The following is a 141,248-nucleotide window of genomic DNA, read 5'->3' as shown; positions in this document are numbered from 1 at the left end:
ATGAATACACTGAGTCCTGCCTTTGGAGAAAACATCCTGACCAGAAGCCACTTGAGATGTGGCAGAGGCACTGGAGTGCTTGTCTGAGGAATGGTACTAGAAAAGGCAGAAGAGCAAGCAGAGGTGAGGTTTGTTACAGGTCACAGGCATGCTCTGGCAGAGCCAGGAACAGCACTTGAATTCCAGCCCAGCACGCTGGACTAAATATCTTCTCAGAAACCTGAGAAGCTGCTGCCAGTCCTAGAGAATGTTACTTTTATTCATTGTTTCCTTCTTATGAAAATAAAATGTGCCTTGGCAATCAGCCATACTTCCTAATTTTCAAAGCCCACAATTTTGAAGGTTCTTTAAAGCCAGGGCTGACAACTGCCATCTAAAGAGCTCTGACATTCTGTGAGGGCATCCATGAGAAGCTCCCAGCTCCCACCAAATGAGAAATAAAGCAGAGCCCAAAGGCACAGTCTTGAACAGAGCTGTAAGTATTACCAGTTGCCTGTGTCCTGCCTCAAGACAGAGATCTCCTTCCCAGCAGGGCACTCAGCCTTCAGCTGGGCAGAGGAAAAGCCCTGCCTGCAATCATCTCAAACACGTGCTGACCTCTGCTCTGGTGTTTGCCATCTAGAAACTCTCAGAGTTTCCTCTCTGCATGTCCTTTTTTTCCCTGCTGTTGCACTTCCTCCTACAGCCTACGAGGCAGCTGCTACACTGTGTTTGTCTAGATATGTGTATTGAAGGCAAAGGGCATTGCAGTTTCTGTGTTAAAAACCAAAATATTCCATGGTGAATAATCCCTCCAAGCCCATGTCCGTCACTTCTTGCTGCATCTCACTGAATAATACACTGGAAAGCAGCAGAGACTGTGGCCCTAGGAACCCATTGCAAAGGTACATGAAGAGAACAAGGAATGGAAAGGAGGCAAAAAGCCTGCTGTAATTACCCAATACAAAGAACACTAAATAATGCAATAATTTCCTCAGGAAGAGATTATAGAGGATTGTGCGTAATGTTTCAGGTTTGAAGGATTTAAAAATTCACCTTAGAATGAAAGTCTAATTAGAAGGTTACAGCTGCAAAGACCAATGGTTATTTCACAAATCCCTCATTAGAATCATTTGGAAAAATACTGGTTTGTCTTTAGAAATAAGATGGATTTTTCTTTTAATCCTAATTCATTTACATTGACTTGTTTTTTGGATGAAGGCTCAAGACAAACTTCAGGTTTTTGAAATTTTCTGAGGTCTTTTCACTTCAGTCTGAAAGTGTGAGCAACCTAAAGTAAAATGGAAGTTTTTCCTGATGTCTTCATTTTCCTTTCTGACATCTGCCAACTAGTTTTGATTTTTTCTATATTTTGCTCTGTTTAATTAGAAATATGCAGGTTTTTATGAAATATTTCTGCTAAAAGTATGTGTACACCTACAAAAGTATTGAGTAACTGAGAGGTAGTGATGGCTCCTGAGGAGCAAGTAGTTCTCATGGTTATGATTCCTTCTACTGTTCCATTTAATCAAAAGAAGACACAATAAGAACTAGTAAGTCATACTTAAGCAGAAGTTTCCATGGTTGAATGCTCCAGCTGTGTTGTATGTGAAACCACACTGTGTGTCACAATTTACATTTTCACTTCCCAAGAAAGTAAAGACCAAAAATAAAAGAGGAAGGGATGGAAAAGAAAGACAAAACTGAAGGGGTTGTAAAATAGCAGTTTTTAAATGCCCTTGTTGCACAAGTCACTAGCTCTCACGGGGCATCCTCAGGGCCTTGCTTTGCCAAGGCCCCTCCAGGGCACCATGAGTTGATGCTCTGCACCAGAGCAAGGTCCCAACACAGAAACATGCATCTTCCAGGGAAAGGGCTTCCCAATCTGGAGATGCTGCTTCTGCTTTCGCCTGGCTGCTTCATGGCTTGCAGCCTCCCAGGCTGTGAGCTTGACACTGCCAAGAGCTGCCAACAGAAGAGAGTGGCTTCAAATGAACCTGGGATGCTGGAATGGGGATGTCCAGCAAAGGTCCTCCAGGCAGGAATGCCCTGAGGAAGGGGATGCCAGCATCATCACTGTCTTTAGACACCCAAACTAGGTCTCTTGCCTTCACTTGCTGCTCGATGTAAGATTGCATCCAGAGCATTAACAAAACAGCAGTCTCCCACTGAAATATTTATATATTGCAAAGCATTTCTATCTCAGATGTCAGACTTCCTGGTAATGTTTCACTTTTATCCTCATCTGTGAGAGAGACCTGGGCTTTCAGAATTTAGCTGTAAATCAAGTCTCTGGATACAGCTTTTTCAGTTGGACTCTTCCAGTACGGGTTTGCATCAGACACATTTTAGCACTCCTGCCTTTGGCATAACAAGCAGGTTCACACTACCTTGAGGCTCTTATGTTCTTCTCCTGTCAAGTCATCTTGGACTCCTCATGTCAAGTCTAAGTCATCACTGAACATTGCAGTGGACTAGAAATCTTGGCAGGGATCTGACCAAATCTGTAAGGTAATTACTTTCTGATCTCATTGAACATTTTGCTCCAAGACAACTTCATCTCCAGTACTTCTGTGTCACAGGTTGCTTCAGTGGTAGTGTAAGGCTGGCATTGTGCATCTACTGAACAAGCCTTGTTCTGGAAAGCTGCTGGTACTCGCATCACTGCGTGGGCTCTGGCAAAACTGGATGCTCTGTAAGAGTACGAGCTTGCTGACCTCTGAGAAGTGTAATGGGACAATGTGTTTGGCTCAAGTAACAGATGTAAAATTGCAAAGGCACTGGGCAGGAGATGTAGGAAATCTGTCTTCAAATGCACATCTCCACTGGGTCAAACTGGAGATGATTCTGTGGATCTCGGTATGCTGCCACCTGAAGCAGCAGTAGGTGATAATTCTTAGAGAAGCTACTCTAAAAGCTCTAAGTGGTGTTCACCAGAACCTGACCTGAGGGAGCAGGACTCAGGGACTAGTGGAGCTCAGTGGAGCTTCCTACTTGGTTTATCCTCTTCTTGTAGCTGGAGTTCAGTGGGTCAAGAGCTTATTTACACATTATTTCCTCCTGAAATTGCAATATAACTTTGCCTATCCTGACTCTGATCATTCCCCAGGGGAAGCTTTAGTTGTAAGCTTCTCCTACAGTTTCCAGTGGCTTTCAGGAGTGAACTCACTTGTCTTCCCTGCATCCTCCTGGAAGAATGAGGGGTCCCTGAAGAAACAGGACCAGACAGGTGATGTAAAGGTCAACTGTCTTTTGTGTAGGATTTCTAATCCTACAGAAGGATAATACAGAAGATGAGGATGTCACTCAGAAAGGGAAAGGTTATCTTAATAATGCTTTCTTCTCAAGCCCTAGCTAAATTACAGATTTCTTGGCTTAACTGTTGCCTGCCAGTAATACAGAGCAGAAGACTGGTCACTGCCCTTGTCATCAATGCATCCATATTTTTATTATATCTTGATTTCTGTGAACAGTGCAAGCACTGATGAGTTACTGAAAAGCTGTTCAGCCCTGTCTCCTCTTTCTAGGACAAAGTTATCTGGATGCTGCATTAAGGTACAGGAAAAGGACTGCACAAGCTCTGTAAACATGTGATAGAACATTTTTTGGCCCAGTAACCCAAATCTGTTCTTCCTTCAGCTCCTGTGTGCCTGGTGATGGCTGCAAACTTTGCTTTCTCTTTCACCGTGCCAGTTTCCCCCTCCAGTTGCTGGAAACCCTGGGAACTTCCAGTTGATGGGACCAGTTTGTTTACAGAGTTGGCTTGATATGTCCTGTGTACACAGCGACATTAAAACCGACGCTTTCTTTCCAGGCCATTCGATACCTGGATGTTGTTTTTTTCAGCAATTGATCTTGGCTTCAGTATTTGAAAGCAAATACTGTGTTTGTGGAGTGAGTGTGACCGACTGGAGTCAGAGCTTTGTGGGGCAGCTGATAAAGATGCTGGGCTGACAAAGGGAGGCAATTAGCCCCTAGGGCAGCTTCCTGGCAAGGCAAACCACCAGCGTGACTTCTGCGCCTCCAGCTCTCACTGACTCCCCTGTGTTCAGCCTTAAGAAAATCAAAGCAAACTCTGTCTTCCAAGGTCACACCTTGGGTTTCACTTGTTTCACACTCGCAGCTTCCGTACACTCGCGCAAGGCTATCGGAATGTATGACTACATAACAAAAACAAACACTAAAACAAAAGCCCCACCAACAATTTAGTTTGGGGATGCCTTGATTAAAAACTCTGAGTTTTTGTGAGCCTAGTTGATCCTTTTGGGGTTGACCTGAACTCTCCCTCCTGCATGCTATAGGGCAGATCAGAAAGTCACTGAACTTGAGAAGAGCTCAGCAATGTCTGGATGCTTTTGATTAAAATGCATGATAAGAGGAATCCAGGGGAGAGACCTCTTTTTAAGCTGTAAAGAGACCAAACTAAAGTCCTCCTGGGATGTATATCAGAGTTCAGACCTGTGCTTGCCGCAGATCAGTAACTGGGAGGAACATCTTCTGTCGATGTCAGCAATAATGCACCATGGGCTGTGAGTGGACCCTGCTCAGTGCCCTTCCAGGCACTGCAGCTGGGATGTTTCCTGATGGCCCTTAACAGAGATCTCCATCTAAACTCCTGCTCTCTAAGCTGTGGGGAAATTGTGCAGTTTATGGTTAATGATTAAGATATTCTTCTGGGAGCTGTGACTCTGCTTGGAGGCATTGGTTTGTTCATTAACACACATTTAAAAACACATGTCAAGGACATTCCCCAGAAGGCACACGTTTAGTGTGGTTTTGACCCAAAAACACAAGTCTCTACTTCTCCTAGGGAAGGAATTATTTCACTTCCAGTAAGTGAGAATAGCAAGTTTTCAGACTGCATGCTGAGTGTATTTTCTCAAATTCTCACAATGCACCACTTAGGAAAACAGCTCAGTACAACACAGGTCTATGGAAGAGATGAGCATGGTGAGAGAGGCATTAAAAAGGCACAAAGGTACCATTTCCCTATTAAACAACCTGGAGACTGGGATGATAGGGCCTAATCTTAAGTAAACAAAGAGAAACTATTGTATGAATTGGGCAACAAACAGTCTGGGGCACCAGCACCGTAGTAATTTCTAAAAATTTCTATTTCTAAACCCTGTGTGTACACAGGGCATGCTGCAGTCTCTACCACCTGAATTCATTCCAGGACTCCTCTTATTTATAGTTTTCAGTGCTCATTGAAATGTGAGCATTTCCAACTGCCAGTCTTGCTTTACTAAAGAGAAAAAAAAAAAACCAACAAAAAAGCCCCCCACATGTTTAATTTCTGCCCTTGAAAATAAGGGTGCAAGAAAATTTTGCAGGTTTTTTTTTTTTTTTGAGTGAGAGTAAGGAAAATTCAACATACAGTCAGATGCCCAAACACTCCACTTTGGTGAGGCTTGAGATTTTCAGGATGCACTCAAATTTCATGAGAAATTAGGTGCCCTTACCATGTTAAATGGGGTCTTTAACTTCAGGGGCACCAAAAAACACCCAACAGATTAAATTTTTTTCTCTCACCCTTGCCCAGCTGTCTTTGGATGGCAAACCTTCTCTGTAGGAGCAGAGGTGGCTCCAGGAGAGGGTAACAGAAGGGTTTGTTCCCAAAGCTCTTTGGGCCATGATCTGAGTGAACCAGTGTTTTTATTTCTCTTCAAAGCACAGCAGTGAAGTCAGTGCTTGGCTAGATCCCTAGCTCATGAAGAAGACCTCTCCCTGCAGTCTCAGCTGGCTCAGCATAGCGTTTCCTCCTTCTTGCTTACATTGCTTCTTCCTCTCCCCACCTCAGCCCCCACATACATCTTTTTTCCAGTGTAGTTTTTCCTGCCACGTTGTTATCCCCATTGGGACCACAGCAAGATATTGTTTTAGCCAGAAGCTGAATGGTGCGTGCATTCCATTCAGGAATTCCTTCCCTTTGGGCAGAGGAAATGTTACACTTGTTGTCCGAGCTCCACCATAGTCGCTGTAGCCAGGCAGTGCCAGCAGGGGTGTCTGAAGGGGTGGGTGCTGGGCTTCCCCTGCTTCGACAGAAAGAGGAAGCTGCCTGGAGTGAATGTGAGATCTTCACATCTGCTGGGGCAGAAAGCCAGGCTCACATCACTGGGGATGCTCACAGTGGGGCACTGGTGGGTCCTCAGCAAGGAAAAGCTGAGCCTTGGCTCTCCTCAGCTTTGACATGGGCAGGTGTGCAGGGAGACAGGGCTACAGACTAAGCAACATAGGCCAGACACGCTGCCTTTGATCCCTGTGCCAAATCCTAGAGGCATAAGAAACGCAGACTTCTATTTCTCCAACCTTTTATCTCCACGCCACTTTCCTAACCTCCTATTATTTTTTAAGAAAACCCCTCATTTTAACCCAAGATTGGGAACGTTATGCTAATACCAGGTAACACCTTTCATCTTCTCATTTCTGCCCCAGCCACAGGGTGGTTGGATAAAATGGTTTCCTAGCAGGATCTTTGGTGGGAATTGTTTGTAGGTGATCAGCTGCACTCCCACATGGAGTAAGCCTCTGCCTGCAGCTAATGAGCAACACCAGGGCTCCAGAGGTTTAAATTCTCTTCCTTTTTTTTAACAGGCTTTCTAGGTGAGTTCAATCAATGTGCTGTTATCTCTAGCATGAAATAATACTCACCTCCCAGCTAGTTTGTTGGAAAAGGTAAATCAGTCATGAAGCCTCTTAGCTTCAGTGATGAGAGCCTTGGAAAAGGAGATAAAGTGCTGTGTGGGGGAACAGATGCTTATCTAGAGCCAAGCAGACCTTGGAGGCTGCCAGGTCAGGCTGCTGCTCTGTTCTCCACGGGAACCGACTGCTCCTCCTTTGAAAGGTTGTTGTCTTGGTGATGCTGCTGTAGGCCCTGCAAGAGCTGACACAGTGACACAGACATGACACCTGGTCCCCTGCCAGTTCCCTGCAGTTTGTTTTTTTAACCACATATTTGCATTTTGTTTCTGTGGGGTAAAGACAGGGAGAAGGAAGCACAAATTCTGACTGCTGGCTGGTACAACCTCCTGATTTGCTTGCCTGGGTGGGGCTGTGGGCTGCCACCACCGGGTGGGACTGAGGAGGACCATATGGCAGTGGTGTGACATCACATGAGGAAGCAGACACAGAGCTGTCCCAGGGACACACTACTTCTGTCCTGACAAGCACAGAAAGAATCTTAAAACACACAGAGAAGCTCCCAGAGGGATCATGTCCCCATGCACAGTGTGTGAGTGGTGAATGAGGGGACACAGCTGCACCGAGGCAGGCACAGCTAGGGGGGCTTCCTGACTTCCTGTTTTTGACCTCTCACTGTGTGTGATGGTTTATTCTTGTCTGGGACTCCAGTTTGAGTGGGAGATGTTGCCTAGCATCAGACCCTGTGTGCCAAAGGCAAAATTTGGCATTTCTGGAGGAGAAGTGCTGTATTCATAGGAAATATTTCTGACGGAATATTGGTGCACCTGGGAACGGTTGGCATGGACAGCAGCTTCTGTCCAAGGTCATCAGGAACTCTCCTGAGGAAGGATTGCTCTTATCAGGACTGCTTCGGCTAGGGCGGATTAGGAACAATCACGTGCTTGTTATTTCCAGAGAAGATGCATTGCTGGTTTTCCCAGCAGCAGCCACTAGCATGCAGGGATAGTGGGGGAAGGCTGGGGACAGGCACGTGGGCTGTTTCATCTCACCAGCAAACACCACTTACCATCACTGTCATGATGTTCATACAGCAGGGTTAGAATCATCCTGGATTTGATTTTTCAATATAACAAGGGAGAAGCAGCATCCAGACTTGGTTCAGTCCTCAGGAGGTTTCCCCTGCTCCTGAAGATGCCCACCCCTGTCAGGGAGTGTAGCTGAGGGTACACAGACAGGCAAGCAAGGAAAGTCTCAGCATTTTTGACTCCTTCCCATGACAGCCCATTAGAAACTGGGACTTTGAAAGGTCCCCGCTCTAGCAGCTGCCACTGTCCCCAGGGACAGCTGCACAGGCCAGGAGGAGGGAACCCCAGCAGGGCACAAGGCAGGGAGCTGCCAGCCTGGCTGCTGCAGGCAGGGGTGGGGAAGGACTCACTTTTGGCTGAGACTTTGGGTGGCTTTTGTCTACCCAAAGGGCCCATGTGGGGCATAAGAAGCACAGTCAGGAATGACTTAAGGGTCATGGTGGGAGGGCTGCCAAAGGCCCAGCAGTACAGAAAGCATGGGAATGGTAGGGGAGATGCCTGGGCTTGACACACGGCTCATGATCTGGGGAGGTCCCTTTTGTCTCTTCCTTTCCACTGAAGAGACACGTCTGCAGGGCAGGACTTGCACTGCACAATGACTGGGCTGGCAGGGATGGGGAGAGCCAGGGCTCCACTCCCTCCCTTGCCATGGAAAGCAGGTGCTAAGAGAGGAGGAAGGAGGGAAGGGTGGATATGGGAAGTTTGCCAGCCAAACCAAAGCAGCTGGGAGATCCTGGGGAGGAGACATGTGGCACGTGTGGGCAGATTAACAAGCTGAGTGGATCAAAGGCTGCTCAATCTTACATCCATGTGCCTGGGCTGGCTGCCAGCACCTCTGAAATGATTTTTCCTAGCCAGCAGCTGAAGGAAGGTGTTGTTCAATGCAGCAAATCCATAATAATTTTGTTTCTACCAGCCAAGCCTTGTCTGAAGACTCTCCTGGCTGGACCCAAGTCTTGGATGCCAGAGCTCTTGAAGTGTTCAGTGACACATTCTGGCTACCTTCAGAGTTCCCTGGATGGCAGCATAGCACAGAACACTGTGGGTTAGGGGACTTGTAACTAAATGCTGAACTGGTTTGACCCCAAAATTTGTCTCCAGAGATGAATCTCAGATTTGCCATAGTCTGAGAAGATCTAATATGTGAGTAGAACAAAAGGGAGATCTAAGAACTTTGGTGTTCAGGTGCTTGAAGTGGACATGTTGTTTCAAGTCCACTTACATGGTGTTTTGCCAGGGTTATATAAATATTAAATAAAGAAGGTCCCTTCAGGCCTTTTTTTAACAGAAAATCAAAGTGTGTGACACTTTTGCCCTTCAGGTAACTACAGGAGTTCAGGGTGAGAAATCCCCCTTCAGCCCCTCCCTCCCAGCCATTTATAGAGGAGAGTTTGTCTTCACTGCAATGCATGAAGTCCGTGGAGAGAAACCCTGGTGATGCTGGAGGCCTCTGCTAGTCCAAGGCTGAACCCACATTGGGCCCTTGGGGCCAGATTCTGGCTCCAGAAAAGCAGCTGTGCGTTGAGCTAATGCCAATCTGCTGCTACCTGCATGAGAGCCTGGCACTACAAAGCCAAGCTTGGACGAGGAAGCACAAACCCTGGAAAGCACAAGGAATAATCCCAGGTAATTAAAGCCTCTTGCTGAAGCCACCCAGACCAAAGGGAAAAGCCTTCATGTCTCTATTCTGTGCTGTTTTCAGACAGTTCCTAGTCCCTGTGTGTTTCCTGTGACTCTCCAGTGCATCACCAAAACTTTTTTTGCTACTTCAGTAGGGCATTCTGCTTTATAATCCCAAGAACATCATTGTCTGTAGTTACTACAGGTAGGCAGAAGAAGCTGTGCAAGGACTTGAGCCTGCAGTTCACTGTCAGAGCTGTCCCAGGCACCCCCAAACCAGCTGAATACGCCAATGGCCAGGACAGGCAATTGTACAGGAACAAACCTCCAATTCATGTTAATAGCTCCAAACCTAAAATTGCCAGAGGCTAATTATGGAAGCTTTGAGACCTTGAGGAGTAAAATTATCTTACTGGTTTAACTATATAAACACACTGACTCATTATATTGAGGGTGGAATAACAGTGCCCTGTGAGCCAGAAGCTGGCTTCTTCTCCACACCTTTGCCTTGAGATAGGGAAATCTGCATGAGGTAGAAAGTTATGGCTCTGTGGTTTGATAGTACTTTGCTCCAGTGATATTTTCCTGGCAGATTTTGCAGAGCTATTTGCCTGTCTGTACTTCTGCCCGAATTTATTTAAATATTTTCATAATAATATATATCAAAATACTAAGTATTTAGTTATAAGCCTCCTTTTTCTTCCTCAGCATTCCCTGGCTGCATCTGGAATCTTACCTGTTGGCCATTCATGCGCATGTGAAGGCAGCACAGCACCAAACCTGGTGTACTTCAGGTGAAATATAATATATTGTGTTTGGGAGAGAAAAATTTTCCACCTGAGCAAGCGATTGTCCTGGGATGATTTATGATGATAATCTATTCCATGATCCTCCGCTTTGTGCCTGAAGAGGTTGTGGTATCTTTAAGGTGTGTGGCCGAGGGAGGGGGTGGCCTTGGGCTCCCTGCCAGCCTTTTTCCAAGCCTCACATCCCAAAGACGGGCTGCGGTGCAGTCTGCTTTTGCTTAGCTAGCTTGGTTTTGTTAGCCCAGGCAAGAAGTTTTTCCCTTCCGTGGCCTTGGAGAGGCTGCTGCAGAAATCCTGCAGCTATCTTTGAGGTGAACGTTGTTAGTCCGAGAGGAGAGAAACGGGACCTGTGGGAGAGGGGCCGCTCCGTCCCGGCCCCACACCTCGGGAAGCGGAGCCGGGGAGAGAAAGGAAACCACGAGGCTCCAGCCCAGCTGCTTCCTCTGCCGTGGAGAGGAGATTGACGCCAGAGGGTCACCAAGTTTTCATCTGTTGCCCGAACTGCTGCGTGAAGCTCCTGTTTGTTTGGGCCCTTTTCCCTGAGGGACGCTCCGGCGCCATCTTGTACGGCCCGTCACGTCGCGGGTATTTCTTCCCTGGCATTTTGGGGTTTTGTTCCCGTATGTGTGTGTGGGGGGGGGATAAGGTCTGACAGTTCAATATCTAGAATTTATTTACTTTTTTTCTCCCCCTTGCCTTGTGGGCATTCTGATTGTTAATAAACTGTTGGGGTTTTTCCCCACTTTCATCCATTAGTATTCATTTCCTATTAGTGGAAAGGGATTTGTTGGAACCTTTTAGAGAGACGACTAATTCCAGAGTGTCTTCTAAATTTGCCTTTAAACTGAGACAGTGGCACATCCTCAAAGAGGCCAGAGAAAGCCTGTGCCCCAGAGTGGCAGTCAGGGTGACAGGCATCAAAGAGTGCTGCTGCTGCTGCTGCTGTGTGTGTGGACAGCTTTGCAGTGGAAGCCTGAAGGGCTGAAAATGGTCATGGATGAAAGGAGGAAGAGCCCAAATTATATTTGGCCTCTGCAGGAAGGGGCGGACAGAGGATGACAAAAAAGTTCTTAATTTCTGTTTTCTCCTTGCAGCTCGAAAATCCTGTTTACCTGGAGAGCTTCCACCACCCAGAAGCCAACCTGCTGCAAGCAGCTCTGAGCTGTCACCCACTGCCATGGCCCTGCCTGGGCTTTGCACCTTGGAGAGCTGGACACTGGGCTCTGGGGACAGCTCGGCTCAACTCAGCTACAGAGAGCTGGACACTGGGCTCTGGGGACAGCTTGGCTCAAGTCCAGAGAGCTGGACACCCCATCCCAGCTCACACACCCCCTCCAGCCTGCAGTGCATCACAGCCTTCCTCTGCTTTTCCTCCTGCAAGCTTCCTTCTTCCTCCCTGCACAGGACCCGGGAGCCAGGCCTGTGCTGCCACCCAAAGACATTCTGTAGAGCAAGCAAACACGACAGGAGCTGTGCAAAGGTGGGGATGGCTGTAGGGTCACCCCTTTCAACTCAGCACCTCTCCCTCCCACCCTTTTTTCCACTGGCTCTGTTCACTTGCTTTCCACACCAGCTATGACCTTACTCTTTTATTTTTGTGATGCTCTACACAAAACCCATCCCAGCATTTAACAGATTTATTGAGAGGTGAAACCTTACATATCTTGTGACTAAAGCATAGTGGCAGGGTTTTTAAGGAGCGCCACTAAGAAAAAATGCAAAACAAAGGAAGACTGGCATTTCAACCCACACCTGCCTGCAGGCAAGTCAAAGGATGGTTCTTTTATGAGGGAATCTGCCACTTTGAAAGCCTGGGATATCAGTCACAAGACAGGCTGGGAGTATAGGAAATGATAACTTGGTCTCTCTTATCGCATCAGGATAGTGAAACAGGTGACAGGAAATTTTAAGCTGTGAAAATCTGTTTTTCTTTAATTTATTTTCCTCTATAACATGCAATGGGCATGCCCCAGAAATTCCCAAGGGCAAAAAATACATTAAGATTCAGAGAAAGACTAAATAGATATGGACAGCAAGAATATCAGGATTCATTAGAATAAATGGCAGTAAAAATGTCATCAGGTCTTAAACTCCCTGCTTCAGGGTGCAGAAAGCATTTGAGCCATTAGATCCAGCTGGGGTGAGAAGAAGAAGGGTGGGGAGGCAGATCCAGCTTCAGCCCTCCCTGAGGATCCATCACAGGTTCCTGCAGCAGGAGGATGTTATGAGATAGGCAGATGTCTGGTGTGTCTCCCACTGGTGTTCCCTTGGACATGGAGAAAGGGCAGGGCCCCACAGCCACCTTTTTGCTGCCAGGTTCTTGCCCTGCCAGTGCTGGGTGCTGGGAGCAGCTTTCTTCCTGGAAAAATTGCTCCTGCGCCTAGGTCAGAGATGAGATATTACCCTTCTGCCTGCAGCACAGGAGAGGTGCCTGTGTTCAGTTTGAGGATGGCTGTACTGCCATGGAAAGCCCCTGTCTGGTATCTCAGAGTAAAGAGGTGAAGGAGATATTGCCATTACCATCCTGTTCTGTACAAGCACAGTAGGGCTCACACCAAGACAGTTTCGCTTCGATATCCCCAAAGTCTCTGTTTTCACTCTTTCTGTAATTGGGAAGTCTTAATGAGCCAAGTCTGGCAGGCTACTCTAGGAGAAAAAATGGTGATGGCTTTCTGAGGTGCCAGAGAGGATCTCAATTACAAATTCAAGCACCCAGCTACACTTCTTATATGAGATTAGACAAATCAATCAATCTTTTAGTGTATTTTTATCTTCTTACTGTGCATCCATATGGGACACAGCTGAACTCATTCAAGGAATGCCACTTGCCTTTAGGGCCTGTGTTCATGTTTCCATTCACAGTCATGGGCTTTTGGGGAAGTCAGGATTGGGCTCTTATGCTAGCAAAGGGGCCTGTGTCAAGAAGGGAAATTCAGGTGCTTTCTTCAGTGGTATCACCCTAAAACCTCTTCTGCTATGGTTCTACCCAGTTAATGACCTAGTGCTCTTGAACATCAAGCAGCATTAAGTCACCCTGTCCTCTTTCTCAGACTGCCTTGAACAGGTTGTGTGGAGGCCATGACCCCTTTGACCTTGCTGAGTCCTGCCCTTCCTCCATGCACGTTTTGCCAGGGCTGTGTGGAGGATCAGGAATGCTGGAATCCCCTTGCACAAGGGCATGTCCCCTACCAGCTGCCCACACTTGCTCCGTGGTGGCTTGGGGCTGTCACTGCATGTGCTCACACATGGCTTCAGCCCTCAGTCCCTTCTTTGTGTCCCCCCCCAACAGCTGTTTCTGCAGCCATTTCCCACATCCAGACCAAGCTCCCTGGGTTTCTGCTTGCTACCCCAGGAAAACTTAGTGGCCAAATCAAAAGGGCTTTGAAATAATGTGCAACTGAGCACTTGTGAAGGAACATGATACCTGTAGCAACAAGTGGGAACTGCCACTCAGGTTCAGAGCTTCAAGCCATCTACTCCAGCAGTGCTTTTAGGAACAGCAATTGCTGGCTGCTCTTGCAAGGAGCAAACATGCCTAGGACCAGAAAAGGATTATGTGGCCCCAGGAAAGCCATCAATCCTTGGCTGGTTACACCCCTAGCTAACAGCTGGAGAACTGTGGGCTTGCACCAGCTCTGCAGTACTCGTTGTCTTTATCCTGCTGGTGGTGCTACTCCAGATTTCTGGGTGACCCCCTTCCCACTGCTTCCAGCTGAGCTCCTGGGCACCATGGCATAATGTGGAAAGAAGTTCGAAGTACAAAGCCTTCAATTTCATGCACTTTCTTATTGCCAGTCCATGGTGTCTGCAGATTGTGTGCAGGGAGTAGTTGGTTGAAAAATGAAACACAGATTTTGGGGAGGTCAGTTCCCCTGCACTCCATCAATAATGCAGAGCTCAAAAATAAAATGCCCAAGAAATTGGTAGGGCACCTGTTTGAAAGCCAAAGAGTTTTGGGGGTTCTGGGCTTTTTGACCCCTCTGATTGCTGATGGCAATTTTGGGGTCTTACTAATGTTGCAAAGGGTCAGCCTCTCATCTGGCTGTACCTTGAGGCCTGGTGACTGCCTCACTCTGTTCCTCAGAGGGGTAAGAGAAGGAGTCATCTCCAGAAGACACTACACATTTCTTCTCTGGGCAAGGCACCCTTCTTTATTGCTACTGAGCTCACACCGTGTCTCACTTCCCACTTGAGGGTGCTTTTCTCTATCTTAGCATCCTGGAGGGAGCAGAGTAATCCCGAAGACTGGTCTGCTGCAGTATACTTCACCACCCATTTTTGCCCTTCTGGATGAGGTTCTGGGTCCTGTTGAAAGAAGAGATGGAGCAGAAGCATGACTTGTTCAGCTCAGTTTGTAACAACTCCACCTAAGGAAAATGAAGACAAGAAGAAAAGAGAGGTATGGATCTTTTATAGTCTGGTCATGTTGAACTTCTCTCCTGTTCCTACAGTGGTACTAAGAAAAGAAGGTATGTTTAGACCTGGTACCTTTGCAGTAGAACCAGGGGGCCCATGAGGGGTTGTGTGGTACAGCCAGGACCCCGGCATAACATGAGCATCTAGTCCTGGTTCACACAGTGGGAAGAGAGAGCTAGAAAGAGCATAGCCTTGTTCAGGAGCTGTGTGTTAGCTCAGGCTGGACAGTGAATGAAATGCTCAGCCCAGCCTGTGCTGCAGGAGGGAGAGCAAGCATAGGCTACATCCCTTTCCCTTGGTCATGCAGACAGGCTCTTTCAGATTTTCATCCCCTCTCACCATGCTTTTCTTTCTGTCCTTGTCTCTTAATCGGAGAGGAGCAGCTGCAACCCTCTAATACCCTGTAATCGTTTGTTCTTAGCAGCTGTCAGTGGTATTTTGGTGCTGCCTCCTCTCTCCTGTTGCTGAGCTGGCTATTCCCCCACTGCAGAGCTGCCTTCCTGGGCTTTCTTCTCCCCAGTGAGCCATGGGCAGCTGCAGGAAGGTCACTGGGAACTTGAGGAATAAATTTTACTGGAAACCACATCCAGTAACCAAGACATGGGCTGGAGTGGGAGGAGAAACTGGATCCATTTGGTCATAGGGGAAGAAAAAAGTATGGGAAAGGTTTGCAATTGCTTTTTTTTTCAGTGAAAATTTAAGAGATGGATAAAGGAGAAGGAAGTAAATTAAAACTATTGATGAGGTGAGAGAGTTTGCAATGGTTTTCCCAGGAACTCCTCTGCCAGTGTTTTTACTTCTCTTAGTCTCGTACTTAAGAAGCTCTGAAGCTCCCTTTAATGCACAAGGAAACGAACCAAGGTCCCAGTCCCACGCTGTGATACCTCTCCACCATGTTTTGCTTTCATCCCAAAGGGCTCATCTCCCCACTTCCCTGTTGTGCATCGCTGTGACTGGTCTAGTCCTGGCCCTGGTGCACACATGGGAAGAACTGGAGTGAAAAAACAAGATTTTCTGTTACTTGGATATAAATGGAAGTGCAATGTTGCATTTAAAATATCTTGTGTTTTGCTCCATTCTCTTCTAGGTTACTCTATTCTCCTTTGCATATCTAGTATTTTTGGACTCTGTTGCACATGTGGTGCACACATGGGAAGAGCTTCTGCTGGAATGAAAGAGGAATATTTTCTATTTCTATGATATAAATGGAATGTAGGAAAGGCTTATGTTTGAGAAAAAGAGCAGGATTTGATATTACTGGGATAGAAATGGAAGTGAAATGTTGTGTAGAAAATATATTGTCTTGGGTTCCTCTCTCTTTTGAGAATTAATTCCAAAAAAGGTCTGTCATTTGGCTGTGTGCCAAATAAGATGGGAACTATTGGGTTCTGATAATGCAGTTTAGTAAAGCATAAAAGGGGAAGGAAAAGTTTTCTCATTCCTAAGCAAAGGGAAACATTCATCTCTAATTCCTATCAGTGAGGATGCTCTGGAAGGCAAAGACTGTAATAAAAAATACACAGTATAACAATATTGTATGTAATATACAATATTATACAAATAACGATAACAAATGCCCCCTATTCCTTCTCCCTTCCTTAGCTTTTATAACTGAGCTGATGTCATATATAGTGTGGAATATCCCTTTGGTTCCCTTGGGTCAGCTGGCATGGAAATGTCCCCTCCCAGGACCTTGCCCACTCCCAGGCCCTTCATGGGGGAAAAGGAATGTCACAGGCACAGTGCTGCTCCGCAGTAACCAAAATGCAGCTGTGTTATCAACACTCTCCCAGCTCCCATAGCCTCTTTCATTTTCTGGTAATTTATATGATGTTGCTTCTCAGGCACTGTTCTAAAATCTCTGCTTTCTGGCCAGTTCATAATCTCTTCTGGGATTCCTAGGAAATAGGGTTTTCCCATTTGGGCTCGTTGTGTAATCATTGCTACCCACTTACTCCATCTAGCGCTGGTTATGTGATGTGTTGAGGGGATGTTTCCTTGGAACATCCAGTGTAGGACTGGCAACTGTGGTGCCAAATGGAGATGCTTCTGTCCCAGCAGCTACTGAGGTGGCTTGAACTCCCTTGGCTGCTAATTTCTCTTTTTCAGTGGGAATATAGTAGGCTTCTGGTCCTGGGAAGTCCAGCTCCAAAACCCTACTGGCTGACCTTGAGTTTCTCCTGAGTTCCTTTGCCAGATGGTCCAGGTGAGCCCCTGCTCCCCAGCTGCAGTGTAGGGTGTATTTTTCTCATCTCTGTCTCCACAGCAGACACTCATTCCAAACAAACTCATTAACTCACTGTCATTCACCCAAGAGAAATCACTCAGCAAGTCTGGAACCAATATTGGTGAAGTCGGGTCAGAGCAGGGCATACATGGGGAAGGAGCAAGGTGGAGACGCTGCTGCTTCATTAACTCCAGCAAAACTCTGGAGTGCTGGTGTTTTGGATGCCTGCTTGGATAATCCAGCTGTCAGAGTCACGGTGAGAGCTGTTCCACACCTGCTCCCTTGCAGGTCCTGGGAGAGGCCCAGCAGGCACCAGGCAGGACATGAAGGAAAAGGCTGAGCTCTAATCCCTTGCTGGGGCTTGTTGACACCAATCCATATTGACTTGTGAAGTCCTTCCAGCACTGCAAGTGCTTTGTGGGCACAGCATAAATGAATGGGCCAGGAGTATGTGCTTTCCACCTGCTTTTGCTATGCAGTTTTGCAGCTTTAAATCTACTTTCTCTATCCAAAGCAGTAGGATTTTTTTTTCTTTTTGGACAAACATTTCCTGTAGCAGCTTGATGCCAGCAGTGAATACTCTTTAATCTTTACACACTCTTCTGGAGCTGGATCCATAGTCTCAGATGTGCCAAAACCATCCCATACCCTTTCAGTTCTGCCAGGCCTAAAATCCAGGAATCTAGAGAGACTTGGAAACACTTAGAAACAATGAGCCATCTGAAAAGGAGGAGTGATTCTCTCTTTCAGAAGATGGTACTAAATTACATGGAGATTACAGGGCCAAGAACTCTGGAGGCAGGTCAGAAAGGGTGTAGAACACCATCCTCCAGTGCTTTCCTTCCTCCTTCATCCAGTTTTCACTCCTTATCCCACCCAGGCTTTGATAAACTTCCCTGAGAAGTCTTGGATCGGACCCATTTTCTCTCTCCAGCCTTGGAAGCTCTGCTTGCTTTCTCTCAAGTGGTCTAAATCCAGCCAGATTTCCTCCCCAGAGCACTCATTAGGTGACTCTAATTCATGTTGGTGGGATTGCAGCTATCTTTGATCCTGCTGTAGTTAGGAGACAGGGCTGTATGCTGTGTAGTGTGCCTAATTTAGATTTCCTTTGCATCCTATGGCACAGGGCAGGGAATGGATCTCCTGGGAGCCTGATGTGTAGAAAGCAACAAGTCCCCACTGGAGTCAGGGATGAACAAAACAGTCTTCTTTTCTCTCTTTGTGGGAAGTGCAAATTCTTTGGTGCTTTATATTCTGGTTATCTCTGAGTGCAGTCTCATGCCTTGGTGTGCATGTTATGGCACGTGAGAGATGAGCCAACACTTCTAACCTGGCTACGAGGAGCTGGTTCAGCTGAGCTGTGCCCCGAAGTTATGGAGGCAGGCAGCACTTCCCAGACAATCCCGATTTGGCCTGCAGAGCATTTCTGTACCCAGGCGCAAAGAGGTGCTTTAATCATCTGCCAAGCATAATTGGGGTCTGAACTGAGTGTTTTTGTCATGGGTAGACAAGGCAGAAGCAACACAGAGGGGATGTAAAGAAAGTGAGGTGGGCAGTGCTCGGCCTGTGTGCCTGTCCCGATGGCACCGGGCTGTTCCTGGCAGGTGATAATCACCGGTGAAGTAGGAAACCCGGAGCAGCGGAGAAGGATTTGCATGAGCTTCAAGTAGGGTGCCTGTGCAAGTGACAGCTGTACTGGTACTTTATTTCCCTCTGTGGATATTATGGGCTGCTGTGCGCCAGCCTGAGGGCAGCACAGCCTGGCTTAGGACTTTTCCTGAGTGTTTGCTCTGGAACATCTTCAAGGGCTTGAGGAAGTGCCAACAATTCACCTCTCCCACTGCATACCTGCCTCTAATTGCAAACCAGATAGGTTCTGACACGATATTGGCCAATTAAAGTTTCCATCCCCCCAGCCACATGGTCCTGCATCCCACATGCCGCCGATTTGCCCTCTAGCTTGGAAAGGTTTACAATCTGTGCCGTCATCTGACCCAGCAGAGTTTCTTCCTATGGCTGGGGGCTGCATTTCCTCTTTTAGTGGATGCAGCTGGCTTTAGCTGACAGAGGCAAGACTAACCTCTAACATATTAATCGACCTGGCAATTTGCAAGTCCTTGCCAAGCTGGGAGTGGAGTGGACTGGATTGACTGGCGTTTATGGTGTGAGTGCCAGAGGAGTGGGCATCACTCAGTAAGGAGGGGGCTGTGATGCTGTGCCCTAGGAGGAGAAATGTCCATAGTTCATTTGCTGCTGTGAGGAGGGGGTAAAGTAGATCAACATTCTTCTTACCTTACGGGGAGAGGGATTTTCCTGCTTAGTGGTTTATTTGGGTTTTTTTCCCCATATTTTTTCCCCTTTAGTAAAAGATTAAATAGAGGTGTGGTGGAGGAAGGGGCAACTGATGAAATCGGCACACAGAAAGAAGGAAATATATTGTAAATGATAGTTGAAAATCACAATCTGTGCAAAAGAGGAATTCAGGCAAGAAGTAAGACTATTTACTTTAGACTGTTAGCCTTTCAGGCTGTTTTAGTAGAGGTTTGGGAGTGACTCAGATGGCAAGCACTGTTTTTGAAGCAAGGAGCTGTGTGTGGTTAACTCTTCAAACACAGTGGGTTTGATTTCCCCTTTCAGATTCAACTGGAGCACTGTAATTGCTGGTAGTATCACTATTATTTGAAGCTGGCACCTGGGGCCTTGTTGTGCTGGGACTCCTTTCCAAAAAGCCCAGGCACTAAGACAGCAGTCAGGGATACCAGGGCAGCCATGACTTGATATTCCAAAGCAAGTAAGAGGTTTGGTTGGGGTATATAAACTGTGAGGACAGTAATACTTGTTTAACTGCTTCTGGCAGTGTTAACTGGAATGCTGTGACCTCTCAGCTCAAGATCATATGCTGTGATGAATAAAAAATTAGATTTATTGTAGAATCTGAAACTACTAGCAGAAACCTGAAGTTTTACTACACCCTGTTTACAACAACCACTGTTGCTGTTACTGAGGTTCGAAATACAGACCTGTTTTCTCTGAATTGAAGACCTCTGAGGCATGTCTTTTTAAAGTCCTAGTATTTGCTTCAAGTGAAAGTTGTACTTGTATTTCTTAATCTTCTGTTTTGGCTGCATAACTTTGTCCTTCAGCTTTATTATATGCGGTGAAACTCAGCCCTTGCTGGTAGAAAGTCAGTGCTTGCAAACCACTTTATCAAGGGGTTCCAATCATTTGCCCTGAGAACCAGGATGTGACTGCAATGTCCCAGGAACTGCTGAGTTCTCCAGCTGTGATCTTGGTATGAGTAAGGCTTTGCCTGCCAGCCTACTACCTAGTCCACATGAAAGGTTTGTGACTCAGTTCCTGACTACTTTAGCTTAAAATGCTTCCTACCCACACATCTAAAATGCAGAAGCAAATTCCTGTGTCTTTCAGCTCTCTCAAGTTCATGGTTGTGATAAGGTTTGTCAGGGAAGTGAGCTTGACCAATAAGTAGATGAATAAAAACAAAGGAGGTTTTAGAAGTAGAAATCCTTGCTTGGGTTGTGTTCATTAGGACAAGTGTCTCTCACTACAGTGGCTTGCTCCTGGATCCTGGGGTTTCTACCTCCATTTTAGAGCCAAGCACCAGACTTGATGTTGTCCTAAAGCACAGCACAGGTTCTGAGTGCACAGATTGATCCCCATCCTAGGGGAACTGTAGAGCTCTGCTCTGTGGCCTGAGATGCCCTGAGCTCATGAGGAGGCAAAATATGGCTCTTGTGGTTTTCCTTGCTGTGGCTGGCAGCTGGACACGTGGCATTTGCTGCAGAAACTTTTCCAAATTCTGTCTGCATTCTTGGAGGAAATGCAAAGCCACTCTGGGATCAAAGGCAGGCATGGACTTCACCCCTGGTGGGAGCAGGCTGTCCCAGGCTGAATGCCCCCAGTGAGGCCATGGTAGCAGACCCTTCCCAATCTGCCTGTGGGGGAGGAAGAGGAGGCATTTTCCAGGCATTGCAAGCTGCAGTGTGAGAGCAGAGTGCCCCCCCTCGGGTAGCCAGGATGGGGAAAATTCACTTTTAATTACTTGCTGTGTTTTTAGATGGCTGTTTTTACACCCTCCCAGATGCCTGATTTTTCTGGCTCTCCCTACACATCTTTTTCCACTCTGGAGCCCTGTCTTCTCCGCCAGCATGAAATTAATCTGGGCATCTGTGCATGCCAAATCCAGGAGAGACCATGAACTGAAAAGCCTGTTTATAAGTCCCTTAGAACGGGTAAGTTTTTACTGATGGAGAAGACCAAAGCAAAAAGAAGTGTTTTTTTAGCATTTTGGGCAGCTATGAGAGATGCGCCTTGAGGAAAAAAAACAAATCCTATCCTTCACACCCACTTGAAGACACAGCTAAGCTGTTTCTCAAGCACTGTTTTAGGTTTGTAAAGGCTTCTGTAGGAACTGATGAGGTCAAGTCTTCTAGGACAAAGAAAAGCCAGTTGTGGCCTCTATGGGATGAATGTGAGCAGCAAAAAGCAAAGCCCAGAGAACACCTTTAAAACTCTGGGCGTGAAACACTAGTGTCTCCTGAAAACTAAAATGTCTTCTAGGCTTGTTCTTTACTTAAAGCCTTGAATAAGATCTTCTCCTGGCATGTTTCAGCTAGGGACTTACCAAAACCAAACAAGCAAAACAAGGTGTTAGTAGTATTGCAGTTCACAAATAACTAGATTGGTCTTAAAGGAGAAATATACAGATATATTTTATTTTTATAAGTAGAAAAATTAAGTATAAAGTTCCTGTAGAACTACTCTTTGCCAGATCAAACATGTCAATCATTTAATCATTTCCCATACTAGCAGAAATGCATACAGCATCCTTTGTTTGTAGGAAAATCACTTTTCAAAGGACATGAATTTTGACATTACACAGCTGAACAGCTGCTCATTTCTTTTTTCTCTAGTGCCTTGGCCACCACTGCTTTTCCAAGAACTCTTTTAGGGAAAGACAGGGAGAGCTCAGTTTTAGATTAAAAACATTTAGGTTTTTTTGAGAGCCTTCCCTAGAGACCTATCAAAAGCACCACCCAGTAACAATACAGTGGGTAGTTCTCTTGCCTTGGGAAAGGAGTTCTCTTTAAAGCCCAACTAATTCGTTAGGAGGGATTATAGGATTAAAGAGCTCCTAAAGGCTAGAGACCCACTTCTACAAGACAGTAATTGTTTATTTCAGGGATAGTGATGCTGCAGCTTTCATGAGTCTCAGAGTTAGTACATCCAGAGACACAGAAAAGGTCAATCAGCTCCCCAGACACCCACTCAGGGAATCCACAAATGGTTTTGGTACAAGAAAATTCCCTATTAAGTTAATTAGTTTTACGTATGAAAAGTTCAGATTAAGAAGAGGACATTGCTCTGACGTTGTTCTGCAGGCAGTCACCACTCATGAAATGATCTTCACTTCAGGCTTGGATTCTTCCAAGGCTCTCAGTTCATCTTCCACTTCAGAACTCCACAAAATGTCATACAAACTACACCAAAACAAAAAGGCAGGTGAGATTTAGTGAGCATCCTCCTGTTAAGGGAAGAGAAAGGCACACAACTGGCCAGTATGGGAAGGTCATTTGCAGGAAGGGCCTCATCTAGCTTTGAGATCAGCCAGAAATTGGCTTTACAGCCCAGAACGCCCTTACTCCCAGACCAGCACCAGCCTCCCACCCCTGCCAGGGCTACTATCTCTCACATTAACTGCTGCACATTGCAGCTGGGCTTCCTCAAGGCTTCACAGATCTTCCTGATGCCTTCATCATCCAGAGGGTTGTAGCTCAGGTCCAGCTCGGTGAGGCACTGCTTGGTGGCCATGACAGTGGCAAGGGTGGCACAGCAGCCTGCTGTCAGGTCACAGTTACCCAGCCTGCAGGGAGAGGAGGGAGAGGCCAGTGCAGTGAGCCCTGGTTCCAAGAAACACTGCCCACACCCGGGCAGTGGGTGTGGACATCCCCAGCATGCACCAGAGATCCCTGTGAAGATGGCATTTCCAAGACATCAGCAGGGGCTGGCCTGTGGTCTTGCCACAGAGTCAGCTGCCCTCATGATGACTATTGAACACCTCAAAGACCTCCCTAAAAGCATAACAGCGTGTGGCTATGGGCAGAGAAGGAACCCATTGAAGTTATTCCCAATTTCACCATCATGCATCATCTCTTATTACTGTACTTGAGACTTGCAACCACCTCTCTAAAGAGCACAACTGAGGCCTCTCTGTTGATGACCAAGTAGCTTTAAATGGTCAAAAGATGGATCTTTCTGGGACAAACTTGAAAGTCTTACTGATGTTTCCCATGACCCATCTGCTCCATTCCCTCACTGTGAATTTAGGCATCAGAGCTCCGTGTTGGACAGAGCATGGAGAGAACAAGCACGGGGCCCTGAGCATCCCACAGCCCAGAGGTAAGCCCAGCTGGGAAGGGAACAGACCCATGGGGAAGGCAAATCCCACCCAGGGCTGGAGGTGATGCTCCAGCTGGCTGCCTGCTCCTTCTAGTGAAGCTGGACCAGCACTTGTACTGGCACCCATAAGGACTATAGAAATAGACAAAGGGTGAATTCAGACAGCAAGAGAGAAGACAACTTCTGAGAGTGCACCTTACCATAGGGACTGAATGTTGCAGTTGGGGTGCATCAGCCCTTCACACAGGAGCTCCACACCTGCATCTCCCAGCTTGTTCTCACCTATGTGCAGTACTTTCAGGTGCTTGTTGGTGCTGAGAGCAGAGCTGACAGCCTTGCAGCAAGCAGTGGTGAGCCCACACTCCCTAACCCTGCAAGGCAAAAGTGACATGAGATCTAGGGGGACACCTAGAGACTATCAGGCACCATTCACTTCTTTACATTCATTTAACAGGAGCCCAGAGAGTGGGAGCAGAAGAACCAGAGCTTTCCTGCAATCACTGTATTCCCTCCCCTCAATGCCTGTCTGCTCAGTCCTTTCTAGGTAGCACCTCTCCCACTCTTTATGTGGGATGTGTCTTGGAATGTCCACCTAGGAAAGGCACCTGCCCAAAAGGCACAGGAACAAAGAAGGATGAAGTGTGCTGCTCTAACAGTCACTGTTGGCTCCACTGTGCACTCCTGAGGCACCCCATTGACTTCCAGGCCGCCAGGGCAGAGGAAGAACCCAGCTATGGGCAGGAGCTGAATCTGCAATATAGGAAAATTCAAGTTCTAGGTGAAAGAATAAATTTCCTCTCCCAGCCACCAGACCAGCCTAGCCTAAAAGGTAACACAGTCAACAGGACAGGATACTGATGTATGTTTATCATGTATGACATGATACTGATGTACATGTTTAATGTCGGTACAGCTTTCTTTTTTCTCATCAGTGAGAGAATTTAGCTCCAGTGGAGAAACTGAGATATCTGATCACAGCATTCATTTTGCTATTCCATCAGGCCTTTCAAACTTCTAAAGTCTCGTAACTGCCCTTGTGTTGCATGATAAAACAATTAATTAGAAGCTCTGCAAGTGATGCTTGGTCTCCTTTTGCTTATAATAGGATAACTGTGACTGATGGGGCACATCTTCAAAGTGTCTACAAGTTTAGACATACAAATCCTTTTAAAGTCTTTAAGTCTAGAAAAGCCCCTTTTAATCCTTTCAGTAACAACCAGCAGGAGTTGCTTATGGAACCATCACAACTGAGGAACTATCTGGGTGGGCATTACTTCACTTACATCTTTCTTCAGTGAGGCCTCCAAAGAAGGCAGTGGGTATGTGAAACTTGACAGCAGCTCACCATAGCTCCTGAAGTTTAGATCTGGGATCCTTGAGTGCCTGACACAGCATTTCCATCCCTGAGTCTCTCAGGTTATTGTCTATCAGACTGATCTCTGTGAGGGTCTCCTTTGTACTGATGAGTCTGGAGAGATCTTTACAGCTAGCACTTGTGAGATCACAGTCCCATAGCCTGCAGGAAACAACAAAATGTTATTTTGTCCCAAGAATGACTTATATTAGAAAATAGAGTCCTGTTTTAGTATTCTGAATTTCTGGTTGCATTGTCTCATTTTCTTGTATCTTTTTATGCATCATACCACACAACTTCCTCCTTTCCTTACTTTCCACTTGCTGCATCAAAAGCTCTGCTTTGTAACACACAAAAAAAGAAACAGATATATGCAATTCTAGTAGACAGATAACTCAACTGGAAACCAAGATAATGCCATCATAAATTTCCATTTGCCCTCTCCCCAGAATCTGATCCAAGAAATGTCAGTGTGGCCCTACTTGTTCATGGTGTTCTCCACCCAGGTTTTTACTGTTTTGCAGCTGAGACACTTTTATGATTGTAAAGGTAAATAAGGAACTTTCCACTTAGGAACAAACCAGCAGCACAACCTAAACAGCTCAGAGGCTGAAGAAGGGATATAAGAAACATCTGCCCACCCTTACCACAGCTTCTGGATTTTGCAGCTAGGATGCATCAGTCCCTGGCACAGCAGAGCCAGACCAGAGTCCCCGATCTTGTTGTCCCCCACAGAAAGATCCATCAGAGATGCCTTGTTCCTGAGAACAGCACTAATCTCCATACAGCTATCACTCGTTATGCCACAGTTCTCCAGGCTGCAGGGAAAAGCACAGTTGGAGTTGCTGCTCCAGACCCACTGTGTTAGATACACCCCAGTACACCAGTTCAGACTGAGAAGGGTCTATGGGCTGGTTCCTTGCTGCAAACCAGTGCATCTCAGCCAGGCTACTGCTACATCCTGCAGGGTTAAGAGAAGATACAGGTGTTCAAGATGGGAATCTGGGTGAGGCAATGAACTGCTCCTGCATTTCATGAGGCTGCAGGGCACTTTGACCCAGCCATTCATATGCATTAATGGAAGGATCGTTCTTGCCAAACTTCCCCTTTTTATCAGTTATCCTTTTTAAGAGGAGCTTTTGGAAGCAACACACAGTGAGTCCCTGCTGAGCCAACCCCTGCTGAACCACAGGGGCAAGATAAAATGAATTGTGCTTTTTCCAGAAAGCTCTTTACAGGCTCTACTCCAGAAATGAGGCCAAACTCAGCACCTTTGTTTTGTAGCAAAATAAAAGGGCTTTGAATAAGTATACTCAACGGGCTGGTAATTCCAGTTTAAGAACTAGAGCCACAGAGGGTGATTGTTCCTCTGCTCTGAGACACAGGTGAGCAGTCTCCCTTAGTAAGTGGTGGTTTAACCTGGAGTGCCAAAAACTCCAAAACTGAAAGCCCCAGACATTTGTGTGCAGTTTCCAGTTACATAAATCTGAGCTAGCAAAAGATCTGGCCTACATTTCAAGCATTCCTGACAACAATTTTTCCTGTCCTGTGGATGGTGTGACTAGCAGCAGCACTAGTTGCCATTGGAGATGACCAGCTCTTCCTTACTGTAGTAGCTCTAGGTTGCAGCTTGCCTCCACCAGGCCTCGGCACAACTGCTTTACAGCTGTATCTCCCAGTGTGTTGTTGCTCAGGCTGAGCTCCTTCAGGGTGGGCTTGCTTTGCAGAGCAGCATTGAGAGCTTCCACAATATCAGCTGTGAGTTCACAGTACTCCAGCCTGCAAGAAGAAAAGAAGTCCAGGTAAAAAGACAACCCTCCTCTCACATCCTGCTACCACATGAATCAGCTGAGCCTGGTGTGTGTTAGCCAGAAAACACGCCAGTGTGAGTTGAGATCAGGTAATGCATAAAACCAAAGATAACTGTAAGAGTTTTTAACAGCATCTCTCTGCTCATTTCAGAAAGTATTAATTCTCAAACTAGATCCCAGGGGTCCCTAGCAAGACCAATTTTTTCACTAGGCCTCCATGAACCCAGTGTACAGGCAGCTTGGAGCCCAGAGCTGAGCATTAAAATAAATTAAACTGAGCACTGTAACACCATCATGAGCCTCAACTCTGGGCTTGCCTGGGGGGAGCTGCGGGTTGCAAATACTCCCAGGTCCTGCTCAGTCATGAAACATGGACTAAGGGCAGCAGAACTTGATGTTTCCTGGGCATCTGAGAGGTCATGCATTTACAACCATCATGGCCAGGAGGGCTAACAAAGCCTATGGGAACAGACACCTGACTCTTCCAAACCCACAACACCCACCATCATGAAGAAGCATGACAATTTCAGGTAAAACAAGAATAAATCCACACCTGGCAACAAAACTCTTGCTTGTCTCATGGGAAAGGCAAGTATGACCTGTCTGATGACCAAAAAAAGCCCAGTGACTACTTACTGCAGCTTCTGCAGCTTACAGCTGGGGTTCACAATCCCTTGGCACAGCACCTTCACTCCAGCAGTTCCCAGTTTATTATCCCCTACATGCAGCTCTGTCAGGGACGGCTGGGCACTGAGGACAGAGCGCAGGGTCTCACAGCTGGCACTCGTCAGATTGCAGTTTTGCAGCCTGGAGGAGAGAGGCAACGGGGGTGAAGGAAATGCACTCCTAGAATTACAGAGGCTCTTCTCAGAGGTTTATCTGCCAAGGTTGGAATGTGGAAAGGACACCACAGCTCTGATTTTGCATGACCCTCTAGGAAGTGGTTTGTCCAAGTTAGTACCATTATTTTACAGGTGTACCATAATATTTTATCAATTACACCTGTGCCAGAAACAATAGCTCCCATGCTTCCTTCAGTGTAATCACTCATACAGCATCTCCACCAGAACAGGGATTCACCCTACAGGTAGCCCCACAACTGGTTTATAAAAGTGGTTTAAATATCAGGAGGCTGAATCCAGAGATAAAGCAAAGGCATCTTAGGATTTCTTGTCCCCTCTAGAAAAGTGGTCCAGAGTAGGTAGAAGTTAAAATCTCATCCAGCCATAGATATAATTTAGTTTAATGGTGTAGTACAAGAAGGATCTATGAATTTGATCCTTCAGTACTCAGGCTTGGAGAATTAGTATAGGAACTGTGCTAGTATTGCTATGGGGTGTTTATAGAGTTACTGGATAAGACTCTGCAGCAACGGAGAGGTGTTGTGTAAGGAGTTTGACTTGGGTTTGGTTGCTCTTTTATTTCCTCTTATTCTTTCCTCTTTATATTCCTCTTCCTTTTATTTCCTTTTTATTTGGTTTCTCTTTTATTTAAGGCACTTTACCAGAACCCCAAAAATGGATAATTTTATTTTTACAGAACTGGAAAACCCTAATCCAGGCTGTTACTTGAGCATATGGCAAAGTCTGAAGCCTAGGGCAAACTCTCTGAAAAATTACTTAAGTCTTCCAGTACAGAGTACCACAGCTACTTCTTGAAGGCCCATCAGAGAGCTGCAGTTTCATCAACTTTACAGTCAACTTTCTTCCTATTTGCCCAAGTCCTCATTGCAGGGGGCACATGGGTTTTAATATCTGATCTAAAAGGCAAATGATTTTTACAAGGTAGTGTCCTGAGGATCCCAGATTCCCCTGAGGAGCTGGAGGACTCCTGCACCTTGCAGAAGAGATGCTGGACAGAGAAGACATCTCTTTGAGGGCTTCTGAGGAACAGAGGTAGCAGCCACTGGCTCTCACTAAAGCTCCTGCACCAGGGTTGCTGAGGAAAGCCCGCTAATGCTGTAATGTGGTATGTGCCTCTATAAAATGCCTCTGAGAGCCAGGGAACTCTCCAGTTTGCTGCATGCCAGGGATCGCAGAACAATGACGGATCCTGGGCAGGCACCCCTACTCCACAAGGCTCAAACCCAAAGGCATCTGATGTGAGTCCTTTACTGAATTTGAGGGGGATTTTCCACAGGTGAGCACCTTATACATACTCCTTTAGGTTTGTGTGCTTGTGAGTGGGAATATGGTATAGCAAATGGACTGTGACTATTGCTGTCCTAGATTATTAAGTACTTTAGATATGTAAGTAAGTTATGCCTCTGAGTTACTGTTGCATTATAGTAAATTCTATGTGAAACTTTGCTAAATTGTTTAAATCAAGCCATTAATCAAGCACTGTTAAGTTTAAGTGCTGTTAAAACTTTGAAGCTTTAAGTGTTGGTCCAGTCCAGGACTCAGTTTAGCAAGGATTCTGAACCTTGGAATTCAAAAGGACTGCCTTCTTTATTCACCCTTTCCTGTCCTGACCCTTCCCCCTTCTCACAGCCTCCATGTAGATAATTCTTCGGTTGACATTGGTTGTTGACTTTAGATTTTTGTTTGCTTTTTCTCTATGTGCTTTAATCATCTAGTAAGTAGTAGAGTGAACCTTGTCAACAAACTGTTGTACTTTCACTTTTCTATTAAACCTGCCTTTGCCAGTGATTTTTTAAGAGACCTCAAAGCATTCATTTGTGACAGCATGATAGAGCACGACAATCAGAGGGGCCTTACCATAACTTCTGTAGGCTACAGCTTGGTGTCAGCAACCCTTTACACAGGTATTCAACACCTGCATCTCCCAGCTCATTGTTGTTCAGTTTCAGCTCTGTGAGGGATGGATTTGTATTGATGATGGAAGAGAGGTCCTCGCAGTTACTGCTGGAGAGATTGCAATCATCCAGCCTGAAAGACAAGGAGAGAAAGAGCACTTTAGTCCTCAGAGTTGCTCAGCTCTCCCTGGCTGGAGCACTGCTCATGAAAGCAGAGTGGGCAATGTTCCTGCAGTTCCTGGGATGCCTCCATAAGTATGTGCAGGACCTGCTGGGCATTGCATGGCCAAAACCAAGGTGTGCTCTGGGCTACACCACAGGATGGGCTGGATGATAGCTTCTCAAGACTTGGTCCTCCTCTGTGCTGCATAGAAGAGAGCACAAGTCATCCCCCCACAGCTGGAGGGAGCACTTTCATTTAAACAGTGAGAGTGACACACCACCTGCCAGCTTACAGGCCGTCAGACTGGTTCTGCACTGAGAACAGCCCAATTGGGTCTGCAGCCAGCCCCAGAGACACTCATCAGCAGGTTGGTGTCTTGCAGGTGAGTCATGCTGGTTTGCACCACCTCCCTCCAGCAGGAATCCCAGCACACAAACCCTGACTTTGCAGTTCGGCAGCAGCTTCTCCCACTGGACATTGGCATTCTTCTAGGTGCTGCTAATTTGATGGGAATTAATTTAATTGAAAGGAGAGCCAAGGAAAGGATCAGGAGCACAGCACAGCCAGGAAGGTATAGAGGGAGGCAGAGAAGACACAGAGCAAAAGGAAGGTGTTATGAACAACCATACAGCCCCAAGCACAGCCACAGCTAGGAGTGCCTGGTCATTTCCCCTTAGACAATAGTATGAAAATGGAGGTTCTATGAGGGTTCTCCTTCCCTCCCCCAGCAAGAAGACATGACTTCCAATGGGATCATGTTTAACACTGATGAACAATCTCTGCAGCAGTCACCCTCATCCATTGCCTCTGGAGCAGCCCAGCCTCTGCCCAGGAGACAACCATCCCACTGCTTTCTGCCATCCAAAACAGGCCTTGGGAAGTCAAGGCCAGGCCCATGAAGCTTTGCCTGCAAAAGGCTCCTTTGCAAAACAAAAGGAAGTTACCCTCACCAGGTCCGATGCCCTCTGATGCACTGCTGGCATGAAGTGGCCCATCCTCTCCAGCCCCAGCAGGATGATGCCACCCCATGAAGTGTGAATTCCCAAACCAGCAGAGGGGAAAGATTGCAGTAACAACTCTTCTGGGCCCTGTCTTACACCTTACACTCCTGGAGATGGTTCCCTCACAGTATTTGCTCAACAAGCAAGGCTGGTACATCTGAAGGTCAAGTGAAGAATTAAAAGCTGATGGCACACAGCTTGTAAATGACTACTGAAGCCAAAATCATTTGACACCATCAAGCCTGCAACTGAAAGAGTGTACAACCTAATAAGCACAGAGATATCTTCCCCTCTTGAGAGACAAAGGCAGAATAACAAAAATGGTGATCAAATATTTAAATCACATTACTTAGCTGAGCCCTATGGCACACCAAGAAACAGGGCAACATTACTTCATACCAAGGATATTTACCTGTAGTTGAAAATGCTTTGCAAGAAGGTGGGGGTTTATCCCCCTTTTAAATTAACTTTCTGGATGAAAAAAGGCAGACTCCTTCCTGTTGCTGTGCAAATTCTAAGTCCCAGGTCAAACAGTTCTGAAGATGAAAAGCATAGGAGAGAAATGCAACAGTTCTTAATCAAAAGAGATGTTACACAACTAGTTACTACCTGATGGTTTTGCAGGATTTCATTGTGGTCAGAAGTTCAGCCCATCTAGATGGGCTCATCTCTTCACACTGGATGTCAAGCTCCATTCTGACAGCTGAGATAAGATCTGAAAATTAAAACAAAATAAAACAACCTTTAAAAAAAAATTGAGAAGCAACGGTGTTCTTCAATCCCCCCAGCTCTCAGCCATGAGTCATACTGTGCAAAGGGGACAGATTACAGTTTTCCAAAACATGCAAACACCAGTATAAGGCCAGGAGAGTTGGAATGGTTTTGTCTGGAACTTGGGAAGGCCTTCCTTTGAGAGGAAGAAAAGCACAGGAATTCTGGAGAGATATGGCAAAAGGCTGTTATCTGAAGCTGCTTGTGTGAGAATAAGACATTCCCCTTCCCCCTCCAAGGGAGCTTAACCAGAAGGAGCTTTATAGGGGCACTGGTGCTACTCACCATTGCACTGCTGAGCCACACAGACACCAAGTTCCACCAGCATAGCACATCTGACCCACTGTGGAATCTCAAGCTGTATTTAAAACTGTGGTCTTCTTGAGATAATTTGGGTGAATGAGGAAGATGAGCATGAGAACTGCCTGGGCTCAAAAATTTTGCTTGACATGTGTCTGTACGTGAGAAGTGGAACTTGCACGGATGGGAGAAGTGTCCCTCCACAATTCAATATCCAAGGTTTGAAAGATCACTCTGGTTGGCCAAATCCAAGTACAAAGAAGCTGGTAAGCAGTATTTTTTTGTGGGTTTGTTTTTTAGTTTTTTGTTTGTTCTGGTTTTTTTGTTCTGCAAACTGCATTTCTGAAGTGATGTAAACACACTGCTGTGCAGAACAGCTCCAGATAAACGTGCACAAAAACATGCCAAGGCCAGTAGCTGAGCTCTAGGTTTAGTCTACCAGGGATATGGGGTTAAAGGCAGCGCTGTAGTAGGTGACAAAACGCAGCCTTGGTCTCCTGGTTTGGTCAGCATGACTCAGACTACGGCATTTGTAAAAGAAATAATCCCTGAGCTATCCCATCGGAACGCTACGGCTGCAATCAGCCACCGTCTTCCCTCATCCCAACTCCTGCTGCCACCGTAACATCCCGGGGACCCTAAATTCGCTTTTTTCACAGTACCAGCTCGGTACCAGCGCTCCCCACCCACAACAAACGCGGCACCCACGTGGGGAAGGGCCGCGCCCAGCGCGGGGCGTCGCTCGGGAAGCGCGCCGGCACCGGGACACGGCGCCAGCGGGATCGTCAGCTCACAGACGTGCTCGGCCTCTGCCCTTCCCTTCCCGACGCGAGCGCTGCCGGGAATGCCGGCCCACGGCCCCCGTGGGATAGCACCACAGCCCCACGTGTCGCGGGGCGACGGGATCGGAGCCAGCGGCAACACGCGAGGGGACAGCGGCAGCCGGACTGTCACAGCACTCCCCGCGTCGCTCGGCCACTCTCCCGTTTTAATCCCGCCCGGATAGAGAAAGGGTTCTCCCCCCAGCCCCGCGTTGTGCACCTTCCTGCGAGCAGAGGGGGGGGGATCCCGTTCGGGGTCCCGGGCAGCGGCCCGGTCCTGTCCCGGGGCTCAGCCACCACCGCTGCCGCCCTGGCCGGCGCCCCCGCCCCGGTGCTCACCGCCCCGCCGCCTTCCACACCGCCTCCCGCGCCGCAGGCAGCGCTTTTCCCTCCCGGGCTTTCTTCCTTCCCTGCTCCCCCCGGCCCGGCCCGGCCCGGCTCGCCAGCTCCTACCGCCGCGCCTCCACCGCGCAGCTGCCGCCGGCTCCGGCCCGGCTCCGCCTCGTATCGCGGCGGGGAGGAGCAGGATCTGTCCCTCCTCCCCTTTTTCCCTTTCTTCCCTCATTTCCTCGTTCGATCCCTTTTTCTTCCTCTTTTCTCTCCATTTCCCCCCCTCTCCTTTCCTTTCCTCTCCTTTCTTTCCCCTCTCTTTCCCAATTGTCCTTCCCTTTCTTAATTTCTCCTGACTTCTCCCTACTTCCCTCTCCCCCTCTTTTCTGACCTTCTTTCCCCCTTTCCCATATTTTCCCTTCTTTCTTTCCCTCTCCACTCTCCTTTATCTGTTTTCTTCATATCTCCTTCCTTCCTTTTTCCTCACTTCCTTATTTTTTTCTTTTTTCCTTTTCACTTTCTACTTTCCTCTCTTTCATGTGCTTCCCCCTTCCCTTTCTCTCCTTCTCCCTTTCGCCATTCTCTTTTGTTTCTTTTTCTGCCTTCTTTTTTTTTTCTGCTATCTCTCCTCTTACTCTATGTCTTCCCTCTTTTTTATCTTTTCACAATTCTCTATTTCCATCCTATTCTCCTCCCTTTCCTTTTATTCCTATCTCCCGTCGCCTTTTTTTTCCCCATCCACCCTGATCTCCATGCTGTTCTTCTCCTCTGAGCAGAAGCCCTGGGATACACTGAAAGCAAGACAGGAGAAGGAGAAATCCCTGTAATGAAGGGATGCACAAAGGGTGGGAGTATTGAACATAAAATGAGGTGGTGTCCCAACCGGCTGGGAGGGCAACCTCTTCTGTGTACCAGGATCTGGAGCAAGATGCGAATACATGCAGGTGACCTCGGGCAGAGGCACCACAGCAAGGTCTCAGCCAGAGGAGACAGGACTTCCCCAGGGAGCTCAGAACTAGGAATTATTTGAACTGGAAACAACAAAAATATCCTCAGTGGTGTCCCTGACTTCCAGCTTCCAGACGGGGGCCAGCTTGGAGGGCCTGCTCCCCATCCCTCTCACCAATCGTATCCACGACACGTCTTCTCTCTTATTTGTGTCCCCATTAGCGCAACATGTTGAGCAGAGAGCTACACCTCGCTGGCACAAAGAGCTCTCTCTGAGCTCTTTGGAACGAAGCTGTGACAGCAGTGGAGGATGGGCGCCTCGGGCTTGTGCTGCTGCCAGGTCTGGTGGCCTCCCGGGCTCTCCCCATGCCACTGCCCCCACCCGACCCCAGAGACCGGTGGCTGTCCCGCTCTGTCCGAGGCGGGGGAGGGTGGCAGCACTTGGTCAGGGTTGGAAGGCATTCGTCATCCCTTGGCTCGCTTCCTCCCCCGCCTGCCGGCTACTCCCTGTCTCCCTCCCTATTGTTTCCCGGTAGTTTTAGCCCCGGTAAAAGCTCATTCAGGTTTTCACAAGACAGAACAAAGAAAGGTTTTGAAGTGCCTAGAGGGCCTAGGCAACACTCCGACTTGCCTTTCTCCCTCCACCCTCAACATCTCAGCATCTTCCCCAGTTTTTTCTTCCTACACCCTCTTTCCATAACCCTGGCTCACACAACGGCTCAACTAAGCACAACCAGCTGTTCCCTACAAAGCACGGCTTTAAAATGGTTCCGTGCTCCTCCCCAGATAGCAGGAGGGAAAGTTTCGGGAGTTTCAGAGCCTGTTTTTGCCGCTGATACGTACCTTGCTGTTGTAGGTGCTGTGCGGGAGCGAGGGGGGCAGAGCCGGCGCCTTCCTGCTGCCGTTACCACGCAACCTCTGCTGTCGTACACATGGTGCCTGCTAGAGGGAGGGAAACAGTTTTGGGCTCTGACGGCTTTTTTCCTCCCGTGGCAGCTCTTCAGAGCCTTGCGGAGCAAGCACTGTGCACACGATTGTGTCTGGCTTGTGACGAAGCAAATATTACAGAAAGCCCCTGATAATGACAGAGGCAGCTTTAGCTTCTCGCACCGGATCATGTGGCCACTTGCCGTGGTTTAGCCCAGAGCAAGGGAGTAGTTGCCACTGAAGGATCTGTCTGAAAATTAGGCCACTACAGTGTTGCAGTGTGGATAGAGATGATGGAGTTTGCATAGTTTCTCCATTCTCCGAGCAAGCCTGTCCTGCCGGGCCCAAGAGTGATGCTGAGCACATTACTGCCTGTCTGTCACCTCACCTGAGGGTTCTGCATCTCACCTCCTAGCGGGCCTAGGGCACAGGCAGTCCCCTGCTTCTGCACAAGCTGAAAGCTCACACTGCCTGGAAGGGTCCCTCGGGCACAGCCCTGGTCGTGTCTCCCTAAAACCACCCCTCAGCAGCAAACATGGATTTCACTCCTACCCCTCCTCTTCCCAAATTCCCACTGGCTCCTCTCCTCCTCAAGGAAAACCCTGCCATCACTCAAGCTGCATTCCACAATAGTTATGGACTGAAGTAACCTGCTTTCTTCCCTCATTCTCAATGGTGTGAAGATGAATTAATATTTCAATAGCCTGCAAATGATCCAGTAGCAGAAGGAGAGATGTTTTCCCCTCCTGTGGCTGCAGATGCTGACAGAGATGATGGTGGAATGATGGCCTGAGAAACAGAGCTTTTGTTGTGCCACAGGAGAAATACTGGAGGCTTTCTCTCCATCTGTTTTTATTATCCTTCTCCTGGAGGAGATGGGAACCAATCACCAGAAGAGCTCGGTGAGCTAAAACTCACCTTCCTCAGTGCCCAGAAGAGAGTTGAAAGCCAGAGAATTCACCTCTTCCCTATTCCCTCTCAGGAAAACAAGGTCATCCACACAAAGAGTTTGCTAGAACAGTCACTGTGCTTCTGGGTCTGACCTGAAACCTGCTAAAACAGGCAAGAGCTTGGGGATGGCCCAAGCTCCCAGCTTTGGTGCTTGTTAGGATGCTCCCTGGCAGGCAAAAGGCCGTGGCTGGTGAAGGATGTCTCTGCCCTTCTTGCTTGGCGTGATGCTTCCTGGAAGACCACTAGTGTTAGGTAGAAAGTTAATGCTGGCAAGAGATCCCCTGGTCAGCCAGGCAATTTGAAGTTAGATGCCTGTCATTCAGCCCAACAGCAAAGGTGTAATTTCCTATCCAGCCTCTGCTCTTGGTTCCCGCTTTGCTGCACTTATCAGGAGTCTCTAAAGGACAAAGTCTAGTGGTTTTTAGAGGTTTCAGAGAGGTTTATGTCACGTGGAGCTTCTGTAGACCTCCTGCCCTGGGAAAGCACCCAATACACTCTGGTCTGTGTTGGTGAAATATTAGATTTACAGGTCAAATAGCCATGCCAAAAGGTTATGTGCTTCTCTCTCCCTGTCAACCCTTTGGCTACCCTCACTGTGGGGACAACAAAAAGCATCTCTGGAAAAATCTATTGCCTATTCCCCAGCAAGTAGGGCCCTACTCATTGAGATACACACAAGTCCAGAGGAAATGATACAGAATGGGGCTAAGAAAACCAACAGCAAAGACCAGTGAAAAATAACTGTGTATGTCCTGCCACAGAAACAGTGGAAGACTCCTGACATGGAAGGGCATGTCCATTTGGTTATTTGTACAGACTCAGGCTGATTCCTTTAGGAGTCTGGCAGTGACATCTGCCCTGTGTTCCCTTCCTTATCACAGTTTTCCATTATCCTTTCTGAGTTCGTTCAAATTTATCTTTTATTTTAATTTTTTTTAAGATCCTCTCCCTCTTTTGGTCTTTGTAGCAGGGAGGGACAGTATTTTGGCCAAAGATGGTGCAGCTGGCATGAATGCATGAAGTGCAGGTCTTGGATCCTGGGATCTGAAGAAGTTGAGATGTGTCTCTGAATTTAAGATTATTTTAAAGCTAAATTTAGGTACATAACCCTAGAGCAAACTTAGAGACAAATACTTAAATTAAGGCCATTAGTGTAAACTGAAAACAATAAACTTCTAAGAGCAGTGACAGATATTTTTCTAACTTGATTATGTGATCCCTACCAGAAAATTCATTCCATAAATTCAGCTGTGGAGATCAAAACAGAAAGTTGTAAGCATATGCCCAGCTCCATTTGTTGCAGTGAATGATTTGTTTATATCCTACTTGATCCATTGCTGGAAGCCATTTGTTCCTTGAGCTTGTGTGCAAACTTGAAGTAAGGCTTTGTAGGGTGAGGAAATGCAAAACTTGGGTCATTCCTGAAGAGTCAGTAGGCTGATTAAGCACTGGGGAGCAAAGTGTCTGTGGAGCTAGAGTGGAGAACCTGACACTATGGCTTAACTGATGCCTCAGCAGCTAAAAGAATAAAAAGAGGTCGATAAACAGATGCTGGCAGCAAGCTGGTGGTGAGGTGGCTGAGCAAGGTTTGGGTTTTTCAGCAAATACAGGCAATTGCTCACCCTGACTTTCATGTGTGTGCACACGCATATGGATGTGCCATACTGTGTCAGCTCATTATTGATTCCCACGAGAAAGCCATTAGGGAGGAAATTCTTGTTCTGATGTGGTCGCAGTGTTCTTGTAAAAGAAAAGCTTTTGTTTCTATTTTGCTCTGGTTTTGTTTTTGGGGGGAGTGGAGAGCATTATAATGAAATAGTGCTGTGAGTGTATGTGTAGTATTTTATCCCTGTGGATACAGTCTTTCACAGTGGGTCCAGCGAAAATGGAGCCCCAAGAAAATGGAGCATTCCAGATATATTCATCAACCAACTCACCTGCAGAAAAAGTACTGTCGGAGGAATTTTTCTCACATCTCTGCTTTTCTTCATCTTCTGCCTCAGCCTGCGGCAGCGTTCGCCCGTCTGCAGAGGGCGATACAGCATCAATTTGACCTGAGTTATGGTCCTCTGGTTTTCCCTCATCCCGAAGTTGCCCTTGGTCACCAAGTCATTGCAGGGTTTGAGGGCTGAGATAGGGCCACAGCTAGAGAGGCAAATAAAAGCACCAAACCAGAAACACAGGTGTACTTCACAACACAGTCTCTTCATGCCAGCTGTGTAGCAGCTGATGAAATAGGAGACTGCTATGGATTTCACTTTCCTGTTAAATCCTGCTGCACAGGAAGAGCTGAGTAATTTGCTGAAACTTTGAAGGCCACTGTAAGGACAGCTGGTTATTTCATGAGTTTGTACAGGACTCAGAGATGTAAGTTTAAATCAGCTTTAAAAGGCAAAAATGAAATCTTGAAGCTAAAAGAAACCCAACAACCATACACTAACCTGTTTTTCAGATTTCAGTTTGCATGTTACCCTTGCCTTTTTTGCACAAAGCCATAGTAGATGTCTTCAGCCAGTAGAGGCATCTCTCTCTAGTCTCCATGAGAGTACCCATGAGAATTCATGGGTATTTATGCCCAAAAAATCACTTTGTATCCTAGAGCCATGAAGCTTGGAAAAGACCTCCAAATGATCATGTCCACATGTTAACCCAGCATCACTGTGTTCATTACTAAACCATAGCCCGGAGTGCCACATCCAGATGCCTTTTGAGCACTTCCAAGGATGGTGTTTCCAACACTTGGGCAGCCTGTTTCAATGCCTGACCATCCCTTCAGAGAAGAATTTTTTCCTAATATCCAATCTAAACTTTCCGTTACACAGCTTGAGGCCATTTCCACTCATCCTGTAACTTCCTTGACTATCTTTCTTGGACTATCAGAATTAATTTGCTGCAAAGGTTTGGGGGTGGGATATTTTGCAGTCTGCTCAGGTATGGGCTGGGGCCTGTGAGCAGTTTGACAGCAGAATTTCATTCTTTGTCATTGAAATTTGCCAGGAACGTAATTTCCTAATGCATGTAACTGACCAAAGTGCTCAGAATTGTTTTATTCCATTGACTCCCAGTTTAGCTTGTGGCAGGGATGGAGATGCCAGTTGAGTGTAATTATGTGAGGTTGTTTATTTTTTTTCCCATAATACACCATCAATTTTTAAAAACTGCTTCTCCTTTTTTTTAAGAAAGCTCTTGATTATTTTTTGTGGCTTGTTGTAGTAGAATAGGAGCAGACTGTGAAGCACTTGTTTGAACTTTGTACCTGAACAAATTCTGGGAGCAAAGTCTTGGCAATTTTTTAAGTAAATGCCACCTACATCAATTACTCCTTGAGGTGTTTTGATTTGTTTTAATTTACAGAAGGCAAACAAGTGCTCTGGCTCTACCAGAGGCCTCCAGGTGAAGGGATCTCTAAATGCTTTCCTGCTCTTCAGTGGGATGAGAAAGGGAGGGCTGGGGCCAGAGCTGTGTGGGAAGAGCTGGATGCAGTGGGTACCACTCACTGCTGTAGCCTTGTCCGATGTTCAATATGGGAACAAAAAACCCTCTTGCAGTGGCAGGAACACACAGTGTTCTGCCTGCCTTAAGCACAGGATAGGCAAATGTATCTATGTAGCTGTACTGGGAACAGGTGAGGTCACTCTCTCTGCTGAGCTTGGAGGAGGCTGAGGGGAGACCTCACTGCAGTTACAATTTCCTTTTGAGGGGAAGAGACGGAGCAGACACTGATCTCCTCTCTCTGGTAACAGGGACAGGACCCAAGGGAATGGCCTGAAGCTGTTACAGGGAAAGTTTAGGTTGATTATTAGAAAAAGGTTCTTCACCCAAAGGGTGGCTGGGCACTGGAACAGGCTCCCCAGGAAAGTGATCACAGCACCAAGCCTGACAGAGTTGAAGTGTTCAGAAAATGCTCTTGGGCACATTGTGTGACTCTTGGGGTGTCCTGTGCAGGGTTGAGAGTTGGACTCGATAAGCCTGGTAGGTCCCTTCCAACTCAGCATGTTCTGTGGTCTTTAAGAATGTCAAGGAAGTAAATAAAAATGTAAGGAATTAAAACAGGTAAACGCACTAACGATGTGGTTTGGAAGGGAAGCCGGTGGCAGCCTGACACAGGGCAGGAAAAGTAGCTGGAGAATGCGGGCATCGATCCCGCTACCTCTCGCATGCTAAGCGAGCGCTCTACCATTTGAGCTAATTCCCCGCGCTGCTGAGTTTTCCACCCAGTACTAGCATATTCACTTCTCGCGAGACGCCGTGCGCCGTCGGCCGTTACACGTCCCGCTCGGGGCTCCCAGTGCGCCTGCGCGGCAACGCGACGGCCGGGGCTCGGCGGCGGGCCGGGCTGGGCGCGCGCCGGGAGAGGAGGATGCCATCCGCGGTGAGACCTGGAGCGGGAATGGGGCTGGAATGGGAATTGGAACGGGAACGGGGACGAGATGGCAATGGGAACGGGAATGGTGGGGGGCTGCGAAGGGCTGTGTGTTTGTGGGGCAGGATGCGTACGGCTGTGTGTGTGTGTGGGGCGGCGGTGCGTGTGGAGGTCAGAGCAGGGGCTGGAGCACCCGGCACGGACTCTGCCAGGGGCCTGGGCTGGTCCTTGGAGTCGCGCTGGGGCTGCGTCGAGGTCACAACAGAACGAAGCAACCAAACAAAAAAACCCCCCACAAAATATGGAGCCCCTCCCCAGCTGATGAAGGGCGCGGGAGCTGCCTGGGTGACCCCGGTTACTGCTCAGGGAGGCTTCGCCCGCCCGGCAGCCCCTCACGGCCCTGGGGGCTCGGAGCCCGCACCGCCCCCTGCGCCCCGCGGGGCTCGGGGTGACACGGCCTGGCTGGGCAGCCCGGGGAGCCCCCAGTACTCGCTGCCATCCATGCTGGGACATCCGGGCTGGGTCCCTGCGCCTGGCTGGGGCTGCTGGGATGCCCAAATGCCTGGATGAGCAAACCTGCTGCGGGACAGTTGGTTCTCTCCGCCTTGCTTTGCAATGTCTCCTTTGAAAACAACACCCACAGAAGTGAAATCTGGCACCGTGGTGAATCGTGAGGTGTTTTCCTTCAAGAAAATGTTCCTTTTGCTCTTGTGCTCTAGCTGTAGTAAAGTTAAAGGTAACAATTTCCCTGCTGGACAAGGAAGGAGATGCTGTCTCTGGAGCAGGGAACTTCGGATGCCTGTCGAAATGGCAGATGGGGGCATGTGCTGGAGTCTTCTGGGGAGCTGCATTGACCAGGTGGGCTTTTGGTGCCCATGTTGGATGCGGGAAAAGGGGATGCCCTCAATGAAGGGGTGCACAGCAAAGCAGATGAGAGCATTGGGTCATTTCTCTGTGAGCGCTATGTTGAGAAAGAGGAAAGTGTTAGTGGACTTGCAGTGTTTAATTAAAGCATTCTGGTAAATATGTTGCCTTGTTCTCAGTCACTTTTCTTCCCCTCTGATATTCTTGAGTGAGACAAGACAAAATCCAAAATGTGTTGATGGCCAGTGCAAAATACTTTCTGAGCCAAGGTGATTACAAAATAACCTTGTTGTATAACTTTGGTGGTGGCTGCTTAACACCTAGCTGTGGGGAGAGCAGCAGAGTCCTGGGCTGAGCTGGCCAGACTGCAGGCAGTGATCCAAGTCAATGCAGTTCACTGAGCCAGCAGGGAATTTGGTGAGAGTGATGGGACCTACTGTTGCTTTTGCTCTGTCGAGTTCCTGGGTGCTTTGTACTTTGCTGTCCTGCAGTACTTTTCTACTTCTACCTTGGCTCTGTTCAAGCCATCGTTCTGTTGGATTCAAAACCATTCTGTGCTCAATTTTACACCCTTCTTGAGGGATTTGCCTTAGTTCTGCATCTGATACACAAGTTACTTATTTTGGATGCATTTGCTGAGCTATCCTCCTCCACACTATGAATTTCTGATTAAATACTCCTTTGCAAATGAAATAGATACAAAACAGTATTTATTTATTTTATTTGACAGGTTTTGGGTTTTGTGAGTGGGGTCTGCTCCTTGCAGAGTTTGCTTAATAGGTTCTCTGAATGATATTTTATTGCAATACTTGGAATTTTAAATTTACTTCCTCTTTTGTTCTTTTTTTACCCGTTGCATCTTACTTTAAAGGGCCTGTGAAGCATGACCTCAGAGCTCTTCAGAAACTCTCCTGTCTCATTTATCGTTTTCATGGTTATGAGTTTCCTTCTATGTGTTTTTCTTTTTTTCTTCTTTATTTTTTTTTTGTCAGAGAGAAGATTGGCCAACAAACATGTTCTGAAAGACATGTTTATCTTTAAGAAAAAGCCTAATAGAGACCAAACAAGCAGGCAGCCGCACCCATCCAGCAGTATGATTTCTTATCTTGGAACTTGACTCATAATTTTGATGGTTCCTTACCCTTTTTGGTTTTTTTTAAAAAGAAAGTAGTTTTTGTAGCTATTCCCCTGGGTGCCACACTGGAGAGCATTGCACTTGTGTGATTTTTTTTTTTTATTTCTCGTGTCCTCCTGTCTCTTTTATATTACCCTGAGCTGTTTCCCCCAGGCTTCTCTCTCTCTCTTTTTTTTTTTTTTCCTGATATGGAGAAAACAAGGAGATGTTCGAGAGTCTCTCCTGCTGAGGAGTCTCACCTTCAATTCACACGACAGCATTTTACCAGCTTGGCTTTGCTAAGTATCAAGCTGACTCTGTGGAGTTGGAAAATATGTTTCAGGCTGTGTTTTGCATAGATGCTGTCAGATGTGAGGTTTCACCGCCTGGGTGTTATGTGTTTTTTTTCCTGTCACGGGGCAGTCTGCCTCTGAACCGTGTTGCTGGGAGCTCCTGGCAGAGCAAATGCAGGGGCAAGGGGAAGAGAAGCCTGTCTTCAGCCTTGCTTTGTCAACCTCAGCCACAGCCCTCCCTCATCTGTGCCTTGTTAGGTTTAATAGCAGGGTTGTACAGCAGCTTTTTCCACAGCAAAACCTCTTTTCTCCTTTTCTTTAGAATTAAAATCTCACCAAAGAATCTGTGTTAAGATGGATTTTGAAACTCAAAGCTTGTCAGTCCTTCAGTCATGCTGGAGTAATTCCTGTGCTTTCCTCTCCTTCATTTTAATTACAGGGCAGAGTAGTTCAACTCCCACAGCTCAAGCTGTTGGAAGGACATGTCTGTGCTCTGCTAATAAACTTTGTACTTGCTTTCTATCTTCCACTTGCTTTGGCAGAGCTGTGCTCCTGAACAATGCCAGGCTAGTATTGTTCAGGTTTTGGTGGATCTCTGTTTTCTCCTTGTGCTCCATCCACACCGAGATTAAAGAAGTTGCCTTGCAGGTGACTGGGAATATATTCAAGAAGCCTAGAGCTGCTCTGTATAAAGAACAGCCCCCACAGATGCTGAAGTTGCAGCTTTGTGGAGTGGTTGCTTGCTGCAGCCCCTTCGGCTGTCGGCAGCCTGGGACGTCCCCATTGTTCATTTCACTGGGTAGTGCAGGGGTTCTTTAAGGGGCTGGTTCATGCCACGCTGCAGATCGCTCAGCATGGCACTGCAAGAGCTGCTGTGTGGTGGAAGGCAGATTTCTAGAATGTGCAGGATAGTCTTGAGTGCTGAGGGTAACAATCTCAGCTGGTTTGCTACCATACACCTCCCCGTTTGAAGCAGCAGTGAATATTTCTGAAGCAAGTATTCAGACTGGACTGCTTGCTCTGATATTCAAGGTGGGTGGTGCTCTCTGTAGCTGTGGGTTTGCTTAAGGTATTTGTAACCTCAGTTTAAGATATTTGTAGAGGGACCGGTGTAGATTGTTCCCCCTAAGTGTCTGCTCGAGTGCCAGACACGCTTGCCGGCTCCACATCCTGCCGGGTTGCTCCTGCGCGTGCCATCCCCCTCTGCACTGCAGAATAGCTAAATCAGGGTTGGAAGAAAGCTGGCAAGAAGCCTAGATGTTCCTAGAAAGATATTGATTGCCCTGGACAGTTCAGGGTTGTTCCTTTTGTTTCCCTGGCTCTCGTCACGGGGTCGGGCTAGTTCGGGCAGCAGCTTGCTGGAGGATGGAGGAACAGTGCCGGCTTTGCAGGCTGAGGCTGGAGTGGAGCCATCCCAGCCCGCCTCTCTCAAGTGTTAAGTCTGAAGCAGCCTGCCTGGTAATTCCATTAATGAGAGCCTAGTGCCAGAGAGATAAATGTAATTCCACGGTAAAGCTGACTCTCGGTCTCAAACGGAGAGGATTTGCTGTTCTCCTGGGTGCACTGCTGTGAATAATGTACTCCAGTATTACCCACAGATGATGTTTAAAGTCTACATGTCACTGCAAAGACTGGGCAGTGATAAAAAAATCTGCTGCTAAATCTTCATGTGAGGAAATCCTTAGCTCCAGAGCATAGCCATCTCTTTGCAATGGATTTTACAGGGAATAAAAGTTTCCTGCTTAACTCCTGACATGCAGGATGGCACCATGCTAAGCAACTAGCTGATCCAGGAGACAGCTTGCATGGGCTATAGCCAGAACGAGCTCTCTGTGTATAATCAATGTGGAACAGAAATTGTATACCTTGTGTGTGTCACACCAGAAAGCTTGCAAGCACCTCAGAGCCAGCCACCACAATTGCAAGTAGCACAAGCTTCTCTACATTTTTGGCAATGAAATCCATGCTTGAATTCAGATCTTATGGTCCTGGGAAGCTGTTTGCTCAGTTTGATTTCTTTTTGAAACAATTCTTTTCTGATTTCTCACTTTTCTTAGTTTGATTTGTAGTTCTATAGTACCCTTGTGGCACCGTCATCAAGTCTTGTGTTGAAAAGGAATGGTTAATCGGGATATTTTTACTTCTCCTGGTGGCTTGGATCCTGGAAATCAAACGCAGGAGCCAGCACCATTCAGCTTTCTGCACAGGAGCTTTCCGTGCCACAGGCAGCAGCTGAGCAGTTGTGTCTGGCAGGGTGGGAGCTCCCCGTGCTGTGGTACCCCAAAGTTCAGGCAAACAAATCCCTTGCCTCATCTTTTGGATCTCAGTGAAGGATTTTCCTTGTCATCAGTCCAAGGGAAAAAAAGTTCGATGAAGAAGAAGCAGGGGCTGGGAATGCTCAGCCCTTTGTGTGTCCCCATCACTCCAGCTTTGCCTGAGTGTCCATCAGTGTACATCTGATCTCCTTAGTTAGGACCCTGCTGGCATCCTGACAGCAGAACTAAAGCCAAAGGCAGCTTGCTCAAAATGCTTGTTGGTGTATTCATCAGCTTGTCAGTGCCTCCTGCTGTAAGAGGTGTGGGGGAGAGTGGCTCTTTGAGCAAAGTGAGGTGGATGCTTTGCTGGTGACCTAGCAGCAGCTGGGATAGCCAGCCTGTCTGCAGCCTGCTCCTGCATCTCTTACTTCTCTTTGCAGCAGATGTGCAGACATGCCTGCCTTCTTCATGCACATGCTGTGGGCCAATTCACTCACCAGAAATCAGGATCAAAAGTAGATTGTCTTGAGTTTTTAAATCTCCTGCCTCCTCTTGCCTTCAGTTTTTTGTTCATTAGTCAGGGAGGGTCCTGTGTAGAGGCACATCTGCCACTCGCCACCAGGGTGGTAGGATGTTGAGGAGATACAGTATCAGTCAGGGCTACTGCAGTTGCTTTTTAAAAAAAATTCTCCTGTTTGCATCATAGCTGACTACAGAAGTACTACCTTAGTAGGGTGGTTTTCTCACCCCAAGTTAAAATTTTTGAGTGTCTCCTTTCCTTCTTTTAAAGCTCTGACATCTGATTTCAGCTTGAGTGGAGCAAGGTTGCACTGATAGTGAGTTATGTGTCTTGTCAAAGATTTCAATATAGAATAGATGAAAGAGCAGGTAGGAAAATTATCTGCATATTTAGAAATTCAGTTCCTTGAAAAACTGTGGTGCCTTGATCTTACAGTATTTCTCCTCCCTCCCCCTTCAGTTCCATGAGTCAAAAGTGATCATGAGAGTGTTGATATATGGCTGGGGGGGATTTATCAGGAAGGATGTAATGTGTTTATTCCTCTGGTGGTAACAAAGTAGGCCAGAAGTGTTACCTGTGCTGTTGCTGCTGCTTACAATGCTAACCAGATAAAACTACTGAAATTAGTTCAAAGCCTTGCTATTTGCTGTGCTCCTTGACTTGCTGTATAAGTTTCACTGGGAGACCTTTATCTGACCTGCAAGGCATTGATTTGTTTGATGGCTCTTATGGCCGAGGTGCACAGTTGAGCCACCTTGATGCTGCCACAGTCTAGGTGGCCTGGCACTGAATTTTTTCTTTACCGATGTATTTTTGAGCCACAGCTGCATTTCCATCAGGTTTGCTGCAGAGCTGACCAGGCTGAGGGTACCTATGGTGGACAGATATTTGCCACTTGGCTCCCATGGATAAAGGACTGGTAAGACCATCACTTGACCTCCCAGAGAAGCTCTGAGTGTCCGGAGGCTGAGCAGAACCTTATACATTGTTCTTCTGCCTGCCTTGAGCTTATGTTGCCTGTCCACAGCAGGCTCAGCAGGGATGACCTGATGGCTCTGCTTTGATAGCTGTGTATGTTGAAGAGATCTGGCTGGAGTTTGCTCAGTGTCTCCCATGCTGTCAGAGAAAGATGTCATGAGGTGCAGCAGGTGGAACTTGAAGTTGAATTTGGAGTGAGAAGGGGGCATATGTAACATATAGCTGAGAAAACCGACAAACTTCACAAGATCTTGACCACTGAAGGGGCTGAACTTGTTTCCAGTTACGTGTTTAAAATGTGGTTAGTCACCTCCTGGAGTTCTGTAGGGTGCTGTAATCCTGCTTCTGTGGAAAAAATTGCACCATACATGTGTCAATAAAAGGGGTGGACTCAGCTCAGGAAGTGTGTGTGTGCTTTCAGGCTTGGTCTATAAATCCTTTTGGCTATTCTTGCCTGCTACAACCATATGAGAACTCAGGGAGTTTTCTTTCCTGCAGTGTTGCCCTTGCCATGCTTTTAACATCCAAAGGTCTGGATAGAAATCATTTCCATCTTGCCCTCTTATGTGCCACCACTCAGTCTGATGGCAGGCAGAGACTCCATGGCAGCCAGACCTTTTCCCTCCAGCAGACTGAAGGGAACAGGAGGGAGAAGGGGCAGGGGGTACTTCTACCGCTCTTTGGCAGTGGGCTGTTGTCAGCCTCCTGTGTGTCCAGGGAAACAGTTTTTCAAAATTTTTGTCTGGATTTTACAGGGATTTCTTCCCTTACTGCTTTCTTGCCTTGGGCATGGATGCCAGCTGGATCTCCACTGACCTCATCCTGTGGCCTATCCAAGCAGATCAGTACTTGGGAGACTGCACATCACCTACAGCAGTGTGCTGGATCTGGCATGGGGATGGCTGAATGGGCAGAGAGGTTAATTCCCAGAGAGGCTGGGCAGGAGGGGTATTTGCCTCTGGGAAATGCATCCCTGGTCTTTAGTTTGTAGCTCAATATTTCTATTCCATATTCTCTGACTGCTGGAAGTGGCAGACTGAAATGAAAAGATTGGGTTAGCCGCTATCCTGCCAGAGCTCATAGAGGCTGAATTTAGCTGTTCTTGTTTGATTTCAAGAAATTGCATTAAAATGAGCAAAGAGGCTGTGCACTGGAGGCTGCTTCCGCTGCAGGCATCTGCTTGCAAAACTGTTTCAGAGCAATTCCCGCTCATGCTGCAAAGCTGGTGGAGAAAGCAGAGCTGTGGCACTGGCCAGGAGACCTCTGTGGGGGTGCAGCTGAAGGGTTTTGGCTTGCTTGGTTGCTTTGGCAGCTCGTCTCTACTTAGAAACAGGTGTGGCATTGCTTCCATCTGTTTTCAGTGGTCACTGGTATCTCGGTGAGTGCAGTGAGCTGCTTTTCCCTGCAAGCTGAGGAGCCGTGCTCTGCCCCAAGTCCCTGCTGCTGGGAGGTGGCATGCAGGCAACTGGAAGGTCCCCAGCATAAATGTTGGATGTGTGACATGATGGCTTTTGTGTCCTGCCTCACATGAGCTCTGTGGTTACACCAAGCTGCAGCTGATTTCTGAAGCTCTTCTCAGTAAAAAGTGACCTGAATTGATCGGTTATGGTTTATTTATTTTTTATTTTTAAACTAAGATGCATTTCTGCAGAGGTGAAAGCTTAAACTTTATTACAAAGTCCATGGTTTTCTTAAGAATGCTTTGGGATATTTTGGGGGTGTGCACGTGGTTTGCATGGTAATAGTTATCAGAAAAACTGGGAACAGGTCAGTTGAACATGTGTAGCTGGTTAATTGATTTTAGTGCCATGGAAACGCAATTTGAGAAAGTCGGTGCTTTTTCTGGTGGGGGGGCGGGGGGAAGAGAGCTGTCTTAAGTGGAGGGGCAGCTCTGGGTATTTCTGTGAAAGGTGTGTAAAGGAGGCTTAAATGTGAGGTTTTGAACTGTGCTTGTCTGTTCCTGTCAAGAGTTGGTGGTTTCAGTGGGAGCACGCAGCAGCTATCAAAGGCAAGGCTTGCCTAGGGGCCCTGGGGCAGAAGCCTGTGTGACTAATGTTGTGTAACTCAGAAAGACAAGGCAGGATTAGCTCTGTCTCCTTCCCCTCTGTAAGGAGCTACTGGTGGGGAGCTCTGTCAGACTGCTATTGGGATGCTTGGATGGGACCTCTTGTTGAGCTGATAGACTGGCTCCCTCCACGCAGTGCAGCTTTGTGGCATGTGCTTTTTTTGGTGGGGACTGTGCCTCTTGCTGGTTTCAGAGGTGAGGTGACTGGCTGGCGTGTGAAGGCTTGTGCTGGCAGCTGCTCTGATAGGAACTCTGAGCTGCACCTGTGTCTGCTGCAGCCCCTCCATCTACACCTGTGCCAGAGGAGATGCAGGGTGGGGGTAGAGGGGGCTCAGGCTTCCCAGTGCTGGTCACAAGTCAGCTTGTGGGGACCATGCGGGGCTGTCTTGTGCTCCTCCTTCCATACTCCTGGTGCTGTTGAAGTTGGTCATGTGGTGGGATGAAGGTCTGGCTTGGAGTTTGAGCCTGTGCTTCTACTTTTCTGTCATTATTTTCCAGGGTTTCTCTGCAAGAAGTTGGAGAATCCCCTCTATGGGCTGCCGTGACAGCCTTAGAAATACCCAGATGGATTTGAACTTTGGTGCTGCAAAGGGCTTTGTGTGTTTATTTTCAACTTCCTGCTGTCTGCTTTGCTTAAGAGCTTTTTCTAGAGCCTTTGCATATGCTTGTCCTTGCTCCTCTGCTCCTGGAAACCATTTGAGAATGCCCTTCAGCTATGACAAAACACTTCCCCCCCCCCCCCCCAAAAAAAAAAAAAATCCCCAAACTTCTTGGAGGAATTTTGTTTTACCTCTGTGGCATGGTAAGCTGCAAGGCTTGCATAGCTGTGGTGTGCTGCTGCTTGGGTGCATCAGCCTAGTTTGGAGACCTCAGCAAACAACCATGCTGTTTTGGATGGGTCTTTACAAAAGTGAGTGACTGAGCACGCTCAGTAGTGAACGGATCTGTTAAACTGATTTTACATGACTTATCCCTGTGCAAAGACAAATATATGATGGGTTGAAGCCTCATCTAGGTTTCCACATGTACCACTGCGCTGTCTTTCTGAGGTCATGCTTCTCATCAGCTTTAGCTGATCTCAGGCTATTCTCCTGCCAGAAATTCTTCCCCTTTATTTTCTTATTTCTGGGATGACTCCCAGCTGGATCAAGCAAATAATGGTTTCTACCTGTAGTGTAGAGATGACTGGGATTTGTAGAAGTGGGGGGCAGGGAAAAGGCAGAATTGTCCGTTGTGGCAGCAGAGGGTCGTTTTTGATCAACTGAGCTGATGAGCATGTGGGAGTGGGCATGGCTTGCTGAAGAACAGCTGTGTAGCCCCTGGTAGAACACATCCTGCTTCTATTCCAGTTTTCTTCCATGTAAAAGGGTGGTAAGGATTGCCAAGTGTGTTAATATTTCTGGAAAATAACAGTGTTGGAAGAGTCCTTTGTGGGGCACTGCTGACTGATGGCTTCATGTACATGCTGCTAGAGTTTGACTTCCCAGTTAATCCAGGGGAGGTTTCCCTCCGGGAGGACTTTGAGTGCAACATTGAAATAAAGCTTCCTGCTGAATGTATCAAGGAGAGTATTAGATTGAATATAAGGGAGAATTTTTCTGTGATGAGGGTGGTGAAGTACTGCAACAGGTTGCGCCCAGAAGTTGTGGATGCCCCTTCTTTGTAGTCACCCAGTATCACTGAGTCCTCTGCTGCCTTGCATTATAACCTTTTTATAAACTCTGGTGAATCTTCGTTTGCTGCATTAGATGAAACAAAAGGTTATCATGTTTCTGCAGCACTACTTCAGTCTGCAACAAGAAAGGAGTTGTCTGGGCCCAAGGCAGAGAGGGTCTGCTGGGGTGGTGACACTGAGAAATATGTATTTTGATGGGCAAGTTGGAGCTGCAGGAAGCAGCAGAGGAGCTTAGCTGTCATGAGTGTGTCATCCATGCTCTGCATTGCCTGGGGCCTGGTCGTGTCTTGGGGAAGAGCAGCCCTGGGACAAGTGACTGCTGGGCACTGCAAGAAGGAAGTTTGGGAACCAAGGGGGTGGGGGGTGGCTGAGAAGTCTGATTCCCTGGCACTCTGCTGTGTTTCCAGTGCATTTGTCTGCTGTGGGACAAAATGCTTTGTCTGAGAGCTGCAGTTGCTTTGGGAAGGCAAGCCAGGCCACATTCATATGGCTTTGATTAAATCCAGCAGCACTTAGGAAAGCTTCAGGCATCTCTTTTTGCCTTGCTTGGCAGTACTGGGAAGAGAGGACTTAGGACTTTGCCAGTGATGTTTCTGCAGCGTTGTCTAGGAGTAGTAGTCACGTTGAGAAAATTATTAAATGGAAAAGGAGCTGGAGGAGAAAGAGAGAAAAGGTTGTATGTATGGCAGCCATGTTGATACTCTCCCTGTGCTGAACTCTGGTGCAGGCATGGGTCAATACCAGTGCAGATAAAGTCCTACAAAGCTAAAGCAGCCCCCCTTCAGATTTAAGCTATGCGAAGTTGAAGTATGAATTTCCTTGCTTTCCATACCTTTATACATAAGCTACCAGTGAAGATTATTGGCCAGGTTGGATTTGTCCTGTTATTTCTGTCCCTGTAGAGCTGCTTGACAGTGTTCATTTACTGGCTTCAAAAGAACAACAGAAGATCCTCTTGGAGGTACATAACTGGAGTACATAACTCTTGTGTTTTGGTTAATGCAGAGCAACAGGGTGATGGAGAATTTGTTTTTTGGTTGATTTGATTTGAGGTCTGTGCTGTCGTCTTGTGGCCTTCAGCATTGTTTTCATCCTTAGAAATGCCTTCAGCCCTTCCATAATGGGAAAGGAGAAAGAGGAAAATGAGTGAGGGGGAACCACAGATGGATTAGACTTTTTCTCAGTTCTTTAAATACCAGCTGGCAATGACAGGTCTCTGAATCACCTGCAGAGACTGGGGAAAGCAAGCAAGTCTCTTTCTCAGTCCAAGGTAAACTGATGTGCTGCATGAGTGAATTTTCTCACAGCTCATAATGAGGTCCAGTTGGCAGGAAGTACATGAGACTCTGTCAGGCTGATTCTGTACCTTCCTCTTGCTGGTTTGGTGTTTTGATTAGAGACATTTTGTCACTGTTTCCTTACTGCCCTCAGCTTCCAGATCCTCTCTATGTTACAGTGTGTTTGAGGATCACCTCATTCACTGTGTTCCTTGCTATCCCCGAAAAATTGCATGAACAAGATGGGAAAAGTAAAATTACATTAGATGTGATTTGCTTCAGTTGTATCATCAGAAAAACTCCTTGTGACTGCTTAAAATTGCTTCCAGTAAAACTTTTCTGCTATCTTTTCTTTGGTATTCAGTAGGCACTTCAAATGAGGTGCTTTTGCAGCCTGCAGAGGTGACTTCTGTCACAGCTCTTGCTCAGTGCTGGTTAAATGTCTTCTGTGTGACTAAGGCACCAAAGCTTTATACAGCCATCAATGGAAAATAAAAAGACTTTTTTTTTAAATGAAACTATAATGATGAATCAATTATGATGATGAAAAAATGGAAGCAGCCTGGCTCTGACATCATGTGGGATTTCCTCCTCTGCAAACTAGAAAAAATTGCACAGATGCTGTGGAGCAGATTTTCAGCAGCATCTCAAGGAGCACAGTAAGGGCATTGTAGGTGATCCCTTCAATCCCATTTACCAGCCTCTCTTCTGCCCCTGCACATAGATGTTATCTTCAGTGCACTGGCTGTTAAGGAGGCTTTACTGGATGAACAGCCTTGGTTTGGGACTCATCATCTTCCCTTTTACTTTGGTTTCTTTCTGTGATTGTGGAGAAGTCCCCTGACAGGCTCATGCCATGTGCCTCTGCTGTGGTGCTGGGGCTAGACAGGAGTGTGTTCAGGGTGGGGATCTAACACCCTCCTGATTCTCGAGAGATTGCTTTGGTATTCTTCCTTTTCACCAGCCAGCTCTCATTAATGTCACTTATTACAATTCTCTCTAATGCTTACAGGATTTGCCAGTTCCTGTATGCCGATGGGAATCGTGTTCTGGCTCCCGGTCAGTGCTATAGGAGAAGCTGATGCTCTGAACAGGTATGTTTGTTGAGTTCCTGGTGAGGGGAAGAGGGGCTGCAGGTGGCCAGGGATGAAATGTGTGCAGAGTTTGCCTGATGGGTGTGGAATGGATCCTGTGGTGCATACTACTCTGCAGTGAATAGTAATTTTTTCCATCCAGAGGTTTTGGGAAAACACTCAGACAGAAGATTAGGTTTGCTTTTAGCCTTGCTGGCAGTCCTCTGAGAAGAAGACTTGGAAAACAGCATTGCTGCACAGCAGCTCCTGGGAGGCCATGCTCCTTGCTAGCACAGGCACTGCCTTTTTCTTCCTGGAGCACCAGCTGGGGAATCCCGGCTGAGCTTGCGGCTGCGCAGGCGGCTGCTGGGCCCTCCTGCTCAGCTGGCCTTTGGCAGCTCCCCCGTGGCGTGCATCTGCCTGCGTCCCAAGCAGGGTGGGAGGGAGCTGTGTGCATGTTGGTATCCAGCCATGAACAAATCTGCTGTTGTTTTCTTAATGTATGGCAAGAACAGCCTGTAGCAGCTTATTCCTCCCTGGATAATTACTGCTCTGCTCTGCCACTGGTTGTTCTCAGGAGCAGAGGAGTAGTGCCTCCCCTGTGCTGCCCTGTGCATACTTTTGCCTGAGTTATTTGCCTTGTTATTGCTTTAAGGCATCAGTGCTCAAATGAAAAATCTAATCTATGCTCTTTGCAACTGTTTGACATTCTAAGTGCATTGCCTAAGTCGGTTGAAGTCCCTGAGATGCTAAACATGCTTTCAGTGACGCCCCTTGCTATGCCACCAGCAAGTCTGCTTGTGCCTCACTTTCAATTTCTGGATTACTTTGAGGAGAGGAAAATATAGGGTTGGGTTGTAGTCTACTATTGTATTATCTGGAATTGTGTTCCCAGCTGATCAGAAGTGTGTGTGCAACTGGAATTGGAGTGGAATATTTTGCCATCTGTGGTTGCTCGGGGGAGGTCTGAAAGGCATGGATGATCCAGCTGTGGGAGTGTTAATGGATAAGGAGGGTTGGCCTGGCATGCTGAGGTCGAACCTTCAGCCTTCCCTAGGAGCAAAAGAAGCTCCTCCTCCAAACATCCATCCTTCATGGATCTTATCAAAATGGCATTGCCTTGCATTTAGCTTGCCTGAATGGCCCATTTGATTGTGTAAGGATAATATATATAACTTGCTGCATAAAGCTTTCTTGATCCCTAAAAAAGTGAACTGGATTCATTATGGAAAGAGATCTTTCTTGAAAACCTGGTTCATCCAGGACTGTCTGGGCGGTGCCGCAGATGTGCTGGAGGAGTAGGAGTCAGGGTGGAGCTGTTTCCACCTAATTCTGTATTTCCCGGGGTTTATCACAGCATGCAAGCAAATGTGCCCTCCACTTTGGAGCTGAAAGCAGAGCTGGTTAGTTGAGCACTGCCTGTGCTTTCCATGTCAGCCTTCTCCTTATGCTTTCCTTTTCTTCAACTAATTTTCTGCTGTGAAAGGCCTCTTCTTAAAGGGACAACCACAGTAAGAAGGGGAACAGCAAAGGTAGGAGTGCCTCCATTTGCTAGCAAGCTGTTGCAGGTGTGACTTAGTCAGTGTCCCAGGCTCCTGGTGACTCAGGTGGCAAAATCCCAGGTCATTCCCTTCTCATACCTGAATTGCAGCAAATTTCCTGTTAGAAACTCTTGCCTTCTGTAGTGACCATGCAGGGAATGCAATCGTCTTCCTCCTGTACGGGTTATGACCAGCTTGGTTCACTGGGGATGTAGGTAAGTGATGGTGGTGGCACTTCCCTTCCTGCCACCACAGGTGGAAAGTTGATTTATCTCAGCACCCTCAACTTTGCCTCTCTCCTTTCCCCCCTCCCCCACCTTTTTTTTTTTTGTTAAGGTGGGATAAGTCACAGGAGTTGCAGCTGTCTATTGATCTTGAGGAGATTCTTATGCAAATCTGGAGGCTGTGTTCTCCTGGCAGATCTGCTTGCATGCATTATCCACTACTTCATTGTACTGGAAGGAGAGCTATTTTCTGAAACATGGTTTATTTTTAGTCAAGACTTTCCCTGTCTAACTGGCAAAAGTTCAGCATTTGCAGTGGGATTTGCAGAAGAAGCAATTTTGCCAAATCCTCAGACTGGGGGAAGGGAGAGGAAATGTTATATTAGCTAGCAAAAGAGCTAAATGCTGACTTGAAAAACAGCTTAGGACACTGTTGTGAGAGCATTAGGATTGGGTAATGCAAGTTGAGAACAATGTTGTGTTACTGCAGTGGACAACTCAGTATGGGTTGCTCTTGCTTTTCATTTTGATGGCTGCCACAGAGGTTAACCAGCAGTGGGTGGGAAGTGCTGCTCAGGGGTAGGTGGTCAACGAGCCAACCTTTTGGCCTGACCCTGAGCAGTGAATTAGCTAAGTCACCTTAACTGCAGAATCCATGGGAAAAGTTCTGTCCCTGCAGTGCATTGCGCTGTCCTGTTGCACCCGTATTTGGGGGCTCTGGAAGTTCCCTGAGGGCTGAGCTTTTTGATGATACGGAATGTAGCATGCCCATGTTTGAGTACCCTTGTCAGATACCCTGAAATGAATAGGCTGGCTCATGGGATGTCCTGGGGCAGTGGTGCAGCTGTCTTCTCTCTTCCCCAGCTCCTGCTGCAGAGACAAACTGTCTTCATATGCCTCATTGCTTTTACCAACTGCTTCGAACCACTCTCATATGACCAGCAACCTTTCAGGGGTGCAGGGATATTTTCTTCTTGTTCTTGCATCTCCTCAGACATTTCCACCCTCCTGCTAGAGAGTCATCTTTGTTACCATTAGCTGGTAGTGCTGCAAGCACCAGACATCTGAGAATGACACCAGAGAGGGGATGACTGTGTTCAAAGCCTTTGGTACTTACTCCTCTGAAAAAATGAGTTGTTTCTACGTGTGGACATGTAAATGATTTGTTTCCTGCTGCAGGTTAACTCCAGTAGTTTGCTTTTATCTTTTTTTTTCTCCCTGCCCCAACTCCCCAAGAGACAACCGCACAGCAACTTTGTCATGGTTCCATTGAGAAAACAAAGAGAAATCCTTCAGTTCCATTTTTTTCCTGAATGTTTGGAAACAAGAAAAAAGAGAGGAAGTAACACTAGGAATTTAGGTGTATTCTGCATTTGGTCCAAGTAGGTATATGTTGCTGGCAGATAACAGACCTGCATATTTGTGAAAGGATTGGGTATGAAACAAAATTTTAAGTGCTGTTTCAGTCATCGGGGTAGAAGCACGTTGAGAATCAAGGTAGGAGCACTCAACTGCCTAGAGCAGTAATCTTCCTGAAGGAATTAATCTAATTTAACCCAATAAAAGAATTTATGCAATGGGGGAAGTCTCTACCATTTCCTGCCAGGCTTCCTGAGAAGACTAGGAAAAAAGTGCCAAAATGACACTCTTCTCTCCTTGGGGGAGGGGGCTTGTTTCTTCCTAAGGCCTGTTATTACCTTTCTGTTAAGAGCCATTTGTATTAGCTGGCAAATCAGGATTGTTTTAGCTATTCAATTTTCCCTAGCTCCCTGGGGACTTCCTAGTTGCAAACCTATTTGCAAATCCCCTGTCCGTGTGGGATGCAGATGATGTCGTGTGTCCTAGTGTTGATGCAGCAGTCGGCCCCATGCTTGCCATACATCTGGTGGCCTGTGGATATAGAGACTTCATAGGTTTGAAGCTTTTCCTTAGGGAAAGTTTGTGGGTGGTTGGGTGTTGTGTTTTTTTCCTTACATTGCTAATTATTTCAGGGAGATTCCTACCTTATTAGTGCTTTCTCCCCAAAAGTAATTCTCTTCCTTTCTGTCTCTTGCCCTCAGAGGCTGGAAGAACACTGCTATGTTAGGAAAGCCAGTCTCTGCTTCAAGTGGCCTTGAGCATGTCAGTATGCAGCTCAATTTCCTCTTACAGTGGCTTGCTACAAAATGAGCAGGAATCTCAGGGCATCCCTGGGTCAGGCTTTTTCCTGATGCTCTGGAGGGTTTCATTCAGACAGGTGAGTTTATGGAGGAGGAGATGTCCACCTCGAGTTTTGAGTACACTGATAGGAAAATATTTTTTCTATCAGTGAATTTTTGCTGATATCATCGAACTATGCTTAAAGTATGTGGGCATATGTTGTAATCTGCTGGCAAAGACAGTGAAAATCACTGTTGTGGGCTGGCCCAAAGGTGCATGTAAACTGCTAATGCCTGAATCAATACCCTGTCTCCAGCGGTGTAACAGGAGCTGCTCTGGAAGGAGTTGGATGGAAGCTGAACATCCTAATTCAGCATTGGATCTGCTCTAGCTTGACCCTGTGCCTTGCAGATGTGCTAGGTTTTAAGCAGACTGAGAGCTGAATTTGGCTGGCAGCCTCCAGTCCCAGGTACAGGGGCAGGTGAGGAACTTCTGCTGCATCTGTGGCTGAATGCTGGAACCCACGTCTGCATGGGAGGGTGCACCAGTGGGAATTCTGGCAGTCTTTGGGTTGCCTGCAGCAAGGAACAGAGCTGACTTCAGATTTAAAACCTTTATTTAGTGCAGGTGAGCAGTTCTGTGGGCATTCCATAGTTTGTGCTTACCCAGCCCTCCCAGCACAGTCATGCCAGTTCTCTCAGCTTGGTTTCACAAGCAGAGACCTCATGCAGCCCTCATGGAGGGTCAGCATTTGGCAACTGCCTGAATTGCTGCTTATCCCCAAAGGTGCTTCTGCTCCACTTTGCTCTGTAATTACTTGCCACACATTATGTCCTCCCCAGCAGCATTCACTGCAGTTTTTGAAAGGGAAGATAAGAAACAGTGGAGAGATGGACATCTGGGAGGACTGCTGGCAGTGGGCAGCGGGAGTGGTTTAACCCTGGTACTTACATGCGGCATACTCTCCAGGCAGATCCCACTGTGATTCTTGATGAAGTTTCCCTTTTCTTGGCTGGTTCACTGGAAAACCCTTTTCAGTCCAAGTTTTGTTTGGAAAGAGAGATGCCCACACAGATGGCTGCTCTTCAGTTGTCATTCATGTTGGGAATTTTTATGTTCCTTTTTGCATTACCCTCAGGTGAAATCTAGCCTTGCCAAAAAAAACATATCCCAGATTTAAAAAGAAACTAAACAGTAAGAATATTCTGCTTCTTCTCTCTAAGCTGGGAATGTAGTGGGCTATCTCATTTTTTATTGGTTCACAAGGAATTGTGTTACTTTTTCTTTTTGGCTGAGTTTCCATGTAGTTCACTTGTTTGTTTTCCTCAGAGAAAAGGTACTGCTTTCATTAAGGGTGGTTTTGGCTATGTTTTGCTCCTTCCTTGAGACTGTCTAAATGGTTCCACTTTTTTCAGACAATTGCCAATGCTTTGGAGTCCTGCTGGTCTCATCTGATAAGGGCTGGGGTGTTTTTTCCTCCTAAGTAGCTCTCAGAATTGCTGGATTGATAAATAATAAGTGTTTTTAGGTCTTTGAGATATTGTGGCAGAGGGAGGAAGGGGAGGAGAACAATAACATCGCTGGAAAATATGGGTTTGGTATGCTGGTCATTTATGAATCACCAGCCTCTTGCTTGGACCCCTTGCTGGGTTCCAGGATGCTGTGGATGGTGCAGTCCATGAAGCCTGAGTGGTCTCGCATTGCAGCTGGCCTTTTAGCTACAGAGAAGAAGCAGAGTTAAGTCACAGTTGGGCATTGTGCAGCTGTGGTTGGACTTCACTCTCTAAGTACCCTGAAGAGGATGCTGGAGGGTCCCACGCCAGGGTGCAGAAAGGTGAGGTTGAGAAAAAAGGTGGAAATGGCAACCTGAAATGGCAAAGGTTTCAGGTAGGTTTCTAGAATTGTGACTTGCTGTCCATTTTCTTTAGTTATCTAACCCTGCAAAATTGCTGTGGCAGGGCTGGTGGTAGGCTGGAAAGATGCCAGTACAAGGAGGTGGCTAATGCTTCCTTCCAAGTATATTAACTCATTCCTGAAATATGCATTTCTTCTAAAAAATTATTTCTGGGGTAGCTGCTTTTGGGGCCTTAGTGGTCATACTTTGAGTGGAAATGAGACTGTCAAAGAGTTCTTCAGGCAGGCAGGACCAGGCACATGTATAGCCTTGAATGGTGCTGACAATGCTGCTATCGCCCCCACATTTTCCAGACCTCTGTGTTGCATGGTGAGGAGTGCACCAAGGGGAAGCGTAGACCCCCAGGGATCTAGCAGGTTGCATCTATATGAAAGAGGATTTTTATTAAAGGGATTGACAATCAATTCTCCATTCCTTGGTTTTTTGCCCTGTCATGGTGCCAGCAGCCCAAGTGTGGTGGCTGGGCTTGTCCCACATCCAGGTGGAAGCTGTGGGAGTATTGGAGTGGGGAAGATCAGGGGGTAGAACTCTACATGGTGGGAGTACCAGCAGCTGCCCAAACCCCTGTGCCAGTTTTCTACTAAATGCAATCCTGGATTAAACTGAGTAAAAACCAGGTTTATGGGAGCTGAGATAAATGGCTCAACCATGGTGATTTTCTTTTTTGGTCTTTATTTCCTAGCATGCAATTACTTTAATTCTTCTGTGGAACTTTTATCATTCCTGATTTCTGAAAGTATGTTTTCCTTTTTTTAGTTATTTTCCTGAGGGTTTTGGGCAGTGTTTTCCAAAGCTATTGTGGTGGCTATTTCCCCTTCTCTCTCAGAAGCAGCTTTCATTTTGGAATTAATAGCTCAGCATTGTTCACGTTGTATTCCACTTTTATGGGCTTTTTTTCCCCCCCTTTTTACTTTGACAAAGGGGGAAAGCAGTCTCCTAAATACTTTTGTAGTCTTTTGGGTGACTTTGCAGAAAATATTTCTTTCCTGTTATAGGAGGCCTCATATTCAAAGCTCCAGGCAGGAAAGCTGTTTGCAGCGTTCACATTGGAGTTTCTGAAAGCATGGATCTTGCATAGCTTTTGCTAGGTTTTGGCCAGTTTCAGTTAAGATTGTGCTGAATTCACCTTTGAGCAGGACTTCATAACCTTGTCAGAGTCAACTTTTGTTAAAACATTTCTAGCAACATAATCTGTTAAAACCGGTTTCTACAGAGCATCCCAGATGTTAAACCTGTTCTGCTCTTTCAGACCAATGCCTATTTTCAAATTCCCCCCAGTTCCCTGCAGAAATAACAGGTTATGAATAGGATCTTTATGCATATGTGTTACCAGGTTTGACATAGCTTTGCACCAAAGTGTCTCTTTACCTTCATTGCACTCAAAAGCTGAACCCTGTGGTCAGCATGATGTATATCTGCAAACCTCCCTTGGTTTGTTCAGACCATGATGATCTGGCTGTGCAAACACTTAAATTTGCTTTCCTAATTTAAAATTAGTTGCAATAAAGAATGTATCCACTCAGGTTCTTATGGAACTGAATATTGTTTGAGATGGGGGTTGATTTGCATTTTTGGGTTTTACCCCTTCCACTGCAACAGCAGTGAACAGCTATGGGTTATATCAGCCCAGGTATATGATACTTGTAGCATAGCAGTGATGTTTCTGACTTCTTCCCCTCTCTTCTAATGATCATTGGTCTTGTTGAGTGGGCCCAAGGTCTCCTGGCCTGTTGGGTCCCAGGAGTTTGCTGATCCAGCAGTGACAGGGCTGTGGTGAGCCAGCTGCAGGGACAGGATGTGAAGCACCAACCACAGCAAGTCACTATGATCATCTCAGCTGCCACTCGTTACCATGACCTTGCAGCGTTTGCAGTGTGTGATCTGATGCTCAGGGGACAGGGTTTCCTGAGTGGTAACTGTCTGAACATAAAATCCCAGTACTTGTTGCAGCTGACAAGTCAAGTTGGATATGCTCTGACAAACAACTTTGGCTGCAGTTTGCTTTAAGATAGGGGGAAATAAAGAGAGCATGGAAGGAGAGAACAGGGCACATGTAGAAATTAATAACATCTTCTCAAGTTCTTTTTCTTTCATCCTCTGAATTAGCTTTTTCCCCCTAATGTTACAACAGGATTTTGTAATAAAATCCACATGGGAGAAACCAGTGGTGCATTTTCTAGTCAAAACAGCCTCCATGTCATCTGACTATTCAAATGGCTGTAGAGAATTGTTTGGATGAAGAGACTAGAGGCTGAATGCATGTTGAACAAATTAGTTTCTCCCCTTTATTGATGCTATTAGAGAAACCACAAAAGAAGAACATTTCTCAGAGCATCTCTTCTGAGCTCATGTGTATAAACTGCAAACTCAAGTCCTTTTAATCTCAGTTAAAACCATTGGGTTTTATTGGGAGATGCTTCTGCTTGGTTGGGCTATGTGGTGGGACAGCAATATGAGTTTGCTGCTGGCAGTGGGTTGGTCTCAGAGCAGAGGAGCTTGTCCTCCTTTTTCAGCCCTTGTCCTCTTTTCAAGTCATGCCATGCTGTATCAGCTCCTCTGAGGAGATTGATGATAGATATGAAGGGATAATATTTCTCTTCAAAACAACACTGAAGTATGAAGTACAAAGAAAAACATTTTTTTCAAAACTGTTTCCTTATATTCACCTGGGGTAATACTCCAAGCATGGTGATAATTTTCAATTCCACAGGAAAAGATGCACTCTCTTCCCACTTTCAATTCAGTTTCACTTAAAGTTGCTTGAAGTAGCTGTTCCTTTGGCTGTTTTCAGATACCAGCCAAAAATACTGGTGTTCAGCCTTCAGAAGGCTTTATGTGTAGGTTAAGTGAAGGGGTAATTTACTAAAGGACTTAAATGTGCCACTGCAGCATCCCTTAGGTAGGCATAGTCATTGCCTAAAAATGCATAAGGTGTTATAAGAATTTCCTGATGCCCCTCCTTGAAAAATCTGGTTAGAATTAGAAGTCAATTAAAAAAAATGGTATTTTCAGAAGGACTCAGTTGACATTTTGAATATTATTTGAGTGAAAGTGCCATTTCCTTCTCTTTCTGCCACTGAAAGGGAGATCCCCTTCAGGCATCCAAGGCAAAAGGCCCAGTAGACATCTCTGTGCTGCAGTAGTTTATCTGGTTTTTGCCTGGTGTATTAAAATCCCTCCAGATAGGCTGGGTTGTGTTTAAATTAGCTTATCCTCTATCTTAACTACAAGATTCTCTTGAATATTTTTCACTGTTAGCGTTGAGAGAGAATATTTCTGTAAGTAGCCTAAAGCCAAGGCTATCGGTATGTTAATAGTGGGTAATAAAAAAAAAATAAATGGAAAAATACCCTCTATGGCCTATATGCTTGAGCTTTCCAGCCTTGGAGGTTTGGCAGGCATGTTGTGAAAGAGACTCCTGCTTTCCTGATGGAAACCCTCTGAATTAAACTTTCTTTGAGTCAAGGGACTTTGTATGTCCATCTACATATGGAAAAGCCTGCGAGCGTAGTCTTCTCTCAGCGTTTGTGGAAAAACCAGCTGCTGTGTCTGCTTGTAAGTGTTTGTCCTGGGGATCTGCCCAAAAAGCGTTTTTCTTCCATTGCTTGAGCAGAATATCAGGATTGGCACACTTTGTCATGCAAAGTGATACAGATAGGATTGGCAGCTGGCACACTTTTTAAAGAGTCTGCTATTATAATCTTGCTATAACTCATTAATTATGCTGTTGAGGTAATGATAGTGGTATATTAATCTAGCTAAATCAACTCCTATACAAACCAAGGTTCACTTTGGTTCTGTCCTTCCAGTTTGGCATGCTGCAAATGTATAAGGCAGTTCTGTTCTTCTGTATTTCCTCCCTCATGTATGTATTGGTATCTGTGATAAAATAATTCCCTGCTGTTCCTAACCAGGTTGCAAAAGCTGCAAAGACAATGTGTGGGAAAACAGACGTGGTCTTAATAATTTAGCACCTGGATCATAGAGTCAGAGTGGTTTGGCTTGGAAGCAACCTTAAAGATCATCTCATTCAACTCCCCTGCCATAAGCAGGAACCCCTTTCACTAGACCAGGTATAAGATGCTTAATGCTTTCTTAATAGTTGCAGTTGTACACATGAAAATATGATTCATGTATTGCTAAGAGCACCCTGCAAAAGGTATATAGTGTGACTTTTTTTTACCTATGTAAAGCCTCACTTGTAGAGGTAACTGTTCAGATTTATAGCTAACTGAATATATCTAAGGAAGGATTAGATATTGGATTGTACTTGAAAATTCACAGTGGTTGTGCTTACTGAGAACTCTATGGAGTTGCATTGATCTGTAAACTGGGTAATCACATCCTTTTTTGTGGAAATGTGACTAACAAAGAGAAGTCTTTAGATTAATTTTAGTTACATATTGTTTTCCTTTCACATCTAGAATTTCAATTTATGAAAGTAGCAGGGGAACAGAGGCTTTTTGGGTGTTCTTGAGAGGACTTTTGGGATACTCTTTGCAGCAAAGAGGCAAGGAGCTGTCAGCTTTCCCCATTTGCTGAGCTTGTTCCCTGGTGTGCTCTTTTCTACAGAGCAGATGCTGGAGGGCACCAGCTCAGTGCAAGCTCTGCACTAAAAGGCTCTGCTGGTCTGAGGTAAGTGTAATTGCTATGTCTCTTTCCTGGGGGCTGAGCTATTCACCTTCCCTGCAAATGAAGGGGAAAAAAATCAGCTGTATTAGCAGATCAAAAAAGAGCAATCTGCTGGCCTTCCTAATGCACAGGTCACACTATGCCCGGAGCTGGGCTTTTTGTTAAGAGCAGCTCAAATAAGAAAAGCAAGCAAACCTCCGAACAAAACAGAAACCAAAACTAACAAAGGAAGCATCTGCTATTCAGATGAACTGATATAGGTGAAGGAGGAAAAAACAAGTCATCAGAGACTTCCAAAGGCTTGCTGCTTTGGCCAGGAATCTGCAGCTTGGAGATGGCAGGCACTTTGTAGTGTGGTGGTGATGCAGATGGTTCTGTGGTGCTATTCTAGGCCTAAGCAGGCTGGGTGATGAGAAGTGGCTGATGATGCTGAGCTGAGCTGCAGGAGGGCAAAGATTCTGGTCTTCTTCTGTTTAGAAGAGTTGAGTGCCTATCCAGGGCAGCTCTGGTTCTGTTCACTGTGTTTTTCATGGAATGAGAAGTATTGTGGGAAGGAAGGAAGGAAATTTTGTCCCATCATTGGCCTCTATTTTCACTTTGCATAGTAAAGCAGAGTGTGGCAGCAGTTTGTTGCAGTGCTGAGGGACTCGTTTGGCCAGTCTGAATGAGCATCTCTCCGTGGCAATAGGAGAGGAGGCCTGGTCCACAGGGCACTTCAGGCTGGGATGGGTTGGTTCATTTGAATGTTTGGCACAAGGCAGCGATTCTTAGGTTACTGTTTTTATTACCATAGCATTTGTAATACTGGCTTGAGGATTCATCCCTGCAGGCACATGAGCAGGAGGACTATTTGTTCTGGTTACTCTCCTCATTGCCAGAAGCCCAACTGGCTCAAGGTGAGAGAAGAAGGAAGAGAAAGGGTTGTTTTAGCTGGATGCCAAAATCAAAGAGGGGGTATAATGTGCCCACAGGCTGCATTGTCGGCACATAAACCTAGTGAACAGGAGAGAGGACAGACTGCTTGTATTGGCACTGCTGTCAGCTCTCATTTTCTCACAGCTGGGGGACCATGAATGCACAGACCCCATTGATGTGTTGTCCTGGTTTTAACCTTCTCAGTTGAGGGATTTGTCAGCCCCAAAGCATAACATGTTTGTATGTGCACCTTTCCAGTAGCAAAGGGTTTCCCACCTTTTGCTGAGTGGTCCCTGCCAGCCCCAGAGCTGGTTAGTGCCATTATTGCTTATCTGCACCTCTCTGTGGAGCAAGCGATGACTGGCCCACAGTTTCTCATTGTGATCATCACTCTCATTTTTACTGTCTGTAATGTCCACAGAGGTCAGTTTTCTTATTTAACCAGCAAGGGGTGAGAGAATCCTCATGAAATTTTGATAACTTAATCATTTTAGTTCCTTAAAATTCTTGGCTTCTTCTAGTCAGAAATGAGTAACTTGGTGTGAGAGTGCTTCAGTGCTCTTAGTGTGCATGAACACTTAAAGCAGCTGCCTAGGATGGGAAGCACAAAGAATCAGAATAATTTTGTCAGCCTGGTTGGAAAGTAGCTACAGCAGTGAGCAAATGCTTCCTTTTATGTGCACATACAGTGTCTGACATCCAGGCAGAATGCTGAGATGCTGCTGTGGCTTGGAGGACAAGTTGACTGATCTGTGTGAAGTCCTTATGTTTTTTTCTCTCAAAGCAGAATTGGCTAAAAAACCTTCAGAAGAAGAGGCCTGTCTGATTTTGTTGTTAATTTGTTCTGGAGGGTTGGTTGCCACAAGGAGAAGGATCTGTGTTACTGGTTTTGGATCTGCTCCTGGTTCAAGGAAATAGAGGTGTCCTCTGTGTGAGCCATTAACCTGTTTCCTGGACCTTGCATTCATACATCTTCTGACAGACAGAGAAGCCTTAGAGTCAAATGGATCAGGTACCTCCTTGCCATGAATGTTTCCACTGTTAACAAAAGATATTTTTGTTTGGGAGGCAAAACACACCCAAAGGCACCCTGGCAGGTTTGTTTGTGGCAGGTTTTGACTCAGATACTTAGTGAAACAGGAACAGCTTGAAAACAGTGCCCTGGTCCTTCAGCTGCCTGAGAAGTGGCTTAAAGCTCCTTCAGTTCAGCAGCCTGTTGCTTGTGAGTGCACTGATTTTCACAGTCTTCTAGCATGAGCTACCAGTGAATGGCTTTGGGAGGGTTAGCCGTGCATGAGAAAGCTGTGGTATAGAGGGGTGATCTTGCTGTGTCTTCCTGGAAGTTTGTCGTGTCTGGTGGCGCAAGAGGTTTGTAAGCACTGTCTGCTTGTTGCAGCATCTAAGATTTCAGTGGTCTGTGTGGCAGGGATGTCTAAGCAGATGGAGATGCCTCTTGCCCTCAGATTTCCTCTACAGAGTTTGTGGCCTATTATTCATGAGGGTGTGTCTTTTCTAATGGGCTGATGGTTGTAGATGCTGGATAATATTGTGCCACGTGTTGGGGAATCTCTGTCCTGGAGTTTGAGCTGCCTTTTGGTCGATTAAAGGTTGCACTTGTTCGTGTCTCTCTGAATACTTGTAGCTTCTGTTTCAGAGTGTCACGCTGTGGAGAAGACAGGACATGCTGTCTCTCACTGCTTGGGGCTCTGCACCAGAGAAGACATTTCCCCTCGGATTCCTCTGTCCAGGAAAGATGTTCCCTGCAGGAACAGTTGGAAGTATCTGTGGTCCCCTCTTGGTCTGCTTGTATTTCAGAGCCCTGTCAGAGACAGTCTCTTGAGATGCCAGGTCAAAGGGTTTAAATGGTGGAGCCCAAATCTCTTCCAGCTTTGCTGTAATGCCTGTGTGTGGTACCTCAAGGGTGGAAGACCTGCCCCACTGGCTCCAGCCAAGGTCCAGATGGGCCAGTAACCCCCCCGGTGAGAACCAGAGTGGATCCTCAGGGAAGGAGGATTCTCAAGGTTTAACAGTTGCACTGGTATTGTCCTCCTGCAGTTTCCATGGTACTTCGCAGACATCTTGTATAACTTGCTCTGAGTAGCACAACACAATTGTGGGTCACTTGGAAGAAGTATTTCCTCCTTCTGGTTAACTTTATCTGCTGTCTCATGTTCTTTCACTGTGAGGAGTTATTCTCTGTGAAGAGTTGTTTTTTGCTCCTAACATGGTTTGCATGACACCAGTAAGTCCTGCAGGTTGTTTTCTTTCTTGCCTACTATATAGGTACCTTTTGTTGTGGTGCCTGCACCTTAATATAAAAATATGATATTTTAATATTATAACTTATGATGATCCACTGTCTGGTTTGACTGTGCTGCTCTGGAGTCTGAATTCAGGCAAATGTTTTGTGGATGCTTTGAAGGGGATTAGAACTGACCTCTAATTGAAGGGAAAATGGAGTAATGTCAGACTTAGTTGCAAAAGCATTCTGTGCTTCTAGCTGGAAGAGTTGTTGAACGTACTGAAGAGAAGGAATTTAGAAATATGCCCACATGATCCTACATCTATTACTCAGCAAGCATTTTTGTTGCACATCTTGCATTTATTTTCTTGCTAGAACTTTAGGCAATTTATCAGTTTTGCTATTCTGTAACTGGACACCCCCTTGTACTGCCTGCCTCTCCAGCCAAAAATGAAGTGAGTGATGTTAGCTAACAGCATGATCTCAGTAATTCATCTAGATGAAGACAGAAGTTGGCTGCTCTCTCCATTTATTCGCTTAGTTTAGAGTACTGAAAGTCACAAATGGACTCGTTTCAGTTTTCCAAATGCTTTGATAAGAAAATAACCAGCCCCATTTCCTAAAATTTTCCAGAGCTGATGTCCATGCACATAGGAAAATCCAACACATCCAAAGCCCAACTCACAGGTGCTGTACTAGAGCACCACTGCTTAAGATGGAAATAATGGTTCATCCAGCAAATTGATCGTATTCCACAATAGATAGTACACTTAACAGCAGCTTAACTTCCTGTGTTTTCTGTAGGTTTTTCTGATCTCCCTTAAAGCAAAGATTTATATTTGAATGTCTGTAGATTTCTGTGTTGTGCGTATTTCTTGCTATGGACTTTGGGGGCAACAGGAAAGCTTTGCCAGCTCTTGCTCCAGGTGAGGTGAGGAAGGGAGCAGACTAGAAGTTAGGCTTACAGATTTCTACTTCTCTGCTAAGCCTTGTGTTTTTTCTGTGCTGGTCCACGTTGGAGGATTGGAGATCCATCAACAACAGTAGAGTAAAAACTGTGTGGTAACTCTTTCTGGTGAAACTTTCCTGTGTGTCTTGGTTTCTCTTTCCAGTGGAATTTCCTTGAAACTCTCTCCGCATCTTCTGGTGCATGTTCCTGTGTCAGGTTGACAAGGGCCTTTGTCCATGGCAAGGGCTCCCAAGCACTAAGGTGACTAATTCATGAGTCTGAGCAGAGGAAATAGCTGCCTGCCTGATCAGGTGCTGATGCTTTGGCGGGTCATTTCCTCTCCTCCTGCTTTTTGGGTGGTCCCACAGTACCTGTTGTAGTTTCCTGTGAGACTTGTATTCACTGTGCATGCAGGATTTGTTCTTCACCTGTGACCAGAATTTGATTGGTGTTTCTTTGGGAATAACAGCAGCAGAACCAGATAGCTGTCATCTGCTCTCCAAAAAGCATTTAGTTGCTGTTTTCTCTTATGCTGCAACAAAGCACAACAGACTCCTCTGTCTTTTGCTCCAAATGCAAGTAGCTTTCTTTGGTCTTTTGTGTTCCTGAAGAACCTTGTGGTGACACTACACCAAAATTCTGCTGTTCAAGTTGAGTTGTGCCGTGGACATATCCTTCCCCTGAAGGGAGGAGCAGAGCCTGAACCAAAGGTGACAGAGGTTAAGCAATGAACAAGGTGACTTGCCACAGTGCAGCTGCCATTAGTGGTCTTAGGAGCTAAACTTGTGTGGGGTTTGGTTTGCCCGTGTGTCCTTTCCACTGTGAGATGAAACTTGACACAGTCTGGCTTTGCAAAGCAGAGTAAAATGCTGTTGGAGAACTTATTCTTGACCCTCTGCCTTCTGGCTGGAGCAGAGCCTGCAGAGTGCCAGCCTATGTCAATCTGAATCAAGGGGCTGCTTTCTCCCCAGGGTACAGGGGATGGAGAAGCCTTGCAGCAGGTTGGGAGCAGGGAGCATCTGTGGTCGTGTGAGCGTTCTGTGCCCACGTGGCAGAGAGTGTCTGTCAAGGCATTGGTTTACAAACAGAGGAGCTCATTAGTTAGAGCAGCCGGATGGTGTGGCAGAAGGCCCAGGCTTGGGTAAGCTTTTGGGCAGCTACTCGAAGGAGGAGGCAATTGCTGAAACATTCATAAACTTGACTGTGAGCAGACTTCCCAGTTGCCTCATCCTCAGTAGAGACAAGGAGTGCAGCCAGGATCTGCTGTACTCATCCCAGGAGAGATGGCAGGGAGCAGCAGGCTCCAGAGTTAATTCTCTTCATTAATTCCCATAACAAATTTCCACCTTCAAAAGCCTAAATGAGCAGAGGCCTGCCAGAGAAATACCCCGAGTCATAGCTTTTCCTATATTTTTTCCCTCATCTTTTAAGGATAGGATTCATATGGAAGAGAATGTTCTTGGAGTCTCAGGAAAATAGCAACAAAACAATGCTAAACTTTGCATATAAAAAAACCTACCTATTTGTTGCAAATGTTGAAATGTGACAATGGGGGCATCTAATGCAAGCAGCTTGTTATTTTAGCTGTTACTCTTTGCCTCATATATAAGTTGTAATACTTTTTAAAATAATATTCCCTTATATTTGGAAATAAGGATGGAGTGGTTTAGCTTCCAAATACCTTCATTCTCTGCTTGTCTCTCAAGGCAGGCAGGTGTGCTGTACCTGGTTTTATGGCTCTGTGTCTCACACAAGCTAGGCTGAGCTGTCTGGTTGAAAGTATTTTCCCACACTGTTGTTTTGTTTTTCTTTTTAAGTTTTCTCCTGTTTTCCTTTTGAAAAATAACAGTGAATGGTATGAGGAGCAGAGTCAGGAATTCAAGGATAACTACTGCTGCCCTTGTCCTCAGCTGACCCTCTCACCTCTCTCTCCACAACAGCCTGTGTTAGCCAGAAGAAAGATGTTTTTTGCTGTTTGAGGAATTGGCTAATCATTACCTGCCTTGGTTTCCCCATTTAAGAGTGTGTTCTTTAAAACTGCCTGTTTTCTCCTGTTTTATATCTTTCAAACAGGCATTAATTTTGTTACAAGGTCCTCTGCAGCAGTGTTGTCAGGAATCTCATGCTGCTTCCTCCAGAGAGGCTAAAAGTGCTTCTGTGCATCAGTTAGAGAATGGCCTCCATAACAGGGTAGAACTTGAAAGGGGTTCTTTTTGGGTTAGTTTCTTTTTAAGGTACTTCTGCAGATGCTGTGGTTAAAGGCTTCTATTTTTAAAACACTAAATCTTGGAATGTGGCTCCATAATAGTACGTAGTGGGATTTGGTAAAAGTCTGCTAAAATTGTATATAAGGAATAGTGAAATAGTTAGGTCATATTAAAGTTGTTAGACTTTCTGGTGCTAGTGCATGTCTTTTGGTTTGTTTTTTTTAATTAATGTTTTTCTTGTTAAAAATATAAATAATGGACCTTCCGTTTTAGACAAATGTCCCTTTTTTTAGGATGGTGGGTTTTTTTCCTAGTAAATGGATTTTTTAGTGGGAGCTGCCTTGCTCTTTCCATCTGATCTCTGTGCCCAGATCTCTGAATGTTTCCATTTCAGAAAGGAGGATGACTCTGGTGCCAGGAGGCAAACTTCAAAAGTGGCCATGCAGGAAAGTTCACAGTTCTGAGGCATTTGGAATGAGCAAGAAACAAAACAACACCAAAACCCCTTAAACTTTTACTGCCATGCAAAAATAACAGAAAAACTTGTTTCTTGGTTCCTGTAGTCCTTTCATGCTTTAAGTACTGAAATGGAGTAATCCTGTCATCCCATAAAAAGAACCTGAGATATTTAGGAGCATCCAATAACTTTTAAAGAAAATACCATGTTTTACCTGTTGAATGCTGCAGTTGTGCTGTCACGTCCCACTCAATGCCTTAAGATGGGACTTTTGGATGTTGTTTAGATAGATGCAGAACACAGGTAATTGCTCTCTTTCCCCACATGCAGTGCTATTATTGGTGTTTGTCACACCACAGTCCCAAGTGGTAGCTGGTAGCTGTGCTCACCGCTATCCCCAGCACCCAACTCCGGCCATTCTGGTGGAGCTGAGTTTGGATTAGGCAGTTTTTTTTTCTGTCCAAGTCTCCCAAGAGCCTATTGAGAGGGAAAAGGAATGGCTTTTCTTTCCAAGAGCAGCTGAATGCAGTGCCCTAGTTACCATGTTTTTTTAAATGGAGTACTTCAGAGGATGTACAAAAGCATCTTTAGTACTTGCAGTACAAGGAGAATGAAAGGACCTAGATTATGTCAGCAGTGTAGCAGAGGCTTAAGTGAGTATCATTCATTTATTGTTAGGAGATGACCCAATTTGGATTGTATTTATGGAGTTGGAGGGGAGAATGGACCTGTTTCAGATTACTTTTGAGCTTTAAATGTACTTACAGGCTTTGTGTAGGAATTGCATTGGCTCCTGCTGGGTAAACAGAGCCTTTCAGGGGGTGTTCCTCATGTAGTGGAGCAGTGATGCATCCTGGCTTGTCTTGTACTGCCAAAATGGGTTGATTCATACAATGTCTCTCCACATGGCAATGTACTGGATAGGGAAAAAATGAGTTGTCAGACAGAACTTGTCCAGCTGATTTTATTTTACTGCATTTTCCTGCAAGGATTTTAAAGCCTCCAGTTACTATATAATTTGCCATCTAGTTCCAGCTAACCAGATCTTTAGCTGAAGGCTGTGGCCCTGCAGAAGACTGGTGAAGGTAATAGGTCATGAAGTCTGCACACAGTAGGATGCTTCTTTTTGTTGGGTTTTTTTCCCTCCCTCCTTCCTGTAAAACAGGGGGTGAGTTTTAAAGACCACCTGTGTCATGATTCATTGCCTCCTTCTTTTTACCTGGCTGTGTTGGCAATATCTGCATCCCTTATGAGAGTCTCCTACTATCCTTTAAACAATTTTGGTACTGCTGAGAGGAGCATGCCATCTGCAGTTCCTGTGAAGGATGTAGTTTCTTGATTTTTTTTTTTTCTCTTGCTAAGGGTACCTGTAGTCATTGCATTAAGCTCAACCTTGATGATGTGAAATGCTTTGAGAAGAGTCCAGAGCAGAAGCTGCTGTGCTTAAACCCGTCTGCAAATTTGAGAGAGGGAAGTGAGAAGATGAGCATGGAAAGCTCATAAGGAACTGAAGCTTGGTAAAGCTCAGCTTTTTCAGTGTTAGTTCAGATGGGTCTTGTGTGAAGAGCAGTGGAAGTCTGAGTTGCATTATAAATTCACTAGCAGCATTCACATTCATTTCAGTGGAACCAGGGTTGTAATCTCTTGCTAACAAATACTTTTAAGTCTGTGCTACTTCCCCTGGAGAGGCACATCTGCCTCACATCCTGCTTTTAAAGGGAGCCTTTTCCCCATGAAGATAGGGAGAAATGCATCCAATGCATCCATCCATTCCTAGAGCTGTCCCAGCAAGCCACAGTCTGATCTGCTCCAAAGGGGGCCTGCATTCCAGCTCTGGAGGTTTTTGACAGGATGGTCACTGGGAGACCCACTGGAGGAAGAGAGGGCTGCAAGCACTTAGAGACTGGACTCGTTCCTTTGAAGATGCCATCAGCTGCAAAGTCTGAATGCATCCAAGCACCAGTGCTTTCACATCCAGGCTGTGCTGGCACCACTTGGCTTCTGCGTTAAGGGAAGTTGTTGCTCTGTAAGAATCCACATCCAATGCTTTTAGGTTTACAGAGAGCCTGCTGACTGGGAAAGTTTTTTTGTTTGTGGGCCAAGCTACCAAAAGCATGTTAAATGCAGGTATGCTGCACAGCTGGAGTTGGGGGCAGGCAGGTGGTCTCATGGGGCACAGTGCTTGGGGTCTGCCAGCACACCAAGGTTAGAGCAGCACCAGGTTGCTTGCAGCAACTGCAGAATTGAGCATGTAGGGGCAAACTGGCATTTCCTCCTTTTCCTGGCTTTCTCAGGAGCACAGATGGCAGGTTTAGATAACTAAAGGCTTAGTACAGAGAGGTCTGTCTGCTGTGGGATATGTAAACCTCAGTTCAGGCTTGGATATGTTCCTTTTCTGTCTGTAGGAGGTTTAGGCTGATTATTCTGTTCTGTTCCTTTTTTCCTTGCTGGTTTTTAAATTTTGTTTTGTTGTGGTTTTTTTGTGTTTTTGTTTGTTTGTTTGTTTTTTTACTCCAATTTCATAGTGTTGGTCCAAGTAGAGGATAATGAAAATTAAGTAGCTTGGCTTACCTCTTATACAGCTACTGCTGTGTGTAGTTAGCAGTTTAATGAGAAATGAGGCAAGGCAGAGCTCATTTTACTCTCATATAGCTAAACTGGCTGTGCAGGACTTAGGACTAAGATGGGATAGTAATAGAGTGTGATGTTATGGTATTTAGGGCAAGATCACAGGAAAAGCATTGTATTCCTTTGAACAGGATGAAGCCTTTCACATGATTTTTTTTTTAAACTTTAATTCTGTAATCTTGATCTGTTATCTGAGAGCAGGAAGATGTCCTAAATTTGGAAATGTATTTCATCTGCTCGAGGAGAAAAAGATTTCATCTTGGTCTGTCTAGGGAGCCCTGGTGTCCCCCTGGTGTGGGGCATCTTTTTTTGGCAAATGCTGAGAGCTACTATGCCCAGGCCAATGCACTGAGTGACCTTTAACCTGGAGGGGGTTTTGTCTGTTGCTGTTGGCTCACCTCCAAGGTATGTTGTGGGCTGTGCAGTACTTGCCCACACGAACATCCCCCAGACTTCCCCTTCACTGTGTCTTTCACACCTGAGAAGTCACTCCAGAGCAACTCTTCGCTGGTGCTTCCCACTTGGTGAAATCTGTATGGGCAGTCTGTCATTAATCTGGCCTGACTGGTAGGCTGACTCCTTCTAGAGCTCGCTGGAGTTTCAGAAGAAATTTGAAAAATAGCTTTAGTGTCAGTGGCCTTGTGTCAGGAGATTTGATTACTGCTTTTTTGTTCATCCTGCTGGCTTTTCTCCTGGACTTCTTAGACATGTGCAGATTGTAGTTTAATTTCCTCTTGAATTTAATAACTTTGAAAGGACTAAAATCAGTAGCTGTTCAGAGCTGTGATTGGAGATGCAGAAACTTTCATGCCTTTCTGTTCTGCGGCAGATAATGCTTCAGGTGCGAGGGGGAATGGGGGGTTGTCCTGTAAATCCACTGCATGTCTGCAGCCAGTGTCTTGTTTTAAGCCCTATGGGGTAATGTTGGGATACTCTTTTAATCTCATGTGTGACTCCCAGCTTTTAAAGAGCACAGCGGAGCCTTGCTTTTTTACCTTGGCAAGTTTGAGTCCTGTGTTCTATGACCCTCAAACTTGGGGTCCAGAGAGTGGCTTTTCTGCTACTGCTCTTCTCCCTGATGCTTTTAACCTGGTTTCAATGTAACATCCCTGTCTGCTTTCTCCTAGTAACCTCTTACCCCATTCCACCTAATTTGTATGGAGTAGAAACCCTACAGAGTCTATTTTCTGCTTTCTGGGGTGATGTAGTCTGAAGTTAATCGAGGGAAGACAGATGGGGCCTGCCAGCTTTTCATACACCATCACGGGTAGAAACTGTATGTCTGACGGCTTGCCAGGATGAGCTTGTTAGTGTATTGCCACAGGGTGGTTAGGACTCCGGGGACACAGGGAATGACTCCTTACAAAGTCGGGCTGCAGTAGTTAGTGTCCACAGAGCAAGTGACACACATGCCCCACTCTTGGGAGGTTGCAGGGTGGTGCAGCCACCCAAGGACCTGGAGGGGAGAGCCTGTGGATTGGCCGTGCTGTGGCATCCTTGAACATCCCTACAGTGGCTGGGTGTGGAAGTTCCAGGGCTGGCTTGCTCATCACCTACCTGGGCTCCACTGTAGCATCCTTGAAGCCCTGAGGAGAACTTTGAAGTCCTTTCTTGAAAGACAAAAGGCAAAGTGCTGCAAACCACAACAGCTTCCACGATAAAAATACCATAAAAGGCTGTGTCCTTAGGAGCTGGGCATGGGAGCAGTTCCCACCCACATAACTGCAGCATGAATCACCAGGCTATTGCAACTGCTCTCCATGTGGATGCCTGGCTGAAGATGCACGGCAGAACAGAGGGAGGAAGGGGAACTGCTCCATAGCGCTGATGAAGTGATGAAGAGTTACAAAGAAGAGGATGACATGGGGGCATACTGAACACTTTGCTTTCCTTGGGTTAGATTTTTTTGTTTGTTTGTTTTGTTTTGTTTTTGTTTGGTGGGTGTTTTGTTTTGGAACTTCCAGCAAATGGTATTTGCTGATGATTGAAGCTTAAGGCATTTGCAGCCAAGAGTCTTCTGAATATGCATAAACCCCCCCCCCCCCCCCCCCCCCCCCCCGTTTGCTTTTAGGAAGCACAGTAATTGCCACATGATTAATATGAAGCTGGAAAACCCCTCTGACATGGAAGTTTTATTTACTCTCTTTAAGCGAAGTTTTTTTTTCCTCTCACTATTTTCTCTCCTCATCTTCCTTTTCCCCCCTGCCCTGATGCCAAAATAGGCTGTGTGTCCTTGTGACAGATGGTGTAAAAGCACATCTCCCTTATGTTGTGCCCTGCTCTTCCCTGTGCTTTTTATCCAACAAGCCGGTATTAGAGAGTAAATTTGTTTAGGTTTATTTCCTGAGACAACACCCACCTGTCCAGGCCCCAACAAGGCTATGGGTATTGTTTTCCCTTTTCCTTCCCTTCTGCTTGACGTCTTGGCTATCGGGGTTTACCGGAATAAGTTTGTCATTGAGAAATTCTATAAAAAGCTTCCTTTATTTAGACACCAGCCCACTAATGACATCACTGGGAACATCTTCCAAGTTCCTCCAGGCTGAGCAGACAGAGGGAGGTGGTGGCTGTGAATCTGAACCCTGCCCCTTTCCCAGTACACCCCTGTGGTTGTGTTCAGTGGCTGTCCTTCAAAATAACCCCAATCTTCTTCTTCCTCATCTTTTTTGGGAGAGAGCAGGGAGGCCTCCCCAACACACTGATGCATCTTTAGCAAGTGTTTTAGCAGTAAAATATAGCTGTGGTGGTCTGTTTGTCTTCCTACTCATCACTTCCAGGTTAGTCCTTTGCAATGCTCTTTGGTGGGTATTCACCTTGACTTCTCAGGCGAGCAGGAGTCTTGCACACTCAGTCTCTTTGATGGTACCAGATTTTGTATCAGACCATTTTCAAATAACTTTAACAGGGAAAGTGGTGAAGTAAAGTTAAAAATGCCTGCATGGACATGCAGAAACCAGCAGAAATGGGCACTTATAAGATGTAGCGCTTGTTTTATGGTGAAGGGAAGGAGGCTTTGGGCAGGGGGCAGCAGAGCAGGAATTGGCCACCAAAGGAATGCGCTGTCAAAATTATTTTGTGAGTGATTTCTTTAAAAAGTATTGGTTTGAGTATTTCTGAGTGGAGAAAAGGTGTATACTTGTTTAGGGTTAAAAAGCAGTGAGTGTGACCTGGACAAGGTTTGTGGACCTTCTGGAGAAGTTATTCCTGGGTTTCACTTATGTCTTTGGAGAAGAAAGCATGTCATAGTGTGCTAAGCTTCCCCTTGTATGTGCTCAGTTTGTTAAAATGTTATCACAGGTACTTCCTTACCTGCCTGCAGTAACTCCTGAGTGGGCATATATACATTTTTTTGTTGTTGTGATCAATAAACCAGGGCTTATTTAATCAATGGAAAGGTATAAAAGTTTCTGCTGAAGGAGTTTAATTGACTTTCTTGATTCTGCTCATCCTACTGTTGAAGTAAGCCCTAAGGTTGACATACATCATAGATATTGCTCTTTAGATCAGGGAGACTTTGAACAGTAAAACTAATTAATTAAACTTACTAATAAAAACTTAGTAATTCAGTGTGTCCATAATGCAGATTTTTCAAGTCCTGTCTAGAATTTGGGTCAGATGAGTGGTAGCTACCAGCCCTGTGCTGATATCTGCTCTGCACTGCTGCTCCACTCGTTCTTCCTATATTGACCTCCTTGATACGCTGAAGTAATAAAAGCTCAAAATAAATCACTATTGCACAAATATTCTGCAACATTGTATGAATGGCCAAAATACTTTGTTCTATTTAGAAAGTTATTTTGTTGTGTCCTTCTAACACCACCTTTTTAAAGGTGTTAGACAAAATACAAATTTGCAGGTGCCAATTTCTGAGAGTCTTGCAATCAGTTAGCACAGAAGATTGGTATCTTTGTGGGTGGACAAACAAGGTCTTTTCCTGGGGTCTCTTGTCATCCCTGGCAAAAAAAAAAAAAATCCAGTGTCCAAAATGCAACCTTAATTAAAAAACAAATATGTTTTTACCACTGAGAAGTGACATCTGATAATTTTTTCTCTAATGATGGGGCGTGGGGATTGGGTATTTTTAGCTGCAGCTATTCTCAAGTTGTTGTTTTGTGACCTTCTAATAATACATTTCTGTAATGCCTTCTTTAGAGTTTTTGTAGTTCTAGAAGCTTTTCAGACAAAGATGGGAGAAGAAAAGGGAGCAGCCCACTGGCAGGAGAACTAGGGAAATCTGTGTTCTGATGGGTATTGGTGCTTAAGAGGGTGCAGTGTTAGTTGGGTGTACCTTGTGAAGGACCTTTCCCAGGTCAGAGAGATGGCTTGTGCTTCAGCTTTTCCTCTGGCTCTAACAGCTGTCTGGTTGACACTGCCTGCTTCTTAAAAGCAGTTGAAGACAGAATCAAGGTTTAAATAGGTGAAAGAAGAAGTCTTGGACAGAGAGAGGAATGATGTGCAGATAGAGATGCTGTAGTATATGGAAGGGCAGGTGTAAGAAATGGCAGTTTAAATTACAGGTGTTTATGGTTTGGGGTGTGGCTGTCTGGAGTCTCTTGGGATTTACCTGCAAATGTTGTCTCTGAGATAAGAGAGCAAATGAATTCCCATGTGGAACCTGAAGTTCTTCATCATCCAACAGCTGCTGGGCTTCTCTTCACCTTTTGCTGACAGACTGAAAAGCAAGCACAGGTCTTGAAGGTCCAGTGAGCTGATCCTGGGTTTCTGTGAACATCAAAGGGGCTGTGAAAAAGTTTCTCAAAGAGAGGTGATCTAAAAGATAGGCGAGAAGAAGCATTTTCAGGTTGAGTTGCTGATGTTGTCTGTGTCTCAGTAGCTACCCATGGAAATAGTCTGGCTCTCCAAAGGGAACAGCAGTTATGTGTTTCCCCAGGCTTGCCTCTGGTGGTATTGTGGAAGGAAAGTAATTAAGCTGATAGTAAATAGTAAACACACATGGAAGCAAGTAAGCTGAAGGAAGGACAGGCAAGAGTGACATGATCTGACTGTGCTGCATCTATGGTGTGCTGCTCCATTTTAGAGGGCATCAGGAAAGTTCTCCAGGAAGAACCTGATGGTGGGGCTGGAGAGGTGTCTGGCTGAAGGGACGAGGAAGCTGTTTAAGTGGTTGTTTACTTGTTTATATATATTTTTTTTTTCAGAACCCAGATCAGTGATTTCTGCTAATAAATTAAATGACCTGAGGCCATTTTGCTTTCCAGAAAATCTTTTTATGCTGTGGTGCCTTTTTAATGACCAGAGGCACAGTCAGAAATAACAGCCTGGTCTACTGAAGGTGTTAAAATCACATGTCCAGTCTTTAGTCAGGAAAAAAGTTGCTGCTCCCCAAAATACTGAGCCCACATCCTGTGACCGCTGGCTGGGGAGAGTGGTCTATGTGGTGTGGGGTGCTTGCAAATCCCATGCAGTTCCAGGGCTGGGCAGGGCTTGCCACAGTAAAGATCTTGCTTGAAAGAGGTTATGGATCATTCAACATCAGAAACTTGCCAAAGTGGTCCTTTCTGCATCACCCTCCCTGCCCCCATATTCTTGAACCAAGAAATTACTTACTTATTTTGGAGCTCATATTTTTGTAATCTGTCTTTGGCAGAGCCTTATGCTAAAATGAGGGCCAGAGTTAAGGCCTGCTGGAAGCTTTCATCAGGAGATGGTGCAGGGCTGGTGCTGAGCTCCTGCAGGTGCTGGTTGTACATTTTTCCTTGCATCAAATTTGGGATACAAAGTGGTTATCTGGGTAATCCTTCTGTTGCAAGGAGCCCCACCTGTGGATGAAAGCTGTTTGGGCTTGGCATTGTCATTCCTGGACAGGTTTCAGTCATGAGTCTGCAACGTGTCAGCTTGGGTGGCCATGGCTGAGCATTTCATATCCTGAATAATACTTGGACTTTTGGCACCCTTCTTAGATTTAGCACCTGACATTTGATACTGCAGTTGCCAAAAAAAAAAAAAATATATGTGTGTATATATATATCAAAAATAAAGAGTGACTGAGTAGTGCTTTTTTGGAAACTGTAACCTTAGTGCCCTGTTTTCATGTCACACTTGGGTTTAATTCTTTATCATAACATATTAGCAGAAGTGCCACAGGCTCAGTGCCTTGTGTGAGAATGTTTCCTTTGGTTAATGAATATAGGAGCAGCACCAGCAAGAGTGGAAGTTTCATCTGTGTCATGTGGGGATGAAAAATGGTGATAAGTGATCTGGGAGGAAGGAAGTGCAGTGTGTGGTGAGAAGAACAGGCTCTCAAAGGAGCATATTTAGAGTACAGCAGATACTCAGGGTGGGCGCAGTATCTTCTGGGGATGGTTTACAGCTGGAAAACGGGAGCAGCCACTTGAAGCCAGGTCAGCGGTGCAAAAATGGCCCTGCCTTTTCAAGCCATGCTGCTGGAACATAGTCTTCTTCACAGGACATGTAAGGGGATGCAGGAGGTGCTGGAGACTGCACGGCTGGGAAGGGCAGCACTGGGCTGTGCCCAATCTGGGCTGGATTTACTGGGTGGGTTCCAAATGTCGTCTTGTCAAATCACCCCCTGCCGCTTATTGCTGGGAGTGAGCTGTTAGTCTGCTAAAAACCCTTCTGAAACAAGGGGGGGGGGGGGGGGGGCAGAAACAATCTGGGAAGGCAAATATTTTCTGATAATAGTGAGCAACAAGCTTTTGTTTGCTGTCAATGGGAGGAAGTGGGAGAAACATGTAGTAGCTATAATGCAGCACAACCTTTACTGCTGGAAAAGAGATTTAGTGCACACGTTCCTCTAGCAGGGGAGGAGATATCCATGAGGAAGGGCTGCTTAAAGTGGGTGGGAAGGGCACAACTTTTGTGTTGCTGCAGCAGTGCCTCTGTGTGAAGCAGATACTAAAGGAAGGTCTGTGCCCAAGATGGAAATCCAGGTCCAGGCTTACATGGGAAGTGGGAAGGAGGGAGATGAAGTCCTTGGTTTGTATTCAGCCAGGACAAGATTGACGCAACTGCGCTTTAAATTAAAGGGAGGCCCCTCTCTACTCAACTGATAGTGATAATAAATTGTGAACCAGCTCTGATCTCTGATCTTTGGAAAGATCCTTCCTACTGAAGAACTTGATACTTGGTTTAAAAAAAAAAAAGGCAAAAAGCTTCCATGCAATGTTAGATTTGAAGGCTTATCTGAAGGCCTGCAGGGATGTTCTAACTCAAATAGGGATCTTATTGTGTTGGACCCATTTTTTACTTTAGGGAAAAAAGTTTTCTTATCAAAAGGCACTCCACTGCACTTAGATGCTTATTTATTTGCAACTTCCCTTTTCCAAGCTTTCTTGCACAGTGCAGAATCCAGCTGCCCTTCAGTAGGATGCATTGTGGTCTCCCAGGTTTTGATCTTGGAACAGGAAGATTCATTTCCCAAACTGCTGAGGAAATCATCATCCTGCTTGCAAATGCCTTTTGTAGTAGTTAACTGAGATTTTGTGTTTATAAGTGAACTGTTTAAAGTGAACTGTCTAGTTGTTGCTTTGCTGGGTAAATGTTAAAAGATTTTTAAGGTAAATGCACCTTTCAAGTTCAGAGTACCTTTTTTTTTTCTTCAGCTGAACATGTTTCCAGCTAAGTAGAACTTAGAACGATGCTAAGAACTGCATCTTGAAATGCAGGTGATACTTGAGTTGTTTGTTTGTTTCCTGGAGAGAAGAACAGCATCTGCTGCTGCTTTTCTAGACAGCCTAGCATGGGCTTCCATCATACCAAATGCTTATCTTTATATCATGGCCACAAACTCTCATGTACTTTAACTTCTCCCTCTGCTTTTTAAAACTTCCCCCTCTGCTTTTTATCTCATCCAAGAAAAGGTTTTCTGAGTTTTTTAGTTCTTCCATTCATATTGTCATTTACTTCATGCAAGCTCCAGCTTTCACTGAAAAACCTTTCTCAAGTATTTCTATCAATAGACATGAGCCTCCTCCGGTCCCCTTTGACTTGCTTTTATCCCACTTCTGTTTCTGTACATTATTCTCATCAGAAGTGCTGAGGATATGCAAAACAGTATATGTTGGTAATAGATCCACTGCAGTTCTGAGCTTGGGCTTTTCTGAAGTTCCTTGTGTTTCTTTCTCAAGCATGTTTGAGCAGAGGTGCTGAATGCCTCTGAAAACCTAGAAATGGAAATCTGGCATCTGGTTTGATGTCTGTTCATGTCACCTGCCTCCCCTTGATGGGTTGTACATCCCCTTGGATCCTGGGCTCTGTGGTGGCATGCATCCAGCACCAGCTCACCTGGCTGTTCTTCCACCACTCCCCTGAGCATCATGTCATTGTACTTATAACTTAAATACTGCAGAAACTGCTGGTGAAATAATATGGCTTGGTCCAAAATGTGGGTATCATTTAATTTTCCCTGTCTGGAAAGCTATGTCTGTCTTTCAGCCTCTGTGGCTGTTTTAGTTTTATATCAACCACAGTAAAATGAGAACAACCAAATACACAGTAAATAGTGAGATGTGCTTTGAAGCCCATGCCAAATGGCACAGATGTTGATGACAACACTATTCAAAAACCACAAGAATCCTTGAGTTATTTTCATATTAACTCCTAATCTAGAAAGCTGCTTTTAACAGGGTGCCCTGCATGATCACTGCTGTTTCATAAGATGAAGTATTTTACATCTGCCTTAAGTCCTTACCTGTGGCTGGATTTTATAAACATGTTTTCCACTAAGAGAAGAGGGGAGGACTTCTTGTGTGGACAATTCCCTCAAAGGGAAGACAACCACTATGAGGAGGTAAAACTGGTAATAGCAGATCTGGATCAGGCTTAGGTACTTAGCAGTTTCTTTGCTTCATTCTTCATTGGCAGTCATGCTTTCCATATCTCTCAGGTGGGAACTGGGGGAGTGAAGTCCCTCCCAGTGTAAGCAAAGAGCCACATCCAAGACCATCTGGTGAAACTGAATAAGCACAAGTCTATAGGGACTGATGGAATGCATTCCAGGATTCTGAGGGAGCTGAGTGATGTGCTTGGCAAGTCATTTTCTGTAATTTTTGAAAATTCACGGTTGGTCAGGCAAAGTTCCTCCTGACTGGAACAAAGGGAAGTATCACACCTGTTTTTAAGAAAGGTAGAAAGGGAAACCCTGGTAACTGCTGATCAATGAACCTCACCTCTGTGGCTGGGAAGATAATGGAACAGATCCTTATGGAGGCAATGTAAGGCATATGCAAAAGACACAGAGGTGATCTGACACAGCCAGCACAGCTTCACTATGGGTATACTATGCCTGACCAATCTGGTGGAGTGACTGCAACACTCAACAAGGGAAGAAGACCAACTAGTCTAATCTATGTAGAGTTCGTTAAGGCCTTTGGCTTGATCTCACATGACACCCTTATCTCTAAAGTGGAGAGAGATGGATTTGAGGGGTGGACTGCTGGGTAAAAAAGAAATTGGCTGGCTGGATGTAGTCAGAGAATTGTGGTCAGTGGCTCTATGTCCAGGTGGAAGCCAGTGATAAGTGGTGTCCCTCAGTTCTGTCTTGGAGCTGGCTCTTCATGAGCTCGCAGTGTATGCTCATAAGACCAGAAAGCCAAAGTATCCTGGGCACCATCCAAACCAGGATGAGGGAGGGGATTCTCCTGCTCTACTCACCTGGAGTGCTGAATCCAGAGTTGTCATCATGAAAAAAGTCATGGACCTGTTAGAGTAGGTCCAGAGAAGGGCCACAAAGATGATCAGAGGGCTGGAGTACCTTTCCTATGAGAACAAGTAGACAGAACTGGGGTTGTTCAGCCCAGAAAAGAGGAGGTCTTAGGGATACCTTAGAGGACCTTCCAGTACTGAAAGAGGGCATAGAAAAAAGAGGGAGAGTGACTTTCTACACAGGAATGTATGGATAGGACAAGGGTGAATGATTTCAAACTAAAAGAAGGAAGATTGAATGTTAGGAAGTAATTCTTTACTCAGGGGATAGTGAGGCACTGGAACAGGTTGCCCAGAAAGTTTGTATATGCCCTGTCCCTGGAAGTGTTTAAGGCCAGGGCAGATGGGGCCCTGAGCAACCTGGTCTAGTGAATGGCATCCCTTTCCTTGGTATGGGGGTTGGAATTAAGTGATGTCCAAGGTCCCTTCCAACCCACACCATTTTATGATCCTATGATTTTAATAAAATGCTGTGTTTGTGCGCGCACACACACGCACAAAAAAAATTCCTTCATTTCTGAAGTTGGGGTGATTTTAGGAGTTAACAACAAGCAAAAGGAGAAAGTTATGTTGTAATTGAAAAGATTCCTTTCATACAGCTTTAAAAAATTATATATCCCAGTGCTGTCCTTCATATAGTTCCAATGCTGTTAAAAAAGCTTTGGGAGATGTTTTCTCAGTACTTCCCCGTGTTGGATCAAATACTTCCGTTTCTCTCAAATTTTCTATTACTAGATATGCTTGCATGGGGCTTTGATAGAAGAAAACAAGTTAACAAAAGCTCATGCATTAGCATCTGGAGATGCTGTTTGAAGGTAATGCAAGTCCAGGATACTGCCAGTAAAATGGTCAGGGAGTGTCCTCTGAAGAGACTGCCAAAAACAAATAATTTCCTGCAAAGGTTCTGTGTTTGGAGACAAAGTGAGCTGATTAAACTCATTAAAGTGATTGAAGGAATGAGGGTGGTTCCTAGGGGTTGGACATTAATTGGGGTCAGACTAATGGCAGAAGATCCCTCCCTCCGAAAAAAGAAGTGAAGCCAGAGGCTCTGGAAAGCAGTGTAAGACACACAGAGTCAGCATAGGTCTCACTTCAACTTAAATATCTGCAGCATACAAGTTGTTCCCCTCCATAATTACTTTTGGTAAGTTTTTAACAAGGTGCATCTCATTAGTGGATTTTTAACTTCCTACTGTTTTATTTCATTGGCTGTACCAGCAAATTTATATAATGGTGCATTTATTATTTCATTGGTATTTTAAAAAGATGCTGCCTGTCTGGGGCAAAGAGAACACAGGGTGCTGGCAGCATGATAAGTTATGTTTGCATCCTTGTTCCTTTGGTTCTGGCTGAGGAGCATTACTAGCTCCACAGTGCCCAGGGTGACATCTTGGATATCAGCCAGGACACGTGTCCTCACCCTGCTGCTTTGGACACGTGTTGGGGGTGGGTGGCCTCTAGCTGACAGTGCCAAACCCAGGGAAGGTTTTAAATAGCAAAAGGAGCCTTTAGCTTACCCAAAATTACCAAGTATAGCTGGAGGCAAGAATGACAAGGGAAGAGTAGTGTGTCCTGCAGTGTTGCTACACATACCATAAGGAATAAAATACAGTGTTTTAGGAGGAATGCATGTCCAAGTGGAGAATGACTATCATTGTAGCTTCCTTTAGTTTATGGTTAAAGAAATGCAAACTGCTTTTCTAGTCTTAAGCAAACAAAAGAAGCTAGCTACTAAGCTTTGTGCTGATATGGTTCCCTTCCAGGTCAGTGCATCACCTGAAAAAAAAACAGGATTTTTTTTCACCCTTGGGCTTTTATTTTCTCCCCCTTTTTATAGACACTGGAATGAGAAAAGGAGGGAGTGCAGTTAGAAAATTAGTCTTCAATTCCCAAAAGAAGTTCAGTTTACTTATCTTTTTCAAAAGAAAAATAATTTAAATAATGATGCTTTAAAAAAAATAACTCATGCATTTTTTATTTTTGTGCAGTCATTTGTCTGGTTTTTTTTGTTGTTTTTTTTTGTTTGTTTGTTTGTTTTGCTACTGCTGTCTCTAGAAGATGAGTTCACATTAAAAAGAGTTTAAAAAATATTTGGATGCTCTTTGTTCATCCAAACGCATGTTTGTGAGGTCTGAAAATAGAAGCTGACAAAGAATTGCTTATAGAACCACTGCTCTGCTCAGAGGGTTTAGCTTATGTCTAAAACTGCATCTACTGCCTTTGCAACAGCTGAGCTGTGCAGAAGCACCAAGGCTGGGCTTACTGAGTGTAAGCAGGGAGGAGACCAAATCTGTATACCAGCCCTCCTGTTTCTCTCCTCCCTTCTCCATCCTTTGGGAGAAGAGCACTAAGGCACAGCACCGAAAACGTGTGTGAGAATGAGAGCAAGGTGTAAGTACTGGGAAGAGAGATGGTGGGGAGAGGGTTGAGAGAGACTTTATTTATTGGTAGTACTGCTCGTGTTGAGGGGAGTGGATAGCATATAATTGCAGTCTTACATGGCTTTTTAGTTATTTCTGTAACTAGAAGACTTGGCCAATGTATTTGGGTTTTTTGATATTGCTGTAGTCTAGCAGCAGTGTTGTCATTGTTGTCACCACAGCTTGCTGTGATTGTACTGTAAAAGCTTGGTGCAAATTGCGAGAAAAGAGGATTTCATTTAATGTGTGTAAGATACATTATAACCTACTAGGTTGTAACATATAAAATATAATCTTTGTTACAGGGTTGTTTGATTATAATGGTGGTCAGCTCTGAAAGGTTGTGAGGTTTTCTGTACTTTAGAGCCTCCAAGTTGTTGTGTCTGGATGCTGGAGAGGTGACAACAGGGAAATTCAGCACGGAACAGCTCAGGATCATGTGGGAAAGTCCATTTGCTGGTGTTTGTGAGGGGGATTGGAAGAGAGGTGGTGTTATTAAAGTGGTGGCTCATGATGGAAGTGAGCTGTGCTTCCTCTGCCCAGTGCTTGCTGACTTCAAGCAGAGCATCATGCTTTGGGATGTTGTCTTGATCTCACGCTTGTGGAATTAGCGTGTTGTTTCTCTGAGTTGCTGAAGGTGACAACTAAAAAGAACTAAAAAGTTGTTTTTTGTAAGTGATAGCTCTGTCTTGGGCTCCGCTGTCCTTTGGACTGTGTAAGTGTTTGGATGTATCAGGGAGAACTGTAAGTGCTGGAAGGTGGCAGAGGTGGTGCCAGATTTTCTGCCATGCAATTTGGTGATGTGTCTTGGTCTTCACCTGACCCAAGTCCTAAAGGAATTGCCTGAACCCTCCATTGCCATTGTGTGCCCTGCAATTACAGCCTGTTCCTTTGCCACCAGCTCCAATGGGACCTGTATTTTCTCTGTGTTTAGAAACTCCTGTTCTGGTAAAGGATGGTGCTTTTGCTGTGCCGGAACTGGAAAATTGACCAACTTCTTATTTCCTTTGCAGTGAGCCCGGGGGACAAGAGAGTGTGGATTGCCTCCTGCCTTGCCTCTTCTCCCAGCTGCCTGTGGTGAGCTCTCATGTGCCAGAGGACGAGGGTGGAGGAGAGCAGCCACGTGAAGCTGGGGTGGTGTGGGTGAGCCAAAGGGAATTTGACCAGGTGGCTTTGGCAACTGGGGGTCCTCACCACCCTGCAGCAGAGACAACTGGTTCCTGCCAGGTAGATGCCGTCAGGGGAGTGGACAACTCCAGCTGAACTAATGAACCTTGGCACCTGATACAAGGCTCAGGTAAGGGCACATGGCTTGGAGCTGGATTGTATTTCCATCTTGTCTTCTCCAAACTCACAGACTGGCTCTGGAGCAGATGAGAATCTCACTGAGAGCTATCATATACAGTGGTTGCACATGCTAGTAAATCAGCAGGATCTCATCTACAATGATGCTGGGATGCTCTGGCTTGTTGGGGTGTTGCTGATGGTATCAAAGTGAGTTGCAGTGGAGGTTCTCCCTTGGTATTCCCAGCATCTCTCTGAGGGAGGTGACTGTGGTTTTATCCAGTGCAATATCTGGTGCCGTTTCAGATGCAATGCAAGTTTACTGTGACAGGAGATAATGTGAATTTTCTGTAGCATATCTGTGATTCATCTAAAGTGATCTATGGGCAGTTATTTTCAGAGATCCCTAGACAGTTAAAACAAACCTTCCTGCAGTTCAGCTGGCTTAGTGCTCCTTATGCTCTTAAAACAAACAAACAAAAAAGCCTGCTTCTGGGCTCCTGGGTTGTAGTCAAGGAAATAAATATGTAAACAGGATCTCCTGTACCTTGGGTCATCCTGTTTGATAGTAATTTAATTCCTGAAGCCATAATTCACTTTGTGAGCACAGGTCTAGATTTCCTTTCTGGTAGCAGGGATGTAATTGTGTGCTGGATTTGAGCTAAAGTTGGGGATGCACAGTCCAGTGATGTGTTTTGAAGCTGTTGCTGGCCTGGGTGTTTGCAGTCAGGGTTTGTTAATGAGAGAGAATCTGCACATGGGGACCAACAGAAGTGCTCAATGCAGGTGCTCTGAGTGTGTTGTCCATTTTGGGGTAGAAATTTGGGGGTCTAGTAAGAATTGCTGCATCAGCTGTGACAGCAGAGATGGGGATGCTGGCCAGTCTTGTACCAGGGCCTCAGGAGCCAGGTTGACTTCTCCATGGGTCTGGTTCTCATGGAGCACCTCTGCCTGCAGTCAGCAGCGCGTGGCCACCACTTCCTCCTCGTCTTGTCACCTCGCGGGCACACAGCCAGGCATGCCTGTGCCCACCTTTAAGAGCCTACAGCCCTTCCTGGGTGCCTTGGGGGGTTTGAGGTTTCCTCAGGCTGTGGCAATGCAGTCGGAGCAGTCCCAAAGCCGTGCTGGATTTGGCTGTGCCCGGGAGGTATGTGCAGTGCTGTAATGCTGTGGCTTTGCTTCTGAAAGGCTTTGAGCATGTGGGAAAAGAGCCTCTGATAACAGCTCCTCTTGGCTTGCAGCTGCTGACTGTCCCCCCAGATTCTACCAGGCAGCCAGGATGGGCAGGTTGCTTTGCCCATGTGATTTGAAGCATGTCAAGGTGCCTGTTTCATGCACTTAAAAAGCCCTGATGGGGCTTACTCAACTTCTCACAGCTTATATTAGTTGTTTTCACTGCTCTGCATGGCCAAGTTTATTCCAGGGCATGCAAGTGCATGAGTCACTGTAACAACAAGTAGTAACTTTACAAGTGAGTAGCTTTAAAAGTGCCTTGCTGGGAAGTGGTGCAGACTGCAGGTGTACCCTGTGAGAGGCTTTTGCCTCTTAGCACATGTATAAGTATTTTCACTTACATAGGTGTATATACTCTTCCTTTAAAACTGTTCCCCTAGAGCAAAAATTGCAGGTTGATACCATAGATGGCTAAAGACATGAAATGTGTTTAAATGTGCTTTTAAAATAGAACTTGAAACAGGAACACTTGCTGTGTTCCAGCAGTTGTGGGTGTGGCTGTAGTTAAGTATGTACCTTTTTTACTTTATTCCACAGCAGTAGTTTCACTCTGATAGAGGCCGGAGTGGTAGTGAAGTACAGTGTGTCAAAAGTTGCCTTTTTTTCTTCTCCCAGCAGCAGTCTCTATTTAAAGTTAAGTGGACACATTCAGAATGAGAATATACATTCACTTAAACACATTTCTGCTTTTTCAGTGACCTTCAGCCAAATAGAAACAAACTACAAACATGTAGTCCTTATCTCAAATGGCTTGAGTAGATACTGTTCTACAGCACAAAAGATTTAAAAACTGGGTTCCAGAATATCCTCAAATCCAGCCTGAGAACATGTTGCTATGCTGTGTTTCCCAAGAAGAGATTTCAGTGATATTTTCATTTTCAAAAGCCCATCTGCTTAGTACCAGCAGGGTGATTGCTGATGAATTGATAAGCATGAGACATCGTGTCATGGCTGGGGTGACAGGGGATGTGAGTGTGTCCTGGGCTGTGTCACAGGGAGCGCTGCTGCTGGGCCATGGGAAGCACTCCATTCTCCCGGCCAGCAAGCAGGGCTGCAGTACTGGGCTGGTGGCTGATGGACAAAGGTTCCCCTCTCCCAGCCAGGCTGGTCCTGGCAGGTGCTATCCCATGTGGGGCACTGGGAGCTTGGCAGATCTGATTGGAAAAATATGGGGTTTGTGGGAAGGGTATAAGAGGAAATGTGAATTATGGAGAACAATTTTGATATGAAGTCTTGGATTTTTGATGCAGATACTTTCTTCTCACTGCCAATATTTGAGATCCCAGCTGGTGAATTAATTTAAGGAAAGTTGTTTTCATTCAAAAATTGGGTATTTTATTTCAGGTTTGCTGATGGCTAGATAATGTTTAATGTGGGTGGGCCGTGACGTGCATTTTCATTCAACATCTTTAGGCTTATTGTCATTGGTATTAATTTTTACTTCCTGAAGTTGTGAACTGGAAGCTGCAAGTGTTAGTGTGAGATGACAGATTGTGAGTGTTTTCAACTCATTCTTTTTAAAAGGCACTAGTTCATAACTTTGTTTTGGGGTTGAATTTAAATGTGCATGATTCAGGGCTTTCTGTTGCTTATATCCTAGTTAATTATCTAATACAATTGTTACATAGTTCACATTTTCTTACTATTGCTGTTCATAGCAGCTTCATCTTGTGTATTTGTCATGGGAAAAATAATCTCTTTGCTAGGAAAATACAGTACACTCAGGAGAAAATTGGGTGGCAGGCTTGAGAAAGTAATTTGAGTGGTGTATTAAAGAAAATAAAGTATGCAGTCATACATAGGTATATGGAGAAGCATGGCAGATACAACCTGTTCCTATTTATAGGAAACCTGTTTACATCAAGTAAAAAAATGATGTGTTTCATCAAATCCTTCAGAAAATAAATCTCAGTAGTTTCCATGTACACAAGGTGTCATTTCCCTCAAGCAAAGGCTATATTAACATCATGATGTCAAAACTGCTCTGGAGTTTGAGCATGTGCAGAATTCAGTAATGAAAATACCCCTATTCAATATATGCTTTTACAGAGTTAAGCTATGTTCTGTTCCCTCTCCAGAGTACTTTGACAAGCTCCTCTTTGAGCGCAGTGCTGTGCTCTCCCAAGCAGCAGCACTGTGATCATGCCCCAAGGCCAGTGAAGCCACTTGCCATCTCCATTCTTCCCACTGCCATCACCCATTTTCTCTGCTTTCAAGTTTTTTCCTTAATTTGGACTTTTTGCACTGTTACAGAAAAAGAAAACAAATGTGCATATTCCAGGCATGAGATGAAAAACTGGCTCCTTTGCACAAGTCTGGTGTTTCTGGCTGCAGAGAGGTTTTTACAGAGGTCAATGCCAAAATATATGTGTTCTTGCTGTGTAAATCTTCCCATGGTACCAAGTTACTCTTCCTTTGTTATTCTCTTAGAGTGTGGTCAGAGATGTTCAGAATAGCTTTCACTTTGTAAGTGTCTTGAAAAATTGCCCATTTAATCTGACATGCAGTTTATTTTTCCCCTGTAGCCTGCAGAATATTTGTGTTTTTAGCAGCATGTAAAAGACATCAGTGGAATTTTTTGGCCCCATAACAACAACATCGAAGTCAGAATTGGGGGAGTGAAATTGCCTATAAGTTTCACAGGAGATGTGAGAAGGAGATGCAGAAGTATTAGGTAACACGGTGAGATAGTTACTCAGACCTTGCTACATTGGAAAATTAAGCTGTGATTAAAATGCACTGATCAAAGTTCACATTTGAAGTAGGAGCTGCAGCTTGGAAAAATGGAAGAGCAAAATGCACTTTAATATTTCTGTCCTTGCTCTGTTTATATTGTGGAGTAAATAATGGGAAAATACACCCATTCCTGGTGTGAATTTGAAGAATTTGCATTTTTTCCAGTGTCTGAATGGATGAGTGTAAAATGGTGCCATGCCTGTTCTGCTGCCTGATAACGGGTCACAGAAGAGCCCTGATTACATAATCCCCCTTCCCTGGGGATTTTGTCTGTCTACATTTTCTCCTTGGTGTGTTAGATCCACCTTTGGTGAATGAGGAACTAGTTAAGGCTTGACAGGGAGGATGCTTCTTTGGGCTTGTACAGGGCAACACTCGATTTGTGTTTGATGTGGGAAGTTACCTTACTTGTATGTATGTGTATGGGATGAAACAGAGCAGTGGGCATGGACCTCAGGGACCTAGACTGGGTCTTACTTAGACCAAGACTGGTCCTTCTCAGTGTGGGTGGGGACATCTTGCTGCTGTGTTGTTTTCTTTTGGAGTTGTATGTAGAAGGTAACCACCTAGAGGCCAATTCACTTTTCTCATGCACACGTCAGTAGGCAAAAACTTCCTTCAGTTTCTTCTTTGATGGGCATCTGGAAGCCCCTACAGAGCATCTCCTGGCTTCCCATCCACAGGTGGGACAGGAGCACTGTGGTTTGCTGTCATTCACATGAATGCTGTGCCAAGCAGTGCCTGACTGGTGCCTGTCCTGTGCTGGGCCAGTGCTCTGTAGCTGTTTTGCATGTCTCCATTTAAAAGCCACATCTTTCATGTCATTTGTGTGCCTGAAAAGAAAGACAAGAACCCCCCCCCTTGCTTGGGTTGGGCTGTGTCCTGGTGCAGGGAGCTGGCAGTCCTGCTGCATGCAGGGAAGCTTCACAAACACTCTATACAGTGGCTGTGCAACCTCAGCCTAATTTTAGCTGTGGGATATGGCTGGAAGCTAAAATTGTCAGCAAACATTTTTTGTATTAGCACTTTCTTAAAATATTTCACATGCTGTGTACACATTTACTTATCTCCTTCCCCCTCCCTCCTGCTTTTTTTCCCCTTACAGCTTCTGATATGAAGAAGGATATAGAGTCTTTAATAGCCCAAGAAAAAGCAGAAATCGTCGCCAAGTATGAGAAGGTACCAGCCTTGTGCCTCTCCCCAGCATGCTGGCTGGGGCTGGAGCTGTTTAATCAATTAGGAATTCATCTTTGCCTCCATGCAGACATTGCCCCAGTAACATAACACTCATGCCATTAGGCTTCATGCCAGCTCTCCCTTCCTATACATCCATCTCACTATATCCCTGGAGTTTATTGAGGGCCCCATTTGTGCTCAGCATAGATATGAAAGGTGCTGAGCTTCTGGTGCTTCAGTGCTCTCTTAACACCAGGATGGCTTATGCCCAACAGCACTGTTTTTTGTGAAGTAGAGCTTTTCTCTGCCTCTAGTAGAGGCATGCATGGAATGCTGGATAGGCTGAACTTGGCATTTTTCTCTTGCCTGCCTTGTGTTTGGCTCTTTAGTGTAGGTTTTGCTCTCCTGGTTCCATGCCTTTTATCATTCTGGAGAGAGGGATGTGGGCTTTGGGTGCAGGATGCAAGCACTGGGGTATTCCTGATGCTGGGACCATCTCACAGGTGTCCCTTCTGCTTTTAGGGCAGACAGGAAGGAGCTCAGATTGACCAATGGGAAGATGCTGATTTCACACTCTACAAAGTTACAGACCGGTTTGGATTCCTGCAGTAAGTCCTCCTGCCCTCTCCTTTCCTCTCTGACTTGTGTGTATGTGTGTGGGGGCATCCTTTTGCACTGAGCATGACTCACCCAGCATCTCTCCCATAAGCTGCTCTGTGACTTGGCTTGATCAATCCCAAACACAGGAGGAACAATTAAATGGGCCTCCTTCCTCAACTGTGCATGTCCAGACACTGATGCTTTGAATCTGCTGCAAGGCAAGGCTCAGAAATGGTTTCCTACCACAAGCCTGGCTTTACAAGGTGCAGTCTGGTGCTCCTGTGCCTCTATGGTTTGTCACAGAGGGAGAGGCCCTTGTGTTTGTACCTGATGTTTCAGGGCGGTATAGGAAGAGACCAGATAAGATACCTGATCATCTTTGGTTCCCTTTGGCAATCTCCATCCTAACCAAGGTGCATGTGAATTAGATACACACATCCTGTGCCTGAGAAGAATGCTTAGAAAGAACTATTTTTATTCTGATTCTGAACAAAAGTTATAATGGTAGGTTTCCTGTGTGTAGGAGGGGTTTTTAAGCAATTGCTGTCCAGAAATTCTGCTTCCCTACCCTTTAAATTGCTGATCATGTGTGAATTGAAGGGGAGATATATGCCCAGGATTTCGAGTTATATCTAGTGCTCAGTTACCCCCCAGGGCTCTTGTTGGGTGGTGGGATTTTGGATGGTGCTTGCCCTGCCTCTTTCATACCGGGGACAGCTATAGGAAGAGCACAAAGTCCCTAGGACATACCCCCTCAGGTGTCTGAGGTGATCCATGAGCTGCAGCACCCTGTGCTTTTCCACACCATTTCTTGCTCATGGAGTAACCAGTGACCCCTTGCTTTTCCAGTGAGCAGGAGCTGCCAACCCGCACCGCCTTGGAGGAGAAGGTGAGAGCTGCCAGCTGTGTCATCACGGATGTGGCATCCTTTTCACACCAGCTGGGGAGGGAATGTTTATTGAGGAAACAAGTGAGCAACTAAGAGCAAAGCAGGCAACCAGCACCCACTGGTCACTGCTGCTCACACAGAGATGGGGAGTCTGCACCATGCCTAGCTGTTGGAGCTTTTATTTTGCTGGGTCAGACAACTTTCCTCCTCCATACAGCACCAAAAAAGCACCTCTTAAAGCAATATTGGGCTTTTCCCTCTGCTTTGGCGCAGTGTTCAGCAGCTATGACTGGTAGAGGACTGCATGTGCAAGGGAAGATGGTGGAAGTTGTAGGTAACCATCACCTCCATCCTCATCTCTCCTGAGATGACAGCATGTCCTCTGTTAGGACCCTGCTAAATGAGACTGAATCACATTTCTGCTGATCTGATGCAGTGATAGGATTTGAGTCTAGCTGGACCTGCAAAGATTTTTATTGTGAGGGAATACTCTTGGCAATGCTTTCTCTATGTTAAGCCTGTGTGTCTTGTTATTTTCACCAGTGCTGCTTTTAATTACCAAGAGCTGAAATTACCCATTTCTGCATACACCTGTGGATTATTCCCATCCTTGATGTGTGGTCTTTACATAGAAGTTTAAACCTAAGAGAATGAAATTTTGTGTTTTCAGGAGGCATCTCCTGCGGATTTTTTTTCTTAAATTTGTCTTGTCTTTTCTTCTCCCTTGCACCAGCAAAAACAGCAGGAAATAGAACGTGTGGACAAGTGGCTTAAGATGCTGAAGAAATGGGGAAAATACAGAAACAGTGACAAGGTAAGGAGGAAAAGAAAGAGTGTATGTCTGGAAGGGTGAGTGTGATGGATCCTTTTGATGAGTCAGGCTTTCAAAAAGTCGATACAAATACCAGAGACCTCTGGATCATTGCCTGATTCTACTTGTTAGTCTTTAATATTTTAAAGCTTTCCTAGAAATTTCTGGGTGACCAGTTGAGGTAAAAGTCCTGTTCTGACTTACATTGCTTTAAGAAGGGTTTCCTAAATGCAGCTGCCATGTTTGCACTTCTGCTTCCCTGTGCAAGCAGGAGCACAGCAGGGATGTTCGTGTGTCCCTGCCCTGTGAGAGCTGAGGGCAGTGCACACCACAAATCACTTCTGTGTCTCCTCCTCCTGGAGGATATGGGAGATGTGACTGATACAGCTCAGTTGATGTTCCTTGTAATTCTCCCTGGAGGAAGAATTATTTGTCTAGGACAATACTTGGATTTTATATTTTACTCCTAGCTGTGCCTGTGAGAAGGTATTATATTGTGTAAAACTGTCTGTGGAAATCAAGGATGGAGACACCAACATTATGTCCTGGCTTTGGTGTTAAAATGAACTGTGCGCCAAACACCACTTCAAAACTGAATTGTTTTTAATAAATAGTATCTGTCACATGTTCCTCTTACAAACCTCTTGAAACAAAAGAGCCTTTGAACCTAATGACAAGATCCTCACTGGCTAAGGAGAGGAGTCTGCTCTGCTTGCAGCACTTGGCACAGGAGAGGGCTGAAGACTGGCATTACCTTGTTGCCACGGCCTCTTCAGCCTTCGTGTTTAACAGGAGTGGGGTGTTTGGCTGGACTGCTTCTAGCTCCTGCTGGAAGTCTTTGGGAGAAATTTGAGCTTGGTTAAAAGGGCCATGTAGAGAGAAATATCTGAAGAATATATGCATAGCTAGGGACAACATCAAGCACAGCATCCTCCTTCCCCAGCTATCAGGAGCCATGTCCAGTTCAGGCAGCCAAAGGCCAGATGTAGTCTCACTCTTTAAAAAACACTAAACAAAAACAAAGTTATCTTGCTGACAGCAGGGATGGGGTGGAGGTGGGCTTGGGGTTTTATAATCCTTCTGTTCACTTCAGGGTGGTTCTAATTACTTTGTTAATCAGTGCTGCTTCACAGGCAAAATCAGGGGCTCTCCTGTGACTTGGTTCTTTCTAATTAGAAGTTAGCACTAATTGGTTAGTGACCTTGAGGGTAAACCACCAAATTCCATCGGGATACAGGGAATTCCTTCAGGTCCTGGAGGGTTTTTGGGGTGGGTAATAATGAGTGGTTTTAGCACACCTTGGCTTCCCTGGGTCAGACAGTGGGGAGAGGCAGGATCCAGCATGAGTGCTGTGGAGCAGTAGCAGTCTCTCATCCCTGTCTGTTTTGGATTTCCCTTGGTGATTAGTGGGGGTGTTAAGCATGCTGTAGCTGATGTCACTCAGATCTGCTGGATGGCAAAGGGTCAGACTGGCAAGTGGGTTTTGAGGGTCTTTGGGTCAGAAAATCAGAAAGCTCTTGTAGTAGAATAAAAGATGCTATAAAAAACAGCCGGTAAATGGCCATTTCTTGGACACAGAGATGGCATTGTCCCGTGCTGGAGGACCGGAAATGGCCATCCCCTCTCCCAGCAAACACAGAAGCTGTGCTTGGCCCCAAGCAGGGAAGGAACAGTCTGGTGATCCTGGGGAGTAGAAAGGGGCTTTGGTTCCAGTCCTGTCCAGCCTAACACCCATTGCCTTGCACCAAGGCAAGTGCAGGCTTTAAGGTCTGTTGCAGCTATGCACTGTTAAATGCAAAAATACTGAGAGGCACAAAAGAAGCGTGACTTTTTTTAATAAAAAAAAAAGAGTAAAATTAGATTGTATCCTTCACCTAGATGTGAAACCCCATGCTCATGTCAGGAGCATGGAAGCTACTCAGACATTCCTGCTGCCATCATTGGATGTAGTTCAGCTGTGGCATTTCAAGGACCTTATGCTAGGATCACAGTCATGTCATAGGCCTGTGTGTTTTGTTCTAGCTAAAGTAAATGTGACAAGTCCTTGATCTGATTTTTCTAAAGCAGTGTTGGTTGGTTTTGTTCCTTCTCTGGGCACTCAGGCTGCCACATCTGCATTGCATGTTTCCTTCAGGTTTGTTTTATTACTTGGCTGACATGGTAGAAACCTGAATGTCACAAGGCAGCTGCTCTGTGTTATTTTAACAATGACTAAAGTGTCATCTTTGAAAAAATCTTATTATTGAAAACAAGAACCTTCCCTTTGATGTTAATTTTGATATGCTGTGCTTTATTAGAGGGGTGAAAAAAATCTTGTTGCAGGAACCGCAAGCAATTTTACAGGGAATTTGCCCTGACTTTGACTGTGCTTGAATGATGTAGAAAGCCTTCTTATTTTCCAGACTGGGACTTCCTGAAATTCAGGACCAACCTTTTTAGTCTATGTTCATGTGCTGGAGCTGGCAGACATCTGATCATATCTAGTGCTTGATGAAGAGGCACTTAGCAAGCAAGCCTTTGTGTTTTGCAGCATCTTAGTATCTGATCGAGGCTTAGGTTGTTGTGAAATATGAGCAGGAGGAGCAACGTTGTGTACCCATCCAGGGCATTGACCCCAAAGCAGCCACCTGACAGTGGGCAAGAAAGCAGCTTTTTCAGACCCTTGGCATGAGCCATTGCCAGAGAACAGCAGGTTTGGCTATTTGTTCCCCCACCTGCAGCCTTTGTGCATCCTTGTGTGCTGCTGATTGCAGTCTGGATCTTGCGACTGTCAAAGATTATAGGAAATAAGAGTGAAAAAAAAGAGGGGGACTTTTTACAGTTCCTTGCCTACAATGGCATGGCTAGGAACTGAAATAATTTCTGGCATAACCTGTTTCAAGATGAGCAACAAATAGGATTATCTTAATTGAAGTAATGCCCTGGGGCTCCCTGTGCTCATCATTGCCTTAGATCTGTCTCCATCTCTGTTCTAGACATATTTTGTAACAGTGATTTAATTTCAGTAGCAAGATCAGCAAAAAGTGACACCCAGCACAATTCCTCATATGGGTGGGGTTAGAATGATGCAATGGTGCCTTTTCCTGGCAGAATTTCCACACGGGTACAAAAATAAGGGAGTCCATGAAAGGATGACATTGTTTTGCAGAGTTAAGGTATGTCAAACCTGAAAATAAGTGCTAAACTGTATTATTCAGGGTTCAGCACAGGGAGGCTCATGTGGTCTGTCTCCTTTCCACTGCTGATTTGAATCCAAGTTTAAACACCAGCCTGACTCTGACTGGGCAGGTTAGGAAATGGCTGGTGCCATATGAGAATCTACACAGTTCAGGCAGCACAGTTTTGCAGATAAGAAAGGCTGTGCTGTGTGCACTGCAACAGTGGGATAGTTTATTCATCCTAGCCCTGAAATGGATTTCAGCCAGAAGTATCAGTCATAGGAGGAGGATATGACCTCTGCATCATTTGCAAGCTGTGTCTTGATGCTGGCATTGAGGGATGGGACCTTTAGAGAGAAATGTCTTTGGTCATAGATGTCTGGTTTTTAGGCAAAGCCTGCCTTTGTGCTGGGGGGAAGCCTTGTCTCTGCTAAGGTCACGGGAGTGCAGGGCACTTAATTCAGTGCATGGCACCAAAGCAGTTTAGGATGAATCGGGGATCTGTATGGACTGGCACAGACCCCCAAGAGTGAACAGTCTGCTAGTGCCAGGGAGAGCCAGCAGACATCATGCCAGGGCTGGCTGAAGTCAGATCTCCTGCCTCAAATGCCATGGAACAGAAAGGGAGTTGTGTCTGGGAGCTTGCAGAGTGGTTTCACATGCTTTTAATCTTTTTCCATTTTGGAAAGCCAGGTAGCATTTTCCTCACCTCCAAAGGCAGCCTGGGCAATAACTGTAAATGCTTGCCCATTGCCCACCAGCTTTAGGATTCAAATTTGCCCCTGCTTTGCTGGCTATTGCATCAGGAATAGCTGCACAGGCTCCAGCTGCAGGTGCAACAATTGAGCTGGGAGCAATCATAACCGTATGGAAAGAAAGCCATGCATGCTGATGTCCAGTCTGCCAAGTATCCTGCATAGCCACATCATCAGTCAGCAGGCTTCCTGGTACTAAAAGGAAATCTTCCACTCCAGGTGAAGATTTGCACAGCTCAGTTCCTCTGGTAGAGGATGTGAAGAAGTCCTTTCTCTTCAGAAGGATCACTCTTTGAGCCCTAAAGGAATTGAGGAAAGAGGGCTGCCCCTATTTATGGTGTTGGAGACATGCTGGATATATGGAAAGGCTTGAAACGGATATTGCCATGCATACCCAAAATTTGGGCATTGCTCCTGCAGTCTCTTCCTGGAGATCTATGCACATGGCTGAGAAGTTAACAGTGACAGACTCCAAAGTGTGAAGGTGAACTGCAGTGTGTATATTCTACTTCAAAAACCAACCTACCTCTCCCAAATACTTTTTAATTTCGCTGTATTTACTACTGCAAAAAGATGTTCTGTCTTTAAGGGCAGTGACTCTATCCCTCTTACTCAAGACCTGAAACAATTGGTTGGGTACTTCTCAGAGGAGATTGCTGGTGCAGGAAGATGGAGCTCAAATCTGTACTTCCATAGTCTTCCCCATCCCATCTACAGCAAAGAAAATAAGTGGGCAGGAGAGAGATGAGGGATGGGGTGATGATGGCCTCTGTGCCATGAGCTTTGTGTGTTAAAGCCAGGAGAGGGAAGATGATGCTATGGCAAAATGTGCAGCAAGTTTTAGACACTGTGGTTTCAGTCCTTGGCTGACACAGCCTTTCTTTAGCGTCTTGAACCATTGCTTTGACCATCAGCATCTCTTGGTGAAGCGGAATGATGTCTGTTCTTGCCTGTGCCCTTGGTCTGTCAGCCTGCATGGGACATGATCTAGGTGCTCTCTTCTGTAAGGGCTGAGCGGTCTGTAAGAGACAAAAGAGAGTGACCTTGAGGGTTCTTTTTGACTGTCATGTGGTACAGGAGTTATCATCATGTGCTGCCATACATCTGTCTTTTCATCCCATCATAAATACTGCTTGTATGGTAACTTTTCTGTTTTCCTTCAAGTTTCACGATGAAGAAAAGTTGCTCATTTTTTTCTGGGTGACTCACAGCTCTGAGGTTTTATCACTTTCATGTCTGGAGGTGGTGGGAGGAGGAAAGCCCTTGTATAAATAACAAGAAGGCATTTCATTTCAGTTCCATCTCAGCATGTTTTGTACCTCCCCTGTTCCTTTTGCACTTGTGCAAAGAAAACCATTAGAGGCATTTACTATTATGCCATTGAGGGTTGCACTCATTGAAGTACAACAATACCAGCTCTGGAAATTCAAAGCAAAATTATTTCTTTCCCACGGACCTGAGTATCATCGTATGTCTTGGCAGCTGTCAGTCATTCTCTCATAATACATTGGAAATAAGTAATCTTTTCTGGATTGGTGTTTTTCTCAGAGTTGGTACATATTCTAGTTTCTTGATTCCACCTCAGCTTTTGCTTCATAAAAGCATGAGTGCTTGCAGGAGCCAGGCTTTTGTGGGCACCTGTTACTTTGGGGATGTGGTTCATCTAGTCCTGTTGCTTTGTGTCTCTTGATGCATTGCACTTCTTTGATCCTGATTTAATGACTCTTGGGAAATGGGTCTTTCATCTGTGGGGATGAATCTGTCCCCATGGTGTGAAGGTTTGCTGTCCTTAGAAGCACCTCCTTATGTGAGCCTTTGGGTGTGCAGATGGTGGATTAGTGATGTCCCACTTAAAATGCAGGATGCTGTTGAACAGGATGGTGGCCTTCCATAGGTGAGGTTGCTTTTAGGGGGCAGCTTTTATTTGGTGCATACTGGGAGAAGGGCAGGATCTGGTAAAGGCTTTCTGCAGGATTTGGTCTTGGCTATGCAGTGGACCTTCACAGCTGGTGCTCAGCAATATGTGGGACAGAGCAGGCATTTGGGACGTTCTGAGGATAGCATTTTTAATGTTGAATGTTCGTTATGCTTTCAGGATCAGGATACATTACAGACACTTTCTCTGTCAGCAGAAATACTGAAATATTTATTGTAATGGAGTGAAAAAAACGTTCTCATAAACATCTGGTTCTCCTGGTCCTACAGAGTGATTTTGACATTTACTACAAAATTATTTTACATAGTTTTTTGACTGGGATAGTGGTGTTAGTACTTTGCTGTCCCCTAGCCTGTCTTCTTAAAGCCCACCTCCTGTCTTACCTCCTGGTCTTGTAACTCTTTGTACAAGGGCCACCATACCTGGGTTTTGCCCTCAATAGACACAATGCTGCTATGGAGGGAGTAAGGAAATGAGGAGCATCACTTTGTGCTCATGGAGGCCACAAACAGACATAGTGCCATGCTTAAGGTCTTTATGTCTTTATGACAGGCTGACTTAAAAAAGTCAGATTGGAAATAAGAGAGCTGGTGATGCAAGGTGGGTCTGAAACAAAAAGTAAGAGAAGCAGGTGTTCATCTGAGTGTGGCAGTGTCTCAGGCCCACATCCAGAAAACCTTTTACTAGGATCTTGTGCTTCCCTGGGGATTGCAGTACTTCTCTTAGATCAGCCTGAATTGCATGAAGCAGAACACCTTATGGAAAAAGAAGAAGGATTTTGAAGGTGGTTTGATGCATTTGTACCAGTCAGTAACAGTAGCTCCAGTTGATTGCCTGGTCAGCCACTGCCCTTCTCAGCTCCAAGCTGAGAAGATTGCCAGATTTCCATGACTGGAAATCTGGCACCTCTGTCCCCTCCCAAGGAATTGCCTGGTTCTAAGGGAGCACCATGAGGCAACATAAATGCCCTCAATGGCTGGAGCTTGGGCATGTGCCACAGGTTCTTCAGTGTACCCAAGAGTCCTCAGGAATCTGGAGGAGTGCTACAGTGGCTTTTGTAGTACAGCTGCAAGGCATTTCACAGGTGGGGTGAATGCAAGGAAGGAAAATATTTAGAAAAGGATATTTTTCTTTCTTATGAAGCTTTCTCTTTTAATGGAAGTAGTCAGCAATGAAAACAAAAACTCTTTTTTTTCTGTTTTCCATTTAAATTTAATGGGGGCTTTATGACAAGAAAAAGTGAAGAAGCATCTGTGAGATGAAGTAAATGAAGACCTCTCTCCTATGAAGACAGGTTAAGTTGTTCAGCCTGAAGAGAAAGCTCTGAGGAGATCTCAAGGTGGTCTTCCAGTACTTAAAGGGGGCTTATAAAAACATGAGATAACAGCTTTTTACCCAGGTAGATAGTGATGGGACGAGAAGGTACAGTTTTAAACTAAAAGAGGGGGCAGGTTTAGATTACATGTAAGGAAGACATTCTTTACTGTGAGGATGGTGACGAACTGGCTCAGGTTGTCCAGAGAAATTGTGGAGGCGTCATCCCTGGAAATGTTCAAGGCCAGGTTGAGATGGGATGGGATTATGAACAGTCTGGTGTAGTGAAAGTTGTCCCTGTGCATGGCAAGGGTATTGGAACTAGATGATCTGTAAGGTCCCTTTCCACCAAACTGTTCCGTGATTCTGTGATTCTATGATTTTGACTGAGTAGATGTCTTTGATGGATGCAGGTACTCAGCTCATCCATCAGATCAGAGATGCCCTCTCTGTGCCAGCACAGGGAGAAGAAGTGACTATCTGGGGTGTCTGCTCAGATGGCTGATTATCTGCAGCAGCAAACCATGGAGAAAATGTGTTTGCCACCAGCAGGACCCAGCTAACCTTGCCCACGTTTTCCTCCTTGCAGATGTGCCGGCGTGTGTACAAAGGGATCCCGCTTCAGGTGCGAGGCCAGGTCTGGTCACTTCTGCTGGATGTCGAGAAGATGAAGAATGAGAATGAAGGAAAATATGAGGTATGGACTCTACCTGGCAAAGACAGCAGGAGCAAGGTGATAGGTTAGATTGGTTGATGAAGCTGGTTTGGTGAGGACTGAAAACGCAAAGGGTATCAACTCTTCTTCCAGGTGTTTATATTACGCTGGGGTCTTTTAGCATGTTAGCTGGCTGCTTTCTATATGTTGTTTCCATTTATTGTGCTGGAAGTTGGGAGCAAAGCTGCTGTCAGTGTTACTGCATCTTTAGAGAAAGATACAGGGAAGAGTGAGGGGAAGCTTTCCATAGGCAGTGTGTGGAAACCCTTGGTGTATAATTAACTTATTTTCCAAGGCTGTGTTATGATTTATCTTGCATCATGTACCAGGGTGAGGATCAGAGTGTTGTGGAGACAATTATTCTTCAGAGGCAGGAGGTTGAGTGCTGCTTCCAACAAGTGTTTCTGAAAATCCCTGCCTATTAAGTGAGATGATGCTAACACTCATCACAGTTAGTCAAGCGTGGATGTTACTGGTGAGGTGCCACAGGGGTGGAGGCACACACAGGGCTGGGGCTGCAGCTGCAGGCTGGGCTCACCACAGTAAGAACAGATAAGGAAGCTCTCCCAGCATGCAGATTAAAATTGTGCTTCCTCCCTCAAAGCTGTGCTGTGCAGGCAGGGAAGCAGTCCAAACAAATGAAAGTCACAAGGAGTTTATCTGTGCTCCAGAGGGGTCTGTGATAAACAGGACCTTCAGGGTTAATAGGCTTTGCTGGAAGCAAACCCTCTACAAGATCATCTTAATCTACCTCTTCTTTGGTGCCTGCTGCCAGTAATTAGCTCTCCCCTAATTTTCTCCAGGAGAGGCTCAGTGCAGGTCCTGGATGAGGGGTTTTGCTTTCAAGAACAGACTCAGCCTCAGACTTGTATCCTGGAGGGACTGGTTCCAAGACCACCCCATCTCTCCCTGGGGCATAACTCATGGCACAAAAGCCTGAAGGCTACCACGGGACATTCCACACTTGCTTTTGATGTAGGTGTGATGCTCTGCCTCCCTAGGGTTTGCTAGCTGCAGCCAAAGGGCTTGAGGGGAGCTTGAGAAGGCAGTAGGAGAAATGTATTGGCCATGGGGCAGATCAGTGGCATCCTGGCTTTTACCCACTGCTTTGTACAGGTCTTTGGGATGGGACTTCCAGCTTTCTAGCCTCTTCTCTGCCTCCAGCTTGCAGGACTCACAGCACTAATGAGCTCAACAGAGCATCTGTGGAGCCCCCAGGTTGTTTACACTAGGAAAAAAAGGAGAATAATCCATCCTGTGTTTCTTTTTTAATGTCTGCACCATTAATAAAGCCTCCTGGGTGCATGGAGGTGACAAAGTGCTGTGTGACCTACCTGCTATTCATGTGCAATGATTTAAAAATACCCAGAGTAGGGTATTTACAGTCTTTGGGAGATTTCTGTGTTGTTCTGGCAGGGAAAACAAGAGAGCCTTTAGAAGGAACATTTGAACTGAAGTGACCCAGTGCACATGAATGGTCATATTCTCTCAGGTAGTCTGCCTGGCTTTATAGAGGGCAAGGAGCCATAGGATACAGAGACTGCAGTATTTACAGCAGGGAGATTATGTTGTTCATCAGATCTTCATTCCATCATCACTTTTATCCTCATTTGTCCTGTGCAGGCATTAATTCAAAATAGCCCCTGTACTGTTGCTCCTCTGTACAGCTGCTTTCAGTTTTGGAGTTAATATTCCCAAGACGCTGTGATTGTCCTAAGTGTTGGCTGTGCTGGACATGTGGGTGCTTAATAACCTTCTGATGTTCCCCAGAGCTGATGTGGCCTCCTTGGGATGTCAACAGCAGCCTGGAGGCGCCTGGTATCAGGCTGACAAGCAGTCATAGGATGACAGCTGCTGGAGCAGATGATAAATATCTGTGCAGATGTTCTATTTTCTGTCTCCTCGGTGAGCCAGGAGGGGTCCTGACCCTGGGCTCAAGGCAAATTTGGCTTGCTGCTCGTCTCTGCTGCCTCCAACCTGCTGGTGAATCTCAGTGTGCCTGAAGACAGTCATCAAACATATTTTCTTCATGCAGTTAACCCTGGAGACATTAAAGGAGGAGGGCATGATCACTGGTGGTATCTAAAGGTTGTGATGAGATGCTTAGTTATAGCATGGTGGTCCTTGCCTGCAGTCTAAGCAATGGGTTGCACATGGGACTGCAGTGGGATTTATCCATGGAGCATCTTCATCTTGGGGCTCTGAGGCTACGATTGGTTGAGGTGGTCTTAAACTTTCATTTGAATTTCCATTTTTTTGCAGTGGACTTCAGTCCTTTTCCTATGTGATGCTGCCTTAAATGATTAGCCAGCCTGGATGGAACATGGGGATTCTTGGCTTTGAGTTTAGCTTCTGTTCTGGACTCTGCCAGTAATGGAATATTCCAGGACTGCTTTTCTAGTGGAAACTCCTTAAACTGAAGATTATTCTCTTCTGCAGGGAAAGCAGTATTTGGAGATCACAGAGTCTGTCATAACAGTTTGGACTCTATTATAATTGAGCCTTTGAAAAGCTGAGAGGGCTGTGTACATCTGTGTATTAGTTCCTTAAGTATCAACAGTGCTCTCAGTGCTCTATGACAGCCAGCCAGGCAAAGAAATCAAAATAAATGAGAGTGGAATTGAATTGTAAAGGTTTTAGATTCTGAAACCTCAGTATCTTCATTAGAAGATGGGTGAAGGCTGGGTTGGCAGCTGCTGCTGTCTTAACATGTGAGTGTGGGGCCATCCCCTTCTCCCTGGGCCAGCGGCACAGACAAGGGGTCAGGGGTTCACCTCCAGGCTGCAGTTCATTGTTCCCTGCAGGACACCAATGTCCTCTGCTCTGGATAGCTTTGTGCAGCTCTCAAGCTGCCACTCCTGCTGCAGGAATCCTGCCTTCTTACTGTGTGGAGAGAGGTACAGGCTGAGATGGTGTCTGATTCCTGCCTCTTGTCTGCCCCTCTCCCTTCCAGCAAATGAAAGAACAAGCAAAGAGTTTTTCATCGGAAATCAAGCAGATAGATTTGGATGTTAACCGCACTTTCCGAAACCACATCATGTTTCGTGATCGCTATGGAGTGAAGTGAGTATGGAAGGCTTATGTGGCTTATATGGGCTGTCCGGCCAGGGTCTATGTGAGGGATGAGCTGGATGGGATGGCCAGCAGTCCCATGGCTCAGAGCAAAGCCACCTTTGCCTTCTGTTCAAACCATCACCACCAAGTGTGACCCACAGGTGCTGGTCTGCTGATTTTCTCTTCAGAGAGGTCCACACTGGAGCATGCTGTGCTGTGTATGCTCGTGAAGCTGGAGACCTCATACTCAAGTGTTTTAATATCCTTCTTTCTCCCCAGGCAACAGGCACTCTTCCATGTCCTGTCAGCATACTCGGTTTATAACACTGTAAGTAGTAAGTCCACTTTTGCTTTATATATTTATATATATATGTAAAGATTTAAAGAAAAGCTTTATATATGTGTTTGTGTAGACATATGTATTTTCATATATATATGTAATAAACACACGCTTATTTAGCCAGTGGTAATTCCAATTCTAAGTCCTATTAGTGGTTTGTACAGAGAGCTGCAAGACTCTCAGGCAGCACAAGAATCCTTCCACAGTTGTTTCATTCCCTTGTTCATTTTATCACCTGGTAAATGACATCTGGTAGATTTAGTTTGGGTGAGCGTCAGCAAAGAACAAGAGATTGCTCTTTGGCTTTTCATCAGCACTAGTCTTGCAGCAGTCTGTCATGTTTCTGACTTCTTGTCTTACGCCAAATGGTATCCTTGTTGAAAACACTTATTTACTACAGCAAACCAGTCATTTTTAGCTGAAGGACACAGACAGAATAAGCTGAAATTAGTAGCTGAACCTGCTGTCTCCACCTCCAGGAGGGGTCAGTTATCCTAGAAGATGCTCAGGGGGTTAGTTAAGGAGCCTCCCTCATGCCAGATAAATGCTTACCAGATTTATTTACTGTTACATTACTTCAGTGCTCATACAGTTGAAGGAATCCAAAACAGCATTGGAGCCACATGCTGTTTGTCATCCCAAAATTAGATTGGACATAAGGAAGACATTTTTTACAATGAGTGTGTTGAGGCATGGAAATAATTGCTCAGAGAAGTTGTGGATGCCCTATCCTGGAAGTGTTCAAATTCTGTTTGGATAGGGCTTTGAGCAGCCTGGTCTGATGGAAGCTGTCCCTCCCCATGGCAGGAGGGTTGGATGAGATGATCTTCAAAGGTCCTTTTCCAATACAAACTACTGCACGAGTCAGTGACATGGAAGACGCTGTAGATATATGGGAGCTATGAATTTGGACATAAACTGTAAAGACTTTGAAATGGGACAGACCTTGGAAGAGGAGAGGGAAGTACAGGCAGCTTTTAGCATTATGGTAGACTCTGCCGCCATGGCAGCACGTATGCCCCTCTTGACTATTGCAGGAAGTGAGCTACTGCCAAGGCATGAGCCAGATTGCAGCCATCCTCCTGATGTACTTGAACGAAGAGGATGCATTCTGGGCGCTGGCACAGCTGCTCACCAACCAGCGCCACGCCATGCACGGTAAGGCTGGGCTGGGAGCAGGGGTTGTCTGGCAAAGGAAGGGAAGATTGTTCAGATTGGTCGATAGAGCCTTGTTTCTCCTCACATATTTGTTTAATTAAAGTGCATGAGGCTTAACTATTTTGTGCCCTTGTCTGACTAGGGAGCTGAACTTCACTCTTTGAGGCAGACAAGTTCTTATAAAAAAACCCGAGTTCTATCCACCTGAGCTTTAGTGTTCAGTAATGAACACTTTCACAGAAGTGCTGTCCTCCCTCCAGGGTACCTTGCCCTTGGCAGTCAATTAACTCAAGGTTATGAGTTTATAAGAAGTCTCAGAGAAGTACATCCAAGAGTATCCACACTAAATATGAATGTAATTCCACTAAATGTGTGATGTATTATTTTACTTCAGACACATTAAAGATCCTTTCGTCTTACTTGTGGTTAGCAGTAATCTATGCACAGAGGGTTATTTCATGGGTAGAGAGCTAAACCTTATGGCTTGATAACTTTGGATGGTCTTAAATGTGTGTCCCACTAGATTTCAGGGCACTGCACAAGCTTGTGGTGTTCAAACATCTTCAGGCTTTCTCTGAACCTTGGTAAGCACTGAGGTATGTTTGGAGAGCTCTTGGCCAAGGCAAGTCGCAGGAGGCAGGCAATGGGAACTGTGTGGGCCTGCTCCATGAGGTGGGTGAGAAGGACCAGCTGGGCTTGGTCTGAGGGTCCTGTTGCCCAGATGGGGTGAGGGGTGGCCTCTGGAAAGGAAGGTGAAAAGGAGGTAGCTGGGCACCCTGTGGTTCAGCCAACTTCAACAGGTGATGGAAGAGATGAGTTTATGGAAAATCAGGCTATGCCTGTCACTGCTGCAGAGCTTTCCTGATTTTTTTTTTTTTAAATTTTTCTTGTTTTTTCTTGTTAAGGTTTTTTCATTCCTGGGTTCCCGAAGCTGCAGAGGTTTCAAGCCCACCACGAGCAAATTTTAACCAAACTGTTTCCAAAACTGAAGAAGCACATGGTATATTTTTGCTATCAGTATTCCTATAATAATGCTACATTTTAATGATAAAGCAGTTCATATAGTGTTCTGCCAAACAGATGCATGGCTGAATATATTTCTAACCATAAAGGACTGCTTCAGCTGCAGAGGCAGGCACTTATTAAATGGGTTGCCCAAATCCTGCTGAGGTGAATGGTAATCATTTGCTTTCTGGTCATCCTCAGTGGGGGACTGCTAAAATTTAAAGGCTTCCCTAGGAGAGCCAGGCAGGAAGGCTTACAGAGCCTGCAGCAGGAGGAACAGCAGTGAAGCTGGGCTGTGTTCTTACACTAGCTGCAAGGCCCAAAGGCTGATGCTGGTCTGTCTGGAGCGTTATTTCAGTAATTATTAGCTTCAAGTGCTTTGCTGTTGTTTTAGTTCATGGGGCCCATAAAATTTGCTGGGTGTTTTGTTGCTTGGGCATGTCCAGTTGCTCTTCTCTGTAGCAGATGGTATACAGGCCCATTTGGTGGCTGCAGCAGCATCTGCAGGGCACACTGACTCCAGTCTAATGTCTAGGCGACTGTTCTGCAGCACCTGCTCTCCCTCTTTTCTATTTTTTTTGCTTTGTCCCCCTTTGCATTTGGTGTAGACAGTTGGTGTTCAGTGGCCAGACTCCTAAAGTTTTCTTATGCTCCCAAGAGGCTTGGTGACCCCCATCTTCAGCACAAAGTGTTTGTATTACTATCATCTGCAACAGCTCTTGCTTCATGTTGCAAATGGTTCTAAAAGTGAAACAGAGCCATGTTAGGTTTTCACTTAATTATAGTCATGGGCAGGGGAGGGGATGGAAATAACTCAAAAAGCTGCTCATTCCTCCTGCTGGCTCTCCAGGCTTGCAGGTGCACAGCACCAGCCAAAAGCAAAGGCTGGAGCTGGTCGTTCATCCCATGGGCTTTTTTCTCTTCCTATCCCCACTGCTTTGATGGCTTTGCAGCAGAGGTTATGTCAGCTCAGCACACATCCCAGAACTGGGCACCAGATGAAGAAGTGTTACACTGAGGTGGTGATGGTGAGGTTTTTAAGAGTTTTCCTCAGCCTGTCAGGCTGTCCTGCTCCTGCAGCAACCATGCCATGTAAAGGAGGTGGTGCTTCCAAAGCTGACTTGACTGTGCTCTGAGATGCTCGCATGAGAATTGCTATGGAAACAAAAATGGTAGTCTGCAAGGAGTGAGTAGTTTGGGTCCTGGAAGGTTTTTATAAATCCCTGGAGGAGGTATTAAGCCAGAAAAGCTTCTCCCACAAATCCCTCTCCAGTGCTATGGCTGAAGTCTGGCCACATTGAGGATCAGTTTCAATGAGTGTCTTGGGCAAAGACCAAAAGCAGGGCTTCAACGCTGGTGTTTAAAGATGGGGCTTTGTTGGGCGATGGGAGACAAACCACAGCCACATCCTGCACCCCGACCCCAGAATAAGTCAACCAACCAATGTCCCCCAAAGCCTTATGAGCTGCTTGAACCTCCAGTAAGCAGCCTGGTGAAATGCCTGTCTCTCTTTGCTGTCTTCCTGCAGGACAAGGAGCAGATGACTACTGGGATTTACACAACCAAGTGGTTCCTGCAGTGTTTCATTGACCGGGTGAGGATGCTCTGGGGGTTTTTTGCTGCTCTGCTGTTTGCATGCATGATTATTTGCCTCTGTTTTTTGTAAATATCATACTTTGAAGAAGATGTTAATATTTTTTTAAGGTGGGATATTATGCACACTCGCATGAGGCAAAAAAAATTAATAAGGGAGAAGCTAAAAACAACTGCATGTCACTGACAAGTTGGTTACTGCTGCCTCATCACAAGCAGTCATGGGGAGATGGCTCAGCATCAGCAGTATAAACTTCAGAGTCGGGAGAGATCTTTCTCTTGCCCACTGGCACTGCTGCAGAGCCAATTAACCTCACTTTAGCTCTGGAAACAACATAGAAAGAAGAGCTGGGGGCACAAACCCCGATGAATAGCAGTGCAGCAGCTGCAGGCAAAGGAGAAGATTGGGACTGGAAACATGTGAAAGCATTGAGAAAATTACCCTGATTTCTCCAGAGCTAATTTTCTAGTCCTGAGCCAAGACTACTTTATTTTTAGGGTCAGCATTGTGCTTACTGGACTTGAATGCAATGTCCGGACTTGCTAATATTTAAGACATGTGTGTGCTCCAGTCTCAATCTTCTGCTGCCCTGTCTTGTATAAAACAGTGGATGGCCCCTTCCCCTCAAGAGGGTACTCACTGCTTTTGCCACTAAAAGCTGTATAAAATGGAAAATCCCTTTAACTGCCCTAGCATGTGGTAAAAGAGCTGCAATGGTCAGTTGTGCCAAACTCTGGAGAGTCAGTGCAGTATCCTAAATTTGAATCCAGTGTCTCAGTAGGATTAATACTGATTTCTGTGTTGGTGAGGTGCCTTAGATCTTTGCTGGGAGGTCTGGGCTGCTCCATCACTTTGGGTATCCGTTCAGTCCTCTTCATCAGATTGGGTCTGGGTGCAAATGAAAACCTCTTGCAGAGGTTTTTTTAGCAGGCAGAAATAAGCCTATATATAAGAAAGACCTCTTCTTTGAACACCAGATGAATGATTTTTTTAATGCTTAGTGGGCTTTCTGACCTATCTCATAAATAGCCCTTCTAGGAAATCTGGATGGATACAGGAGTTGTTTTTTTGCACTCACAAGGCTGAAAGATTATGGTACTCTCTCTAGGGTAGGAGAATCCACATGCTAGTGTGCTTGTGAGGGAAGTTCCTCTGTTTTTCTGCATTCATGGATGGGTTTTAAATATTTCCCCAGCCACCCAAGTTCATTAGCTTTAAGGCAAAGCCATAGATGGTAAGACATTTTTGTGTTTTAGATGAATTCCTGACTTGCAAAGCCTAGCCCTGTTGTTTGTTTTGGTGCAAGGTGATGGTAGCAGCCTCTGTTTCATCATCCCACTTGTGATTTGTTTGTGTGTTTGAAACAGACCCCATTCACTCTGACCTTGCGGCTGTGGGATATCTACATCCTGGAAGGGGAGCGAGTGCTGACGGCCATGGCTTACACCATCCTCAAACTGCACAAAAGTAAGATCCCACCTGATTACATCCCCTGTGGCTGTGGTGGCGCTGTGCTGGGCCACCCTCGTGCTGCTGGCAAGCTTTGCTGGCAAATTCCAGCCTCTTGCTGCCCTACGCTGGCCACAAAAGGCACAGTCCAGGGGAGGAATGAGATGCCACAAGGGTTGACTTGCTGTGTTCAGCACATAGAAACCCTCTGAAATGCTCTGAACTGCCTCCTCCTATGTATTATGCCCCACAGATTGCTTTTAGGGGCAATAGAGACAGCAGCCCATCCGTCTGCAGAACTTTATGTGGTGGCTCAACAGAAAAGTCTGTAGCGGGGCAAGTAAATCCATTAATGCACTTCTAAAATTATCAAAACCTGGTTTTCTTGCATAGCATTAAGGCAGTGATGTTTCTACCTCGAGATCTTTGTAACTTTGAACCCCTTATGATCTCACATATGTTGATAGCCTTGCTGTGTTACTCCTGGCCTTCATCTGGGGCAGGAGTGCGTGATGAGATCCTTCGGGCCAGCAAATTTATGGGACTGCATGCGCTGGCTTCTGCAAACAGCTACCCTGTTCTTCCTCAGTTAAGTGAAGAACAGGCTATCCAGAAATAAATCTTGAAGTATCCTATTTGTCTGCAAAAGTGGGAAACTGGCAGGCAGGCAGATGTTTCAGTTTGGCTGTGAAATCTCACCTCCCTGAGCAATGCGTAGTGTGGGTTGGCATCTTTTCCTATAACCCGTTTCTGCCTGTATCCCACTCCTGTCTGCAGCCTTTGTAAGGGCCAGCACCTCTTCCTGCATCTCTGCCTGCTGGCTGGTGAAGGTTGGCATCCCTGGCTGGTGGTGGCAGCTGCCAGCAGTGGCTGTTCAGCCTGATGCTCAGGGCCTGTCTCATGGAGCTTTTCCTCCTCCTAGAGGCATTGGTGAGAACTTTCAGAAATGGTCCAAAACCTGCATCCTCACAGCACAGCTCCCAGCCCTGCCATTGTTCTGCCACTGAGAAGCTACTGCTCAGGTGGCACGGATATACACGTGTTGATGATCCTGAGCAAGTGTGGGAAGGTGGGAGACAGGCAAAAGCATTCAGGCTGTCTCACTGTGGGGTGGGAACAGCAACAGAATCACAGATAAAACCAAAGTGTGATGTAACCCACACTTGTGCTACCATGAAATTTGTCTGTGCCACTGCCATTACTCCTTTCTCCCATGTCCCAGAGCGCTTGCTGAAGATGACACTGGAAGATTTACGTGAATTTCTGCAGGAGAAAATTGCTGCTTCCCTGCAGTACGAGGACGATGCTGTCATCGAGCAGCTGCAGGTGTCAATGACCGAACTGCGCAAGATGAAATTTGATCTGCCCCCGCCAGGTGGGTAGAGGGCAAGGTGGGTAGCCCAGCAGAGACCAGAGCATCCTGCTGGTGTGGCTGGGAGCCGGGGCAGCCCAGAGGGGCTGGCACCTGTTGCGTGGAAGCATCTGTCTTCCTCATATTCAGGGTGTGCAAAAACAAATTGATGCACAGTTTGGGTTTTATTTTGTATTTTCTGCTTCCAATGCAGCAAAGCCTGAGGAGTTTCCAAGGAAACCCCTGGGCCTGGAGCTCTCCCTCAACCCAGTAGCCATAAAGGAAAACGCAGCAGCCAATGGCCAGAATGGCCGGGTGGGTGAGCACACTCCAGACAGGGAGCCCCATCCCCACAGAGTTCCTGGCGAACCAGGAGGAATGCCAGTGGTGGAAGCGAAGACTCCCACCTTCCAGGGTAGTGAAGCGGCTGAAGAAATAAACGTGCCTGTTTTGGATGGGCGGCCACCGGATGAGGAGGGTCAGGTGGAGCCCATTGTGGACAGGCAGCCATCATCTCTTCTGAAGACAACAGAGACGCAGGCCCAGCACCACCTCCGGCCCACTGTCCTGCCTCCAGAGCAGCCTCTTCTTGCTCCTGGCTGTGCTATGGTAGACCATGGAGTCTCCCTCCCTGCCCCAGCTGAGCACAGCTCCTCAGACTCCTCTCTCCAAAACAGGCTGGCTCCTCCCGACTCCAGCACTGCTGAGCTTTCTGCTATGGACCAGGCAGTGTGGCAGCTGAATCCCGCTGCCCTTTCAGCGGGAGAACAGGCATCTTCCCTGAGCAGAGATGAAGTGCTCGAAGCAGCCCCCCATCCTCTGCCAGCCAGCTGCCGGCAGCTCTCCTGCGCGTCACAGAGCGATGGCTCCCCCGAGAGCGAGCGCGGGCAGGAGGTGGCGGATGATGGGCACCGCAGGGCGGTGCTGCTGGACCAAACGGGCCTGAAGTGCTCGACATCCAAAGCTGCATCCACAGGAGAGCTCCTCAGCCTGCAGCACAACGGGCTGGGCAGTGCCAGCGGCACCAGGCGCTGGCCCGAGGCTTTGGGCGCACTGCCTGCGCACAGGCAGGCGGGGGGCAGCGTGCCCGTCTTGTCCAGCAGAGAGCCGGAGGCAGCAGGGCTGGCCGGGGGCTGCCCAGCCCAGGGGACGCCATCCCCTGTGGTGGAAGGGAACAGCCCCTACGTCGTTATCAAAACCACCACTCCCCTCCACCTGGCCCATGCGACAGAGCAGGACTTCTTGAACAGAAAGCAGGTGGCACTGCCTCTGTCAGAGACTGGACATGCCGCCCCCACCTCCATGCCACCACCTCTTACGCCGGACCCAGAGGAGGTAGAGGTCCAGAAACCATTAAATGCACTGAAAGCCCCACGACCCCCCCTGAGCCCCAAACCAAAATTACTGCCGCAGGTTGCCAAATCCCCCTCGGAGAACAGTTTCCTTTCAGGCTCTCCTTCCCTGGCAAAGCTGCCCAAATCGGTGACGTTCTAGTGGGGGTGGGGAAGGGGAAGCTAATGGAGAAGTGGGTTCTGGAAAAGCAAGCTTGCCCCATTTACAGGATTCCCTTCTGTCAGCAGGGCTGTCAGGGTGACAGCACAGCACCATCGCACATCAAGCTGTGCTTTGGTACGAGCGGCCAGCGAGGAGACAAAGCAGTGGCCACCAGCACTAGGAGACATCAGCAGATTGGATTTGCGTGTTTCCTATGGACAAATTGGAAAATGCTTTCATTTTTTGTTCCTCAAAGCTCCCCATGCCTCATCACTTGGGGAAAGAAGCAGGGCTGGTGAGTTTGTTGCTTGTTTTCTCCTGCTCCTGTCTGCTGTGGGAACCCACGACCAAGCAAGAAGGCACAAGGTGTCAGAGTGTGAAATGCTTTCTTTAAAATACCCCATCGGCGCAGCCACAGGATTGCTCTCAAAGGCCTTTGTAGCAATAGATCTTTATTTCATTTCCCAGACCTGCAGCTGTAGGCAGCAGACTTTCCAGGCAGTGCCATGGCATCCTAGCAGGACACAGGCAGCCCGCTGCTCCCTCTATGCAATTCCACAAGGCAGTGCCTGGCTGTATCTGGCTCCTGATGCTGTGGTGGATGGTATTCAGGAGGACAGATTTAACAGCTGCTGAGTCCCTGGGTTTCACCCCAGTGGGGGGCTGCCAGCAGGGTGGTTCTTTCCCAGGTTCTCAAGATGACAAGGACAGTGATGAAGGTGGAGCCTGATCTCTTGGGCTGAGTACCCTTTCTGCTGGCCTTTCCTTCACAGGGCCAGTGCGGCGAGCAGGCTCGCTGCCTTTCTGTTCCCCAAACAGGAAAAGGGGCTGCTGGCTCTGGAAACCTGCCTGCACTACCAAGCTGCTGGAGGTGTGATGGAGTCTAATCACAGTGCCCCAGATAAGTCCACTTTTGCTTTAAGTAAGTTAAGTGTCATAGTGGAAGGAGCATAGGAACTGGGGAAGGGGGAGCACATTGCCCAGAACCTGATCTTAGCCCTTCTGGTTGAGCCCACACAGAATTAAAAAAAGAAAGAAACTTGGACATGGTGGGTGCCCACATGCCTGCTTGCCCTTCATGCACCAAGTCCTAGAGGCCTGTCCATCTCCTCCCCATCTCAGGGTGCTGCTGCTGCACAGCCTAGGCCATTGGCTGGAGCTGTGCCGGGATCTGGGGAGACACCCCATAGACAGAGGTGGTCCAAAATTCTGGCTCCAGCTACTTTACCCCTAGAGGTGAAGGGACTTCATCAGGAAAGCAGAGCAGTGAAAAAGCAGGAAGTAGTCCAGATGTGCTAGATTTGACTGCTGTCCAGAGGGGATAGCTGCAAGTGCCACCTTAGGTGGGACTGCAAATGGGATTCCCATTCCTTCAGCAGAGATTCTGGGCAAAAGCTTCTTTAAGTTCTAAAAATTCTTTGAAAATTATTTTTTTTATCTCACAGGCTGCTTTAATTGCATAACCTGATCTAAAGCCTAGCAGAAAACTTCCACTAAATTACTTTGTGGGTTCCAGGAGCTGGACTTGATGATCATGGTGGATGCCTTCCAGCTCAGTATATTCTATGGTTCTATGATTTATCAGGGTTTATTTTGCTTTGTGTATGTGTGGTGGTTTGTTTGCAGCAGGGCATGTCAAAGGGAGCACTGGATCTTGTTTGGATGTAGCCAGCCAGGTACCACAGCACCCCCAGCTTTCATTGGAACCCCAGCTCTGTCCCAGGCCCCATCTTCCACTGAGCCTCCAACCTTGCCCATCATCTCCCTCTGCAGAGCAGGGATAACCCTATTAGCTACCTCGCAGGGGTGTTGGGAGGAGTCAAGCATTGCTGTTTGAGGAAAAGTGCTCTTTGAATGTTCAGCATTTGTGTTTTGAGACACCACCGGTCCTTTCTAGGACAATGGTGCTTGAATTGTTTTAATTGAGAATATGTTTTTCCATAACTGTACATAGTTAAACGTATTTGTGTGTTAAAATACCTGTGCAGTATTTCAGGACAGATATCCATTGCCTTTTGCTAGCAGCCCACTGGCCCCAGGAGCTCACTGGGAAGCAACAAGAAGCATCTGAGAGCTGTTGGTCACATCTTGGCTTGGCTGCTGTAGCTTGGGGCTCCTTGAAGCCCACACAGAACTCCTTCTAATGCATCTGAGCATCATGCATGCAAGGGCTGAGACCTCTTTCCCCTTGTTTTAACCCATTTTCCCACATTTCAGGCACACAGCCTTTTGCACATCATGTTGCTTGTGCACCTGGACTCCTCACACAGTGTGTGTCTGGGACGTTTTGCAGTATTAACATTTAAAAAGGTGGTTTGCTCTAATTTTGGAGAGCTGTCAAATGCATAGTACTCATTGCATGGTATTTGGTGCATGATGTTCAACATCAATTTTGACAGAGCAAGGGGTGAGGGTTGTCCTTCCCTCCAAGCCCTAATGGGAATGAGCAGTAAGGTCCTCAGTCATCTTCAGGCCTGGGGGAACCACCAACAACGTGCATTGCTGTCTTTGGTGTGATGCTCTCACTTGAACACATCAATGCAGGATCCCCAAGGAGCTGCGTGCTCCTCTCCCTCTTGCTGCAGACAAAGCTGCAGCCATGGTGGGTCTGTGGCAGCAAGGCCTGGCCCAGCCTCAGCTCTTCCACTGGGAATAGGAAAGGAAGGAGAAGGATGAGGGTGGCAGCTCAGCAGGACAAATTAGCTAACCCAAGCCACTTGCAGCACTGCCCTGCCCCCTGCAACAGTCTCAACCTTGCCTCAGCAAAACCCAATCTGACTGCGAGCAAATGGGGGAAAGCAGCTTCCCCCATCCTTGCCCTTGCAGCCCTGAGAGAACGCTGGCCTTGCTGCCTTCCAGGTAGAGGTAAAGACCAATGCTGTGTGTTTGGGTTTTTTTAGGTTTACTTTGTTTTTCTTTGTGTTGTTTGTGATAGAGCACTTTGAGTGGCTGCAGCACTGGCAGGCAGCAGGAGCCACAGGACCCAGCTCCAGCAGGGGTCAGAGGTTGAGGTTAGGGTTTCTCAGCCATGCACTTTGAGAGCCTGGCTACCATCTGCTTTCCTTTTTATTTGCTATTCTTGTTTACAGCATGGAACGCTTCTTCCATGACTCCTTCTAATGTATTATAATTATTACTTTTAAGAAAAAAAAATTGTCTGCTTTTTTTGTTTGTTCAGTTTGGCTTTTTTTAAGGAAGTGGTTTTTTGGGGAAAAAAAAGAAAAAAGAAGGTCAATCATTCCTTTTTATGATGATCCAAACTGTCCAGAGTGTTTGATGCTGTGTTTTACATGGTTGTAATAATAATGGTTAAAGAAGTTTAGCATCAATTCAGACTCCATGAGGTTTCTTACAGGAACACAAGCTGTACCAAGACTGATTGCCTTCTCCTGACAACTTTTAGCTTGGTTACTAGGTATGCTTCAGCTGCAACAGGTCTGTCCTGCTCCATTTCTGTTTTCCTCCCTGATTTTCTACTGTAATTAAATCCAGGCATCCCCAGCAGCAAGGGAAAGAAAAATGCTTCTTTCTACTTACCACTGTCCTCTCCCAGCTGAACAAAGTGCAGCATCCCTCTGACACACAGCTGCTGATCAGCAACGCTGCTGAAGCTTGTGTTTTGGCCAAGATTTTGTGTTTAGAGTTTGTTTTCTTGCCTGTAGGCAGTGTAGGGAGGGTTGGACTGGATGGGGAGCAGGTGGACACAGCTCCTTGCACAGCAGGTAGGTGGGTGGGTGCGACTCTGACTCTCATTCGTGAGTCAGGGCTGAGTCACGTTTACAGCAGTCACTGAGAGCCTAAGGTGGTGCTGCTGACAGCTGAAGGTGCATTTTAAAAACCTGTGAGTAAGCAGTACCTCTGACATGCCCTGAATTTCATGGCCAGGGCTTCCTGGCCTTAGATGACCATGGTGCTGATGCCTTTGTAGTGTTAAATGTGAGCAGTGTTCTGGCTCCCCTGAGAGAAAGCTGCCACTCAGTGTTAAGCAGCATGTTTTTGGTAAACAGGTTGTCTGTCTCTGCCACAGTAGCACAGAGGGTACAAAGACTGACAGCAGATGGAGGGGCCAGAATCAGCTAAATGGCAGTCTAGGATTTAAGAGCAGTGCCTGAAATTGGTATTCCCCCATGTGTCTATCACCCACTGAGTGATGTAGGCTGCTTTTCCTGCTTCTATCACTGCCCTGCCTCACCTAAGAGGTGAAACGTGTACAAAAATTGCTTGCCAGTGCCCTTAAATTAGCTCATTTATATTAACTGGTTAAAACCTGGTCTGAAACACCACAGAAAAACAAAAAGCCCCAGCACCACTGAATACTGCAGTGTTTACTGGTACAGAAGCATCCTGAGGATGCAGCTCTTGGCACATATCCTGTGCCGTTTCACACTGGATGCCAGCACAGGGACGCAGCACTGTGAGGAAGGGTGAGATCCTCAGGCCTGGAGTGAAGCAAACCTCATCCCTCCTGTGTTCCAGGTGCTCACAAGCAGCCTCATTGCACAAGCTGCCTCATGTCACCTCCCAGCCACCAGCTTCCATGAACCTGTTTGGTCTCAGGCAGTGCCAGGTGGGACCAGGTTTGAACCTCTCCTATGCTTACCTACATGACAGGTAGTGCAGGGTTTAGATATGGCATTTATCTGACTGCTAAAACAGCACCCCTGTCAAGGAGAGAGCAGAAGTGCCCAGAAGGGCAGCTTCCCCACAGGAAGGTGAGTTGTGATAGGATTGAGGGTTGTGTTGCTCCATTAAACAGCCTTGGTTCACTGGGTTGTTGAAAAAACAAAATGGAGTAAGATACTGCTAATTGGTGTCCTTGACCCCCAGACTCCCAGCATGTGCCCAGTTGTGGCCTCGTGGCTATGGTAGTCTCACCCTGTCCCTGCAGGGACCAGGGACAGGCGTGGTTCCACCACTTCCTCTGACAGCATCCCTCCAGCTCATGCAGGAGACACAGAGGTACCCAGACTTGAACTGGTGCTTGATGGGGCTCTCAGGTATGGTTTTGGGGTCCCAAGCACCCACTGCAGCGAGTCCTTCCCAGGGGGAGACCACCTCTGGGACTTGCCCACAGGTAAGCCTAAGCCCTTCCCTCTCTACCAGAGCAGTGTAAGACCTTGGGGTGAACATAAGCCATGCTTGGTGTCCAGCCTGGACTGAATGCCAGGCCTCCAGCTGCTGCCAGGAGCACCAGGTCATGGCACGCTCCCAGCAGCAGGGAGGTGCTTGTGTCCCTGAGGGGATGGGAGGGTACACAGCCCCTATGTCATTCCAGCAGTAGCCCTTGCCCGCTCCTATGCCCCCCAGGGCCTGAGTGCTGCTCACAGGGGACAAAAAGAGCATGACAATCCCAAAGCCCAAAGTTAGAGATACCCCCTTGTTGGACAGCATTGCGACCAGCAGCAAATGAATGCCATAGGTGGTGTTGAGACTGCTACTTAAATTCTAGTGGTCTTACCAACTAAAGACTGGTTCTCTTCCTGCCTCTTCTTCTGCATTTGGTATTTTGCCAATATTATCTCCCCCCCTTTTCCTGGTGGAGCCACTGCTGTCATCACAACAGCTCTCTAGCTCCCAGGGAGAGGGTTCCCAAGGCAGAACTGCGAACTCCCCCAGCTGTGCTCAGCTCTGGTGCCCTGTAGCCCCCCATGGCTCCTGTCCTTCATGGCTCAGGAACAGCCATACCAGCAGCACCAAGAGCTGGGTCAGGCAGGAGACCATGTTTATGCTCACTGGCTCTCTGCCAGGACCCGGTTGTGCTCATCACCATCCCTACCCACCTCCCACATGGAAAGCTCATCAACCCCTGCGTGCCTCCACAGGGCTTCAGCCAGTCGGCACTGAATAATTGATGCTAAGTGGAGCCTGGAGCAGAGCCAAATGAGGGAGGGAGCAAGGCTTTGTGCTGGTTTAGGCTCTGCTCCCAGGATACAGCAGGGGGAGGGAGGTGGGTGTGCTGTGTCTGGCAGCTTTGTGCCCCAGCCAGTCTGGCAGGGCCGTCAGAGTTTTGCTGGGCCTGGGAGAGTTCCTTCTCTTGGGCTTGCTGTACTGCTCAGCTGCTGCTGTGTCCTGCTGCCATGGCAGTGGTGTGCTGTCATCCATGGCATGCTGCTCTCATGCTCCTTATGTGGCAGTGGTGGATGGGACTTAGGGAACAGAGCAAGGGCACCCCCCAGTCCCAGCAGCCCTTGCTAGGGCTGGTACCTTGGCTCTCCTAAGCTACTGACCCTGGACTCAACCTGTAGCAAGAGCAAAAGAGTTGCACATGGGGCCAGGCCCATCTGCCTCTTCCCCTTCCAACCAGTTGTTGGTGGCCGGATTGGTGGCTGTCACATCATCCTCTGAGCAATGTCACCCCCTTCCTGCAGCACATCCCCATCCCAGGTATAAAGCAGCTCATGGAGACAACAACAGCCGCACAGTTTAAAGAGGCAGGTATGAGTGCTTCTGAAACCATCTCCCAAATCCTACTGCTTCAGCATCTAAGGAGGCCCACAGGGCATACACCAGCATCCTCTTTACCTAGAAGGACATGGGCACCAGGACAGTACCAGAGACAACCCAACCACAGCTGAAACATCTCACCAGAGACACACCAGCAGGTACACTCATCCCACAAGCATCCTTACTCACTGGCAGCAGTTACAAAAGAATCCAAGATTGGAATGGAGAAGGCTTAGAAGGCACATACAAAGCTATGAGTCCAAGGGACTTGAGTCATTAAAAGCCTGGCTATTCTTCCACACAGTAAAACAGTCTCCTCCTAAGACAGAGAAAGGTAAAATAAGAAACTTCTGATTTTGTTCAAAACTGGTATGAGCTTCCTTAGAGATACCTGTGGCTACATAGGTTGCAATATCACGAGCCCCTCTTCCAACCATCTCTTTAAGAGCCTGGGCCACTCTGGTGCCCTGAAGGCCACTCAGCCTGGCCTTACATCAGAGTCCTGCTCCTGGAACATCTAAGCCTACAGACTTAGATAACCTCAGACTTGGGGAAGCTGGTTCTTGAGTGGCTTTGATTACCTTTATGGTGAAGGCAAGAAGTGATACAAAAGTACTGCTTAGGCTGAAAAGGTTTGCAGCAATGGCTGTAGTCCTGAAGGCAAACCTGGTCTACTCCTCTACCCAACTATGCTGCAGGTGAGGAGGATGACGCCAGCATTTCGCCAAGGCTGCTCTGTGAAACTCAGCCTTTCCTTCACCTGACCCCACCACCACACTCATATCTCAGGTTTCACTCCCGCACTGAGACATTGCTGCCAGCTCCAGCACAACCCAGGTCTTTGTCAAAGCCCTCAGCAAGCACGGTGCACTCACCCTCTCTGCTGGCTTAGAATGCTCCTGTGGAAGCCCTCACAGACCAAAAGGCGTGAGATCTGTTCAAGCACTTGATCAGCATCTTTAAGGATTTGTAAGCAAGTCTGGCCCTTGACTCAGCTGCGATATCTCTGGTGCCTCAAGCTCTCTGTAACAGGGTGTGGGGCACTTCAGTCATGTGCATGAAGAACATGTATTATACGTCTGTCCGGAGACATCTGGATTTGACCAGACTAGAACAGACCTTGTCAGCTATTCTGTCACTTAAGTACAGGTTCAGAGGTGGCACTCCTCCATCATGGCATATGCAGTCTCAACATAATCAGTAGGATACTGACTGAAGCCTTCTCAGAGTTGTTTTTCACACTGGCTGGAGATCCACAGCACAGTACAAATTTATTTCAGCTTTGCCATGGCCAGCTGAAGAGATCACAACAGCCAGAGATGAGATGATGTACTCAAATATAGCAAAAAGCTCACCTCTGGGAATTCTTTTCCAGCTTCAGCTATGCAATAATCAAAATAACTGTACGTTCTGCTCACTTAAGCTTGTACCTCTGAAGCAGAACTGAGGTACACAACAAACTCCATATCATAAGGGAAACAAATGCAGTGTTTGAAAACTCCATCTTCCAGCCCCAGTACTTCTAGAACAAATGTGCCTTGAATAACAATGGGGGAAATCAACTCCAAACCCCTCAATTTATCTTCCAAACCTACATTCACTCCAGTGAAACTGTAATCCTGGTATTACTTTAAGACTCGAGAAGTTCAGCTAGCATCACGAGCTCATGTACCAACCTTCTGCCTGTCAGGGGCCAGCATGATGATGTCCTGTCCCCAGATCATCAGCACCAAGGCAGCAAGTGAAAAAGTCAAGGCAAGAGTAACTCCACCAGGGAGAGGTAATGGAATTTGGTTTTTGCCAGCAGCAAAGATCAGACCAGATCACAGCTGATGCATCTTGATCTCTTGTGATTTTCCTCCTGAAACAAAGATGCAGTATATGCCATTAATACACACAAAAGCCACAATTAAAATGGGGCTTTTGGAGAAGAGCTGTGGTGTTAAGCTTTTAGCACCCCCTTTTGCTCCTAACCTACCTCCAACTTTAAGCATGGACTTGAATCCAAACCTGTGTCTGGATTTCTTGTGACCTTCTAATTACAGCAAAAAGTTAGCCAGCTCCTGTGATGGTCTGTCACTGACCTGAACTGTTTGACAAGCTTGAAAACCTTACCCTGTGTGCAGAAACTTCTCTGACAGGGAGATGTTGTTACTTCAGCTTCCTGCTCCTCACCAAACTCTTGGAACTAATTTGTATTCTGGCCAGTGCTGTTCTAGCATACCCTCATCAACATGTGCCAGTTTCTTGGAACTGCAGCTATTGCCTGCCCTGCAAAGATGCCTCAGCTCGCTGGAGCTCTTCATCTTCCTTGAATGCAGCTCCTGGTCAGAAATGAGAGGAGACTCTCAGTGGATAGAGGCATCCAGTCCTTGAAGGAACCCTAGAGTGTTACTTATCTGAAGGCCTCCAGATAGATCTATCCCAACCTTCACCAAGGAAGAATGGGATAAGTTCTGCAGATGAAGAGCACCAGGTTCCTAGTGCAGTAACACTACCAAGCAAGGTCCCCCAGATCATCTTCTAAAAGGACAAAGTACCCTATCCTGTGGCCAGTTGTGCACAAGATACCAACTTTAGGAACAAACCCCATATTTCCAGGCTGCACACTTGAAACAACTCAGAGTGGGAGGCTTTCTGGGAGTCTCTGGTCCAGTCCCCACCATGTAATATCAGGTTCAGCATCTTCAGCAATCCTCCAGCACAGGGACAGACACTGCTGCAAACAGCACACCCAGCTACAGGCAGGGGACTCTCCCCTTGGGCAACTTCTCCCACTCCAGCTGCTATCAGCCTTCCTTCCGCAGGAACAGAGTGCCAGGCAGCTAAAACCAGGGTGAGGGCTGTGCCTTACAGCAGCTCAGAACAGGCATTTACAGAAAGCAAGCCATGAACACAAGTCTCCTCTTGCCCAGGCCAAAAGCAAAGACAGTGCCCCCAAGGAGCATGGGAGCTAAATTCCGCTGTTTTAATTCTGCTTCTGCCTGGCATAACAGAGGATGGGGAGTGGGATGGGAGGTTGCTTGCATGGATGCTGGGAAGGCCTGGGTGGACTGTGGCTTTGTGCTGGGGGTGACCAGGATTTCTGTACTGATTTTGCCACATGAGGCATGTGACTCACACACCACCCTCACCGCTTCAAACCCAGACCAACCTTGGCTGCCAAATCCAGCACCTTCAGGCCTGGGCTAGCCCATGCAGAACAGCTCCCTGCCACACTCTGCTGGATCGCCTTCCCCCTTTGATGCTCCTAGTTCTGGATGCCAGCTAAATTAGCCTGTGCAATAGCTTGGAAGAGGGAAAGATGATGAATACCAAGCCACCCACTGCACTGAGTGCAATGCCTTGTCTTGGGGCTGCAAGTGAAAGGCACATAGATCACACCTCAGGCAAAAACCCCAAAGGAACAGAGCTGAGCAAAGATAGGGTTCCAAAGAGATTAGCCCTTATCCAAAACACTCTTACCCACTCTAAACCCCAAGACTGGAAGCCTGAATCCTTTAGTCTTAGTTACTGAGCAGCCAGACAGCTTCTGCAGTGCAGGAGAGCCCTTCTCAACATGCTCACCAGTAAGGAAGCCATGCACAGAGCAGACAAGGATTTGTTTACCTGTACATACTGGAGCAGCCCAAGGTGTACATGCTATACAGGTGTTGCCATAGCTAGGGCTGGAAGGTACAAAGAAGTTCTACCTCTAGAGGACAACACATGGTGGAAGTCTTGTGCCACAAAATTGCTGTCAGGAAGGGAATCAGGGAAGCAACAAACTGCTGAGCTGAACCCAGCTCTTGAATCTCCTCCCTGATGCTTCTTCCCTTCCAGGCATTGCATCTGAGGCCACAAATCCCACAAGGACTAGGCTGAAAGCAAAGCACTCAAGGGGAGTCCCAAGGACAGGCTTGAACTGGTTGCACTCTTCCACCCTCCCAAAACTTGGGACCAGCAGAGTTTCAGGTGGGCTGGGGAGGACAAAACAAAGACTTGCTGGAGACAGAGACAAGCTGTCTTGCCCTGAGAGCTTGTCTCTCGCACCTCAATCATCTCCATGATCTACACCATGACCTTGGTCTGTGGAGAGCAAATCTCAGCACCCTTTCCTCCCTGCAATCCCACCAGCGATCCTTCTGGAGCACCAGCAGCACCTGCAGCCTCTGGAAGGAGGACACAGCCATCAAGGTGATTTGTTGAGACGATCAAATAATAATTTACTGTGATTCAATCTGTGGCTTTGTACAGTTGCCGGGGTGGGAGGAGGCCAAGGGATGAGGGGATGGGGATAAAAAAAAAAAGTTGTTTGCCGCAGCCTTGGATGAAGTGTGAGATAGTCCTTGGAGGGCCTCGTGCTCCCCCTGTCCTCTTCTTCCTCCTCTTCTCCCCCCTCCACGCTCCTCTGAATCCGTTTGCTTCTTCCTTTGCTTCACCTCTTTCCTTGCGCACTGCACAGTGGGAACCTCACCAAGACACGGTCCAGACAGCTGAAACAGAAGAGGACATTCATGAGCACCCATTCTCTGTCAGAACAAGCAAGGCTGTTTCCAGTACTCACCCCTCCCATTTTGGGATGACCCTGTTAGTGCCCACAGAGCAAAAGCAAAAGGCTACACTGGTCTTAGAAATGTGGGCCTGGCTCAGCAAAGCACCTGCACATCTGCTGAAGGGAACAAGTCTTGCAGTCAGTGAAGTGATGGGTGAGCTTTGGGCACCTCACCAGACCTTCAGCCTCTTTCTGAACCTCCTTGTGGGAAGGGGCACTGTTTGGCAATATCCTCCTCCAGGGATGATGGGAACCACAAAATGAGTCCAGGGCAAACACAGCCAAATTTTGTTGGCCACGCACCCACCCTTCTCCCCAAATCCCAGCATGTCTTTGCCTCACTTCTTTTGTGCCTTGATGTTCCTCCCTCTTTGCTCTTGGGCTCTGAAGCTAGACTAAGCTGGCATGTCTGGTTTCCAGTTTCTGCCTGAGCAGAAAAAGACACTGGCAACTCACAGGGCACATTTTCTTAACAGAGAGGAGCTCCAAGTGACCGTTCTTGCCCAAGCTGGTACTGCCACCAGGCTGTGACAAGGGTTGGGCTCCTGGCAGTCAGTGTAAGGGAGCAGCAGTGCCTGCCAAGCCCATGCCGTCAGCTGTGAGCCAGAGCAGGAAACAAGCCTTGAGCTCATATCCCCATCCGGAGGAAATACTCCTGAACATCTGGAGGACACAAACATCTGGAAAATATCCCTTAGCAGTGCTAAGTGTGCTGGGCACACCATTCAGCTCGGCCCCCAGCTGACCTCACACGCCTCAGCTGGGAGTGGAGGGGTGGGGTTCTGGGGTGGGTGTTTGCTCATAGGAAGCAACCACTGCCAGCACTGTTTTGTTGGGTTTTTTTCCCTTGGGAGTCAGGGGCAGGAGGAAGAGCTCTGCTGTGCTCATGGCCTCTAGCTCAAAAACCATCAGAGGAAACCTGCTGTCCATCTCCACCTTCACCATCTCTGGATACAGTGCACTTCTCTTTAAGACTCCAGCAGTTATTTAAAGGGGTGATGGGCCAGTCCAGGTACTTGGGAGACTCCCCAAAAGACATTAAGGGCAATGTTCATGCATGCTTTTGTCCCAGTCCCAGATGTCCTTAGAGATAGATCTCCTTCATGGACTCATGCCTAGTTATCCCTCTCTAAATTTATGCCATGGAAGGAGACAGATATTCCCAGCCTTTCACTTAAGGCCAGCCAGCACATGCAGGGACAATAATAGGAACTCTCCCTGACTGCTATCCAGCAGTGTTTTAAATAAACTCATAATTAAAAAAAAAAAATCGAGGAAAGAAAAAGAAAAACAGGCAAGTGAACATAAACAATCTGAAAAACACTGTTTCTGGCTCCAGCACGCACAATTTATAAAAGCAAACAGCCCCCTTATGGCTAATTCTCAACATTGCATCAGTTCCAAATATCCCAGGGGATTTATCTAATGGGGAAAACTCTTCTGAGGAGCACAGAACTTTTCACAGTGAGACAGGTCTGCTCTAAAGCTTTAGGATGAGGCAGTTTATGTGAGTGCATTAGGAGGCAATGCACCCAGCCGCCTCTTCATCTGAACTGTTCTAGAGCCAGTCTGCTGAGCAGGCAGTGATCTGTACACCTTCAACACCAGCTTAACTCGTCTTTCAGGGCAGCAGCATGGGAAGAAGCACAAAAAAACATGCCTTTTTTTAAAATTCAGTTGTATAGAATTTTGTTGCACAAAAGGAGGGGAAAAAAGAAACATTTCCTGCCACACACTTCCTCAGGAAAGTGGGAATTTTGACTTACCTATGTTTTGACAGAAAAATGCTATTTCAATCCTAAAAGTATTTAATTAAAAAATACCTGCTGCTGAAATTGATCCTGCTGCAGGTTTGCAGGCTAGTACATCTGCAATCACCTCCTGCCCTGCTTCCAGCATTCCCCCACTGCATCCCAAGTCCTGCTTCCACCACTTACCATAGTCACGATACCACACATTTACAGTTCATGCAGCCGGGGCCGCTCTCATCCGGGGGATTCAGCTTGCGCAGCTTATGCTGCCGGATCTCCCGCACCAAGGTGTAGAAAGCATCCTCAACGCCCTGGGGAAAAAGCGCAGCTTGAAGCAGCTGCCTGCTCTGAGGAGACACAGTGGAGAGAGGAGAGGGCTCTGCTCCCCAGCAAGGTGTCCCTAGCACTCTCGAGCAGTGCAGATTGCAGAGTTAAAGGTACAGAACCAAGCTGGGAAGACTAACAAGGACCTGAGTGTGGCCCTCAAATGGAGAGCAAGACTGAGCAACCATGAGGAAAAGGAGCTCTGAAGTCCCTGAGATTCATCAGCTCTCAGCAGTCTGAATGAGGTCTACCACCCAAGACAAAAGCCACCACTAGACCACTGAAGGTGCGAGTTCCATTTCCATCTCTGTGTTCTGGGAGCTCTACATGGTCTTTTCAGCACCAGTATATTCTGCCTGTAGGTCTGCCAAAATAGACCATGGGTGAAGTTAGCCAAGTGACCTGAGCTTAGCTGACCTGCAGCGACTGTGGAGGTTATTCCAGAGCCTTGGAGAAAGCCCTAAGAAGGCATCTTCACTGCTGCCACAGCATGATCATGCACGTCTGTGATGGCTCAAGCCTGGACTGGGGAAGGAACACCCTAAGGGAGCATTTAGCCATGAGGAAGCAACTAAGCCCAGCCCTAACACCCATCTGTCTGTAAGGTGGTGCCTGCCCATTCCTGCCCCTCCAGGGCAGCAATGGAGGAAAGAAAAGAATAAGAGCATTTTGTTTAAAAGTCTCCTCCTACCTGTCTGGTTTTGGCAGAGGTTTCTATGTAGGGGATCCCATAGCTCCGGGCCAGGTCCTGTGCTTGCCGGGTCTCCACTGTCCGGGCAGGAAGGTCACATTTATTCCCCACCAGCACCATGGGAACATCATCTGAGTCTTTCACCCTCTTGATCTGCTCTCTGCAAGAGGAGGAGGTGTGAAGAAGTGAAGGGGCAGCTCCAGAACACTCCCCACCAGTTTCTTTGTTAAGATTTGACAGCTACCCCTTGTTCCTGTTCCTTGAGCTTTCAGGAAAATGTAAATTACTACAGCACACAAGTGAGTAAACAGCAAAACAATTAGGGCAGTTCTGGAAATGAAAATCAAACATACTTCTGCTCTTTAAATACAGCTATTTACAAAAAAAACTTGAAGTATGACAATCTATATTAAGACATGAGCTTAAGATAATTTAAGTTAAATAAAAATGAATTCTCTAGTAGTTACCTGTGCTATTTCCAACATTTTAGATCAAGTAATCCCCCCCAGATGGGGAGAAAAAAATAAAAAATCACCTGCAAACAGAATTTGCTAAGCTGATAAAGCAGCTTTTGGCAGCTGTAACCTTTTCTGCAGATGCACAGGCAGTATTTGCTCCCTTTCAGTTTAGTTCAGGTCACTCAAAGTTGAGAAACCAACTGGGAACTAAAAAAGCTGTAATGCTCACTTCTTCATTCCAACATTGGATCTAAAACTAGGTGGGCGAGGATGAGATCTACCACTTTTAAAAATCTTGAAGGCCATCATGACCACAAACAATCCATTCAATTCCCTTCTGATAGATAATAACTTCCTTTGCTTAATAAATCATTTAACTTCAGATGCAAAACAACTTTTTTTCTGCTCATAGCTCCAGAACATTTAACGTGGTTTTAATTTAACAAATAAAAGATTTAAAATGCCAATTTCTGCATTTTAACTGAATGCAAATCTCCATCCATAGGCAACTGGACATTTATCAGACACAAAAGAATCAATAATATTTTTCTAATGTAGTAGAACATAGAAATTAAGCCTGACTATATGCATGATATTCTGTAAAGCCATTTAAATGTTCTGTGTAACATCCTGATCAGCAAATGCAAGTACTAAATTTAGTGCACAGGCTACACTTAGCTGAAAAGAGATACCTCCAAATGGTTGCTAACCAGTGAGAGCCAGCATTTCTCTGGGGAATATTCTTCTAAAAGTGCAAACACAAAGAGCACAGGCTAAAGGAGATGAAAGCCAGTGATTTACATCATGATGGCTTGAAATCGAGCCATCCTACAAACAATTCACAGGCACCAGCCCCAGCAAAAGGATTAATGATTCTCGATCCCTCAGGTGCTTTAGGAAAATCCCATCCTTTGTCCTTTGATTCAGCTAAAAGAAGCCAAATTAGTGCACCTGTGCAGCTATTACACTGAACAGCCTTTTGGGTGAGACTGAAACATCTCAGCAGCTCCAAGCAGCACTTCTGACTATGGAGCAAGGAAGGGATGTGCCTGTCCTCCAAACAACAGGATTACTGGGACCCTGGTTTACCATGAAGAACTGAGATACACAATTCCTTTTGGGCAGCGGACAGAGCAGGGGCAGGCAGAGCCATCTCCTGCATCCTCTGCAAGTTTCTCCCATGGCAGCCAAGCCTCAGAAAAAGGCACAAGCAGAGCAATCCCTCCCTAAGGTAGCAAAGGGTAAAAAAGGGAAGATTCCTGCTGTGTTTACATCATCCCCTTGACTCTTCAGCTCTGCAGGGGTAGACATCAACAGAGAGGAGAATTCGGATGGGTACTAGGACAGGGTCTGTGCTTTGCCACTGCTTCCCCATACATCTTCTTGGGCAAATCAGCTCACTGGAGCCCTGATTCCCCTTCTGTTCCATCTTTGCTCTGGTTGAAACCAAGCTCCAGTGAGGCAGGACTGTCTCTCCACACGTGTGTGCAGCTGGCAGACCACAGCCTGATTGTGACAGTGGACAGCAGGGCAAGCAGCTCTCCCTGTCCTTCCCAGCCTCCTCTCCCAGCTCTGGGGCCAGCAGAAGTCGCTGAGATCGATTGTGCTAACAAAGCAATTCCACTAATTAGGGAGGGAAGGGAGGGGGGTCATACAGGATCAGCTCTCTCTTTAGTCACCATAAACACTTAAACATTACATTATCAGGTCCCCAAAGGCCACAAGCAATCCCTTCGGAAGGGTTTTATTGGAGTCACTGACATTAGCCGTCTGCTCTGTCTCTTCCCTGGGGAATGGCCACTTGAGCTAATTGTCTTTGCTGGCAGTCTGTGCTTCCACCACGGGGCCTGATCTAAAAGGGTGGGCAGCAGAGTACAGCAGCAAGGCCTCTCCTTTGCACAGGGCAAGAGGGAAAGGGTCCTTCCCGGGATACTGACCTGTACTGGTGAATATCTTCAAAGGACTTGGTGTTGTTGATGGCAAAGACACACAGGAATCCTTCCCCTGTTCTCATGTACTGGTCTCTCATGGCACTGTACTCCTCCTGCCCTGCAGTGTCCAAGATGTCTAACAAACAGGTCTCTCCATCGATGACTACTTGCTTTCTATAGGAATCCTGCAGGCCAGGAGAGGGAAAGGAAGAAGGATGCATTAAGGGAGGGCTTGGATCTGGCTAAACAAAGGGATGCAGTGAATGCATCCCTGGGAAGGTGCCAGGTCATGCTCTGCCTGTGTTCATCTTCCATTAAAGAGATGATTCAATCTGTTTCAAAAATGGGAGGTAAAGGAAAAATAATTTTAAAAATGAAGGGAAAAGGGAGCAGCTAAGGCAGGTTTCTCCTTGTCAGAACCACGCAGAAGACAGCTCCCAGCTTGTTCTCCCCATTCCCAGCCCTGCCTCTGGCAGACCAGGTGCAGCTTCATCTCTACCACACTGCATAGCCAAGTATTTCCTAAACATTGTTTAGTCTCAGCTCTAATTACTTCTGCTAGAAGAGGAAGGACACTCAGGAAAGGAGTTCTGGCCAGCCAGGGCTTCCAGTCACTATCTGTGATCTGCAGGACTGGAAAGTGTTTAAGATAACCTGGAAATCCAGTGCCTCCAATGCATCTCAAATGAGGCACCAGAGGCAATATTGCCATCAGTAAGGTTTCAGACTGGGTTTGATGGTAAACCTCTTCTTTAAACATGAGAAAAGAAATAAAATAAAATCACACTGTGAACAGGCTGTTTCCCACAACCAGTCTGTGCCCAGAGGACTCCAGGGGAGGTAAGAACTATCCAGGCAGGTCCTTTGAAGTTGGGGGTTTTCCCTGCAGCAAAGGCAATCACAACTTATCACAGATGTGAGAAGTTCTGGAAATCACCCAGAGCATCCCTCAAAAAGGTTTCATTTTCAAGGCAGGCTCCTCAAAGCACTGCTCCTCCCCACAGTGCTTCTCCCTGTGCTGTCTAATAAGCAGGGATGCTGTGGGGCAGCCCTCATCCCTCTCCAACAGCCATCCCCTGCAGACAGTGCAGGCTCCTTAACCCTCAGCAAGAAAAAGAAGCCAAAATGAAAGATAGGAAAAAGGTGCAAGTCAGCAATACAACGACACAGTGCTTTGCAGCTACTCGCAGAGGCTAAGGCTGCAGTTTAAAATTAATTCAAATGTCCGCTGCTCTTCCAACGACCACAACAATGTTATCAGATGAGCTTTGCAGGTCTGCAGGCAAACAGCCGACACAGCAAAGGTCACCAACAGGACCGGCAGCAGCACACAAAGGGAATGGGGCCAACATGGCAGGCGAAAATGGCCTCTATCTTTTGGTTCTTTACAACAACATCATTTGCTGGGGCTAATTAAAGTCTTTCCTCACCTTGCAGAAAGAGCTGTGAAATCAGAGGTGAGATCTGCTCTGCCACGACCTTCTCAGCTGTGCCTTCCCAAAAACTGGACTGCTGACCCATCAAGAATAAGCATGGAGTGAAAGGCTGGCTTTCAGCCAACTGGTCTGAAGGCAACTGGCAGGCTGCCTTACAGGAATGTGCTCCCATTTCTAATCAATAATATATCTGGAGCCTCTTTTGTGCAAGGGGACCTGAGTGCCTCCTCTGGCCCACAAAGCATCCTCCCACCCCTGCACCTTGGCTTGGGACAGAGGACCAGCCTCTCAGCACACATATTCAATAGTTAATTGCCAAGTCCCCAATTCCAGGACATTTCACCAGCACCCAGCATGCTGACGGAGAAGAGATCCCACACCTCAGCTCAGGTCATCAACAGGCTACCCATAAGGCCAGCCAGCTGGCTTACAAGGCAGAGACATAAAACAATCTTGCAGAGGATGCTTTACAAAGGAAGGGGGCAAGTTCTCCCCATCAATGGTTGTGTACAGCTTCATTCAACCTCCCCCTCCCCAAGAAGCTCAGGATGGCAGCTCAGCCATCCCTGCCCTACAACCAGGTGACGTGACTGCCACTGCAGGGCTAGCTGCCACCAGCCCACACCAGCACCCTACAGCCTCAGCAATCCTCTGCAGCCCTGCATGTCCCACCCCACCCTGAGCAGAGGGGAATGCTCAGGGTGCGAGTGCCAGGCAGCAGAAACAACATCTGTTTGGAGTTGAGACTCAAGATCCCAGGTGAATGCTTGGAGCATCCCAGCTGTGCTGGGGGGCCAGGCCAAGAGGCCCATTTGCTAAGCACTACAGTCAGGAGATGACCAGAGGTTTGGGAAGCCCATTACTAGAAAGCTGCTAAGAGCTGGAATATGAACCAAAGAATTTCTCAAAACAGTGAAACTCTTTATTCCATCCCTGGTTATTCACCACAGGAATAAGTCAGTGGCATACCTTTCCTTGCTGCCTTGGCCCTCCTGTTCCCAAAATAAAGGTCTTAAGGCTCCTTGGTAGCCCAAGAGCTGGCCTGTCAGAGAGTGCTGTAGTGGGGTGGATAGCGTTGAGTTACACAACCAAATGTTTGCACTGGAGAATCAGGAGGGTAGGAGGGGAACAGATACCCAGTCAGGGTCTCTGTCCCAGACAGGGGACAAACCTCCATCGCTCCTGCTCTGGGAGCATCTTCTCAGTGCACCCCAATCTGCTTGAACCCCGCTTTTGCAGCACAGTCTGTGCTCAATCCATGAGGGCAACAGGAAACACCTTTGCTCTGTGCATGTATCCTCTTTCCCCCCCGCTTTTATCCTGCTCGTTTCAGCATTGCTGTGCTGCTTGTTAGCTGGCTGAACAGTCATAGTCAGCTCCTGGGCATGATCCAAAGCAGCTTAGTCACAGGAAGGTGGTTTGTTGGTCACATTTGGATGGCTGGCAGGTAGCTCTCTGTCTCTTAAATCCCCATAAAGTGAAACATAATTAAAAAGAATCACCCTGAAATGAATCAGTAGTTGGCCAAGGTAGCAGGGCAAGCAGGGTACAACCAAGGGAGCTGCAAAGGCATCAGGGCTGGTGGTACCCACAGGTGGAAAAGTACCAGGGGTGAGAGGGCTGAAGAGCAGCTTATGGCAGCTTTTGGAAGTGAAGGAGAACAGAGTGGGGCTGGAGTGAGCAGTAGAGGAGAGAGCAGGCATCTCCCAGAGCACTGTGGATAGGGTGAGGAGGGTGTGCTGGGAAATGCCATGCAAGGTTTACATTCCCTGCTGCCTGTTTACATGGAGAAAATTCCCTGCAGGGTACATGCACGGAGCAGGCAGCTAGAGACAAAAAGCACAGGATGCCAAAACCCAACACATCAGTGGGTAAGAGTTGCCTCTACCCACCTAAGGTCCAAAAGAGGATGCATCCATGCAGATGTCTCCCCAGGGAGGTTGCTGTCCATGAGCAGCTCTTTTGCTAAAAACAACCTGGAATGGGTTTTTGAGAAAAGTATACAGTACTACTGGGGAAAGCCACATGAGGGGAGAGAAGCTGGGAACAAAGCAATTTCATCCATAAGCAAGGAGACTCAGGAACTCTAAATTAAATTCCAGTCTCTGCCATGGACTTTCTAGGTGACCTTGGCCAAATGATGTAATAGCACGTGATTTTTAAGTGCTTTCTCCTGTCTGTAGGATTGTAAGACTATTTCTGCCTTTCTACCAAGCCTTGTCTTGCTTGTTTATGTAAGCTGAAAGCTCTTCAGGGTGGAGACTACACATACAACACCTACCAGAATAGATTTCTCCTCCCAGCTGGGGCCTTTAGCCATTATAATAATAATAACTGCAGCAACCACAGCTGCATTTATACACATCTGGTAGAGAATCCTTTAGGATTGCAGACAGGGAGGCTATTGTCCAAGAGGCATAACAAAGCTGCAAGTTGCCTTCCCAGGGTGGATTTTACTCCTCATGCAGAACAGTGGCTGCTGCCTACATCTCACCCAACAAAGGTGTAAGTCATGCAGAGGTTAATTATCATGTCACTAACTATGGTGAAAGAAGACAGAGAATGGAATATATTTTTTAAAAATTAAAGAAAATAATAGCAGCACCATGGATATTGAAGACTGGATCCCCCTCTGCATCCATACAGCCTGTGAGGACCACAGGGTGCCTGCCTGCTTCTTCAGGCAGGGTGCTGAGCTAGGTCAGTGCTGCCATCCACATTGAGACACACACATCACCCTTCAACTCCTTGTGAAGAAGCAGAGGCAGCACTCTGGGAGCCACAGCAGTTCAGCTGCTCAGCATGTTTGCTCAAACTGCAAGACATACATAATAGAACCAAGCTCTGATAAAACCCATTTCATCAGTAAAGCTCAAAACATCCTACAGAAAAAGTCAATACATTTACTCTGATTTCACGGGAGGAGAAATGGAAGCACAGGCACAAAATGGCTCTTCAATTCTAAACCTTTAATCCCTCCCTATGTTGTCAGCTTATCAGAAAGGAAGACTTTTGTGCTGCCTCTCAGCCCTTGCCCTGCTCTGCCTGTCTCTGCTGCCTCCCATGTCACCTCTCTTCAGCAGACACCACTATCCTTCTGCGGGAGATGTTAAGTCGGTCACTGTGACCTCTGAACACACATAGTGACTCAGAACAGCTCTGCAAAGCAGGGGAACATCCCTGCTCAAGTTCAGACTTGAGACTAAACTGAGCATGCTCTGGGTTGGAGACAAGGTGGAGAAAAGCAAGAGGAAAACATGCAGACAGACCAACCCCATGGCCAGAGCCACTTACCTCTATCGTGGGGTCATACTCATCAACAAAATGGTTCTGAATGAGCTGGATCGTCAAAGCACTCTTCCCAACACCACCTGCTCCCACCACCACCAGCTTGTATTCAGTCATCTTCCAGCTGACCCCAGCTCAGGACTTCCAGGAGCACCACCACCTGCAAGGACAAACATGGTCACTATGCTAAGAGAGGTTACTTTAAAATGAGAAAAATAATCCATCAAACAAAATACAAAAACTCTGTTTATTCCGTGGTCTGTTGCAATCCTTCAGCCTGACCATCTGGATGTAAACTTCGCAGGTTCCTTGAGCAAACTTCAAGAGGTAGGAGAGCATTACTGATGAGAAAACAAGAGGTACAGGCTGTGTACATCAGCCCCTAAATAACCAGTTCAAGAACTCTGGTTTTGCAGAAGTGCTCAGCACTGTCCCCATTTACCTTATCTCAAGCTGATGATCTTAAATCTTTAGATAGATTTGAAACCCTTGGCCAGCGAGGCTGGGATGTCAATTCCCATGAGAGAAGGGAAAAAGGTCCAGCCCTGCCCAAATATGCTGTTACCTCCATGTGTTCACCCTCAAGGATGCGTTAAACTTCAGACCACATGGTTGGGTTGAGATGATGGCACATCCACACCCTCTGCCTGTCCTCCAGCTAACAGTGCTTCTATCATGATAGGGAGGACTGCAGAAGGGGTATCCCTGCTCCCTGAGCCGAATTTGGCACACCCAACAGGGGGAAAGGTGCTGGCTGACAATGATGATTAGGGTCAGGATGAGCAAACCACACTTCTGCAGTTCTGTGTACCTCCCATGGCCCTTCAGCAGCAGAAGATTCACATCCCCCCATCTCCTCCCTTAAATTTCTGCTCCAAGTCTGCTGAGAAAGAGGAACTAACTCAGGAAGATTACAAAACCCTAAAGGTTTAAATAGAAATCCACCCTCATTGGACTGCAGGCCCTGCCCACTGAAAGTCACTCTAGGGTCAGGTACTCGTTCTCAGCTACCATCTGCAAGCTCTGGGGAAGTCACTCAAAATGCAGCAGGTAGCAGGAAGACAAATTCTCAGCTCCCCTTGTCAGACACCCTTCAGTGTTCACAGGGGTTAGAACCCCAGATAGTTAAATCAGTCCACCCTCCTCCCCAGGCTTGCCAGCCCTGCTCCTAAACTTTGGAAGCTGTTACAAACCATGCCAGCAAAGGCTGCTCTAGACCCAGATCACAGCTGATGCATTTCCTAACACAGCAAAGATCTAATGGCAAGAAGGCAGAACTTTCTGCCTTCAATCCCCACCTGACTGCAACCCTAAACCACCCAGACAGTTCCATCTCCCTCATGAGCAGGGAGCAATCAGATACAACCACTTCTTGCCAAAGCCCTTTCTTGAGCTGCTGTTTTGATAGCAGAAAGGCAAAAAAAGCTCATACCCTTCTCAGCATCCAGAATCCTAAAGAAGGCAAAGAAGCAAAAGAGCAACCAGGTAACAAATATGATGCCAAGCAGGATCTCTGATTTACTGTGCTGGAGAAGCAGTTAAACACGATGGAAAAGTGGTGATGGTGGGGGGAAATGAAGTGCAAATAATGTCATACCCCAGGTGCCTACCTATAAGTGACACTGCTGCCCATTGTGCCTCTGTTCTGGCAGCCAGGAAAGAGTTGCAGATTGAAAGCAAGGCTACAGGAGTGTATCTAAGTGATCCCATTAATTAATTGACTGCACACACACTTTACTCTGCTCCGTTAATGCATGCCCTCATGTATATGATGTTCTCACGTGCACTGCTTCTCAGGGACAAGAGAGATCTGCACCCCAGGCTTCTGATCTCTCTGGGAAGAGACAGGATGAAAAGGGGACTGAGGAGCAAATGCTGACTGACCAACACGGCTGTCCTGGGGGGATCGCTCCTTCAGCAAACAGCCTCACAGCTGAACACAGAGGGTTCCTGGGGGTCTGAAGAAACACTGTGACCAGCTCCCACCTTTCATTACACAGCAGGGAGATCTGCAACCCCCAGCAAAACACATGGACTTCGCTCTGCATCTGATGCTGCTGATGAAGCAGTTGCCACAAAGGACAAATGCACAACTGCTCAGGCCTGCAGGACTTGCTAAGGCATGAGAAAAGCTTTGACTCCGTCTGGGAAGAAGACATAAGTTCTCTAGGAGTGGGTCCTCCCTCAAGATCACCCTAGTGGAAGGTACTGCCTACTCCTTTGGAAGATCCCCAGCCCACACAGCCACAGCAGCTTTATGGTCCACACTGCAGCAGGAGGTGGGGGACAAGGCGGTCACCCATGTCAGCTTGAGTGTCTTCCCCTGCTCCAGACCCCAGCTGAGCTCCACTGCACAGCAGAGGGGCAGCCACACACCAGCAAGCCCTGCACATCACCACCTTAGTGCACAGTTTTAAGATCTGGCTCCTTCACAGAAATACAAACCCCCATCTTCTTGTCCTCCCTCTGCACTCAGGAGGCAGGGAAAATGAGGGGGGTGAAGGAGCTATTGCTAGTCCCTGCTTATGGCCCACACATGGACAATTTACACACTAGAGCTCTGCAATGTTGGTGTTCACTCACTGACACTGTCCCTCGAAGGTGCTGTCACCTCGCCTAACTGTCCACTGCTCTGCCATCCTTGCCTCTGCAGTGGCAGGACAGATTCTGCAGCTTGCAAAGGCAGGTCCAGCCTACCTGCTCCATACCATTGCTGCAAACCATGTCCTAATGCAAAGCGAGAGTGTGGGGAATGATGGACAGCTCTGAGCATGTGAGCTGCCCAAATTAATGTGGGCTAAAATCAATGCTCAGGGGAGCTCGCTTCCTTTCCCCAGTGCAAGCTCCTCACTGGCAATGTGCAGATCCAACTGCACACCAGAGCATGGGCAAATGCCACAGAAGAAGCAGCCCAGCCAAAGGCTGCAGGGAAACCAGGGATTTCCATATGGTCAAACTTTGCCACAGAACTGGGTAACTAGTCCTAACCTTAAGTTTACCAACACCATCTCATAACTCCCCCATCACATTTTTTGCTCCTGAACATGGGAAAAGCAAGGCTGCTCTTCAGTGTACCCATAGTTTCAACACAGGGGTGGCTGTTCCGTAGTGCCACAGGAACATTGCCATCACCACAGAGGCTGGTTCAAGCAACAACCATCCCAAAAGCAATGTTTCTGGCTTCCTATAAAACAAACACAGGAAAGAGAGAGTGGGGTTCCTGTCAGAGAAATGGTAACAGACACCCCACTTTTCATGCTGGTGACACACCGGATGGAGGTTTACAGCCTGTTAGTGGTTGTGAAAGCTGCTCCTCATGCAAGGATTTCCAGTTTCTATTGCTCAGCAGCCAACACAGAGCCCACGCACAGATGACCACAAAATCACCGAGGGAAACAAAAGCACAGCCTCCCAGTCCCACACAGAGCAGGAACAATGCTTCTACCATCAAGCTCTTCAAGATCTCGAAGTCTGATCCAGGTCACCATCTAGTGTTTCCCTATCCAAATTTATCACCTCTGCAGTACTTCACTACTACACTTCCCAAAAGCCACACACAGGGCTGTCAAGCAACAGTTGAGAAAGACAGCAAGGAGGAGAGAAGTTACAGGAGCACTGTCTGGAAAGAGGAGGGCTGGGATACTTGTGCCAAGCCAACAGCCCCAGCGTGGAGCTGGAGCTGCTGCTGCTCCTGTATTTCCTGACCTCGTGGATTTTCTCCTGTAGCGAGAGGGCTCCTGGCTCCCATTCAAAGCTGTCTAGGAAAGCCTCACTGAGTGCTTCTGCCTGGCAGCAGCAGCTGCTCCCAGCCTAGTAGCCAGAGCCACACAGCTCCAGCAAACAGGAGCCATCTGCCAGCCTTGTGCAGGAAGCGGGATGAGCAAGCACCCAGCCCTGGTGAATACCAACATCCTACCTTTGTCTCGCAGGGAGGTGATGGGGGCATGGGTGAGGGCAGAGGGCACACCCCTGCACCTGTCTGCACATGCAGGGTGGCAGCAGGGAGGCCCTGCCTGCAGAACAAGGATCAAGATGCTTGGCAGAAGATGTCATGGGGCTAAGACCTAATGTAGGTCTGAGCATCAAGGCTACAGGTGTTACCCAGAGATCCAGCTGTGTCCTGCAAAAAACAACCTGATCTTCATGGTCCCTATTCTCTAGCCTAGAGAGGTAGCTGGGGAGACCTGACTGTGAAGCCTCCAGAAACTCACTCAGCAGAGGTAAGGAATTCAAGGGGCTTGGCCCTATCAGTACATCCCGCCTCACCACCACAGTTTCAACAACAGCTCATCCATCAAACAGAAGGAATACACAGTGGATTTCCAACATATTCACCACAAGACAGCTTCTGACACCCCTCCAACAGAGTAACTGAAGAAGATTTGTCTGTGTCTCCTGTTTCCTCCCATCACTTTGTTTCTCTTCCCAGGACAGACACCACGCCAACTAAACAAATCATGAGACAGATTTTTGTACAACGCAGCTGTAGTAAGGCCAGCCATGCCAGATGTTTTACAACAGTTCATTACTGAGCATTCACCATCACTGCACCTGCCCACTGGGAGTTTCTGCCTTTAAAGGCATCAGAAGTCAGTTTCAACTCTACAAATCTCTTTGGGCTCATCTCACACCAGGCACCCTTTCCTCCAAAGCCCTGTCCACAGGAGCCATATGACCACAAATGCCACTGTGTTTGATTCTATTTCCCTTCAGCAGAAATGAAGAAATGGTAGAAATGGCAGAAATGGTCTGCAGTCCTCTAGGAGAACAATACTCATTCCAGTCTTTTACCAGCAGTGATCCACACCCACACATCAGGAATCCTCCTCTGTGATTTTCCAGCACTGATAAAGCAAACCTTGTTGGCTTACCCCAGTGACTGTTCAGTCTTCTTTCCTCCATTTTCTCATGCACAAGACTGTCATCATCACAAAGCACAGCCTGTGAAGGACTTAAGGAGCCTCTCCAGTGGTGTGAAATGCCACCTTTTGTTTTCACACAAGGACCAAAAGCTGATGTTCTCTGTGGCCTGTCCAGCCTCAAAGAGATAGGGAACTGAGGCTGGCAAGTTGATCCTCTGTTAAGAAGCCTATCTAATGGTTCATTTTCATTTACTTGTTGCTTTTTAAATCAACAGGTGAGCTACAGATCTTACCAATTGTGCCTGTTGGCTTGCTGGCTGGATACCTGCAGACTCAGACAGTGTACCTCACAGATGAAAACAGAGAAAGGGATGACAGAGAGAGAATAAAAGTTGCAAAAACTGGGCCTGCTTTGGAGAGATGACTTGGAGATAATAAATGTCTTCTGTTAGGGGGAAAAAAAGAAAAAAAGCCAAAAAGGAGCAGAATGGCTTCTTCCATCCTCTGCTAGCTCTTTGAGATCTGAAGGAAAAGGCAGCCTGTCTCAAAGGACTGAGCACAAAAATATTGCTGCAGAGGAAGGGAAAAAAAGAGGTAAAGAATGACATAATGTAGGAGGCTCAAAATACAGATGCACATTCAAGGAGAAACCTGTGAGGAAGAACAGCAGAAAGCTGTGGGCAAGTCTGAGGGATAGGCAGGTCTGGAAGAAAGGGATTGCCTCTCCACAGAAGCCATAAACATGTTCCAGCAGCAATGTGCAAGCCTCAGCTTTGCACAAGGTCTTGAACAGGCATGGACTGGTCACTGCACTAGACCCAGCCCTCACAGTTTGCAGTCAAAGCACCTCTGGCAACACAATCCCTCTGCCAGAGACTACCCAGCCCCAAAGGGCTTGGGAAAATATGGAAGGACAAAGGGAAACAAGACAGCATCATTCTCTCCAAAGCTACTTACCTGTTCTCTGCTCCCTGGTTCTTGCTTCAGCTGTCAGATATTTAAGCAAAAGGCAAAGCTGTGCAATCACCTGCTGTTGGCAGCAAGAGAGTGTGACTACGCTGTTCTTGTTTTCTCTCTCAAAAAGTAAATATTCTTAATAAAGTTCTTTGTTGGCAGCTTATTCCAAGAAAAACAATTGGGAGGCAGCTATAACTACCCAAAATAGCAAACAACCTAAGTAAGTTAGCAACACAAACCCAGAGAACAAACCAGCTACCCAAAAGCTTCCCTCCAGATGAAGGAATTGCCCATGCACCATCTCTCCACACCCAATACAGGCCACCAAAATCACCATTTTCCAAAGATGATCACGCCTATTATCTCAGAAACATTTAATTCAGGACTGCTCATGCCCATGTCTCCAGCATCATGAATGTGTCATGGAGAGCAGTGTGCAGTCAGGAAACTCTGGAAGGTGCTCGGATATGCTTGACAATCATGGTGGGATCTTCATCTCCTACCACCACCACTCTATTTGTCTCCCTGATACCAAGTAATTCATGCCACCACAGTCTCTGTAGAAGAACCAAGCTAACTTCCACAGAGGGAAAGCACACTGCTCTGTGGGCTAATTGCTGCCAACCCGCAGAAAGGGTGAAAGAAACAGGCAAGCAAATGATACATCCCACACCACTGTTGAACACAGACCCTTAAAAAAATCACATGCAAAAAGGAGAGACCACCTGTGCTAGCACCTAAGTCACTGTTCTCTGCATCTGGCAGGGCCAGTGATGTGAAAAAACTGAAGACAGTTTTAAAATTACATTTGTGATTTACGATCCAACACTTCAGTGCTCTTTGAGACTCCACATGAGCAAAAGTAACCTGCATAAGGAAAGATGAGACTGCAGTTGAGTCTGAAAGTTGGCAAAGATGGATAACAAAGGCAAGAAGAGGCCACACTGCAGGTCAGGACAATGTAAGACACTTAAATGAAATCTGAACTCTTATCTTGCAGTTAGGATTTAGGATCTAGCGTTGAGTGTACCAACATGTGTGGGAAAGCAGTGTGAAGGAGGAAAAGCTCTCACTGTGGAGATGCAGAAGGGTGCAAACTGCCAGGACTCATCCACTTTCATCTCCCCTCCAGCCTCCCAGGGCTGAGCAGGTGGTTCAGAGGCAGACATTTCCCTGCCCGGGCTGGCAACCCTCCACCTTGCACTGGAAGAGAGACCTCTCAGGCCTCCCAGCCTTTTTCAGAAAAAAAAACAGCACTCTGTACAACAGAGCTCAAGAGAAGAGGCAACTTTTAACTTTCCTTTACATTAAAATCCCACCTATAAGCATTAATGGGTTGCGTGAAAGGGAGTGTGATGTATCTTGAGTATATAAAAAGATGGACAGGTACCCACGAAACTTTAAAACAAGACCCACATTATAGATGACAGTAAATGTTAAGTGTTAAAACACGTGGTACACAACCACCTCTTGGCTTGCTAGTCTCTATACCAAATTTGATTGGGTGGTGATTTTCCCACAAGATATAAGGTGCAATGAAGTAAAAACTTAGAGCAGATGAGTATGCAGCACCAGTGTAAGTGGATGTCTGTAACTACAGATATTAGAGAATATCAAGCTTTGGGGGAAACACTGCCCAAATACTGTGGAATTACAAGAGATGCTGTCTCTGGGATCATTTCCAAAGGTACCTGGTATGTTCTGCCTGGTCCTCTTGGTGATGAAAGGAGCAGCTGCAGGCAAGCTGCTGGGGAAAGGTCCAGCCTCTCCCTTGCCCAGCAGTGCTGTCATCATGCTAGGGCAGGCTGCAGCTGTCTGGCTCTGCTGCAACAGCACAAGAAGGGACAAATTCAGATCTCACTATGAAGCTGTAAGCGGTGGAGCACCCAGTGCTAGAGCTGGAGGCTGTGGCCATGCATGAACAGAAACACCATCCTGCTCACTGCAGAGACAGGCAAGGGGATGCAAACAAGCCAAGGGACTGGCCCAAAGCAATCAGTGGTGGTAAAGCTGGGAACTAAATTCAGGCAATGTAATTTCACATCTGGGGTTTTCACCTGAGACAAAAAGCTCCCAGCAGAAGTTTTGGATGGGAAAGCTGTTGATCTCCTGCTGAGTCTTTGTGTTGGGCTGTCAGAGCTGGCAGCTCATCCCCAGCCCAGCTTCCCAAGGCAGAGACAACTGGGGAGGCAGGGTACATCAAGTGGGAAAGCGCAGAGTGCTGTAAGAGAGGCCCTGTTCTCCAATTATCCTGATGAAATCACAACTGGGTCACGAGCACAGGCAGCCTGCAGAGAAGCAGATGCTCTGACCCACAGCTGAGCACACAGAGATGCAGGTAGGGCTGGGAGCAGAGGGGCAGGCTCTGCTGTTTTCCTCACCTGAAGCCCAGGTACAAGAAAGGGAGAAGTCACTGGTATAAGGTGGTCACCTACATCACTTCAGAAAAGGGCCAATCCCAACCTAAGCACCACTGATACACAGAAAAAAAAAGTTCCCCAGAGTTAAGAAACACACTCTCCCTCTGTGCTTTCTGTTCTCCTCCCCTTCCCTATCCTTCCTTGTTCCTCCCAAACAACTGTTGACAAAGAAAAATTAGGAAACTGGTTTCAGGAAATGCATACAAGCCCTTTTCACTGAGAAGAATTTGCAATGAAAATAGGTATGGTTGTTCAACTTCCTGTTTGCTTTAAATCCTAACACGTCTTTTACCAGCAAACACATGGATAAGAAAACAGGGTAGTTGCATCTGGGAAGTTT

The 141,248-nt window shown here is 46.6% G+C and overlaps 3 protein-coding genes and 1 non-coding gene across 8 annotated transcripts in view; 1 reads left to right on the top strand and 3 right to left on the bottom strand.

Annotated features, from left to right (window-relative positions):
* Positions 1 to 21,559: 21,559 nt before the first annotated feature.
* RNH1 (ribonuclease/angiogenin inhibitor 1) lies at positions 21,560 to 32,588 on the bottom strand. Its single transcript, XM_062494659.1, has 10 exons — positions 32,514 to 32,588; positions 30,892 to 30,997; positions 29,081 to 29,251; positions 26,997 to 27,167; positions 26,158 to 26,328; positions 25,197 to 25,367; positions 24,541 to 24,711; positions 23,396 to 23,566; positions 22,489 to 22,659; positions 21,560 to 22,276 (listed from the first exon to the last, which is right to left on the bottom strand). The coding sequence occupies exons 2-10, from the start codon at positions 30,975 to 30,977 to the stop codon at positions 22,189 to 22,191; spliced, it is 1,371 nt and encodes a 456-aa protein (XP_062350643.1). The 5' UTR covers positions 30,978 to 30,997; positions 32,514 to 32,588; the 3' UTR covers positions 21,560 to 22,188.
* Positions 32,589 to 39,452: 6,864 nt separating this feature from the next.
* TRNAA-AGC (transfer RNA alanine (anticodon AGC)) lies at positions 39,453 to 39,525 on the bottom strand. Its single transcript has one exon. It is a non-coding gene; the product is annotated as a tRNA-Ala (tRNA).
* A 140-nt stretch (positions 39,526 to 39,665) lies between these two features.
* On the top strand, positions 39,666 to 114,977 carry LOC134045191 (USP6 N-terminal-like protein). 3 transcript variants are annotated; one of them, XM_062494831.1, is made up of 18 exons: positions 39,674 to 39,702; positions 51,747 to 51,828; positions 62,199 to 62,261; positions 84,774 to 85,057; positions 88,803 to 88,951; positions 90,119 to 90,192; positions 90,712 to 90,797; positions 91,639 to 91,678; positions 92,412 to 92,492; positions 100,242 to 100,349; positions 103,321 to 103,430; positions 103,701 to 103,749; positions 104,799 to 104,919; positions 105,825 to 105,919; positions 107,453 to 107,518; positions 108,886 to 108,985; positions 110,190 to 110,342; positions 110,533 to 114,977. In XM_062494831.1, the coding sequence occupies exons 6-18, from the start codon at positions 90,127 to 90,129 to the stop codon at positions 111,810 to 111,812; spliced, it is 2,355 nt and encodes a 784-aa protein (XP_062350815.1). In that variant the 5' UTR covers positions 39,674 to 39,702; positions 51,747 to 51,828; positions 62,199 to 62,261; positions 84,774 to 85,057; positions 88,803 to 88,951; positions 90,119 to 90,126; the 3' UTR covers positions 111,813 to 114,977. The 3 variants fall into 3 exon arrangements, with proteins under 3 accessions (XP_062350814.1, XP_062350815.1, XP_062350816.1); XM_062494830.1 differs by lacking the exon at positions 88,803 to 88,951 and having other exon boundaries at positions 39,666 to 39,702; XM_062494832.1 differs by lacking the exons at positions 39,674 to 39,702; positions 62,199 to 62,261; positions 88,803 to 88,951 and having other exon boundaries at positions 51,809 to 51,828.
* A 6,176-nt stretch (positions 114,978 to 121,153) lies between these two features.
* Positions 121,154 to 141,248, bottom strand: part of HRAS (HRas proto-oncogene, GTPase) — a 40,595-nt gene continuing 20,500 nt past the window's right edge. For 2 of the 3 annotated variants that reach the window (XM_062494176.1, XM_062494175.1), the window contains 5 exons: positions 132,676 to 132,829; positions 127,952 to 128,130; positions 125,557 to 125,716; positions 124,728 to 124,852; positions 121,154 to 122,731 (listed from right to left, as the gene is read on the bottom strand). In XM_062494176.1, coding sequence (XP_062350160.1) covers positions 124,733 to 124,852; positions 125,557 to 125,716; positions 127,952 to 128,130; positions 132,676 to 132,786 — 570 coding nt within the window. In that variant the 5' untranslated portion in view covers positions 132,787 to 132,829 and the 3' untranslated portion in view covers positions 121,154 to 122,731; positions 124,728 to 124,732. Of the gene's footprint in view, positions 122,732 to 124,727; positions 124,853 to 125,556; positions 125,717 to 127,951; positions 128,131 to 132,675; positions 132,830 to 133,234; positions 133,271 to 141,248 lie in introns of those variants that run through there. The other variant, XM_062494178.1, reaches the window with a different exon arrangement.

Source organism: Cinclus cinclus, chromosome 6 (genome assembly GCF_963662255.1).
Source record: "Cinclus cinclus chromosome 6, bCinCin1.1, whole genome shotgun sequence".
NCBI lineage: Eukaryota > Metazoa > Chordata > Aves > Passeriformes > Cinclidae > Cinclus > Cinclus cinclus.
The sequence above is the reverse complement of the archived record's forward strand: the minus strand, read 5'-3'. Positions and strand labels throughout refer to the sequence as shown.

Coding starts and splice junctions, on each gene's coding strand:
- LOC134045191 (XM_062494830.1), top strand. CDS start 90,127: ATGAAGAAGGATATAGAGTCTTTAATAGCCCAAGAAAAAGCAGAAATC. Junction 91,679..92,411: donor GCACCGCCTTGGAGGAGAAG/GTGAGAGCTGCC, acceptor CCCTTGCACCAG/CAAAAACAGCAGGAAATAGA. Junction 103,750..104,798: donor CATACTCGGTTTATAACACT/GTAAGTAGTAAG, acceptor TGACTATTGCAG/GAAGTGAGCTACTGCCAAGG.
- RNH1 (XM_062494659.1), bottom strand. CDS start 30,977: ATGGAGCTTGACATCCAGTGTGAAGAGATGAGCCCATCTAGATGGGCT. Junction 25,368..26,157: donor TGCAACCTAGAGCTACTACA/GTAAGGAAGAGC, acceptor TTTTCCCTGCAG/CCTGGAGAACTGTGGCATAA. Junction 23,567..24,540: donor TCTAAACTTCAGGAGCTATG/GTGAGCTGCTGT, acceptor TTTGCCTTGCAG/GGTTAGGGAGTGTGGGCTCA.